The sequence below is a fragment of the Neolamprologus multifasciatus genome, chromosome 1 (genome assembly GCF_963576455.1).
Source record: "Neolamprologus multifasciatus chromosome 1, fNeoMul1.2, whole genome shotgun sequence".
Classification (NCBI taxonomy): domain Eukaryota; kingdom Metazoa; phylum Chordata; class Actinopteri; order Cichliformes; family Cichlidae; genus Neolamprologus; species Neolamprologus multifasciatus.
In genome coordinates, this window is record NC_140439.1 from 29263880 (window position 1) to 29369128 (window position 105249).

Genomic DNA, 105249 nt, shown 5'->3' on the forward strand with positions numbered 1-105249 from the left:
CAGTGAGTGTCCTCTCTCAAAGAATTATTGGATTTAAATGAAAAGAACCAGGAAGGCTGCAGAATATGGAGCAAAATGCAGATTCGTGGATCATTAATATTTACATATACTTCAAGCAGAGGGAGAATTGGATTTTGAGGCGGGCCTTTTATGCATTCTGCCTCTTGATTGTAACGTTGCTGCAGCCCATGAGGCAAACTATGAATACATTTGAAGTGAATCTTTTAATGGAGACATGAAAGGAGGCCTGTGAAGGTCAGCTACTCAGTAGCGCTGAGAGCAACTAAAGGAGCTTAACCTGTTTGTGTTACTAAAAAATTGAATAAGAAAGGTTTCTTTTTTAAAGTGTAAGTGCTGTAATTTATGACTAAAATGTATATTCTTCTCTTTTATCACTGGAATTATGAAGCCTAATGTTTTCTCAGTAGCAGGCAGCCATTTATATAAAGCCTTGCTGCTGGGGGATATACGCAATCAATCTCTAATTGCTTTGTTGAATATTAGCAGACAAGAGTTATATTCAACAAACTTTTATGGAACCATGTTTGTGTAACGTTGATGTTTTCTTTAATGAACACTTACATTTTAAAAAAAATGTGGCCCCAATTCTCCATTTTTGTGTTGTTTTAGGTGAATAACTACAGTGAACACTTGTGCTTTTACTTTGGTTCTTTGAGGAAAGACCTCGTGGTGGTTTGAGTGGAAACTTGTTTCCTTAAGGAACCCTTAAGGAAAATTTCCCAACCTGCCAGATAGCCTATATACGTCACTCACTCACTTGCTTGTTTCAACACATGATGAGAATTTTCAAATTATTTAAATAATCCGTCCTGTAATTGTGCTTGATCTGCATTGTGGCCCCTCAAGATGCTCAGCAAAGGACTATAAGGGAAAGCTTTTCTTCAGCTTCACGTGTGTGTAAGGGCTGGGACTGAAAAATGAAAAATATAAAATATTCCCACAAGGTCTTCTTTATGTTCCTGTTTCTCTTCCACAGATTGTGTTAGTGTCACTTTAAAATATCATATCAATACTGGAAGAGTAATGGGCTCCATCACCTTTTTCATGTCTTTGTGGTGCCTTTCTACACTAACTTTTATAATTTGGTTCAGAGCGTCTGTGGGTTGGTTCAAAAGATTTCATGATTCATTTTCGATTCTGTGCACTTTGTCAGCCACCAATTTATTTTGAAGGCCTTGAAGGTAAATCTGTTGTCAGTCGACTGGTGATGTGAATTTAGATATCCCCTGCCAAGGACAGACCTGGTAGCAATAAGAGACAAAGTCATAAAGAAATGCAGGGAGATTATATTTAGGTCTAAACTACTTTTCTTTGTCATTTATTTGTTGTTGATTCTGCCTTGTGTGCAGAATTATCTTCCGTGATGATATGAACAGGATTTAAGAAATCTTTTGTTAAAAAACCGAAACAGCTCATTGTGCAAATTCCACTTGCTGTAGATTCTCGCAGCAAGACTTGCAACCCAGGTCTTGTTTCAGTTGCTTAAGTAATCCAGCATAAAGCACAAAAAAAATCTGCTGATTTTAATTCTCTTATCCAATTCAGAGTTGGAGCCTATCATGGGGTGAGAGGTGGGGTCACTAATCTCTCAGAGGCCTAACATTTGGAGTTAGACAACCGTACATGCTCACATTGACGTCTATGGTCAGTTTAGTCTTTGGAAGAAAGCTGGATTACCCAGAGAAAACCCACACCGGGGGAGAACATGCAAGTTCAAACAATGCATACATTTGTCATATGTAAAGATTTTCATTAAAAAAAAAATCAGCTTTTTGAGAAAAAAAATGTTCCCACAGCATACTTAAGGTATGACTATGCAGCGCATTGTTGCTGCCAATAAACTAGTGGATCATATGTCCTTGGAACAAATGAGGTATCTTCTGACCTTCATAGTGACATCGGCAATTGCACTGTGGGTACTGTGGGTTACGCTAACCAGGCTGTCAAAAGCAGCCACTCCTGCCTCAGATGATGATGACTGTTAAGCTGTTTGTGGTGTCATGAGGTTTGTTCTACACTCTGTCAATCAAACCTTATAGCAACAGAGAAACCACCTGTCGAAACTAGGGTGAAACACACCAAGATCTAATGTAGTTGAGGTCACATGATATATGAGTTTTGAACCACACTTTGGAGAATTGGTTCGAACATGCTCACGGTTAGCTCAATACAGCTTTACAGTATCGAGCGTTCAATCTATAGTTGTCTGTCTCTCTGTGTTAGCCCTGCGGCAGACTGGCACAGGGCTAACACAAGGGTGTACCCCACCTCTCGCCCTGTGACAACCGAGATAGGCTCCAGACCCACCTACCACAGCCCTGAATTAGATAAGCAGAAGAAGATGGATGGATGGATTCACAGAGTTCCACACATACAATAATGTATTATTCAGTAGCCATTCATAATGTTCTCCCTGTGACAACTATAACAGTCTGTACATTCATCACAAGGAGATTTCTAATATGTGATAATATACTTATCTATCCTAATTACTAGGTTATGTTGTCTTCTCCATCTTCGTCGCCTAAAGCTCGAGGCCTCAATTTCAAATAAATGACTAATTATTGTGATCTAAACATCAGCACAGTGTGAGCAGTAGAGTGTTTTATAGCTTTTCACTATCTGTCTGTGGGGATGACACCTGACATAGCGATCGAGATGATCTGCTGTAACATCAGGTCACACTGAGATTTGCTATTTTTTCAGAGAGAGACACGATTACTCTAGCCCTGTGCCTGTGCTCTCAATTTAGCTTAACAAGGCTCACACGGAGCACTATAAAAGTGCTGCTTGTCTATTAATACCAGGAAGCACCTGCTGTCTGTTAAAACATCTGGTTTTGTTCCTGTTGCACTGTTTAAAGCATCTTTGGGATACTGACCGCAGGAGTTGGCAGGAACAGATTACTTTAATTAAATGCATCCAGGAATAAAAGACAACTACAGGCTGTCACATCCTAAATGAGACACAGTGCTGCCCTTTAAACATGCCTATGGAGGTAAGAAAACTGCATGATGAAGGCAATCTGCATATTTTGTTTAAATAGCTACTGTAAGCTAAAGAGAATAACGAGGTATAAAATATACAAGTTAATATTTCCATTTCCTTTTTATGATGTTTATTAAAATGTTCAGCATCAAACAGGAAATTTAAACCTTTAAACTTGTTCTAAGTGTGTTGTCTTTCTTGGAATTTTACATACACTAATCATGGGCATGAATGGTAGTTTTTAACTGCTGGCAACACAACATCCACAGATTACGATGCTGCCACCGCCATGCTTGGGAGTACATATAGTGTTCTTAGGTTAGAAAGCCTCACCTTTACTTTTAAGTATTTGTCTTCTTCCTCATTTATTTTGTTTTCCTGCATATTTACTTATACATTTCACATCATCAAATATATTTTAATATTAGACAAAAAAAAAATTTTAATGATAAAAAGTAGTTTTTAAATGATTATTTCATTTAAGGTGGAAAAAAAGCGATCGAAACCTACCTGTCAAAAATTCTTATGTACAGTTGTTTGATGATTTCCAAATCTGCAGTAGCTCCAAGAGACCTTTACAACTGCTGTCTAAAATTCTCCTTCTTAACTCTTCACTGGGTTCCTTAGACTTTCCCATTGTTCTCAGTATTGGTTGATCCAATGAGTTCTTTCAAACAAATCCTTTTCATGCTGGCAAAGAGAAACTACCAGTTGTAGTTGATCATGATCACCAAACAGAGTACCTTGGCCCTATTATATTTTCTCCCACCTTCCTTTTAAATTTTCTTTCCTGACTGTCAGCTTAGACATTGTCATACTACACATATGTTGCAATAACTGAAATAACAGAAATTGATAAACAGATGAAAGAAACACACAAACAAGAGGAGAATTTATAGAGCTCATCTTGAAAAAACTCAAAATATATTTGGCACAACATTGCATTCAGATCATAATTCCGATTGCAAAAGCTGCCAGGCAAGACTGCTTTAAGAAAAAGAACCCTTAGTACATCTTATTTAAAGATTAGAGTATAGATTTGAGCCTGTATACTTTTGACCCTGTGTGGATTAGCGAAAACTCAAAATGAATTTAGACCTTTGCACTAAATTCTTTATCTTAAGTGATTAAGGATGTATGCTATACAATCATGTCACTTGATAATGAGAACGATTCTGTTCCCTTCACAGGCAAAACAGTAAGGCTATTTTAAAAAATGTTTCAAGGCTAAGCTAAATACTAGCTGTCCGTGGACAGCTAGTATTTACAGTAAACATAAATTAAATCTTTGCTATCTGCATTAACCGTAATATGATATCTGCGCAGTTGGTGAGAGGAGGAGGATTGGTCAGGTGCAGGACTAAAAGGCTCAGAGCTCCCAGTTGATGCACACAATTTGAATCTGGGTTTACACTTGAGCATGTTGCCAGTAAAAGGTAATACAGTCAGGCTCTGATGGACGTGGCTATCAAGCTGGAGGCTATCAATCAGCTCCAGCTGGTTTTGAATGCGTCCCACCACGCAGTGCTCTGGCCCAGGGTGGAGGAGGAAAAGTCAGCTATTTCACGCCCTCAGTTTGGACACTTAATCACACAGATGCACAGGGTATTTCCTTTGTGTTCCACCCTTGCTGATCTCTTGCAGAGCTGGATCTAAGGTAAGCAGCAGGTTGGACATGGATAATGAGCCCTTCTCTTCTCCAGCTCAGAGGGCAGCCATCCAGACCTACCAGTAAACAAAAATAAAAACTGCTGTAACAACCGGCCATTAGCCTTTTTTTTTTGACAAACTGCTTGTTTCCACTTCTCATTATGCTGGCATCCAAGTTTAAATTGGAGATGTGGTACCAGTTCCTAATTTTGTGGTTCTTGGCTTAAGTGGTTTATAAAACCCATAACTATCCAGGTTGCAACAGGATGACAATCAATAGGTCGTCTGTTATCAGTGATGGGTCTCCTGCTCGTTATGAGACCTGTTTGGGATTAATTCCGCTATTTATCACAAATGTGACATCCATTAGATGGGGGAGAAAAAAAAACTGATGGTAGATTATGAACTGTCCATGTCCATATGAGACTGAATTCCATCAATAGCAAACCTTTCACTGAAAGAAATGACCTCATTATTCATTCATTCAACCTTGGAGGAAATGAGCTACAGAGACGGTAAGAACAGGAATGAGTTTTATAATGGAGCACCAACTGCGGACCAATGTTACAAGCCAGCAGTTGTTGAATATCACAAAAAAAAAAAAAATAGCCTCAAGTTATAAGGGTGCTCCATTACCACCTAGTGGTGTTTTCTAGCACAAACAGAACCTGGAAGGCCAACTAACCATTTAACTAATTCTACTATTAAACCATTAGTTGAAGCATTAAAGAGGATCAAATCTGCTTATCTCATTTACCCAACACACCACCAGTTCAAGTAGTTTCCCTTTGGGAAGTTGCAATAAATTATTGCCATCCAAAGAAACTAAACCAAAAATTGGAACTTCCTCTACTCCCTGCAAGATTATCGAAGCAGAGAAAGTCTCCAATTTGATCCCATGCATCCACTTCCCTTAAGCTGTTACTGTTGCCTTCACACTAGATGCATCTATGGGTATGTGACACTGATGCAACCATACTGTCATCTGACTACACTGGTCAAGTTTAAATTACTTCAGACATACAGCAATGTAATCTGAACATTTCATCATAATTGTTGGTGCACCGTGCTAGTTCAGATACCTATATACATCATCTGAGCGGGTCCTATTATTTATTATACTAAAAAAAAGGCATAGATTCTTAGATATAAGTTAAAAAACCAAAACCTTAAAATCATGTTTAAAGAGAAGCAGATGGACAGTTACTGAAGTCACTGCCACATTTCTTTTGGTCTTGTCAAGATACTAGGTGAGGAAGGCTAAGCAAAAGCTGACACCTGAATAATTAGGCAAACAACACCATCTACTGGAAAATGTAAGACATGCACTCAAACGCTAATAAAATTAAACTGCATGGACATCAGCACCTGCAAAAGTACAGTACAGTAATTATGCATGTGTGTAACCAAAAAAGTTTTACACTTTAGTTTCAAAATCTGCTAATTACCATTTAGGCTAGAGTAACATATTGTACTCCAACACCAGGTTTTCCAGTGTATATTCTACCTTTTGCCCTGGCAGCTGAAATAGCCTACATCTCCAATTCAACCCCAAAATGAATAAGTAGAGATCATCTTACTTCCATACTTCTAATCAACTTGTATAAATAAAGAAATAAAAAATTCATAAAATTCTTTATTCATAAACTTGATGCAAGTTTACAAATTACTTTACATGGTCAAAATCACCCTTGCAATGGAAAAAAAAGAAAGAAAAGAAATTAAACGAAAACAAAGCATGCCGACAGTGCATAACTTTATAACCCGGCCACCGCAGTTAATGAAGCAAGGTGAGGAACCCAGTTTCAGGCTAGTTCAGTCCTCCGATACGTTACTTGTCAAGCCAAGGTTTTGTTAGTCAGACATATGTTGGTGTAATAAAAGCTCTTATTTGGAGCACAACAGACTTGAGTACACCATTACCCCAAAAGGTCAAGTTAAAGATGCAGGATTATAATTGATCTGATGGCACACAAATCTGAACTGCGGCTTTTGTTGGGAACCCTGGCATCTTTGAAAAAGTAATCCAACCAGGTAGGATGTCTTGTAAGTCCATGAGTCTCATACTGTAGCTGACCTGGTTCATTAAACAGCACACAGGGAGAAACAATTCTGTGCACTGATGTAGTAGGAAAGCACAAGTACACATGTGTTGAAAAACTGGATACATCTATTAAAAAAACAAAACAAAAAAACAAAAACCAAACAGCCAACCACTTGTCTTTGGTTGCTTAGGGGAAACAATCCACTGATAAATGGACATGCAAAATACAGCAATATCAAAGACACAGGGTAGATGTTTCCTTAACTCCTGATCAAGTGCTTTATAATCAAAAAACATCTCTTCTCCATTTTGTTAAATCATTCCAAACACTTGCCAAGTAAATATTAACCTCAGAATCCTATCTGCAATTTGACAATAAAACCTACAGGTAAAAAGGGGGCGTAGTTTTAAAACAGCCCAAAAAAAGATTGCCAAATTCAATTTTTTTTTCCTTTTTCATGACGATATTCTGAAGCAAGAGCTTGGAAAATCGAGTGTGCAGTATGTATTCCTGAGTTTGCTTCTCCAGATAATGCAGGGGTGGGCTCAACAATATTACCGGAGTGAAGTGAATACCAATGCACATCATAACAGTTAACAACCATGCCAATAATCCATAGTCATGTTGAGATTGTTGTGGTGAGAACAACACAAGAGGGTGATTCTCGCCATATCCTGCAAGCCTCAATACATGGCAGACGTGCTGAACACGAACAAGCTCTATGCTTTGTACCCATCTCACACTGTTGAGACTGAGGTCAGTATCACTGAGGAAATTCTAAATAAACTCAAATATGAGGAATGCCTGTATGAAATGGCATAACTAAGCTTTCTACGCTGGTCATCAGGACAACATACTGAAAACAATGCAAGTAACCACACAACAGAACACCCACAACAAACGTGTAACTGCATTAATTGGAATGCTCCACAGTTTCTGCATATTATTCACATTACATCAAAGCCTCAGCATGCTGAGGGGTACAGCAGCGCTGAGAGTGGTCATGAATAGTAACCAGAGAGGTGGTAATGGGAAGAGCTAGGTCTTTCCTGTGGCAAATCTGAACAAATATTTATCAAACCTGACCAAATATTCTGGAAATGGAACAGCCTCGAGTTGATCTTGCCAAGTGTGAAGCTAGAATGGTAAGGAAAGGTAAATGGAAAGGTATATGGTCAAGACTATTGCTGTGAATTTGTAGCTCTGACTGAACTTTAAAACAGCCATGAGGTCAAGGAAAAGTCAGCAGGTAAAAGGTCACTTTTTTCCTAGACTGCAAAATTGGAAAAGTGGTCAGGATGTAGACCAGTTACAATAACTAAGCAGGTAACTATACTGTTAAGGTCTTAAGACTAATTTTCAGCTCAACAAAACTCCACAAGACTGTCTTCACTGCATAGCCTTACTGAGGTTCGTCTGGTTTAAGTGATTAGATATGAATAGCCAAACCTTTGGCATGCCAGGAACAGCTGCATCTATGCCAATATTGTTAGGGTCATTGTAGTTAGAGGTGCCATCAAATAAGGGGAATGATTACTGTCACTGCTGTCAATAAAATAAGGATATATTTATAAAAACAACAAAAACCGCAGTAGTCATAAGCTTACATAAGAACATGGTGAACTTTTCTTTCCTTCTGCAAGAGTGTCAATGAAGCAACTTTCTTACTCTAAATGGGTCTTGAGAAGTTGCAGTGCCCCTGCAGTTAATAGTCAAGAGTATATTGTAATACAGTCTCTGCCCAGCCAAAGACCCCGACAAGGTTACATTATAAACAATTAAATCCTTTTGCAGAAATACAAATGTACATGTTTACATGTGGAGTTAAAATCAACTACATTACAGTGTAATCCAATCCGAACATGCCCCTGCTTTGCCTGATGAGATTTTCTATGTTGCCACTCAGGCACCACATCTCTCCTGCAGGAGGTGGTCCAGTGGCTGCTTGGGATGATAACAGAGATCTCCCACTCGGAGCCCAGGAGGATGCTGTTCGTCATTATGGGCTGTGCCACTCAGACTGGAAAAGTCTCATCATCTTCTTCCCCAACTCAAGGTTTCAAGCTTTAAAAGACAGAGGTTTGAAAGCAAACTATCCCCAGAATCATGTTATTCCAGAGGAGGGGTCTTGGCATGAAAGATAATATATGAGCACAATATTACAGAGGCCATCCAAGGACAGAAAAGGTGGGGGTCCTTCCAAACACTAGCATTTAAATGTCCTTCCCAGCTACCAGTGCATCATATTAGGGAATGTCACAAGCCATTCTCAGATCCAGTTTGTGACCAGAAAGGCCTTGTCTGGCAACTGGAACATCAGACTGCCACTGCTGGAGGATAAAGCCATGCCGCACCTTTCAATCCACAGGCAGCAAGTAACGTTGGCATGCTCAATGCCAAAACCAAAGGGTGAGAAAGCACATAATATTGAATCTACCGATTTAATGGAGTATGGGACAAATGTTGAATGAAAAAGATAATCTGATTGCATCAGACAACAGAAGTATAAAGGGAAGTAATATCTGAGGAGAGGACACTTTTTTCAATAGCTAATGAAATTGGATGTAAATTTCATGTAGAGGTGGGATGTCTCTGTGTTTGTGTGCTAGTTTTTGGGTTGTCAATTAATGGGACATTTGGTATAGAGTTCCAAGTGTCATGTAGATAACAAAAATAGTTTGCAGGATAAAAACAATATTGGTCGCAAGGAAAAGGAAAAGAAAAATCTAAGACATATGGTCCCAGTTCAGGAAAGGCAACAGTCTGTATTAGCCATCCTCCTTAGGGGGTGTGTACCAGCCTAGGAAAGGAAGATAAAGGAAGATGATGACTACAGGGTAAAGGAAAACAAAGTCAATAATAGCGAATGTCAAAAATGATTGACCACATTACTTTCTACCTCACTGGCTTGCATCTGAATTTAGCAACATGTGTGGTGACTGGTGCAAGAACCAAAACCACCATGCAAATTTTTTTTCAGATGTTAGACTAAGGACATATAGTGCACATTAGGATCTGGCTTTGTATGTTTGTTTTTTTTCCCCCCAGCAGTCCTTTTCAATTGCATTCATTGTCATTAATCATATATATACACTAAATATGTTCAGTTCCTAAATTCTTTATTTTATTTAATCAAAAACAGGTTTTATTGTAGCAGAGTGACATGAATCACAAGCAGACTACATTCAAATGTAGTCCATGTTAGGTATATATATACACCACAGTTAATGATCCAATATCCCTCGGCTTTAATGGCTGAGAGGGTTTTGGTTTCAGTAAACAAGGTCTGCAATGTATTCTGTATGAAACTGGAGACAGAAAACACTCACCGTTCTTTTCATGGATCTGAACCAGGGATTTGTAGGACTGCTGTGCTCTGGCAAGATTGTACTGATTCTGCATTAAAAGATGAAAATGAAGCCAACTTTACCATGAGCACTGAGTTTAGGATAACATTGGAGAATAAGCAAATTGCAACGACAGCTGTTTCCTACAAGAAAAGGAGATTATTATCTAGCTAGCTCTAACATCAAGACTAAAACAGTGTGCAAGGTAGATGATAATGAAGACACTTTTTTGTCCTTCACACCAGACTGCAATCACAAACACCATCACCATTCAAGCTAGACTGCACCTGTAGTGCACCACACACTGCCTTCAGTACTAAAGTGTTAAGAATTCTGGGTTAACACATAATTTCCTTAGGGATTAATAAAGTATTCCGATTCTGATAACAGAGATATTTTAAACTACAAATACAAAATCCAAACTGTTCCACTTCCATTAATTTGTCCATTTTTGGACAAATTGAAAATTTACAGGGAATAAAATGTACAATAAAACCTTTATACAGTGCAAAACCTGTAGCAACAATAAGATGATGTGTCCCTTTATTCTCAGACTCACTGAAGTCCTATTTACATTAGTACCTACTCTGATCGACTCAGCATGGTTTGCCACAGTTTTCAATTAGGTCACAGTACCTTGTACCAGATACATTTTTAGTACCTGCTCAGATCGCTCGGGTTTCAAGCGATCCAAGCAGGTACCAAAATGTGGCGTCTTCAGACTGCATGCCACCGACTGGCTGGTCAGTAGCGCCATTCGATGAGTCATAAGAGCGTCCCGTACACGTAAAAATGAAAACCGCCATTTTCGAAACCCAGCAACGAGGGATATGGCTACAACAAACAACTTGCCTCAACATCCACCTTTTTGTAGCGTTTGTGTCACATATTAATTAGGTCACAGGACGCGTGGACAAGCTGCTATGACGACAACCACACAAGTTAGGTAGTACTGGATTATAATGGAAAACCCGACGATCCGAGTTGAGTTGTGGCAATCCGTGAGGAGTTGATCCGAGTAGGTACTAATGGAAAAAGGGGCTTAAGTCATCAACTGTATATATTTTCACAAATGGGCTGGTGTGGTCCCCTGTCTGACTCAATTTTACTTTCTTCTTTTTGGTATCTTTTTTTTTTAACTATCCAACTTATAATAGACTAATCTAACATCAAACATGAAGACTGGCTTCATTTTAAGACTCTATATGTAGACTATACATGCAAACCTGCAACATGTTTTACACAAATAGCCTTAAAAGTGGTGTGCAGGAAAAACACAGGTGAACTACACTTATTATCAGATCTGTTGTCATTAGGAAAGAATAAATTGCAATAACTGAAAACTATTGCAATGTCATGCCGAGAAAGATGAAAAGCTGTTTTGCTTCCTATCTGAGACAGCCTGTACTGTGCATCCCTACTCGGTCCAATTTGATAAGAATTAATAAACAAATCCAACATTCACTACCAAAACAAAAGGCTGTTGCACAGTATGACTGGCCATCACTTAGAACCATGTAACTGTGTGAAAGCCCCTGTCACTTTGGTTCACATAATTCACTATGTGAATCCACCATTATATCAGAGCTGAAATGAAGCTTCCTCACTTACTTTATTGGCTCCAAACTGCACTCTGGCTTTTCCTTTAACTAAAGTGGCATTGATCTGCATGATAACAGACTCAATGGAATAGGCACTGCTCCAACCCTGCAATCAGAAAACCAAATGTCAAATACAGCAGGTTTAAAAAAATATATATATTCAAAGAGTAGAAGGGAAAAAAACCCATTGAAAAACAAACCAAGGCAATACCTAAATTTGCCGTCTGCATTTTATGAAACCATTCTGAAAATACCTGTTTAGTAAGAAGTTCCATGCACAGGGCACCTCCGCCAAGAACATAACTAAAGCACGGGAAAGGAAACAATAAGGCAGAGTCACTTTTTAAATCTTACACTAATGCAGTCTCTGCTTGATAATGGCAACTTAAAAGGGAAGAAATTATAGAAGTGTACCAAGAAAATTAACTTACCCTCCAGAAAGCACAGGAGAAACTACCCGGACAAACGGTGGATCAAAAGGGAAATTATCCTGCAGAAGTAACCAGAAAAAAGGTTAATTTTACTTCAAAAGATTCCTACATTGCTATTTACTTTGATTTTGTTTGCAAAACATCAAGTTTACTTACTTTATATGAGAAGTTTAGTAAAATGTAGTCCATTCCCTCCTTTTCCTTTAGCACTTGTAAGTCACTGTGTAAAGGGCTATCTGGATCCACCCTGTAGGTCATAAAAATCGCACAGTTTGCCTTTTTGCACATATATATAATTTTTTATTTTTTTTTTAATTCATGACTCAATATCCTAAAGTTACTTACGTCCTCAGTTTGACGTGCCATTCGTATAGGCTGTCATTAACAAGTTCAACTGAATAGATGCCTGCAAAAGAAATTGTTTAAAATTGAACCTTCAGATATCTGCAATTGCAAGGCCTAGTAGCAGACTCCCTAATAAACCCTGTCCTTTTGATCAGTTCCCTCTTGAGAGTGGTGCGTAAGACACAGAGGCAAAGTATAAAATGCATTTTGTTTAATATGACCCACCATCACATGCTGTCAGCCAATATTCTTATTCTGCGGTGTGTTGCTATAGAAAGATTGTCAGTAAACAGTAAAGGGTGTAGATGCCTACAGTACAATCACCACACCCACATGAGTGTTCATGTCCTGACCTCATTAGGACAAGACAGAAAGAGTAAGGTACGTCACAATGGTGAGAGTAAGGAATTGAGCACACTAAACATCTTCCCAAATACTTTCCTCTGACCATGTAAATGCCATGGCTCTCTATTGCAATGCCTAACGTTCAGAAATATTCCTCCATTACAAACAAAGACAGGACCCATGATACATTTATGTGTGATTATTTGTTGTTGCTCAAAGGTTAAACAAATTAGTGTGTACTGTTTGTACCTGTCTTATAACTCTGAGACCTGTAGATCTCTCTTAGTTCCTTCATCAAACGGTCAGAGGCTTGCACTGAGCCAGACACAGCTCCCTGGAAAATATAAAACAACTATAAAAGACAAAGAATGCAGTCCTAGGGGTAAAGCTGCAATTTTTACTTAAATTGAGCCAGTATCAGAGACAAAGCTTTATCATATCAGACATCAATATTTATATGAGTACCCCACATTGAGGGCATCTTTTGTTATGTATATATATATATATATATGTGTGCACATGAAACAGTCTATGAACTACAACAGCTACATTCCTGGGAATATTAACCCCCCCCCAAAATAAACAACTTTAATGTTGTTTTCAAGGGCAGAAGTTTAAAAAAAAAAAAAGTTATTCACTAATGCAATCACTAATAACAAACGGGGTATACCGAAATGCTGCATAGATTAATGAATTAGAAGCAAGGTGTGATAAATATTAACCAGCCTTTTTTCCTGAAACTTACATTCAAATGGTCCTGGCGCTGGTTCTTTCGGATCTTCTCCAAGATTGCCAAATTTTCCTTCTCAATCCCATCATCCTCAGATTTCTTCCCATCTACGGGCTCCTCCTCTTTCATTTCATAGTGGTCCAAATCCTCGATGTCCTGTTGGATCATACTTAATATTTCAAACATTTTAAATAACAACAGCATACACATATACAACAAAACAAAAAGCCCAGGGTTAAGACAATTGCAGTGTGATAAGATGAGAAAAGTTATTAGTGTTTGATTTTATGATGATAGTCATACATGCATAACTTGTGGATATTTTCATCAAACATTTTTCAAATTATAATACATAAACAAAGGCCAAAAGTACTCCACATAAAATCCATACAAATTAAGGAGTCGAGGGGGAAAAAAATATAAACAAAGACAAAAAAAGTCAATTCACAAAGCATGACTTGGGCTTACTGGGTTTCACTTTAAATTTGACCCTGGGTAGCAACAGCATTACCGCATTCTTGGATGAGACCTCCGTGTACAGATACCAAGACGATTAAAAGTATTTTATAACATCTAAATTCTGTCTTTTTGTTGATCAACATCAGTATGAAATAAGAATTATTAGAAGGAACTAACTGTATCATACCCCACCCCTTCTCCTTGAAGCAATTTTAAAATCTTGTTTTATAAACTTAAACATACTTAACATACTTAACAAACTTAAACATACTTTAATGTGTTTAAGTTTAAGAAAACAGGTCATATATTTGCAACTAAATGTTTGGAAGAAGACGACTGAATTCTGTTTTCACATTTATCCCAGAAAGTGGCTTTCAGACCATTAAACACCACTGAGGTACCAGCTAATTTTTTTTTTTTTAAATAAATAAGACCTTAAAAAAATCTGATCTATTGGTTTCTCTCATTACTTAATGATAGAGCTGTACTACTGATAAATCTGTTAACTAACAGTGTCTGTATTTTTGCTGACTTTCCTTGCTGGTATTTACTAATATGTTAGCTCTTTTCTACTCTTACTGACCAAAGGAGCTTAAAATTCAAACATTCATACAGCATATATTACACTTTATACAGCATATATCACTCAGACTCGCGCACAGCCCTGATTTGGCTGCAGAAGTTGTGTTGCCTTCAGCACCCATGTGTTTAACCTGTTCATATATTTTTAATCTTATAGTTTTATCCTACTTTGGGAAAGAAAAAAAATCAGCAGACCCTTTCATGTTGATAACTATGAGGAATGTAAAGGCAGACAAGGAACAGTGATTCTGGGTATGTTGAATTTGTTTCAAAGTACAGGCTCCAGAGTAATGCGTCAGGTGTTTTAGACTGAAGAGGATGACTTACTTCTCCCATTTCCTCCTCATCTTCTTCTTCAGATGTGACCTCCTCTGTTCCATGCTACACACACAAAAAACAACACAGACCATAAGGAGTTGATTCGTTTGCAAAATAATATTTTAAAAAAACAGGAGAACACATTTTGCTAAACATGGGAAGTGCCAATTCACTGACTTGAAGAAGAGCCTCACATGAATCACCAAGGGTGTTTATAATGTAGAGGGTCATTTCATAACTAACTATAAGTGGTTTTTGAGTGCAAAATAAAACATCCCAATCTACATTAAGGTATTTTAGCAAGGCATATTCATTAGAAGTAATCTGAGAAGCTATTGTCCATTAGGCTGGATTTGACAACATCAAGTGGGTAGACTTGCCTTTCTGTCTTGTCCCACTGGGCCTGCAGGCAAGGGCTGGTCCAGCATCTCCACATCAGGATGTTGGGGAAGATTATACAGTCGACATAGGTCACAAATTAGTTTCTTCAACTGCTGTAAAAGCTTGAAAGGAAAAACAAAATAAAGAATTGGAGCAACTATACAAGTTTGCAAATAAGAATACAGAGCAAGGCCATATAGCAGAAACATTGACTTTCACATGTTTCTGGAAAAAAAAAAAGTTGCACACACTATGAGTATAGAAATTAGTTTTGGACAAATGACCCACATATAACTTTTAAAGCTAAGAATTAAACATAGAACATTAGCAGTGCTGCAAACAAAATGTGGGAAGACTAGCATTGTATTTAGACAAAAGGATGGATGACAATCTTTAAACAGGTGTATTATGCTGTTGTAAATTTAGTGCAGCTGAGAAACTGTACCACCAAAAACATCTGCGCTTAAAAAAAAAAAAGAAAAAAAAAGGTAACGGAGATCCTATCTATCTACAAAGACAAAGGTTTGTCTCACTCATATGTCACACAGTTTCACAATGTTGTAATCCTTATATAGACCAAATTAAGTAGCAAACAAAAATAAAACCAACCAAAAAAAAGGCCTCCTGTCCAAACACTAACACTGCCCCCCCCCCCCCCCCCGAAAAAAAGTACATAATGTACACCTCATACCAGGGATTACATAAGAACCTACTTGAATATCTGACTACTTGTCAGATATTTTGACCTCTAAAATTGTCCTGGTGATCTAATATCACTGGAACAAACAACAAACCTGCTTGTTGACATGCTTATCAAATTCCTTAAGTACACGCACACACTGACGCACGAAAGACTTTTAGATTTGAAAGCCTATGTAAAAAGGTGTGCATTTTGAGACAACACTAGTTTAAAAAAAGAAGAAAAAATGTTAAATTTAAAAAAAAAAAAAGGGGGGGGGGGGGGGGGAGACAAACACTAAAGCAGAAACTAAAGGAGCCAGTAGAAAAACAGAAAAACATCCATGGCGCACAACTGTGTGATTCTACAGGTAAATGAATGAAATTAAAAAAGAAATGAAGAGAGGCAAGTGAAGAACAAGTGCATCATGGGACACCCCCCAGCAGCTTGAGCTTATAGCAGCATACCTAGGGGATGGTTAAGGGTCACCTGATCCAGTTCCCTCTATAAGCTTCATCAGGAACTGAGAATTTTAAGCCTACTCCTAAAAATGTATGCCTGCTTCCTAAACCTAAACAGAGAACTGCTTCCACAAGAGAGGAACCCGATAGCTGGAAGCCATACTTATTAGGAACAACAAGAAAGTCTCCACTTTGAAGAATTTAACCTGTTAAGAATTTAACAGGTAGGTATTTAAAAGACACTAATATGGAATAAATATGAGCCCCATGTTAGTCTTCTCGCTGTAGCATTTTGAATCTTTTCGGGAAGCATCCAGGTTAACAAATAATATGAAACTACAATATCTAGCCTAGAAGTATGAACACAAAAATACATACAAGTTCATATTTAAGATATTAAATTTTATCTCATATTTTAAAAGAAATGCATTCCATCTGTTCTTTGTTTATTGTACTAATCTGAATCCAGCTGTTGTAACATTATCGAGTGGTTTTCGACATGTAGGTCTAGCCTAAAAATATGCTCCTCTATACGCCTGCAGGTGCATTTTGAATGACATGGGGAAAAATAAGGAGTGACACTAAAGTTGGAGTTTGCTTATGCTAATAGTGTCTTGGATTAATCTAAAATACATGTTGGAGCCATCTGTATTGTTGATAACTGCTTAAAAATATGGAAATATGTTTCGTCCTTTAAAGTGAGGCCAGCTTACATCATTATTTGGTTATGGTTTTGAGGTTGTTAAAGTGATGAGCAGCTCTATTCCTAAAGTGTCCCATGTCACAAAGTGCACTGAGAATATAAGGATATCTACCAGAGTGCTGCCTTTTCTCACATCTTCCAATCTCTCCAAAACTTGAGCCAAGCTCGGGTCATCAGAGTCCACAAACCAAATTGGCGGTGTAGATGGATAAGATTCCTAGAAACACCAAAAAACACAACACAATGATACCAATGCGTTTAACACTTATTTACACGCGTTGCAGGATTTTTAACGCATTGAATTTTACAATTACATACGAAAATTTGAGTTGACGACATTAGCATTCTGGATGCATCGTGAGCTAAATGCTGGGATTGCCTAAAAACATTGCGTAATGTGAACTGCCTGAACAAATATCACCTAACAAATAGCGAAATGACAATGGTTATTTCAACTATGTAAAACCTGTCCCACTTAGCGACAGACTGTACGGTTGTGAAGGTAGCTTATTACCTGACTATCAAGTTAACCGGCTAACTTTAGCTCGCTAGCTACCAACAAGGCAAAACCCCGGCATCTGAATTCTCGTCCACTTACCGTTATATTACAGTGGATAATTAATAGCTTTTCCCCAGTTACATTAAACTGGCAACTCAGTTCGTCAGGTTTCCAGTCAATTATCCTGAATCGTTCGTGGTTTGGATCAAAAATGGACTCCAAAAACTTCAGTTCGGCCTTCAGCCCCGACACCGACATCTTCCACGCATCTCCGGCTGGGCCGCTGGGGAGGGGGAGAAGTCGGGACTTAGCTTTCAGCTAGCTAAAGAAACAGCGTAAACTGTAGTAAAAGAAAATGACTATAAAAAGTGGCAAAGAGACGGCGGTCTGCCCCAGCGGATTTAGCTGGATACGCAGTGCCAGCTATAAGTCTCCTCCGGTCAAATTTCACCACAAACGGATGTATTTGCTAATGAAGCAGCTAGTTAGCTCCTAGCTTTAGTCAACGCCTGAAAACAGCGCAGTGCTTGGCAAGCTGCTAGCGAACGAGTTAGCGAGCTAGTCCGTTGTTGTCTTTCCGTCTATTGTTGTTGTCTGCCTATGATAACAACATTTTAAGGCTCTCGCGGTGTTCTGAGACCGTCTCCTTACAGTCCCATCGTGGTGTTCTTTATTATTTACTTAATCGGAAATCAACTACACACTCTGTACGATCTGACCTAATATCCCGCTACAGGGGTAGTGTTTTTCATCCCGGTGCACAACTGTAGCTGGCCTCTTGTGGGGTTTAAAGATGGCGTTCCGCAACCTCCCCGCTCCTGCAGAATCCCAGCATTCAGTGCGTCTTTAATTTATTTTCGGTGTGAGAAAATAAAGGTAAGTTCATGATAATAATGTCATTTAGTTAGGCATTTATTTGAGGACAAAACTTTCACTCTGATGTTCATTTCAAGTAAAGCTAATTAATTTCCTAATTTACATATTATATACAGAGCAAAATTCCATGCACAGAACTTAGAATTTAGTTATTTCTAGTGCTTTGAGCATAATTGCTCAAAAAACACAGTGTTGTACAAGTGTGGGAGTGCAATAATGATTAATGTTGTCTTACAGGGGGTCACATGTTGTTCCTGTTATATTTCATAGGGGAGCAGTGCCACCCTGTGCCACCCTTTAGACATGCCCCTGACCAGGGGATGATATCAGCACAGATATAATGAGGCTTATCTATTTATTTATTTTAAACAGCTAGTAATTGATGTCTGATAAAGCAGTATGTTATCATTTATGAGGTGAATCCATTTGTTAATATTATATGATGAGTTCTGGCTAGCCTTGAATATGAGCAACCAAACAATTTAACAAAAACATTTTTTTAAATATATTTTCCAAAAGTTAATTATTTATTTGAATTTTCAGTAGCAAGCATGTCAGTCTGAACTAAAATGGTCATTAGAGTGTATTACCATGTTTTGATAATATTGACTTGCTGCTTTATTTAAAGTTTTAGCCTAAGCAAAATATCTGTGTGTGAGTGTGTGTCTATGTATATAAATCAATGTTTAATTAAAAAAACAAATTTTCATCCCCCCCTCCAAGGAACCTCCCAAGGATCAGTCCCATCCATCTTCTGGCCAAAAACCTCCGCACAACATAAAAACTCCTGTTAGGCATCATAGCACCTAAGATGAATGGGCACTAATTTCAATACATGAGTGGGGCACAGAAAGGAATTGACAGAAATACTACCTGGGGCAATGTCACAGTACTGGGCCATGTGGCCCAGTGTTTGAGTTCTAATGCATATTTTTGTATTCCCATGTTGTAGTGTAACACATCTAGTTGTTTACTAGTTTGCAGTTTAGTCCTTGGTTTCTTAGTCCCTTTTGTCATCTCTCCCTGGTCCGTGCGTCTGTCTGTCATGTTTCATGTCTGTATGGCTCTTGTTGTCAAGTTCATGCCACGTCTATGTCTTTGTGTTTCCTGTTTTATTTTGGAAGAGTCTGGTGTTCTTTGTTCATTGTAGTTAGTGTTACTCTCCCCTGTATTGTCATTATGTTTCATTCTAGTCAGCTGTGTTCTCGTGTGTCTCCACTTCCCCTGATCACCTCATGTGTGTATTTAAGTCCCCAGTCTTCCTTTATTCGTTGCCGTGTCATCTGTTCAACTTCCCCCATGTTATGCCAGGTTTCAGGACTCTGTGCTTGTCATGTTGCTTACGTGTATATGTTTCATAGTTCTTTCTTGTTCCAGCACAGAGTCCTGTTTATAGTTGTCTCCGTCATGTGCATCATTGTCACCCTGTCTTTGCTTTCCCTTCTTAGTTTTCCCAGTTCAGCTTCTAGTTTAGTTTTGCCTCTGTGCTTTCTGTTGTTTGTCACGTTAATCAGCCCAAATAAAGGCTCGCTTTTTGTTTCAAGTTCAGTACTGTCTCCTCATCTATGTCTGCACCTGGAACCTCACACTCCCACACACAACCTGCCCGCCGCAGACCGTGACAGGCAAAACATCAGCTGAACTGTAAGCCCAGACTGACCATCCTCACCTCACTACAAAAAAATTACCAACCCCCCCCCCCCCCCCCAAAAAAAACCCAACAACAAAAAAAACAAACTCAACACGTGGATTTTTGAATGCCTAGAACTGCACAAGATTAATTGGACCCTAAGCTGGACTGAAAGACAGCACAGAGGCACTAATCATGGCAGCACAGGAACAAATTCTAAGTTCAAGTTCCATAGAGACTGACTGGGGTCTACCACACCAGGCAAGACTCCAGGTGCAAGCTGTGCAAAGATGCCCCATGAGACAATCCAGTACATAACAGCAGGGTGCAGATGCTAGCAGGCAGGGCATATATGGAACGACATAATCAAGTGGCTGGCAGGAACTCTGTACAGGAACATCTGTGCCAAGTATCACTTTGAAATCCTGAGGTCAAAATGGGATATGCTCCCCAGCAATGTTCCCTCTAATTTTTCATGTGTCTGAGCAAACACACAAACTCCCTGAGTGGTCCCTTGGACCACTGTGAGCAACAGCAGACGTGTGCACTGTGGTCACGCCGGCATCTAATCCATCCAAGTTACAGCATTTACATTTATGTTAGACTACTTTTAATTAACTGCTTTATCCTACTTACAATTAAAATTTTTAAAAAATCTTGTTCATGACCTGTGTAGTATGTTAACACTATTGGAAGTAAAAATAACTTGAACTCCAATTTTGAAAACACAACTTTCTTTCTTTCTTTTTTCTTTCTTTCTTTTTCTTTTTCTTTTTTATAAAGCTCTGACTTGTATTATGAGTCTGTGGTCTGGGAGAGAGTCCTGTAACTCTCTATCTGCAAAATACAGTATATAATGACCAATGTTGGGCAATTAATTATATAGTTACTTCTTCAAAAAAGTTTGTTTTGCAAACAATGAAGTTTTTTGCAGCTGTTTACCTAAAAATGCAGCCAAGGCGTTTTTTTTAAATAAACATTTCAAACTATTTACAGAACAATCAGCTGTTCTGCATCAAATTTGATGCCACACAAATTATTTGTGCCACTCCAAAAAATAATTTCTGTCCACTATGAGATAAAGGAGAACATCACAAGCCTGATACCTGCAGGCCTGACAACAGGAGATGTATCCCTCCTGTAACATTCAGTAGTCGCCTCATTGTTCTGACACACGCAACTATAGACCACACTACACACTAACTACACAAGATTTGCGCTAAACGTGGCAAATCTCTCACATCTTAAAACACTGCTGTCACTCCTAAAACGTCCCCCTTTCCTAAACAACTAAATGCTATGTTACCATATCATTTTTTTTTTTGATTGGTTGACATGGTACATTTTTCCACCAATGGGAAAGGGGGAGGGGGGGGGGTTGGTTTTGTTTTTGCTCACAGGTGGAGAGTGCTTTCGAGCGTTTTCCTTATAAAACGCAGTTTTTACCGTTTCTTCCTGCAGTAAATATAAACAATGATAGTATTCAGGAAGAAAACCAAACATTGTATATATATATTTTCTATCATAACTCTGGTTTTACGTGGCCTATCAACGCAATTTAAAAACTGGTATTAAGTCCACACTTTTTCCGTCAATTGTTCCGTCTGTCCTGCTCACATCTCCAATGGTTGTACACGTTGTCATTAACGTGGCTTCACTCCACATCAGCCACGCCGCTTTGCTAGCTAAAACACCGGTGTCGGCACATAAGGACGCTGTCATAGCCTGTCAACGACGTTGATTAGCTGCGTATATACGAATGTGAATCGCATTATTGGCTGGACTATGGGATAAGGTGACATCGTTCTAATCCCATACGAGAGCAGCCAGTCACTTACCGACTAACACTGCAAGACAGAATTGTTAAAGTATTAATTTTAATTTCAATTCAGGTTAGATGCTTTTTTGTGCGCAACGCAGATTTTCTGTGCGTTGAGACCGTGCCAGCAGTGCGCAATTACGCGCGCAGCTTAGAGGGAACGTTGCTCCCCAGGGTGGTGGAGAATGACCAAAATAAGGTCCTGTGGGACTTTCTGTTACAGGCGGACAAACTAGTGATGGCTAATCAAATGGACATAGTATGATGGACAAGCAGAGGAAGGAGAGGGGCCTGAGAAGATGTGGAGTGGGAAGGCAACAATGGTTACTGTGGTAATTGTAGAACCCTGGGCAGTGACCCCCAAACTGGGTGAGTGGCTCCAGCAGATCCCAAGACAGAATGACATCTGAGATCTCTGTCCAGAAGAGCGCAGCCCTAGGAACAGCAAAGATACTGCGTAGGTCCCTCAAGCTCCCAGTCATCTGGCAGAGGAACTGACCTTGAAGGATAAAGACCACCCACAGGGCAAGGGGGGTTATTAATTTTATATGACTGGTCACAATGCACATGCCTTTACCATTCTGTTTTTAGTAACAATAACCTATGAATAGGGAAAAATGCACTGACTACACTATCATCTATCATCAAAATAATCAGAATGCAACAAAGTTTAACCTACATTTTTTTATCTATTTATATAAAATGAGGTTAGTGGCAGAAAATTGATGGCTTGTTTCATTTATTTATTTGGAAACATTACTGTTTAATCTACATACAATATGATAATGCCATACTGGAAACTTTGATTGCACATATGTATTTTAATTGTTACTTACAGTTACTTACAGTTTCAAGCACTGCATGATACCCACTAGGGTGCAGTGTTGACTCAACATTTGAAAAACAAGGGTTTACGTTTGGAAGGGGCTAAGCTTAAAAAATACCTGCACTTTTGGATATACTTTCTACTAAATGTTTATCGCTCTGTTACAGATTTATGGTTTAACTAATGGCAGTGCTGTGTTTAAATCTGTCGGTGTGCTGTGTTTAGACTGTACACGCACCTGCAATGCCTTTGATCACATTCTCAAGGAAAATGTAGAGGCTAAAAATATTTTTATCTTTTTGGTTTTAGGAAGCAGTCCCTGTAGATCTTGAATTTAATTAGACTAGATAGAGTTGGTTTTGGGGAGCATGCTTAACCTTAAAAGCAAGCTATAAAACCTATTCTCTTTGTAAGGTCCTTATCAGGAGAGATTTGGAAGCAGCAGACTGGCAAACAATAGTGCTGTCCTGTCAACTTTAATTATGCTATCATAAGGTCTTTCTTTCAACAGGGATGACCTTAATTTTGTTTAGCCTTCTTAAAATTAGTATTCCATGATATAGACAGTAGAGGACACAGACAGCTCACACAAACATTACTGACAGAAACTTAGTGGCTAGTATTAATTGTAGCCATATGTGCATATCTCAGTCACCCCAACACTTAAGCCAAGAAATTACTGTGAGCTATGTTGCATTTTAAGGTTGTATTAGTCTAGAAAAACATATGGATTTGCCATTTTTAAAATGGTAGGTGTCGCAGACAGCTTGTCCAAACCTGTGTAAGCCACTGGTGATGTGTATGGACCTACAGCAGGATAAGCTCCTGTATCATAAGTTATCCTGACATTAAATTTTTTAGTAACGCGTTACTGTACTAAATTTACTAATTACATTATTATATTCTTGCTGCTGCAGTCAGCTGAGCAGAGCTCTCTACACCTTTTCAGGAGTGAAGATATGAAAATTACTTTTTTTGCATAAAAGGACATGAGCGTGATGGTATAGTGCAAAATACACCCAGGACAAAGACAATAATATTGTACTACTAACACAACTTCAACTCTTTGCAAATGTCTACACAGTCAGCATGCTAACAAAAAGTTTGTTAAGAACCCAGAATGACATTAAAGCCAAGTGTATGTTGAGCCCAGTCCAGCAGCCAGATCCTGAATTTTACAGCAGTGGCATGTGGGGACATTTACAGAAATGCAAGCAGAAAAAGTTGCAATAAAGACTATGAAATCCTTAATACAGATAAAACTCTAATATTGGAAAAATGTGCAGAAAATATCAAAAGTAAAAATAATTACTCTGCCCCCATCAGTATTAAATGGATTATCCAGCATAAGATAAATAAATAAATCAGATGCAGCTGGTTGAATGTATTACATTTAGTCAACCAGTTATTTCTTAGCAGCTATAGTCCTTTCAGATCTGAAAGGTCTGACTGGGCATATACCTGGTCAATAAGGCAGTTTTATTAGCCGAGACATGGTCAGATCTGCCATGACCTCTCCGTCATCGCTAATGTACTGAAGAAGTTATTAAGAGTTTTTTTCTCTCTCGCATGTTATCTTCTCTACGCCACACTTGTTGGCTAAGGTGTTCAGCAAGAGGAAACTCATTTTACACTCATTTTACACCAATGCTAATTGTGATTGCACACAAAGCATAGACTGTAACTGATCTCAGAGCAGCTAAAGATAGAACTAGTGGCAATTTGCCTGGCACGCTGCTTTTCCATCTGTTTGTTGTTAAAGGGTAGAAGTTTATTCATGATGTGCATGTGCAAACATGTCTTGATAATGGGTGTTGGACACATCCCTAAAATGGAGACAGCTGCAGTTTCCTATGAATACATTCCACAGAATACTCAGAGGGATGCATTCGAACTCAGGACTAACCTCAACCTTGTCCCCAGACTCTGATTCCATGTCAGTGGAATTAAAGAGGTCCTTGAAGCTTCCCTTCCACTGCCTGATAATAGCCTCAGATGAAGCCAAGCATCAGCCTACGGCCCAGGGTGTCCTGGTGCCACGGGCACTTATGGACCCCCTTATGTTCGAACGTGGTGTTTGTTATGGACAACTGTGAAAACTGTGGTTTGCACAGAGTCCAGTAACAGAACACTGCTCGGGTTAAGATCAGGCAGGCCATTCCTCCCAACCACTCCCCTCCAGGTCTCACCTTTGTTGCCTACATAAGCATTGAGGTCTCTCACTAGAACGACGGAGTCCCCAGGTGAAGCACCCTCAAGAATCCCATGAGGGATTCCAAGAAGCACAGGTACTCTGAACAGTAATTCGACAGTTCCCCAATCCGAAGGTGCCGGGAGTCCAGCCCCTCGCCAGGTACCTGGTTCCAGAACTCAACCCACACACTGAGGTAAGCCCGAGTATATCTAGTCAGTACCTCTCAACCTCACACATTAGCTCAGGCTCCTTCCCCACCAGAAAGGTGATGATCCATATCCCAATAGTCAGCCTCGCTAAATGTGGATTGGTGTCTTCGCCCTTGGCTGCCACCTGCCGCTCATTGCATCCGACCTCTACAATGTGTCCTGTGGGTGGTGGGCCTACAGAAGGTTCTTTAAAGTTACAGTGTACAAAATCTCACTACTAGATGTCAATACATTGCATATTTCAGTTATCTGAACTCTATTGTCTTTCTCCCTTTCAGTTTAAGTGGATAAACCTGGCTGTGGTGCCCACTGTAGGACAAACAACTTTAACTGCTGTTAACCGAACTTTTATTTTGGCAAGGATTTTGGTTGCTTTGTTAGCTACTGTTAGTTGGCATTAGTGAAATGGATGTAACATTATTGGACTCTGACACAACGAATAAACTACCATATAATATGGAAATGTAATCAAACCGTTTATCAGCTGACATTAGTGGGCATAATTTTAGCTTATAACCAGCTGTTGGCCAGTCATTGTCAACTGTCCAAAGATGAGAAGTTGCATGTCTGGCCTGCTAACAATAAATAACTATGACAATATTGGAAGTAAATAAGCACATTTATGCATGTTTTTGTGTGTTAGAGCCCTGACTTCAGTCCAGGCAATGAGGCTTGAGGTGAAGAAGATGAAGTTTTTTTCAGATCCTGGTCACATTTTCTCTTTCTTTCTCATTTTTGCTTCTTGTGAAGGTGACCCCTTCTCAGATAATACTGCTGGGCCTGAAGGTGCCTTATAAGTGCCTATAAGTGTTTCCACTTATAACTTATAAGTGGAAACACTTATAAGTTATTTTCTCCTACACCTTTGGAATATTAGGTATGTGGCTGGTTTCTAACTGCAGACATAAAATGCTATTAGGCATAAAGGAGATGTTGATCTCAGCAACGGTATTCAAACTGGTATCCACTCCTATGTATTTTCAATGAATTAAATCTAAGTTTATGAGAATGCATCAGTTTGGTGGAGTACATATTTACTCAATAATCAGTATATATTTATGAGTACAATATTCTTTTTTCTATTAAAAACAATAAAAAATGACTGACTGTACCTTTATTTTTTTCTGTTCTACCCTCACTTGTCTAAATGTATCTTTGTGTGGGTGGCAATTCTTAATTTCATTTTGTAGATTATTGCAAGGGGATGTAATATACTCTCACAATCTACCTGAACTCACCAAGTGTGCAGTGAGGTCAGGGCAATGTTAATGCAATGGTTCCTCAGGAAAGGTCAAGGTTCCACTCTAGCAAACATAATTTATTTTGTGGCAGCTAGACTGGAGGTACTACCACATTTTATGGGCAGGTGTTAGGAACACAATATGGTGCACCCTTCTCATTCTGACGCCACTCTTTCTTGTTTTGTTTTTGTTTTGTTATTAAAGCACAGGCATTAAAGAGTAATTGTGTGAATAAGTCAGGGGAAATGGCCACCTCCCTTTTGTTCTGTTTGTGCTGCTTTGTTTTTTGAAATATGATATGATTCTGATGGTAGGGTGTTGTAATTTATTCAGAGGTCACAACAGTTTAGCTGATTATGTAGGTTCCCCATTGAGATAATTGTATTGCAGTCCATGTCCAGATATGAAATTAGATAGGTTGAATGAGTTGGAAAAAGCAAAATAATTCACTGTAATTGCAATAAAATATAAAGAGAATGATTGCAGGTTCCTGTAGGATAAACCACATTATATAAAAAGCTTCAAGAAAAAAGGGTAGTAAGCTCAGTTTTACCTGCAAATACATTTTAAAACACATTTTATAATATCTATACCCATTTATATGTCTTAAAAAGTGTAATTTATTTCCATTACGTATACAATGAAAGTGTTGTGTTTTAAAGGTTACTTCTCAACATTTTTATGTCTTAAACTTAGACCTAGTCAAATGACTTAATTTATTTCTAAGTTAATTTTGAAACTATCTAACCTATGCTAACTAAACTCATAACATCAGCATTGGAAAGATTGAACATCACACATTGTTCAAAAGGAGTATATGAATATAGCCAACAAAATTGCAAAGTTTATTGAATACTAATAACTTACCAATAATATAGGAGCAAAAACACTTAATTCTAAACACAGCAGCCAGAATGGACACAGGTGACCATGATGTGGAGCACACTGACTGGTAAACAGAGTGAGAGACAAGATTATATAGAGATAGATTTATATACAGGGTTAATTAGGCACAGGTGATAAAAAAAACAGAACCTGAACACATAACAAAACAAAAAGCAAGTCATTAACAAAATTAAACAAGATGTAACTACAAAGAAAAGTTAAATGGGGGAGACACAGGGAGAGAAGCACAGGGCATATACACACAAAGCTCCAACTAGAAACATGAAAAGTAAACCAGAGAAAAAATATAAATATGGAAGATCCAAATATTGAATCCAAGCTTTTAGATAAATTACAGTAATTTTTTTCCTTCTGTTAAATTTTTATGAATACTAAATTAAATTGTATAGTAAAAGATACAATGCTGTCAATTATTTCAATCGAAAAACATCATGTTTCTTTCTGTTTTTCATAGGTGCAGGGTATTACATCCATTTCACTGGTAAAGAGGATAAACAACTTAAGGAAAAGGTGATGGTCAAATAAGAAATGAAATGTTGACCATAGTGTTGTTTAGGAATTGGGCCGAGTGCACATAAAAACAATTTTGGCGGAGCATGCAGTAAAAAAAAAAAAAAATGTCACAAACCAAACACTAAGCTTGTCAAGGGTAAACAAACGAAAAAAAAAATGTTTAGCTTAATCCTGATTGTCTTTTCAGCCTTGTTTTATGACTGAGCAGCTGATGTGTGGTTAGTCTGAGCTCGTCTGTGTACGCTCTAATAAAGGGGCAGACTGCTGTTGTCCTCTGTGATTTATCCCACTCTTCTGTCCTCCATCTGCACAAGACGAAAGTTAATTAAAAGCATGCCTTGTCACCTCATTCCACCCCGGACAGCAAATACAAATCATCTCCCACCATTCACATTTTTTATTATTTCTGTATGAGCAAAACAAGAACTGGTGTCAAAAAGGGCAGCATGAAGTGTCAAAAAACCTACTTTTTCAGCTTGGCCTCAGACTTCATTACAAGATGTCAATTAATGACTAGTTACCATTTGTTTCCATTTATCCTCTTACAAATTGTTTTGTGTTGTCAGTTTGTAACATCTTTTTCATTCAAATTTAAATGCCTGGGTTGTCAATAGAACTTCACACAGATTTAAATTGTATATTGTGACATATAATTTAACGTCATTTGTAATCTACATCGTTGCTGAAAGCAGACATCTGCATCTAAGCCACCATGCTGTTAAACAGTGTATTGTGGGAAATTGGTGGCATTTGGATGTTCAGCTTTGGATCACTGATGCAATCCCTCAACCACTTCTGCTGCTGATTCACCACATACGGCAGGGCTGTTTGTCAGAGGAGACAGCACCATTCTCACTGAGGAGGAGCAATATACAATTTTCCTCTGGGGAGCAGAGAGTATATGAGCAGGGGCTGAGATGGAAGTTCACATCCAGGACGCAGAGTCCTCATAAGTGTTTGTATGTCCTTGCATTATCCTCGCAACTTAGAGACATTCCAATTTAATTGCAGAGAATGATTATTTTTTCCATTCAGTGCTAGACAGCAGCCACCACTGGATTCACTTAGAATGCACATGCCTGATCTCTTTTGCTGGCTTATAGATGTTTCAGAGATTTTATGAAAAAGGGAAGGGTGCTGCTTGTGATTGGCTAAAGAGTATTGTTTTCTATGTCTCAGGTATTGCTCCCTTTGCAGATAAATTTAATTTCTTGTAGAAGTTTGTATAGTCTAAGTTTAATTAAGGTCAGTATGTTGATGGTAGTCCTGTACAGTGGACTCCTAAAAACAACTTATTCATTTTACAGTCTATATTTTCTGAGATCAACCTGATAGCAGACATTGCTATCTTCCTAATACCTGTTTACACTTCACTTCATTGCTTTTCAATGTTTGTTTAAGTGGAGAAATGTATTTGGAACACTTAATCATTAGGTTATAACAAGGAACTAGATGGGAAATCTAAAGTAGGAATTTAGATTTAGTTTACTGTGGATGTATAGAAAGTACATTCTTAAGAATCCAACAGTAGATGTACAAACCCTGCATCTCATGTACGTAGAATACAGGGCATACTGACACTTGTAAGGAAATAGCTCGATCAAACAGCTGCTAATCAAAACATCAAATTAAAAAAAAAGAGGATAAGAACATCAGCTAATTCTCTTTAATAACAGAAGTGATTGTACTAAAGGCAGGGACTCTAACTTTATTTCCAGTATTTAAAGGAAGTTTTTCTCTGAATCGTGGCAAGTATCTTGAGAAATTGTCCTCTAAGAGGATCATGATAAATTTTCGCAGAGGTTTTTGTAAGACCCTGCAAGAGCACTGCAAAGACTTCCTGGAAAATAAATTGAAATACTGATTCAAGGAGACAGCAATAAATGTGATATAATATATACTGTAATGCACAAAGGAGAACACTAGAAATCATTTTGGTGAAAAAGCTAAACTCCTTTATTCCATATTGCACTGAACATCTACTCAACAGTTTTAGCCATGGGGAGAAAGATGAATCACACCTTAAAGAGCATTTCTCTCATGTGATTTTTATTTTATTGATATGAGGAAATAAAGAAATAAAGATATGTTAGAAGAGGAATTTTGTGTATTTTGTAGATTAACTGTGAAATGTATTATACTAACTCTATCGATATAAGTTTTACACCAGTATCCTCTAAAACATAATTACTTCCATAGGTCTTAGTCATTTTAAGTGTCTCTCCAATGAGTCTAGAGAGGGCCATTACTCCCAAATAGTAACGAATAAAGAGCAAATGTCACCTTGAACTGCAGCGGTATCAACAAACGCCTCGGAGCAATTCATCAGTGAAAAAGTTTCACCTGTAGTTTACATCACATGTACAGGTTTGACACTGTAAATTTAATAAAATCAAATGTGGTAATTCATTGATTATGATCACATTTACAAAAAAGGTCACTTTCAAGGAAATGAACAAATATGGTAACAGCATTATCACTGTTCCAATAATATGGCACATAGCAGCTATAATAGTTTGCGTTCATTTTGAAATCAGGAGAAAAGCTTTCTGTTTTGCATAAATTATTGCAGGGTAAAGCATAATGTGTATGACGTGCCATATGGTTAAGAATTAAAGAGCTTTTTTGAGGTAAACATTGTTGTCAGTCCAGCTAATGCAAAGAAAACTGTTGGCTTTCCTAACATTTTGTAAAGTCATGTTTTTTGATAAGTTTTACAATGTAATGGATAAATGGAGAGGGTTGTACAGTCTAATTTGATAAAAGCGATCTGTGGAGCATTGCTGCTCAGTGGGGTCTGTTGTTCCTCACATGGTCTAACTAAGTAAACAGCAGCATAATCACATTCAGGCCAAAGTCTGTTTACTTTCTTGGGTACTGCTGCTTTGGCAAGAGGCAAAGGGGTTAGGTGACAGGGGTCTCATGAATGAGTGCACCATTGCTAATTTATCCATCCTAATGCTAATATAGTTTACAAGGCCAGTGAAAGGCCCTATAGATTGACAACGGGGGAAAGAAGCCCAGCTTAAATCAATTAGCTAAGAGTACAAATATCATGTAAATCATATCTCGTCTGGCCCTGGGCAACAGGCCTAAAATGGAAGGCACATGCAGCCAGAGAGCAGCACTTACTTACCAGAGTTGTCACTCAGGTTCAGTTAAGCCACACTTGCTGTTTCAACTATCCTTCAGCTGAACTGCCACTGAAAAGTCAGGATGCCTTATTTATTCTGTATTACCAAGAGTGTGATGTTAATCCACCAAGCCTTTCTGATCTTTGTGGAACTAAACCAGGAGTTTTCACTTTTATCTGGATAATATGTCATTGTCTAAATCCTCCTCTCTGAATTGCAGAACCTTCTGAACCAGACAATCTAGCAGCCATGACCACTTTACTCATATTTACCAGCAATGAGGAAATGTATTTATGGGTTTACACTTCTCTTTCAGCATCACATTTGATTTGTCACCTCACCATTTCTACTAATTTTCTTTTCTTCAGCTATAGATGCAGCACTTTGAGGGCGTTATTTTATGATGACATTACTTTTCCTTTTGTCACATTGTGTGGATGTGGTTATGGTCACTTTATATTATTTGTTGTTTCTTTATGCTCTCATTTTTTGTCTTTCCTTTTCCATCATCCCCACCAGTTGAGGCAGATGACCATCTTCTAGGACCTGGCTTCTGATCCAGTTTTCTTACTGCTAAAATGGACTTTTGCTCTTCTCACCATCACCAAATGGTCGCGAGGAGAATTCCTGGGTTTCCAATTATAATCAGATGTTAAAATGTTGAGATGATTATGGTTATGAATCATTAAATTTAGCTAACTAAATTTAAATTGATTTATATCTCACTGAGACAAATAACATCTCACCTTAGAGTCGATTGGCCTCAGTCACCCGTTGATTCCATGCTTGGCTGCAGGAACACCATGTAACTGAAATGTGGCAGATAACACTGCAATAAGCTATTTAGGCAAAACATTGCAGTTACATTTATGTGGAATCCTAAACTAAACAGTCTACTGGCACAGCTGCCAGTGACTGATGGCATAAACCCTGTTGCAACCATATATTTTTTAAAATCTTACTTGGCATGTACAGTATTTCTGCCAGCTTAACTCTGTATGAATAAAGATATGGAGTTTAGTTTTGCAGACTAAAGTAGTATAACTAAAGAACAGTTCAATCTAAAAAGTTTCTATGTATTCCATCTGCTTGCCTATCCTGTGAGTATAGCAGGAGTCATATCATACAATGACAAAAGGTGGAGACATATGGTGGCTGTGCTGAGAAGCTGTATGTGGCAGATAACATTTTCCACCAATGATTCTGATCACAGTGGAATCCTGAAGAAGTAGAGGGTCTCAAGGGGAGCAACATACCATCTGGATTCCTGTGAGCTGTGACATCCAATTTACCTCTACCTGTGGCCCAGTCAGTAACCTCTCTGTAGTGCTCACCAGTGCAGAGACAATAGCCAGAGAGATTAGATGGAGTCAAAACGGACAAGACCAACTTTTCAGCATTGTCAGATTGTGTTTAGGTGCACAGAAGATTTTATAGTAAATAAAGAAACCGCTGTAGCTGACTGTATCTAACGTTAACCACAGGACAGTTAACCTATCAAAAATGTTCATTTAATCTGCTTCCACAAATCAACTACCATATTGTACATGAGGAGAAATCAATTATTTAAATTATTACAAATAATTTAAATTTAATTTTAATATTAAGATGCAATGATGGGCTTAAAATGATCAAACTAAGGATAATGCATCTTTGTGCTAAGCTAGCTGGCTTGTGTCTGTAGCCTTATGACGTCCACAGTATGTCTTTTATCCTGTCTTCCTTCTCTCATCCCAACTTTTCTTGGCAGATGGCCGCCCCTCCCTAAGCCTGGTTCTGCTGGAGGTTTTTTTCTTTAAAAGGGAGTTTTTCCTTCCCACTGTCACCAAAGTGTTTGCTCATATGATTGTTGGGTTTTTCTCTGTTTGTATTATAGTAAGGTCTACCTTACAATATAAAGCGCCTTGAGGCGACTGTTGTTGTGATTTGGTGGTGTATTTGGTGCACTCTGCTGTAAAAAAGATATTCAATTGAATTGAATTATACAACGGTTATCTAATGCAGTAGAAGTTTATAAATGCAAAAAATGCAATATCATTATTGATATTCCGAAAAAGTGTCTTTGATCTTTTATTTTTATAAATACGATTGTGTAAAAATTACACAATCAGTGCTTGCCTTATTTGCAGTGACAAATATCTCTCCATATCCCATTTTCGACAAAAGATGTTTTAGTCCAAAAGTTACAAAATTATAGTGGTGTAATATACAAGACACACACAGGAGTAAAGCATCTACACTCTAGAGCCAGTCCACCAATAACAATTATCCTCTCCAACCTGAGGGTATTTGCTTTCAGGTAATTGATGGATGGTTGGATTTGCATGTGGGAAATGCACCTTCACATTCAATCTGTTTCACTTATTTTGGAGTTACTACCAGCCATGCTGCCTGTGGTTAGTTGATTATCTCTGCCCTGCCTCATTAGCAGCCAGTCCAGACAGACATGCAGCAATCAGTCACTTCATCATCTGAATCCTGGCCCTTAGGATGAGATCTCTGCAGTGATGAGGGCCTCTGTGGTCTCCTGGGTACCATGGATGACCTGAAGCTGAGAGCTGAGAGGCGTCATCCTCTCAGCCCGTCTCCCTGAAGAGTTGATTTGATGGAAACCCAGACACTTAATTGAATCACAGAGACATAATCCTGACCAAATGTACAGACGTCATTAACCCGACATATCCACCGAGTAACGGCTAAAAGGATAAAACTGTGTCACGAAAGAACCAGTCATATACACATCTGTAAAATTAGTCAACTGTTCATTATATAATTAAGTTTCCAGGTAGTTCGTATTACTTGAGCTGTCTGTTTTAGTGACTGTTGTGTTTTATGGTGGCTATAGTGATGGATTTACATAGATCCAAAATTTGAGAGTTAAGTGTCCTGACAGTCATGATTAAAAATATAATTTGGGATAACATGCGCAAAAGTCATCTCTCTCTTTTGAGAATTGTATTTTTCCCATTGTGTTTAACTAACTGATAAGGAGTTTTTTTTGTTTCTATGTTTGGTTTTTACCTCATCTGACACTGGACTTAATCTTGTCCTCCTAAAATGTATCCTCCCATAGGGACCACTCTCATAGTGGTATATTACCCATCTCACAAGGCGGGTCATTTCCACATCCACCATTGATAGGCACTGATTAAATCTCTGCAACTCTGACCCTACTATGAGCCCCAGGAGATGGCTTTAGCTTCCATGGTCCATAACACTAGAGATGCCCCACTCCATCATAATTATATCTAGTCAGGGCCAATGTCTCCTGTTCTTCCTGTTCAACATAAATTAGTTCAGGTGATTGAATTTTGCATCAGGATTTTTGTACGCTATGACAGGAAGAAATTTTATTTGCAAAATGAGCTAAGAGATTTAAAGAAAACCAGGACTAGGTTTTACTCAAGGACACATTGTGGATTGAGCGGCTGATATTGCTGTTCTTCTCTTTGCTGCATAATTTGGGTCTAAGATTTAAAAAGAGAGAATGTTAGCACTAGGTTTTCTGTAAATTATGTCCAATATTTGACCTTATTTTATAATTCTGTAGTTTCATATATTTTCTCTCTCCATGACTTTCTAACCACTCATTAAATGCCTGATAACATGTAGTTTATGTGGTAATCACGATTCCTCTGTCAACTAATGTTATGCAGTGATGACCTTGGTATTTCAGTAAGTCAATCTTTATCAGTTTACAGTATTTCTGATCAGTTTCCTATGCATTTTTTTTATTCCTAACATGTGACTTTTGTTTGTGAGGAAACAGAAGAAAAGCTTTACCAGCAGTCTTGCAGATTTGCATGACTTTGGTTCGACTGGGCTCTTGTCTGGGAGCTTTCAGACACACCTTTCTAAACGCATTAAGATCTCATCCAGGGCAGAAAGAATTGATTCCAGTCAGCTGTGATTGTAGGGATGCATGTCAGTGAATAGTGCCATCCTATGTGATCTCACACTGACAAATGAGATCAATTTTACAGTTTTCTTAAGAGTAGAGACCCATCTAGGTGTTTTGTCATTTAAATTACAAACAGGGAGACACACAAATGTTGACATATTTGTATAGTCAGATAAATATATAACTCTGTATGTTGGGTGAGCATGTGATTCTATTACGATTGTGAGCCTTTTTTTCTCTTTGTTTTTGCTTTTGCTTTTTATTTTCTGTCTAAAGATCACCAGAAAAAAAAACAAAAAAAACGCTGTAATTTATTTCAGCTTAACAACCACACACCCAGATCTGTCAGGCTCAGTAATAATTTGTGACATACAATTTGTTAAGGAAGCCTTTCAACTTTCATTCCACTTTGGTGAAGGCTAAAACGACCACACAAGCTCCTTGACTGTGGACATCAGGGGAAGGCCACCTCTAAATCAGGGGCGCAAGTGGAGATCAGAGATGGCCCAGACCAATCGATCCAGTCAGGATTTGTGGGGCTCTGTGGGAAAAAAGACAGCAATGTAGAGTACATATTAAGTCCTGTTCTATCTGTTCGTGTCACCTAAAACCATTTATCTTCTTCTCTCCTGCTGTATGAGTCAGTGGCCATCACAGTGGCCTCATCTTCTAGCCTGTCACTGAGAAGCAGAATAAGTTAATGAACAGGCTAATCTGTCTTCTCCAGAGGCTGTTCATTAATAACTGCTCTGTCTGACAAAATAGATATGGACTGCTGAGATGAGCCCTCGTACTTGCCATGTTTTGCATCAATTTTCTCTTTCTTTCAATCTATATTTTTTTATTTGCTTTCTTGGAAAAAAGAAAACTAGACAAAGGGCATGTGCAAAATATGGTCATCTACCAGAATCAGTACTAAATATAACATGTTTTACCTAATGTACCATCGCCCTCCTCTGAACTGACTGTAATTTTTGAAATACCTGCACTAATGATATGATAGCAGGATGTATCAATAAGTAATTAATTTCGTGGTCAGTGTGTGGTAGGTATTTGCTTCCACACAGAATTATTTTGCGGTTTTTCAGTGGTTCAGACCAAGAAAAAATTCTAAACACTAAAGGCATGCCAGTGGCCACTCTCGAATTTTAATGACTGGCATGTAAAAAAAACATAAGAAAACTTGCGGCATCGCCTCGATGTCCACCATTGTTGTGTTGTGTTTGTGTCGCATAAAATGGACATACAACCATTTTCGACCACACTGCTATAATGACCCCATTACGTGGTACTCAGCTGTAATGGAAAACAACTGAAACTAAGTAGAGTCGAGTTGACTCGAGCCGAGTAGCTACTAGTGGAAAAGAGGCTTAAATACTTTTTAAAGGGGGATTTAGGCTTTCAGTTTAGACAGGAAGTATTTGTTTAATCCAGCAATATTGTGGAATATACACCAAAGATATGGCAAGTGTAATGAAAGATGCATGATAGCATGATGTCATCCTCTGATACATTTGTAAAGATACTTGTGTATCTACATAAACGCGGTGTAGATATCTGCATGCACAAAGGCTGACCGCCACAAACAGACAGGCCAAAAACTCAACTTTATTCATAGATTAGCATAACACCAAAACACCTTGCAGATGCAGATGAGCTGATCCCTTTGAGGGCAAAGAAAGTGGTTAATCGATATCCTCACATGAAGCTGAGACTCTGGTAGAGGAGCCAAGCACTCCAGGTAATGAACTGCCTGCTTGATATATATCCCTTACAGAGTGGGATTGCAGTGGAGCAACATGGTACTGCAACAGCAGCAATTCTTTGATTAGGCATTTCTCTTCCATCACGCTTCCCTGGCACACAGAAAGTCTCTCACTCACATACACTTACTGTTTGCTGATGTGTCAACATATTCACTGTCAACCTGTCATGGGGCTCACATAACATATATTACATTTTAATATCGCAGAGTCAACTGTGTCAGAGGGAAGCTTTATTTTAATTTACTTGTTTTTATTTTGCATCTTTAATCTAAAATCTTAAATGCTTACCTTCTGTATAACGTTAGGAAAACATGAGGCTGTAGTTATAAAACCAAGTTCAAAGTTTAGGGATTCCTGAGCTCTTTTTCTTTTGATTCAAATGGAGAATTTGTGCCCAAAGCCCATGTAAAATGAGTCAAAAGCTACTTCATCTTTATCTGTTTAATGACTTTCCTACAATGGTTGAACCAGCCATGAATAACCAGTGAAGTGTTAAAAGTGCTGATTACCTGCAAAACTTATTTACTTATTCTACTAATTTCTTTTAAACTCCACACTAATGTAAACCCCTCAGATTTTCTTGGATACCAATTTTCTAATCTATTTAATTACTCCACAGAGAAAGTAATTTGGTACACATTACAGTACTTCCACATTACAACAATTTGTCAGCATGGCCTGAATTGTCACATATTTAACATTTAACACTTATGTAGACCCTAGGCTACAGTCTCACACACTGTTGTTAATTCATATTCTAATGAAGACATACATGCAATACTTATTTGAGATTTATCATAAATCCGAAGCAAAGTTAAGAACAAATGCATTTCAAAGCGAATGTGGTGTCCAGGTAAAAATGGAGGCTACATAATCCTGCAAGCCTGTGTCTAATTACTGCCTTTATTACCTGTTTAAGATCAGGCTCTAGCAGCTGTGCTGTGATCTGCATTCACAGAGTTTTAGTAACACTCTGGGTTCTTTGTTGGCTTTGGGTTGGCATGCCTTCGATAGGGATGTTTGCAAAGAGATGTTGTTATCTTGCACTCTTTTGTGCAATAAAAATAAAAGTATTCATTTGTATGTATTTCTAATTTATGTAACTTAAATTAACTTTTACTTTTTAAATCTTCGTTTTGTACACACATGCAACAATACTGCGAAAAGCAAAAATCTTTAAGAAGTTAAACTAGCATGGGAGTCTGCAGCATTGTTAGGAACTCTTTGGGGTCATTCCGGGCCAGATCGTAACAGGCTCCTCTTGCCAAATATTTTTACCCCTGCTAACAGCAACAATGCTAACATACTTATGCTGCTGTATTTGTTTACCATATATTTTAGTAGAAAACACAGAAGTACCTCTAGTAATGTTGGTCATAAATTAGAATGTTGGAGAAGTTAAAGTTTTGATGTTTCTTCAAGCTGAAAAGTTGTAAAAATTCATCCAGAGCCAGATATGGATATTTGTGCCAAAACAATCATTTTGTTAGTTATGAAAATATTTCATTGAAACAATCATGTCACTAGCATGCCTAAAAAAGAATATGTGAACAAAAATCTCAGAAGTATACTTTTGTACAAATGCTGAAGCAGTGAATTGTATAATGGCAAAGCTATTTTCTTTGTGGTTGGGCTTTTACTTAGTGGCATTTAAACCACTGAAATGTTTTAGCTTTCTGAAGTAAAATAAATCCTTGCACTTAATGACTCACAACCACCAGAGAGGATTTCCCCCCAGGGCCTCATCATTGGAGTTAGTAAAAAGGAGCTGCCAACATCTCACTTGGTTTCCACATAGTCTATATGCCTGCATCACATAAGGTGTGACATGTGCAAACATATTGTTGTTTAGTAGACCTTCTGAGAAACTGGACCAGGACTGACATTGACATCAAACAAATTAAAAAGTTGTTACAATTTCTTTTATTTATTCTGACGTGTGACTTCTAAGCTACTTAATGAAACTTGCATATTACGCAGTACATTCATTTTGAACTGAACTCACTCTGTGTACTTAACAAAATAGTTTCTTTTTTTCTTTTTTTCTTTTCTTGAATTAAAAAGTAAAGAAAACCCTGGAATGGTGCTAAAACCGTGTTACTTTCTGCAAACAATATTTTGGAATGAATTACTTATTTATCTTCTTTTCCATTCAAGTATAATGGATGATATTCTATTATTAATGGGATGCTTGGCTTAAATCCAGTGTCCAAACAGCCTTCCTACTCTCCAATAAGGAATTATATTATCAATATTGAGCATTTCAGAATGTGTCCCAGTAAATTGTCATCACTTTTTAATATAATGAAGTTGTTGGCCATTTGCAAAATGAAATGGCTCATGGTTCATTTTTGTGACGTGAACGCACTGCAGTCCCTTGCATATTCAAAGTACACTATCAAAGTCTACAGTTGCGTCTAGAGTCAGAGTTCAAATTTAAGTTGGAGTCAAGGTGTTAAATCTATTGACTGTTTAGTTCAGTTTTTGATGCCACAGTGGGAGCTGTAGTAATGAAAAGAGAATGTATTGGTCAAGGGTATGGCTTATAAAATGTTGCCATTTCAACTCCTTTATTTATTCCAGTGTTCTTTTCCTCGCTGCATTTCAGGGCAGCATAGTCCACAGTGAAAGCAAGAGCAAAGAAAAAACAGCAAAAATGTGAAAAGATCACCTGAAGAGTCTGACCTTATCAACATGTTTAACAAAAGGACAAAGAATCACTGAGGTAAAACAGTACAAACTTATATTTTATGCTTGCAAATCAATGCATATACTTTAAACTGTTATATACATACATATATACATATGTACATTTTTCATCAGAAAAATTTCTTTCCAAGTAGTGTCTTTCCACAAAGATATATCTGCTAATTTGAATATGAACGTAACCTCATCACATAAAAATAAAATAAAATATTTAATTTCTATCTCACAGCCGTTGTTATTTGTTAATTTCGTTAACTATGAAGACAAACTTGCACTTGTACACTTGAAACTTGCTATGGTAGCTATTATATCACAGTGACCATCATTTATAAGTTTAACATGCTCTCTAGTTTAGTAATTCAACTCTAAGTTCACACTTAGTCAAAAGATCAAGAGTGCCTTGTTTCAAGTCTCTGTCTGTTGAAACAGTAATGAGATAAATGAACACAGAAAAAATAGCAATCTAAAGCACTGTTGTGAAACTTCAGAAATGTATCAGTGCAGAGTACAAAGTGTGATATTTAAGAAAACATTTATTTTCTGCATGTACAGTTGGTGTACTTGGTCTAACATATGATTTAATAAAAACAAGTGAACAAACTGTTCAGTCCATGGCCCTCTCCCCGTCAGCCTGATAAAAACAAGAGAGGGTCAAAACCTAATCAGGCCCTATTGATCTGCTTGCACTGATCCAGTCCAGAAGTCTTTGGACTTTAAATTTATAATCCTCGGAGGGTCCTTGGGGCTGTTCTTCATGCCTGATACAGTTCCTTTGCTGGTCATTATAATGAGGCTTTAAGCAGCTCGGTGACTGTAAATCTGCTACGCTAAGATTGCATTGCTTCAGATCTGACTGGACCTCACCTCGGTAAATCTCACATACAGAACCGGAGAATAATTTACGGCTCTTCCGCACAGTCGCCAGTGCAGCGCGAAGTCAGCAAATGATCCCAAGACACCGACACTGTCAAATTATGTTGCGGGTTTGGAAGAGTATTAAGTCCAAAATATTAACATCTGTAGTTGGATGCTTGAGAAAATATTACTGAGACTGGTGCTTGATTATGCTGTTAGTCACATAGGTGTGAATGCTGAAATCAGCCTATTTTCCCCTCATGCTGCTGTCTGTGGAAAAGCTTTAATCTTTAAAAGATGGAAAAAGGTTTCTTTGAGTATGTTTTTCCTGTAGTTCGCGGAGATACTGACTAACACGGAGCCTATTAATTAGGGCGCAGGTGAAACAGAGATTAAATAAATACATTTGGGTCGTTATGCTGACATTACTGGTTCAGTATAACTGCCCTCTAATTACCTATTATCTGAAATCGTTCCAGAGCTGGCGTAAACTTGAAGTAACTGATCACAGATCGGTTACAGGCAACGGCACAGGACAGGCGATCTGGATGAGTTGCAAGTGAGAGCAGCAGCGCACTAGAGCAGGTTGCTCCTTTTTGGCGGAGGGCAAAGTCCTGGTTGCCGATGTGGTCCCAAATGGGGGCTTTAGTGAATTTCAAAGCTGGATTGTTACGAAAGAACTTCACTATGTGACAGGAGACACCGCGCTGTGATGATAAAGTGACTAAATCTCACGCTTGTAAAATCCGGCATGTCCGAAAGCTTTGCTACGGAACAGCGCAGCTTTGAGTCTTCATCACTGACGACAGACCAGATGGTACCGTAAACATGACTCGCGCACTCTCGATCCTCGCTTATCTTCTGCCTTTGATTCATTGTAAGTGTGTTTTCCCCTTTCATTTCTGTGACTTAAGTAGCAATTTAAAATATTTCTAACACTTGCTACTGTGTGTGCGTCACCGCCAAATGTATCTCCCTGTTGAGGAAACTATAAAAGAATGTATGCTTTTATTGTCCAAAAGAAGAATTTTCAATGCATAAACTTGTTTAGGCTATTTTCAAGTCACCTTTTAATTATTTTAAAAAAAAAACAATATTTCTGTAGAAGATGTAGATAGCTAAGATTTTTAAATGTAGCTGAAATATGATATGAATCTATCTATCTATCTATCTATCTATCTATCTATCTATCTATCTATCTATCTATCTATCTATCTATCTATCTATCTATCTATCTGTTTTAAAATATCTGGTTTGGGGTCACAACCAGTACCATCCATGCAGTAAGCTCGTTTTTTTTTTTGTTTTTTTTTTAACAATTAAAACATTAGACAATTATAGGAAACAATTATTTATCGAATATTTTTGGTTCACACTTATGTTACAGGATTTGGCGCCATATTATTGCATTTATGAGATAATTCTTCAAGTGTGTCCTAGAAACAAAATGCTTTTCCCCCCTTCTTGCCATTTATATCATATTAGTATATTATGTCATATCTAATAGTATATAAACCACAGCTGTCTTTGGCTCTCCGTTTTGTTGTTGCTGTTGTTTTTAAACTGATTAGATTAAGGTTCCAACTCCATTACAATGTAAAGTAATGGGTTTTAAAGGTGTGCTGCACCAAATGACCTTTATCAACTCCAAAACAGCTTACAAATTTGTTTAACATGCCTGACCTCATTTTCAATCAGTGTAGCGTCAACACTATTAATTTCCCACATTAAACCTGCATGCACATACACACTTTAGATGCTATTCACAGCAGCTGCCTACAGTTGGTCTGGCTCAAGCAGTCTTTAGGTCTGAGGAAGAGGGAACTTGTTTGAGTCTAGCTTCCAAGAACTTTGAACCACATACCATCTGCTCAGTGGTGGTATGGAAGTCCTGCTGTGGTGAATAGGATCTTGGTCAAGTGTCTGATAAAGGCACAGTCATGGTATTATTCAATGACCTGTGGGGGATAGACTGATATTACGCCACACCTTGCAAAGCTGCAGGAGTCTGTGAGTTGATGATGACACACACAGCTGGATACTGTTTCTAAAACCACACACCGTCATCACATGTAGCTGCAAGAAAAAGTCTGAAATTATCAGGATTGCTGAACTGGCTACACATAAAGTGCCTAAACTAATAAACCATGTACCATTGTGCTCTCAATATCGTTATTAAACACATCATGTAACAACAGCAAGAGAATTTCTGAATTTTCAGGACAAAAGTCAATTAATTTATACTTAATTCTTAGAATAATATTGCATAAGAAAAGTGTAAAAGTGGGCTTATTTATTTGTAATTTATTACGAGACATATACCTAAATCTTTTCTACAGGTCTATCTGTTTATTTGCAATTTAGGTTAACAAAAAAATGACCCTGTTTATGAGACTTTTGAGAGGAATTTTGGAAAATATGTCACTACAATGCTGTTTAGTGCAGCTGCATTTCTAGGATGTTTTAACAGCCCTTGTTAGGTCAGCCCTCAGCATCTCAGTTGGATTAAGGTCGGGTCAGGGCTTTGATTTTACTATTCCAAAATATGGATTTTTTTTCTCCATCATTCTGTTTTAGGCTCACTGTCTTGTTGCATTACCCACACTGAGTTTCAGGTCATAAACTTCTGCCCTGACATTCACCTAAAAATGTTGAACTGGAACAGGATAACAAAGAAATCCCAAATCATGAAGTGTTCCACCATGATTGTGGTGCACATTTTTTCCCCCAAAGAAAATGTAAACTTTGTCTCATTGCTCTCATTGTTGACATTGTCTTAGTTAAATTTCCAGATAAGTGTTTGCCATCTTGTTAAGATGTGTAAAGTTTTAAAACTGTTTTTTATTATTTTGAGACCAGTGAGGCAGTCTTTCATTCGAGTGCAGATTTCTGTATTTTATTGATTTTTTTGCTGCTACTGTTTTTTCACATTTGGTGCAATCTTTGCTCCTTAGGATCTCCTAAGGAAAATACCATTTGTAGACCATTTAGCTAACTGTCAATAACTGAATGCTCAGGTCTTTAGAACAGCTTTTGTAGCCTTTCCAGCTTTGTGTATCCCTATAATGCCTCTTCTAAAGTACTGTGAAAAACCGAACTCCCAATAAGCCTTAGAAGAAGTAATCAGCACAGAAGTGCAATTACTTTTTCTTGCCCTGAATGTTAATGATTAGTCAGTGTGTTCGATGAATTACCAGCCATTGTAAGATATCAGTTTAGGCAGATATATTTTTGTGGCTTTTATTAATATCTGACTACATTTTATGAAAAATAAACGCAAAGACTTACTATTTGAACCATGGATTTTGCCCTTGTAGTTAGTGATAAAAGTAACAAGTTTTCTTTAATTAGCACATTAGTACAAGTCTTGCTTTACTAGAGCATTCGCCGCACATAAGTCAAGTCAGCAACTCCAAACCTTGTGGGGACATCAATAACCAGCTGCAAGTAAAGAAAATAGACGAGGTAGTCTTTCACGTATCCGTTCTGCTTCAGAAGAGAACTGACCATCTGTTTTAATCAGCCTTGCCTTCACACTTTACTTAGACATTATTTATCAGGAATAGGAGTGAAGGCTGAGTTCATGTGTTGGAATTCATAGTTTATTTTTTACTTAAAATACACATTTGTGGTTTGCTTTAAGCAAAGCTGTTACAAAAGCACAGTTATTAACATGCTGTGAAAATATCTGCCCTTCTACAAAATGTAATTATCTTTTTGGGAAATGACTTTTTGGGACTTTGTGACATTTTTATGTAATTTCCAGTAACCCCCAACCTTCCTAGTTTACATATTTGGGTGTTAATAATTGTGCTTTTGCTTCATGTTTGCTTAAAGCAAACCCACAGATGTGTAATTCTACCTTCCTTAAAAATTAAACATGCTGTGTGACTGAAGCAATCCTCATTTATCTCACTTAGAATTTCAGAGTTTAAGCAAGTACTTAAGTCATGTTAATCCAAAAAAAAACAACCAAAAAAACAAAAAAACAGGAGTGTGGTTAGATGAGTATTCTCTTTTACCAAAATTTAGTGTTAAAGCTGGAAGGTATCTAACAATATATATAGTAAGTGTGTTCATACCAGGGTGGTAGATTGTGTATTGTGGCACCATCAGTTCAAGCACTTTTACTAAAAACACAAAACCAATCACATCCCAAATCTTCAACTTCCCATTAAATAGTGTAGCTTTCATGTGTGAGGTTTTATAGAAACCTAACAAACTTAAAAATACAAGCTTTTAACACAGTTTTAAAAGAAATCTTTTGATTTACACTTTAAAAAAAAGTTTTGTTTCTAAATACTGTACACTGAAAGTACTGGCTATTCACAACAATAATAGAGAAAAATGAATCTCTCTTTTCACTTAAAATGCCCATTTCCTACTGCAATGTAGTCTTAATTTTTTCTGTTGTATTTAAATAAGGTGTTTTTGTCTTTAACTGATTTGTGTATTACACTGTATATTGTAGATTATTTATAATGTAATATATCTATATAAAATAAATATTTAAAAAATGTGATCTCATTCATTCCTCTTTATTATTGATCTAAAGCTGTTAAAGATTATTTTCCAATCTCTGTTTGAGATTATAGTCTCTCCATTTTATTGGGATTAAGTTGTCTGGACAGAGATGAGGTGGATGTGTGTACATAAATGTTGAAGAAAAGTGTGATGTCACCAGGTAGCAGCAGCGCTGACTCCGAAGAGCGGCTCATGAACTGGCTGCTGGGAAAAGATCGCTACAATCCCCTCATTCGCCCAGCTGTCAACAGAACCGAGAGAGTCACAGTAAAGCTGCAAGTGTCTCTGGCACAGCTCATCAGTGTGGTAAGTGTGTACTGTTGCCCATTGTTAAGAAGTATGTATACTTATTTACATTTCTATGTTAGAGACTTTGTGATGGTGACACAACAGGATATAAAGAGAAATTAAGTGTGAAAGATGGCGGCTAATAGAAAGCACACAGCAAGAGACAAAAAAAAAAGAGCTTTGAGGAAGTAGTTAATTAAAGAGCAAGCTCTGCTGAAGAGCCATAGCTCTAAATGGATGGATGAAGCTGAGGATAGATCTGGTCAGCCGTGATCTCTGCCTCTGTCATGTCCAGATTGAAACTTCAGCACATTGGATTAAAAGGGGCCATAAAACTGTTTTGGCCACAGTGATAGAGGCTCTTCTCTGATTTACAGTGGAGGGTCCTCCCAGCTGCAGACTAAAGCGGCAAGGCTCGTTCACAGCTTCTGTTTATGAGTTTGCATTGTACCCCTTGGGGTAATTACCATTTGGTGTCACTTTATTGGAAGTGTATGTCACGGCAGTTTGATGACAGTGCAATCAAAAACATGTTAACAAGCAATCTGAGATGAAAGGAGTGTTTCAGTGCAGTTCTTTTTTTAAAGGTTACTTTTAACCAGATGCCAGAGTAAACATGACAGTAAACAGGAAGGTCCAACCATGACTCAAATCAGTATAGGAATTTTTTATTTTTTAAATAAAATTGCAGAAGCATATAATTTCCAGTTTTTGTTTAAACATTAATATACCCCAATAGGTCTTCAGCTCTTCATGTTTTAATTAAATAAAACAAAAATATAAAAAGAGTAAATGTCATACACGAGTTCCTACTTCTCTAGGGCCAGTGTCTGGGTCTTAAACTTGTATTACCAATATAGGTAATTTTCCCCTAATGTTTCATTTTCAGAATGAAAGGGAACAGATCATGACCACAAATGTTTGGCTCACTCAGGTAGGTGTGATGAAGCATTTTGTCTTGTACTGAGTGAGAATGTGTGTTAAATGTCCTTCATCTTGAACTTGAATCATATCCGTATCCATTCTTCCTCTCTCTATGTGGAACAAACCGCTTCTGTAATTGCGCCCCAAACATAATTTACAGATAATGTAGCATGTAATTATAAATGAACTGCTATTGGGAAAGTGCACTGAATGGTTGGGTCCCTTTGTCTCTCCAGCACTGGGTGGACTACAGGTTGTCATGGGATCCTGCACAGTATGAAGGTATTGTCAAACTGCGCATTCCCTCCAGACATGTGTGGCTTCCGGATATTGTCCTGTACAACAAGTAAGCTCGGCTGACTTCTCAGTTTGTCTTTTGAAGAGAGTTTCTGTCTGCACATTGCTGGTGTTAAATAAAAAAGATATTATTAATTTGTAAAATATTTGTAAATATCCTCTGATGCCCTTATCAAACATTTTGGATGGAACTGTAACAGCGTTATTGTAAAATGAATAAATAAAATGAAAAAAGTGAAAAGTCAGTCATATCATAGCGTAAGTTATATTTCATGTTTTCACCCTCCTGGTTTCTGTCCTCTATCAATATATTTACTGGCTGTCTGCATTAATGAATGTCTATGCATTTGCTTTAGTGATTAACTGAATCTTTAACAATTATCTTCTTATTAAAAATAATTAATGCCACTATTACACATTATTAAAAATAGCTTTACCGTAAATTTCTATAATTTTGATAATGATAGCTTTAAAGGCCAATTTATATGCTGTTTTCTTTCTATTTCCTCTTGTTCTCATAGTGCTGACGGAACCTATGAGGTAACGGTGTTCACTAATGTCATCGTCCTTTTCAACGGCAGCATCGAATGGCTTCCTCCGGCTATCTATAAAAGCGCCTGTAAAATCGAAGTCAAACATTTTCCCTTTGACCAGCAGAACTGCACTCTCAAGTTCAGATCTTGGACATATGACCATACAGAGATTGACCTGATCTTAAAGTCTGAGATGGCTAGTATGGATGATTTTACTCCCAGTGGAGAGTGGGATATCTTAGCTCTGCCAGGGAGACGGACTGTCAACCCTCTGGATCCCACTTATGTGGATCTGACATATGACTTTATCATTAAGCGGAAGCCTCTTTTTTATACCATAAACCTCATCATTCCATGTGTTTTGATCACCTCTTTGGCCATTCTAGTCTTCTACTTGCCTTCAGACTGTGGAGAGAAGATGACCCTGTGCATTTCTGTACTTCTGGCCCTCACCGTGTTCCTGCTTTTAATCTCAAAGATTGTTCCTCCAACATCATTAGATGTTCCCCTGATTGGCAAGTACCTGATGTTCACCATGGTCCTGGTGACCTTCTCCATCATCACCAGTGTGTGCGTGCTCAACGTGCACCACCGCTCTCCTAGCACCCATACCATGCCTTCTTGGGTCAAGCTGATATTTCTTGAGAAATTGCCTGCCTTACTCTTCATGAGGCGCCCTCATAACAAATCTGCACGCCAAAGATTGCGTCAGCATCGATGCTTAAGAGCTAAAAGAACCATTTTGGGCTTGGGATACCCAGTTGCATCCAAGGCAGATATCACCATGTCAGCTTCTGCGCTGCTGTCTTCAGACTCTGCCTTCTCTACACCAGGACACAAAAATATAACTCCTCCAGCAGGATACAGTCACTCCTATAGGAAGGGAGAGCAGCGCTCTACTGATTTCCTTCCCACTAGTTTCACATCCACCCAGGACTTCCAACACAGGGACAACTCAGACTGGGCTGCTGATATCCAGGAGGCAGTGAATGGGGTGTGCTTTGTGGCTGAGCACATGATGGGAGATGATGATGATCAGAGTGTATGTATACTTTTTGTAGCACAAATTTCACCTGGCTATTATTTCATATTCTATATAGTGACTGTAGCTATTTTAATATTTATTACTATAGCAGTATGTATACAGTATAACTCGTTGGCTTTTTGAGGGTGTATTGTGCAGTCCCTTGTGAGCCTTAAAATATTAAGCATAAGCATGCTTAGTACTTGCCAGTTCTACAGCTGTCTTACCATTTATATAAACATATATTTTCCTTGTACAATTAAGAGTCATGATAGTGTAATTAAAAAGGATCAACAAGGCTCTAACACAAAAGGTCAAGTTCAATGTCTCAGCTTAACTCAAGTGAAGCCTAGCAGACGTCTGCTGTCAGTTACTTTATGTATTGGCAATCCAGCTGTTACTCAAAGGCCTCCCCCTTAGAATGCAAACTTTATAAACTTAACCTGATGAATTATTAAAAAAAATGCAGAAAATACTTTGTCATGGACTCATAACTTAGCCAGCGACAGAGACCAATTATTTTGGGTCCAGACTGTAAGCATAGTTTTTGCTCTAAACTTGTGCATTTGGGATCTTATTAGATTTTTCTTTAAAATCCCCAGAGTTTAACATTTGGGCTGGACCCAGAAGGCAATTAGCTTAGCTTACCATGTGTGGCAGCAGAAGTAAACAACTTGGGCCCTAAAGTTTAAATATCTACCTACAAAGAAATTTACAAATAAGGTGCCGTTTTTAAGTTTACTCTGGTTGCATATGTTAATATCATAAAAGAGACAATCGGTTGTAAGCTCTGTGCTGTAAAGATGTCACGAGCAACAACAGTGCAACAGTGACAAGGCAACCTGTGGAGAAACTTGACAGATGTGGATGTGCAGCGGAATGTGATGTTTTTAACTGAGTTGAGTTTTTGTTTCGAGTCTGCTAATATTTCAGCATTTAATAACCAGCTGAGCGTCTTTGTTGTTGGCATCTAGAAGAGCTTAATATTGTCCTTTTTTCAAAACATCCTTAATCAAGAGAGTAAAAAGGTGAAAAAACATACACCATAAATCATAATGCAGGCGTGGACCTCAGAAATCCATTTGTTGACTAACTAAGCTAACCTATCTAGATATTGATCTGTTCACAGCATGGGTTTATAATGCTAACAAAAAGAGTGATATAAAGGTGACATTTCTGACAGTCCACATATGCGTGTTACTTTTGGAACAAATGACACAGAACATGCAGATAAATATAACTTTATAAGTTTATACTAATCTTTGTATGTGAAGTGGATGCTTAGATTTCATGTGATAGAAAAACTCATGCATTTGTTATTCTCTTTATTGGAATAATATGATGGTCCTGATGGGCCTCTGTTGTGGGAATAGCATCACCATCAATCTGTCTACAGTGCCATTATTACTATCACCAGTTTTGCCTGGGGAAATAACGTTAGTTCAACCACATTTATTATGAAGCTAATTGCAGTCTACCTCCAATATGAATATGGAACTAATTAGGTGGTTTGCTTTTCTTTGTTGTTGTTATATATAATATATCAGGTGTCAGATGCCAGCACGTAGTCTGGTCACAATAAATTGGGTCACAGCCATTTGTACTCAAATTATAACATTTTCCTCACACTCCAGGACGCTTGAGGTGTAGGGAAAACTACTAACCCTAAGTAGTGGCTGTAACTCACCAAACTGAAGGCAGATTTTGATTTTATCATTCACTTTCTCCCTTCAAATCAATAGATACCAGCAAATCAATAACAGATCAATAGGGAGGAAACCAGGAATGAGAAATAGCTCGTTTCAAAAACCACTACGGACAGCACTGATGATGAGGTGAAAGGGTCAATAGATATTCCAATGTACAAAATGCAGCACTATGGAGACCGACCGTTCCATGAAATGCATGAAGAAATGTTTTATAGAATATTATGTTTTCCATTAAAACTAACAAGCATTTGCTTTTTTAAAATTTATTGTCTTCATTTGGTTTCTATATTTCAACACGTTCTACCAGTATTAATTAATCTTACTCCTCTGCAATATTATACTTTGAAAAAAATATCAGCATGAAGAACCATGTACATTGACTAACTGAAATTATTGTATTGATTTCTGTGTTTTTGCAGGTTATAGAGGACTGGAAGTATGTGGCCATGGTAGTGGATCGTCTGTTTCTGTGGATCTTTGTGATAGTGTGTGTGGTGGGAACCCTGGGCCTGTTTCTCCAGCCTCTTTTCCAGAGTCAGATTGTTGCCAACCATGTGCCCAGTTCGGACATTCCTCGCATTTGATCCTCGTACAGAAAGACTGAGCTACTTCAGGGTTTTCATAAGAAACTGTGCTATTAGGGCAATATTATGTATGAGGGTATAGAGGCTTGTAAAAGTTTTGATGTCTTTTTAGTTTTTGCTTATCACTGTGTTGGCAGGTAACAGAATCACTGATACAATGTCGTCTGTGCCAAATCGTACCCAGAGGGTTTGATAAAGTACTTGTAAACATGTAAGGTATGGTACAAAATAAATAAAAGCCACTTATTATCATATAGTATTTAAAACAATATGCCCTAAAACAATAAATCACCCAATATTTTAAGGAATAGTTACATTTGCATATGTTAAAATGCAGCATTATTACACTGAGGTTGTTTCTCATAGGCCGCTAATTCTTCAAAGGATGTCTGCAGAGTTGGACTGGGTGTAGCTTTCACTGCACTGAAGTATGCTGAACTGTTGCAGTAATATACATAATGTGATAAATATACTGTATGACTGCTCTCAGATGTAGTGTGACCTGTCATCTGTGTTACTGTGTCACTGAAATACAATAAAGAGCTGTGTGCTCTTTTAGTTTGATTAAATGCATGAAATTGCCTATAAAGTCTTAAAGATGTCAGGGTTTTGCCAATGTGCTTATTTAATCTGTACTGCTGGTGATAAAGATCAGAGCCAATGAGTTCATTTAGGGTGAGCAAGTTAGGATGGTTTATCATATAGATAAAACAGTTGTTCACTCTCAGTGCAAAAAAAAGCAAGACAACGCAAAAAATACTGACACAACAAAACTTTTAGAGCTGGTCTTTATTGCGGTACTTTCCATAGCCACTCCATATCACTGACATGTAACTGTTAGTAACTATTTCTCCTAAATTTATATATATATCAAGGGTCTAAATAAACAAAAAAAAAAGAAAAAAAAAAGAGATACTCTAGAATTAGTTTGTTTCATGCTGCAGTAATATGAAGGCTCATTTGTGCATTGACACTAAAAGCACCAAATCTTTGATAAGTGCTCATTTTTACAGATGGGCAATTGTAAGCACACACATAAATGGAATTAAACAAAGCGGACAAACGCAACCCACACTAACACACAAATGAAACGACACAACGCTTACAGCTCACTAAACAGCGCTGAGTGTGCTCATTAAAGGTTCTGCAGACTTTGGGTATTTTGTGAGCCATGCATGTAAATCAAGAGATAGCAATAAACATCTGTGTTTATGGATCGACTGGCTTTATTTTAATCTTAGTTTACATTTTTTCCAAATGGTTAACTGTTTTTTTCATGCGCCTGTTAACTTCCATTTATTATTGAAGCGGGATGTTGCAATTCCACGGGACATATCCATAAAAAATATTTCTTCCTGCAGGAGTTTTGTTTTCAACAATCATTCCCAAGCCTTATGTCAGCAGTTTTTTGTCATTAGGATATATAACTGGTATATGCAAATATATTTAGCAGAGTATTTATTTTAATGCTTGTGTCTCCCAAGAGGATTTAATACACTGCAGTCCTCAAAAAGGCAAAGATTCACTCTTGCATTCTTAAATTCAACTTCAGTCTGTTTTTTTTTTAATAAACTGATTTAGTTTATAACTGATTTTATCATTAAAGATGATTTGTTGAATTACCCAAGCCTTGGTTAAAGCTTTCTATGTGTAGCCGTACACATTCTGCTCTACCTGAATAAAACTTTCTGAAGGTCACTTGAAAATATACTATATAATCCTGTATTAATTCCCAGGACTCACTTTTCTTTCCATTGAAACCAAAAAAAGCTGAAATGAAATCAAACAGTATCCCTGGCCCTGATATAGATTCATTCATCTCAAAGTATATACAGCAGGTTAGAGGTCAGCTGAAAAGAAGGTCTGAATGACAGACCCACTGCGAAACACAGCTGGGCAAAATGAAAAATACAACAAATCTGGACAGCTAGAAAGAAGAAGAAGAAAAAAATGAAGGACAGAACTCTATCCCAACTGAGTATCTGACAAACTCAAACCCAGTGGCACAGAGGCTATTGAACTTGCTTGAATGTAGCTTGTTAATTCGATATGAAAGTCTGTGAGAGGAAAATTTGTGTGAACACCACTTGGGTCAACTGTCTGCCAAAAATGTTTGCTTCACAGCACCCAGACATGACAGAAACATGACATAAAATGTTTTTTTTTTAACTAAAAATCCATCTGATTGTGATTTAACTGTTGTTATATAACTGGCACAGAATGGGTGGGGGAGGGGGGGACTCCACTCATGGAATAAATAAATACACATATTTCCAGAGAGATAATTTCAGTTGGATCCGTTGCTGTTTGGGGTGATGTGACTGTGTGTCAGACATGAAGGACAATGGCTGTTAAGTCTTGGGAAGCTGACCAACCAATGGTGTGACTGGAGGTAAAAAATTTGCACCACTCAACATTTTACCCCCGTTAACTCGATTAAGTCACTATATTCTGCATATTTTGTATTATTATTTTTGCAGTGCATGGCTCCTGACTGTGACTGGTTGTATGCCTCAGTGTGGCTCTGCCTCCCTCACTCGCTCGCTCCCTCTGCTCGCTCGTTCTGTCGGGTGATGCGGACGAGCTCTTATTCCTCCACTTTCCTCCTGTGTGCTCCGTGGATCGTTGCTGCAGCTGACCCTGGAATTATCTGGCATTTGTCAATTTGAACAGGATGAAAACCAGGTTTCACTTCTTATCTGGTCCCTGTGCTTTCTTTCTGTGTCTTCTGTCAGGTGAGTAAGCAGCTGGTAGCATGAAATCTACTTACTTGTTGCTTTAGGGAAATGTAAAAAAAAAAAAAAAAAGCAATAGATCTAATTATTTTTGAAGGCTACGTCTAAATTTAATGCAGTGCATCAAGGAATCATGCATGTGTACAAATCCTTAATCTTATATAATCAGGATAACAGTAATATGTTGCTGTAGTTGCTGTTCTCTGTAAGAGACATACTGTGTTAAGAATGATGCCAAATGAAATCTCATCACTCAAGTTAGAAAGAAAAGAACTTGAAAGTAAAAAATGACAAAAAAGGTTGTGAAACTGTCAAATTTAGAGTTCTACTTTGGGTGGTAAATGGTAAAGCAGAAAAAAAAATAGATCACAGTTAAACTGTATAATCATTTAAATATGCAGTGAGATTCCCATGGCTGACATTGTGCTCCTGTCCAGGAGGCACATGTTCAGAGGCAGAGCATAAGCTCTTCTCTGGGATATTTTCCAACTACAACCAGTATATACGGCCAGTGGAAAATGTGTCTGATCCAGTCATTGTGCAGTTTGAGGTGTCCATGTCACAGCTGGTCAAAGTGGTAAGTAGCAAGCAAATGTTTTTCCTCAGTGTGCTGCCCGGAGTGTTTGTGATTTATGGGGCAGCTATTTCACCTCTATAAAACAAATATCACTCTGCTTAATAAACATGACCTTAGATTAGAGTAGAAATTGTAGAAGATCTGTGTGTATACAAGGCTTAAAACTTGCGTTTTTACATCTCAAAGATATAGTTTGTGTGCTGCTTTGCAGACTTTTATTGAAACAAAATTTAGGGCAAGGTGGTAATTTAGACACCGTATCATAAGCTTGAGATAACCTCTCACGTTACACAGTAGCCCCTGGGACCTAGATGAAAGGGCGGACAATTGGGCTGTTTTTCTGGCCAAGACAAGATGGGAAATGTCAGCTGTCTGAGTACCTCTCAGGCACCCCCTATCACTCAGTCACTGCCACTTCAGATGGGCACTCCTAGATTTCTCTGCTAGAGTTTGTTGACTGCAGACTGCCGTTCCAGACAGACGACTATGTCCCTTGACGCAGACAGGTCGAGCGCAGGTGGTGATAATAAGCATCGCAAAGGACTTTTTGGCAAGCAATACAGCTTCTTTCACACAATAAATTGTTTGGAAATACAGAATGTACTATTTATTGGCTTTTTTAAGGAATATGTTTTTTTAGTATTTGCCTCTTTTTTATTTTATTGTTACCCTTATTGCACACCTTGCTCTCTTTTAATCCTTTATGTCAAACAATACTTTGGTGTTATAATGGTCTAACAGAAAGAAAATGCCAGTCAAAAATAGGTAACATTATTTCACTGTGTATAAACTAGTAACCATGAGGTGACACCTTATGCATCTTCTTTTGCCTCTGTGCAAACAAGGTGTTTTTATTTTTTCAAAGGATCTAAATAAATATTAAAGATCTGTCTGACCAGACAATGATGATATGGAGAGAGAGATATTTTGTTACATGATCCTTAACTCATTTAAAGTAGCGAGCCAAGCTAGAGTGCTGATGGATGACTGTTATTCCCTCTGCACACCTGGTGCTCCAAACTCAGAAGCATTTGGTTCACCTTCAACAACTCCAACATGGCTATATGAGCTAATTTAGAGCATCAATACCTTATGGGCTGGGCAACCTAACATTATCTCACAATCAGGGATCGTACCACATGATCACTAGGTAGTGGCTCTGTGTATTTTGGTCTCAGAGGCTGTTCTGCTAAAGATAGTAGATGTAGTATATGATCTACAGCCAACATTCAGTTCTGCATCCTTGTTAAAACAAAATCTGCAAATATTAATTTAATCGTCTGATTTTGATTACAAAAAATTATTTTGTGTCTTTTAGTATTTTGAGTGATTTAATTATGAACCACAGAGTGTGTGTCTTATCTATCCAGGTGACATGAAATAACTGTTCTCCCAAAGGTATTCAGAAGAGGTTAAACTAAAGCCTTCTGTCAACCATTGAATCTAAGAGCTATTCTGGATACAAGATGGTCACATGAATGGTTAATGTTTGCACTCAGTCATGAGATTGGTTCATTCACGGTCTAAGTCACACAGAAATCTGACCCTCAGTTGTTTTGTCTCCCATCTTTAGTGCCTCTGCTCCAGCTGTATCACTGAATTGCTAGTAAAAAAAATAAAAGTTAAAGGCTGCGACCTACAAGCCCCAGCTGTCATGTGTATTATGCTCTGGGCATGCGGGACTCAGGTGCAGATCTCTGAAATCTTTTGCGCTGATGCTACAGAAGCACAGACAAAAATCTCAGCAGTGAATTGGATGATTGCCTGTGACAGTTATTATTACTATTTTAACTTTATTAATAACATGTACTTAGTTTTCTTTGCTTCAGTGTCCTCATTATCATTTATCTTCTACCCTCTTCTCAGGATGAAGTCAATCAGATCATGGAGACCAATCTGTGGCTGAGACATGTAAGTTTATTGTTCAAGACTGTGCAAACAGACCTTGAGCAAGGGCATCAAGTCTAGATCCAACCTTCTGTCATGCGTGATTCTTTGGAGCTAGACTGACAGGTTGAATTATTCATAGGAAGAAGCTTTTTAAACACATTGATCCGTGTGGTCATATTTTCTTTCAAAAAAATCAAATAAACTGAATGCACTTACATTTCATAACCAATTTGCATTTAAAAAAATAATTTGACAGTAGTTAAGAAATTTAGAATATCCGAATATGGAATATTCATCCATTATGGGCTCGTACAGTTAAAGTGAATCTGGAAGTGAAAGTTCAGTGATTATCCGCTTTTTTTTTTTCTTTTTTTTTTTGCAATGCCGCATAGTGCAATGAACCACTAATGAGTCAGATGAGGTAGGGCGGGTCTCCTGTTCCAATTTTACATGTACTGAGCAAGCACACATCTGTGACAGAGCCAGTCTTCTACTAAATGTTGAGCTTTAATTGTTCTTTGGAGTTCAGGGCTGGAGCATTGCTTCTCTTATGTTAATGTCGTCTGTTGTTTTTAGCATGTCTCTGGGAAATACTCATCAGGGGCGAGACACATTTCTCCTGCTCTCCATCCCATCTTGCAATACACTCTGGATACATACTGTTTTGTAATTAAGTCAAATTTTTTACAGCTCTCTGGGGTTGCTTTGATGTACTGGCTTCATGAGCCTCATGAGGATCACTGGCCGTCCTGATGAACAGTGTTCAAAAGATCCATAAAACACACTATAAAGTGTGATTCAAGTCACACGTGTACTATATATCCTCTGTTTATGTGCTACCTTTGGAGATAATGACATTATTTCTTTATTTTATGTGGAGCATTTTACAAGCAAATGCATATAAAAACTTACAAGAGATAATTACCAGGAGGAAGCATTTTCGGACTCATTATATTAACTTTTTTTTAACTTTTCAGCACGCACCTCCATGGCTAACAGTGGGGTTTTTCACTATAGTTTATCACAAAGATAGGCTATAATACTTATTATGATACATGCTGGCTTACTGACATTTCCATTCATGTCAAAATCCTACTGTGACACGACTATAGACTAGTTCTTTTGATATACCGCCAACAGCTGCTTTGTATTAGTTGTTTCTTTAACATACCAATGTTTTTGTAATTAATATGCTCTAGCGATTAAATATGTTTATTTATGTAAAAGAAATTCCTGCTTTTTTTCTCAGATCTGGAATGACTATAAACTTAAATGGAACCCAAAAGATTTCGGAGGCGTCGAGTTTATCCGAGTGCCGTCCAACAGGATTTGGAAGCCAGACATTGTGCTGTACAACAAGTGAGCATAATAACAAAAACCTGGCACAGAGTCTTCATTGATTGTTTATTGCTGCAAAGGATGTCTGTACAGTAACAAAATGTTATCGATCTACATTGTTCATTCAGCATGGGTCATTTCTTCTTTTGAAGATTCTTAGGGAAGCTATACATAACATCACATGGTGCATTTACTGAAACCCCAGGGCATCTTTTTAATTGATATTTTCATAACTCAATAGTTGCTTATATCTATCTGGTTAGTATTCAGTGGCTCAGTTGTCTTTTACTGTCCTTCCTTTCGATGTTCCATTCTCACTCTTCTTTTGTCTTTTTCTACAGCGCAGTTGGAGATTTCCAGGTTGATGACAAAACAAAGGCCCTGCTTCGCTACAATGGCGATGTCACCTGGATCCCTCCAGCTATCTTCAAGAGCTCCTGCAAGATTGATGTCACATATTTCCCATTTGATTACCAAAACTGCACAATGAAATTTGGTTCATGGACCTATGACAAAGCCAAGATCGACTTGGTGCTGATTGGCTCAACTATTAACCTCAAGGACTTCTGGGAGACAGGCGAGTGGATGATCATTGATGCACCTGGTTACAAACATGATATTAAGTACAACTGCTGCGAGGAGATCTACACTGATATCACATACTCTTTGTACATCCGTCGTCTCCCTCTTTTCTATACAATCAATATGATCATCCCATGCCTCCTCATCTCCTTCCTCACAGTGCTCGTCTTCTACTTGCCCTCTGACTGTGGTGAGAAAGTAACACTGTGCATCTCTGTCCTGCTGTCTTTGACCGTCTTCCTCCTCGTCATCACAGAGACCATCCCTTCCACCTCGCTAGTGATACCCTTGATTGGCGAGTACCTCCTCTTCACCATGATTTTTGTCACTCTCTCTATTGTCATTACTGTTTTTGTGTTGAACGTCCACTACCGCACCCCGAAGACACATACAATGCCCTGCTGGGTAAAGCGTGTGTTTCTTGAACTGCTGCCCAGGGTGATGTTCATGACCAGGCCAGAGAGAGATCCTGAGAAGGTGACTGTGGCTGGCAGTGTTCAGACGATGCATTCGAAATCCTGCGCCATTCATTCATTAGGTACTCTACAAAAGCAGCACAAACCTCAGGCCCTTGCCAACAGCGTGGTGTCAAGTTTAACAAACCGGCAAAGACTTTTTAATAACACAGAGCTTTCCAATCTCAATAACTTGGGTGGAGATTCAATCAAATGTCCTAGCTCTGGGTTCTTGTGCTGTGAGGGCCGCTGCAACTGCTGCTGGCAGAAGAGAACCGGCAAGTTGCCTGCAGATTCTGGAGGAGGGAGTGGAGGACTGAGCAGCCTAGGACCATTGAGTGGAGGCAGTGCTGTGGGTGTTGGAGTGGGGAGTCAATGCTCCAGCTCTGAGTCTTTGGATGGAGGAATAATGCCACTTCTGTCTCTTTCTCCTGAGGTCAGGGAAGCTATTGAGAGTGTCAAATACATAGCAGAAAATATGAGACTACAGAATGAAGCAAAGGAGGCGAGTACTCAAAAAAGCAAGGCTAAAGCCATTTAATGTCATACAGCTTTCAAATAAAGAATTACAATATTGCTGTAACACTGAATATGTTTTTTGTCTTGATCCTCTCATAGGTTCAAGATGACTGGAAATACGTTGCCATGGTTATCGACAGGATCTTCCTATGGGTTTTTGTGCTCGTGTGCATCCTAGGAACAGCTGGCCTTTTCCTCCAGCCTTTATTACTTGGGGAAGATATTTGATTCAGTTTGACAAAACTAATACTAATACTGCAGACTGCTGAATTCCGAGCATATGTTTCACAGATGCTTAGAAAAAGTTTCAAAGCCAAGTCGAAATCATGACAAATGTTGATGGTATTTCAGTAGAAGTGTTTTGCTTTGTTCATAGATTCATAAATCCTAAGGACATGGCTGCATTAAGGGTGACTTTGGCTATGTCCACACGTACATGGGTATTTTTGAAAACGGAGATTTTCCGTTTTCGTTTTAAAAAATAATCCCGTCCACATGTAAAGGCAGAAATGAAGGAAAATGCTGCTAGGAACATGCCAAAGCAGCAGGTGACGCTATATTCCTAACCGTGTAGAAATGTTGGCCAATCAGAAGTCTAGAAGCCTTGGTGGGAAAAAGTAAACAAAGCTGGGGCATAGAAGCAGAACCAAGTGTGTGTGGAGGGGCAGTAACTGTGTGTGTATATGTAAGCATTTAAACACTGCAGAGAGTACAATTAACAGTAATAGTATTGTAGAAATTCATTTCACCAAAACAATAACGTGGCGCACAATGTGATGTCAAAAAAGGCGCACATCTTTGACGCTGCGTTTTCTCCGTTTTTCTCGTCCACAGGTAAATGCAAAAACGGAGTTTTAGAAAATATCCACCCTGGCCGAGTTTTTAGAAATCTCCGTTTTCAGTGACCGTAAACGCCGTTTACGTGTGGACAAAAGGTGCAAACGCATAGAAAAATCTGCGTTTTCAAAAATACCTGGGTACGTGTGGACATAGCCTTTAACTGAAAATGATTAAGTGTCTTTAAAAATGCTAAAATGTTTCCCAAAGCCAACACAGAGTCAGATACTCAGATACTTCAACAGGTAAGCTTCACTAGAAGTGAAGACTGGGGCACATTATTACATGAAAATGACATAACTTTTCTATAGCTGTGATATTTTGCAGGCTGTTTTACTTAATAGTCTAAAAAAGTGATGTATAATATCATGTGTGACAGACTTCTGTGGTTGTGTATCCTTCTGTATTTATCTTATGTATGTAGTTAAGCTCTGCTAATGTTTGTGACTATTATAAAATCAGCTACAAGAAGTCAAGACAACCAAATGGCTTTATGACTTGTGGAATGCTTCAGTCTCAGAATGAGACTTGAATGGGATGCAGCACTTCATAAGGTACTGTCTACAGAACTGTTTTGCAATTGACCTGTGATTTTTGTTTGGATTGATAAATAGTGAGTAATTATATTAACGCAATTAGGCCTATATAGATAGACATATTTCAGGTACTTGCTTTTAGCTTTTTAACAATAAAAATCTATTTTAAACAAATATTTTTTTTACTTCATACAAAGGATAGTACAGTAGAGTGGGAGGGAAAAAAATCGAATTCACCACTGTGGCAGTATACTTGGAATAATTGTCATCAATATTGGGTAAAACCATTTGCAGGGTATCACATATAAGATGGTCTTCCTAGCGTGATGGTCCAGGGTCACCTGGCACAAGACGATAGTGGGAGTTGAGCCACCTGAGAAGAGATCTCAAAACTTCCCTGTAGGTAGCCGACAGTTGGTGTTGTAAGCCACCCCCTGTGTTGTGGGCCTCTTTCACTGCTCTTTCAGACCATCTGTCTTCTCTGTCCAAAAATTTGAACATTGGCTGGGTTTGAAGTGCACTGGGATGACATGCTCGGGAAAAACAAAACAAAACAAAAAATCTTCTCCTCAGTTTCTCCAATAAAGCTGCTATATAAGGGATGACAATGTTGTTCCGTTTGTCATTCTGTTTCTCCCTAGTTGGTGTCCGACGTTCTTTCCTGTGCATCTTTGCTGATTTAATGAAAGCCCAGTCGGGATAACTACATGTTTTAAGATAAGGGGCAGGTGCCATTGGGGTTTAAATACCTGGGACTCTCCACCATTTAAAGAAAGATTGTAGGCTAATTCTTGCTTCTTTCTTAAAGTAAGTATATCGAATCAGGCCACAGAAAATTCCAAGTTGGGTTCTTTATGCTTCCAGACATCACATCGAATTGTCAAACATTATAAAATTTAATTGAGATGTTCAGGTTTGAAAATCAAGCAGTGCAGTCTGTGTTTAAAGACTGCCACCCTGTGGTAAATCTTTGTCACTACAAATTACTTCCTGTTCGTTTTATAAAGGGATATGTAGCCCAGTTTGTTCTGATTGTTGCTATAAAATGTCTTTATTTGATCACACATTTGAAGTCACTACAAACAGCTGCTGCTTACCTTTAAAATGGTTACTATTCGGAAAGTGTAAAACCTATGAAAATGTCATTTATGAATTGTGAGGATACTGGAACCATATGATCACACCATACACACACACACCATACACACACACACACACACACACACACACACATATAAACACACAACTTTAGGTTGCATTTGTAAGAAATAAGTGGCATTGACAAACATTTACATGCAATTAAAAGCAAAGAGAAATGTTCTTTGAGTTTATTCTCTATTTATCTACCTCTGAATTATTGTCTGTAAATCCAGAGGTAAAAGTTTGGTCAAAGTTAGTATAATCTGTTTGGTCAGCTGGATCAGAATCTTTCTTTAGTCAGTGTCAACCAGTGCACTCTTCAGAAAAGTTAACGTGTGTGTCTCTGTGTGTGGTTGCTTTTTAGTTTGCTTAATTTGTGGATTAAATTTTTATGGAGATTGTATTGCATTTGAATAGCTATAGTTATTTTCATTTTTGATTGTATATATATGTCCCCCATTGTGCCATAGTCAAAGACATATAGTTAGTGGAGTTAGGTTAACTGGTGATCCTAAATTGCCCATAGGTGTGAGTGTGAGTGTAAATTGCCATCTGTTTGTCTGTGTTAGCCCTGTGACAGACTGTTGACCTGTCCAGGGTGCCTTTGCCTCCAACCCCCACTACACTCCCACCCAAACCAAATTGCATAAGCAGAGGAAAATGGACGGGTGCATTTCCTCAGTGCAAAGTGGAAAGTGAAAGAAGATAAGTACCCTGTATTGGGTATAGTTGTCAGTACGTCAGACTGACTTATTATACAGAATCAGAGCAAGGTAAGATATCTGAAGATATTACTAAAAATTATCTGACAATTGGGCCTTAAAAAGAGAGAAATGGAGTGTTAGCAAAAGCTAAATGGGTATATAATGTATATAAGAGTAAAATAGCATAACAGTACAGTGTGGTAAGTATTATTTGTTTGTAGATATTATTTTTAACCCAAACACTTAAATATCTCTTGCTACCATACAAGGAGCAGGTAGGGGTATGTTATAATTGCATGTTTGCATATGGTTATTTACTCTTTAACCACTCTGTGGTTTTGGACTTTGAGAAGCTTTCAGAAGACACGCTGCAGAGGGTCTGTAAGGGTGGCGCATTTTCTATAATGATGAACATAATAATTGCTCTTCTGTGTGAGTACACTAACAGATAACATCTACATCTTTAAGTGAAACAGTTTTCTATCTATTTAAACTGAAAGGATTCATTTAATTTTTCACTTCTTTTCTTCAAGGTGTTCTGACAAATCAGGTCATAAGCCAAACTGAGGGTAAGTTCAGTTTCCTTCATTACAAGATATGTCTCTTCTCTATTCCTAAATGTTACTGAGCTGCACTCATCATTACATATGTTGCTCACTATGATGTCACGCAGATATTTTTCCTGCAAAGATCCTGGCGCAGCAGACAATTATAAGTGAAAACAGTGACCTTATTGTAACATGCAGCACATTTGGGAGAAAGAAAGACTCCATGGTTTTTATTTATTTGTTAATAAATGGACGCGGAATCCAGAATCTCGCCCAGAAGAAAGATCGAAGTGACACTACGTTCATCATACCCAGAGCTGGTCTTCATCACAGTGGAAGTTACAGCTGTGTTTATTCCCCAAATCATTATACACTTTCTGAAGTAGCCAAGAAAGGAGACAACATCATTGAGATTCTGGTCATAGGTAAGTGTTTTGACTCCTGAACACATGATGTCATTGTTATTTCTTTCCACTCATTTTCTCCTGTTTCCATGCAGCCAATATTCTCCCAGCAGATATTTCAATAGTTGGGCCATCCACTGTTCATGAGGGAAACTATGTTGAATTCCAGTGCACAGTGTCTCAACACCTACATACACTTGGTGGATGTAAATTTATCTACGCTTACCTGAGGAAGAATGACACGATTCTGCTAGTGCAAGTCTTTAATGTCTCTCAGATGCTGACAACTTTCATCATCGATGGTGCAGTTTTGAGGGATTCAGGTCATTACAGCTGCATAGTGCTGCCATCGAAATGCTTCAATGAGCATGAGTACACAGTTCATGGAACAAACAAAGTATTTCTTCAGGTCAAAGGTAAGAATGTCTGTATGCTTCAAAAATCTTTCAAATAGATACATTTTTTATTTTTTAATTTTAGTTTATTCTGTCTTTTTGTGCTTTCCAGTGAATTTCATCTCTTCAAGGTTACTGCGTTATGGAGTGATAACCTTGATGGTATTACTGGTGGTGTGCCTTTGGTGGATCATACAACAAACAGGCAAATGTGCACATGCTGGAGGAACGGCAGGATGAGAGAGGGGGACGATCTAGATCAGGAGTGTCAAACTGATTTTATGTTGCAGGCCACACACAGCCCACTACTTAAGTGGTGAAACTCCCCTTTCTGTCAGTGGAAAGAAGTTACATATTTAACTGTTTTTCTAAATGATGAAGAAAAAGCTGCTGTAATGAAGAAATAAACCCCCCAGGACAGAGACTTATGGTCACTGTGATGACGAGAAGAAAGACAGTCAAAGACAGCAGGACAGAGATACACAGTGTTACTTTCTCACCACAGTTAGAGGGCAAATATTTATATTTATATTGTAAGTAATAAATAGTTCATTGCCCAGATTGTCCAGTTTTGTATTTTATTTATTTTTATTGTTGTTTTTTAATTGTAGTCCTAAAAAATGTATATTTCTATATTAGAAAGTAAAAAAACAGAAACCTTTCTGTTAACTGTTTATTGCTTAATGACTTTTTGTATATTTAATATTAAATTTCTTTTTTTTTAATTTGACAAGAATTTTCTGGCAATTTTTTCAAGGTTTTACAGCAATAATACATTTTGACAGTCATTGAGGTTACTTTGATTTCTAACACACAAATAAGAGATCTTATGAAGATCATGATCAGCAGTGTGCCAAATAACATGTTTTTTTTTTAACACACTAAAGGCACTGTAAAATATGGGTAACTAATTGGTTTTCTTATCTTGAGCTGTAGAATAAAAAGGCTAGATTGATCACATCATTCACAAGAATAATAAAACGAACATTTACAGCTTATTATCATGATGTTTTTGTTCTTTTGCACCAGCAGGGTTGTATCTGTTACTGTCACCGGAAGACCACAGGATATATATGGTGTGTGTTTCATGCTGTCTGAATTAGAATAGTTAACTCTGTCATGTAAAATGGTGAACAGAAAAGAGGCAAGCTTATGAGTGTCTAAACAGAGATGGCCATGGCTGCTACTTAACTTCAAACTTTCTAACCACAGATGATCTGCCTGCAAGATCAAGCCCACAGTTTTCTTCCTCTATTTGCCCTTGAGTCCGCATTCCAGCTAATTCATGACTGAAGCGAATGCTAATGCAATTAAAAATGAAAAGGTTTCAGAGGTGCAGGCCACTTACCTAGCTATTTTATTCTACAGCAGTAGGGTTACCACATAAAAGCTGTGAAAGAGGTTTTTTGCTTTTGCTTTTTTGCAAAAACTGCCAAGTCTGACGTCAGTAGCTATTCCCCGGTACAAACTTCTGTTCCCAAATTCAAACAAACTCTGTGGCACCACTGAGAGTTTAAAAGAGCCCAGAAATTTACATCTCCAATAAAATGATCAGAGTGGCTTCTCTCCCATGTGTTACAATACGGTTTAACATACATGCATCCATAGAAAAAAAGATTTACAATGTTTAACAGAGTTAGAAGTTGAAGAAGAAGGAAGTTAGCTCGCTATCATTTCTATCTAAAGATGATATGCCATGTACTGACCCAGAGATTTCTAAAAAACTAAAACGTATGGCTTGTCAGACATTAATAAAGACAGAAATTAAGTAGTGTCAGTGTTTGTATTGAAGTTGGGCTAGCTGGCATGTAATGATATGCTACCTGATGGCTAGCTACAATGCTATGGTTAGAATAATGAAATAATAGAACATAAATAAATCAGCACAGTGAAGATGGGGGATAAATGTAAAAAAAAACTTTACCCAATGGGCATAAAAAATGCAATCATATGGCAGGGCAAAGACACTGAAAACAGACCAAACTTCAGTCAAAATATCACCTGAGATGATCCATCCAAAACATGTGTTCAGTCACTAATATGACAGATTATGGCCACTCTTGGTAGGTTTATCATTTTCATTTCTTTTAAAATAATAAAAAAAAGGATATGCAATGTAGATTTTCAGCATGATTTTGTCTGTGATTGTCTTTTGATCTATGACCAAGCCCAAATTGATTTGGTGCTGATAGGGGCTCCTATTAACCTGAAAAACTTCTGGGAGAAAGGTGAATTATTAATGATGCACCTAAACGTGATAATAAGTACAAGTGCTGTAAGGAGATCTAAACAGATATCACATACTTTTTATACATTTGCAGTTTTCCTCTTCTATGCACTCACCATGATTAGTCCTTGCCTCCTCATCTTCTTTCTCACTGTGCTTATCTTCCAGTGTTGGGGAGTAATGGAATACATGTACCGGCGTTAAGTATTTAAAATACAAATTGTTTGTTAATTACCAGGGCAGAGAGTGATCCTGAGAGGGTGACTGCTGGCAGTGTTCAGATGATGCATTTGATAACCTGTTGCTTTCATTCATTAGATACTCTGAAAAAACAGCAACACCCCCCATTTGAAAAAAGAAAATGCAATTTCATATTGAAGTTAGGATTCTGAAATCAGGCCTTTGCCATAAGCTCTCTTTTATGATATTCTTTATGATGTTCTTGTCACTAAATTGCCACCTGTGGCTTTTTGTGTGGAATCACTGTCCTCAATAGTGGCTAAAACATTTGCCCAGTACCACATGCAAAGTGGTTAGCACTATTCTTCACATTGAGATGGTCCTGGGCTTACATGAGTTTTATCTGGGATCTTTATCCTCTCCTGCAAATTAGAAGACAAGATAAGTTAATGCTGCCTATCTTGACCTAAGACACACTTGCAAAAGAGATTCAAAGTCAGATCTACTGCACTTGCTTAAATCAAGTATATAAAATCAACCTAAAGAGAAGTTGTAAGTTAATTTATTTTGTGTTTCCAGAAACCACATCAAACTATTTCACTTTTTAAAAAAACATTTAGAGTTTCATGTGAGATTCTTTGACACTTTGCTCAAAGGCTGACATCCTGTGGTAAATCTGTGTTACTACAAGTAATTTCATAGTCATTTTAAAGAGATATGTAACTTAATTTGTTCAGATTGCTGCAATACATGCAGTTACTTTCTGGAACAGGTAATAATTTAAGAAAATGTAAAATTTAAACACTGTCTACAAAGACAAAAAGGACCTTTGGAAAAAGTAGTGTAACCATGAGACCCACTCCTGGATACACGTTAATCTAGAATTGTAGGAAGAGTTTGAGTGCACATCTGTAAATTAGAGTATATTCATAGAACACACACACACACACACACACGCACACACACACACACACACACACACACACACACACACACACACACACACACACAAAAACTGAAATTGTCAAGCATTTGAATAAAACAACACTGGATCCTTTACAAAAATGCAGAGCAAATCAAATTGTTCTTTTTCTGGATATCCAGAGGAAAAGGTTTGGCCCAAGTCAGTCTAATCTGTTAAAGTCAGCCAGATCAGAATCAGTTAAAGTGCACTTTTAAATCGGTGTTCAGCTTTGTGTTATGGTCAAAGCCTCACTTTTGTGAGTGTGTATATATGTGTGTTTGAAAATGTGTGAAAATCTTTTACATATATTTCCTCAGTGTGTGAGAGTGAAAGAAGATAAGCATCCTGTATTGGGTATAATTGTCAGTATGTCAGAATGACTTATTGTACAACTAAAGAAACGTCAGTGGAAATCAATTTGTGATATGAGGTATTTGAAAATAAAATGGTTTAAGAGTTAATTTTATTTTTTGTAGATATTATTTTTTATCCAGTCAAAATGTTGAAGTATCACGTGTCGCCTTACAAATAACAGGAAGTGTAGTTTCTCCATTTTTACTCTCTGTGGTTTGAGCAAGACTTTTGAGAAGCTTTCAGAAGATACGCTGCAGAGAGTCTGTGAGGGCGGCTCATTGTCTATAACGATGAACATAATAATTGCTCTTCTGTGTGAGTACACTAACAGATAACATCTATGTCTTTAAGTGAAACAGTTTTCTATCTAGCTGACAGGATTCATTAGATTTTTCACTTCTTTTCTTCAAGGTGTTCTGACAAATCAGGTCATAAGCCAAACCGAAGGTAAGTTCAGTTTCCTTAATTACAAGATATGTCTCTTCTGTATTCTTAAATGTTACTGAGCTGCACTCATCATTACATATTTTACTCACTATGATGTCTCACAGATATTTTTCCTGCAAAGATCCTGGCCCAGCAGACAATTATAAGTGAAAACAGTGACCTTTATGTAACATGCAGCACACTTTGGAAAAAGAAAGAGTCCATGGTTTATGTTTATTTGTTAATAAATGGACGCGGAATCCAGTATCTCCCCCAGAAGAAAGATCGAAGTGACACCCTGTTCACCATATCCAGAGCTGGTCTTCATCACAGTGGAAATTAAAGCTGTGTTTATTCCCCGAATCATTATACACTGTCTGAAGTAGCCAAGAAAGGAGACAACATCATTGAGATTCTGGTCATAGGTAAGTGTTTTGACTCCTGAACACATGATGTCATTGTTATTTCTTTTCACTCATTTTCTCCTGTTTCCATGCAGCCAATTTTCTCCCAGCAGACATTTCAATAGTTGGGCCATCCACTGTTCATGAGGGAAACTATGTTGAATTCCAGTGCACAGTGTCTCAACACTTGGAAACACTTGGTGGATGTAAATTCATCTACACTTACCTGAGGAAGAATGACATGGTTCTCCAAGTGCAAGTCTTTAATGTCTCTCAGATGCTGACTACATTCATCATCGATGGTGCAGTTTTGAGGGATTCAGGTCATTACAGCTGCATAGTGCTGCCATCGAAATGCTTCTATGAGCATGAGTACACAGTTCATGGAACAAACAAAGTATTTCTTCAGGTCAAAGGTAAGGGTCTCTGAATGTTTCAAAAATGCTTTAAATAGACGTATTTTTTAAATTCTTGTTAATGCTGTCTTTTTGTGCTTTCCAGTGGATTTCATCTCTCTGGGGTTACTGCGTTATGGAGTGATAACCTTGATGGTAATACTGGTGGCGTCCCTTTGTGGATCAAACAACAAACAGGCAAATGCACACATGCTGAGGAAATGACGGGATGAGAGAGGGGGACGATCTACATCAGGAGTGTCAAACTGATTTTATGTTGCAGGCCACACACAGCCCACTAGTTAAGTGGTGCACTGGCGTAAGTTTGTGATGAACATTGGGGGGGGTCAATATCTCTGTCTGAATAAATCTGGGTATATTCCCAGATGATTAAACATGCAACTATTTTGCTGGTAATACCTGAAATGAGTAAAGAAAATCAACAGCCTATTTATGCAAGATAATTCATAATTTTATTGGGAGGTGAGGTGGGGTGGGGGGGTATATTGGTTGAGTTTGATTATTTGTAGGGGGGGGTCATAAACCCTCTGGAAATTACGCCCCTGAAGTGATGAAACTCCCCTTCCTTTCATTGTAAAGAAGTTACGTATTTAACTGTTTCTCTGCGTGATAAAGGAAAATAAATATATCAGCACATCTCTTTAAGTTGTAAAATATAAATATGTAAAATTACAGAAAAAGTTCTGGTAGCACATTGCCCAGATTGTCAAGTTTTGGATTTTTGTTGTTGTTGTTGTTGTTTTAAACTGTAATCCTCAAAAATAGAAATTTGTATAGTAGAAGATTTATAAAAGAAATCTGTCTTTTTATTGTTTATTGCCTTATTACTTTGTATATTTAATATTAAATTTCTCTCTTTTTTTTAAATTTCAGACGAATTTTCTGGCAATTATTTCATGGTTGAAGGCTTTACAGGAGGTGTGGGGACCTCCAGGCCTCAAGGCCCGGTGTCTTGCAGGTTTTAGATATCATTCTGGGTCAATACACCTGAATCAAATGTTTAGTTCATTACCAGGCCTCTGGAGAACTTCAAGACATGTTGAGGAGGTAATTTAGCCATTTAAAGCAGCTGTGTTGGATCAAGGACACATCTACAACCTGCAGGATACCGGCCCTTGAAGTCTGGAGTTCCCCCACCCCTGCTTTACAGCATTAATACCTTTTGACAGTCATTGAGTTGACTTTGATTTCTAACACGCTAATAAGAGGTCATGAGTTCGCATACCAAATAACATATTTTTAACACTAAACACTGTAAAATATGGTTATCATTATAATACAATATACAAATACATGAGAATATGAGAAGTCCCCTTGCTTTTCAAATGCAAAATGTTGCTCATTATAATGCTGTTTTTGCTGTTTCACACCAGCAGGGTTGTGTCTGTTAGCTCACTGAGTGTTACAGAAAGACCACAGGATAGATGTGGCGTGTCTTTCATGCTGCCTGAATTAGAATAGTTAATTCTGTCTTGAAAATGAGAAAAGAGGCAAGCTCATACGTGTATAAACAGAGATAGCTGCTGATGACTGCTACCTTTCTTCAATAAATACAGAAAGACAGAAACAAGGTTGTGTCAATGTTTGTAGGGTTAATGAAGTTGTGCTATCTGGCATATAATGTTGTGCTACCTGTTGGCTACCTACAATACTATTGTTAGAATAATTAAATAATAATACATAAATAAATCAGCACAATGAAGATGGCAGGTGAATGTAAACATTTTTCCCCAATGGGCAGAAAAAATGCAATCATATGGCAGGGCAAAGACACTGAAAACAGACCAAACTTCAGTCAAGATGTCACCTAAGATGATCCATCCAAAACATGTGTTTAGTCATTAAACAGTATGCACACTATGCTGCTGTGTGGTTTGGATTACTCACTATGAAAGATTTCCACCCTCTGTAGGTTTATCATTTTCATTTACATCAAATATTTGAAAAAGTATATGTAAAATATATAGATTTTCAGCATGATTTTGGGATTTTTTTTCCTGATGTGTTTTCATGGATCTATGACAAAGCCCAAATTGATTTGGTGCTTACAGGGGATCCTATCAACCTCAAATACTTCTGGGAGAAAGGCGAACGCATTATTATTGTAGGCGCCAGACATCTGCTTTATATTTTTGTTTACAATTGAGATTGTGTTTGTTTCATAATTCATAGATTCATTACATAAGTCATCTTTACAGGATTAATAAATATGAAAATATATGTGTTTACATAAAGTAGTGTTATGTCACTGTTTGGGATTGGAACCTAAAAAGGGGTACCTCTCACTTTAAGTATGTAAGTGCAATAGTAGCATGAAACCCTGTGTGAGGGGGAAGGGGAGGAGCATGGACAGAGAGGTTAGGAGTCTCACGGTTTTTCTGACCGTGTGCACAGGTGGTTCTGGATAACTGCTTATTTTTTGGAACTTTCATGCTTACTTATAGGAAGGAGTTCATTGTTACATCTTCAGTTTGCAATAAATAAACAGTCTTCACATCATAATGCAACTGGGAGCATTTCTTTTGGAAACCAGGAACACGTGTAGACTCTCTTCTTGAACTTGGTTTATTGGAAATTACCCTACAATTATTGACGCACCTGCTTATAAACGTGATAACAAGTAAAAGTGCTGTGAAGAGATCTGAACAGATCTTTCACATATCTTTTATACATTTGAAGTTTCCCTCTTTTCTATGCAGTCAGCATGATTAGTCCTTGTCTCCTCATCTCCTTTCTCACTGTGCTTGTCTTCTACTTGCCCTCTGACTGTGGTGAAAAAGTAACACCATGTATATATGAGAGACCACGACACCAAAGATGTATAACCATTCCAAGGTGGGTTTCTTGAACTGCTGCCCAGAGTGATTTTCATGACCAGGCCAGAGAGAGAAGGTGACTGTTAACAGTGTTCAGACTATTAGTTAAAAATTCTGTAAAATTCTGCAAAACCAGGACAAAACATCAGGCCCTGAACAACAGCATGATATCAAGTCTCTGTTGGTTGGTTTCTTTTGTGTTTCCAGATACCACATTACACTCTTCATTTAGAAAAAACTTGATTTAGATGTTCGTGTTTGAAAATCAAGCGGCACAAACTGTGTTCAAAGTATAAAAGTACCATCCAACGGTAAATCTCTCTTACTTTAAGCCACTCCCAGGTTGTTTTTATAAAGGGATATGTAACGCAGTTTCTTCTGATTGGTGAAATAAAATGTCTTTTAAAGACATTTGAAAAAACATGTAAAATTTCTATAGAGATTATATTACATTTGAATAGCTATAGCTGTTGTCAATTTTGATTTCCTATATAATTTCCCAGAGCAGTGAGAGTGAATGAAGATAAGGATCCTGTATTGGGTACTACTGTCGGTATGTCAGACTGAGTTACTGTACAGCAATAGAATCAGAGCACTTGAAGAGGCTGAGTCAACTCTGGGTCCAGGGTTAGGGTTACAAGGTCAAGTGTAATCAAATACCGAATAATCAAAACATTTTTGGTTCCATATTTTTTTACTAAGTCTTTCTGTATGGCGTTCCAGGGTAATAAGACAGATCACATATTGTACCTCATTAAACCTGCATGCTTTGTTTTCTTTTAAAATTTTATGTTTTGTAACAGTTCATTCAGTTTTGTGCACACCACGGTGAGCTTTCATTTAGTCTGGCTGATGTTTTTAAATACTTATGTATCATGTGTACATGGACATTTTAGTAGAAAAATTATTTGTTATGACTGTTGAAGTGTGTGTTAATGTGTTAGTGTGCCTATAAACACCCAATGCAAAAGTGAATGTACCACTGAAATGTGTTTTCTTACAGTGCAATGAGTCAGCAGGCAATGCAGACATATTGGAGGAACAGCAAGAGCAGATAGAGGGAAGCACAGGAAGGTATAGTGAAAATGGAATTACAGTAAAGACATAGTCTGGGGAATTCTTAATAGAATTACACACCATGACTGAAAAAGAAAACCTATCTATCCGAGATCTGTTCTTTTTCTAATCCAAAGAAAGACAACAGTCTTATTCCACTAACATTCATACGCTCAGTGCTTAAGAAAACATTTAAAACTATTACTCCTGATAATATCTGTTTCCCAAAGCTTTAATAAAATTTCATTTAAGGTAGCTATATACAGCTGTTAGGCTGGTTTAAAGTTTGTGAGTACAAGAAAATAATGATTAGAATAAAATGTGCTCAAGTTTGTTTAGATGGTAGGGTGCAGCTGTCATCAGATCAGAGGAATGGGAAAGGATTTGGGTGTGTGTAATTGTAGAGAGAGAGGAATTTATTGACAGTGGGGGTCTGCCTGTCATAAAAGGAAATATGAAGAATAGTATGCACAGAATAGGGTAAAAGCAGACAGATGTCATGAGTATACAATCTTTCAGTAAGATGTTGGTTACATGAATGGTTTTTCTCATGACTAACCGTGCGTCCAACATCCACTCTGCACATGCTTATGTAGCACATATACATACACACATACTCAAGTATCAGCACAGGCTGGTACCACACAGACACACACACACCCACATACACCACTCTGGCCATGAGTTGCTGTTGTTGCCATATAAGGGAATCCCCAGGGTTTTATAGCATATTTTAAAGCTCATGGGGACCCTCCCCCAAAGTGTGAGGCTGAATGTATATATGTGTAGGACTGAGGGATTGACCCTCAGACCTGCTGGTTACAATTGCATTAGTTCCCTCTGTGCAGAGGTTCAGTTTAAATAAATGCAAATAAATACAAGTGTTTGTGATTTCAGAGTGTTTCTTTTCAGCTGGGTGACAAATGGACCAGAAGTATGGAGTGATTTATATCATTTATATCAGGTATTTATAACAGGTATTACCAGTAACAGGTATTAAAAGTATTACCAGTATAAAAATACTGGTAATACTTTTATGTACACTTTACAAAACTCAAATAAAAAAGTATCAAAACAATATGGAAAGGTGAGTGCGCAACATATTTTGGCAGTCGTGAAACTGTGTATACTATGATTGCATGGCGTTTGACTTCCTTATACTGTAAAACTCATAGTTATGATATCTTTTAAAAATTACATAGGTGACTTCACTGCTAACATGCATAAATTGGCAGTATGAGGAATGCAGTTGTCAAATCCAACATTTATTACCTGTCAGTAATGTTTTGTCTGTTTTGTCATTTTGAGTTTTACAGCTCAATAAGATTAGATTGAGGACAAGTTTGATAAGAATAACACAAACAAACACGAGCAGCTTATTATAAACCTTTTTTTGTCCCTTCAAACCAGCAAGTTTGTCTGTGTTACTTCACTGAGTCTTACAGGAAGACCACAGAACAGGTGTGCTGCTTGAATTAGAATAGTTAATTCTGTCATGAAAAACGGTAACCAGAAATGAGGGGAGAGGCAAGCTCACGAGTGTCTAAATAGAGATGACCGTTTCCAACCACAGACAATCTGCCTGTAAGCTGCCAGCATGCCTGTGTGCCGCCTCCTTCAAACATTAAAACAAAGGCAACAGCTTTGTCAGCCCCATTTCAGCTTTAATCCATGTTCCAGTTAATGTTAGTCCATTCACAAATTTGATCAACTAAACTGCACAATGAAGAAAAGTTTGATTCTTGGACAAACAACAAAGCCAAGGCCAACTTGGGGCTGATTAGTTCAACTACAAGCCTCAAGGACTTCTGTGAGACAGACAAATGGGTTATTGTCAATGAACCTGGTTATAAACACAACATTAAGTAGAACTACTGAAAGGAGATCTACAAAGATATAACACACTTTTTGTGCATCCGACATCTCACTATTTTCTTTACAATTAACATGATCATCCCATGACTCCTAATCTCCTTTCTCACAGTGCTTGTCTTCTGCCTGCCCTCTCACTGTGGTGAGAAAGTTACACTGTGTATCTGTCTATCACGATGAGTATGACTCTCCTACCCTTTGCCATCAGATATACCCTAGATTGATGAATACCTCTTATTTAGTATGATTTTTGTCACTCAATTGTCATCTACTGCTTTTCTGTTGAACATCCACTACCATACATTGCTGATTAAAGCATGCGTCTTAACATCCAACTGCTGCCAGGCTGATATTAATTACCAGGGCAGAGAGTGATCCTGAGAGGGTGACTGCTGGCAGTGTTCAGATGATGCATTTGTTAACCTGAGGCTTTCATTCGTTAGATACTCTGCAAAAACAGCAACACCCCCCATTTGAAAAAGGAAAATGCAATTTCATATTGAAGTTAGGATTCTGAAATCAGGCCTTTGCCATAAGCTCTCTTTTATGATATTCTTGTCACTAAATTGCCCCCTGTGGCTTTTTGTGTGAAATCAAGAGTGGCTAAAACATTTGCCCAGTACCACATGCAAAGTGGTTAGCACTATTCTTCACATTGAGACGGTCCTGCGCTTAAACCCAGGCAGGCTGAGCTTACATGAGTTTTATCTGGGATCTTTAAATTATCCTGTAAATGAGATGAAGAGATTAGTTAAAGTTCTGTATCTTGACCTAAGAAACACTTGGAAAAAAGATGCTAAATCAGATCTACTGCACTAACATCTTTAGTTTCCAGAAACCACATCACACTATTCCACTTTTTTTTTTTAATTTAGAGTTTCATGTGAGATTCTTTGACACTTTGCTCAAAGGCTGACATCCTGTGGTAAATCTTTGTTACTACAAGTTACTTCCTAGTCATTTTAAAGAGATATGTAACTTAATTTGTTCAGATTGCTGCAATACATGCGCCCTTATTTGATTGGACATTAAAAGTTACAAATGCATTATAAGAGGTCCTGCCTGACTCTGAAGCAGTTACTTTCTGGAACAGGTAATAATTAAGAAAATGTAATTTGTGAATTTTAAGGATATTTAAACACTGTGTACAAAGACAAAAAGTTCCTTTGGAAAAAGTAGTGTAACCATTGTGACATTTACAGATATTTTATTTTGAAAAGGTCGAATGTAAGCTGGAAAGGGGGTTAGGAAAAAGGAAGGAAAACATTAGAGCAACAAGTTAGTGCTGCAGATTGTGTTGCCGCTGCAAGCCTGAGAATTAAAGAATGGAACTGATAAATACTGAAGTTGTCATCATTAATGTTTGAGGCATGCAAACGTAAGCATGTGACCCACTCCTGTATACACTTTGATCTAGAATTGTAAGAAGAGTTTGAGTGAATCTGTAAATAATACTATATTTATGAAACACACACACACACCGCAAGTTTTATTTTTCTGAAACTTTTCATAAATCTTTTATGAACAGCCCACCATGCCTGGGGTAAAAGCTGTAATTGTCAAGCATTTGAAAAAAACAAAACAAAAAAAACCCACTGGATCCTTTACAAAGATGCAAAGCAAATAATATTGTTCTTTTTCTGGATATCCATAAAAAGAACCAGCCAGTCTAATCTGTTAAAGTCAGCTGAATCAGAATCAGTCAAAGTGCACGTTTAAATCGGTGTTCAGCTTTATGTTATGGTCAAAGCCTCACTTTTGCGAGTGTATATATGTGTGTTTGAAAATGTGTGAAGTTCTTTTACATATATTTCCTCAGTGTGTGAGAGTGAAAGAAGATAAGCATCCTGTATTGGGTATAATTGTCAGTATGTGAGAATGACTTATTGTACAACTAAAGAAACGTCAGTGGAAATCAATTTGTGATATGAGGTATTTGAAAGTAAAATGGTTTAAGAACACACTCCTCTGAATTTTATTTTTTTGTAGATATTATTTTTTATCCAGTCAAAAATGTTGAAATATCACGTGTCACCTTACAAATAACAGGAAGTGTAGTTTCAAAGTGTAGTTCAATATAGTTTCTCCATTTTTACTCTCTGTGGTTTGAGCAAGACTTTTGAGAAGCTTTCAGAAGATACGCTGCAGAGAGTCTGTGAGGGCGGCTCATTGTCTATAACGATGAACATAATAATTGCTCTTCTGTGTGAGTACACTAACAGATAACGTTACAATCTTTAAGTGAAACTGTTTTCTATCTATTTAAGCTGACAGGATTCATTAGATTTTTCACTTCTTTTCTTCAAGGTGTTCTGACAAATCAGGTCATAAGCCAAACCGAAGGTAAGTTCAGTTTCCTTAATTACAAGATATGTCTCTTCTGTATTCCTAAATGTTACTGAGCTGCACTCATCATTACATATGTTACTCACTATGATGTCTCACAGATATTTTTCCTGCAAAGATCCTGGCCCAGCAGACAATTATAAGTGAAAACAGTGACCTTTATGTAACATGCAGCACATTTGGGAGAAAGAAAGACTCCATGGTTTATGTTTATTTGTTAATAAATGGACGCGGAATCCAGAATCTCACCCAGAAGCAAGATAAAAATGACACCCTGTTCACCATATCCAGAGCTGGTCTTCATCACAGTGGAAATTACAGCTGTGTTTATTCCCCCAAACATTATACACTTTCTGAAGTAGCCAAGAAAGGAGACAACATCATTGAGATTCTGGTCATAGGTAAGTGTTTTGACTCCTGAACACATGATGTCATTGTTATTTCTTTCCACTCATTTTCTCCTGTTTCCATGCAGCCAATTTTCTCCCAGCAGACATTTCAATAGTTGGGCCATCCACTGTTCATGAGGGACACCATGTTGAATTCCAGTGCACAGTGTCTCGACATATTCAAACTCTTGGTGGATGTAAATTTATCTACGCTTACCTGAGGAAGAATGTCACGATTTTCCAAGTGCAAGTCTTTAATGTCTCTCAGATGCTGACAACTTTCATCATCGATGGTGCAGTTTTGAGGGATTCAGGTCATTACAGCTGCATAGTGCTGCCATCAAAATGCTTCTATGAGCATGAGTACACAGTTCATGGAACAAACAAAGTATTTCTTGAGGTCAAAGGTAAGGGACTCTGAATGCTTTAAATAGACGTATTTTTTATAATAATGTATTATTTTTATACTGAAATATATTTTTAAATAAATTAAGCATCTTATTTTACTTTCCAGTGGATTTGGTGTCTACAGTGTTACTCCATGTTGGAGTAATAACCTTGATGCTATCACTCGGGGCATGTCTTTGGTGGATTTCCAACAAAATAGGTCAAATAAGTATAATTAAAAATAATTTTAGGCTTCACATTTTTTTCACAAGTCATTGTTTATTGTATGGATTAATCAAACCAACCACATAATATAGCTGAATATACCTGCATGCAATATTTTGCTTTAAAATTATATTTGTTTTGTGTTTCAACAGTTCGCTCAACTTCTTGCAGACCACGGTGAGCTTTAATTCAATATGCATATTTTTTTTTGACACTTCTGTCATTTTTATTATTAGGAAAATTATTTCTTTATGTTTTGTCTTTGTGTGTGAATGCAAAAGTGAATGTACCACTGAAATATGTTTTGTTTGTTTTGTTTTTACAGTGCAACGAATCAGGAGGCAAATTCAGACATGTTGGAGGAACAGCAGGAGCAGGAAGAGTGGGAAGACGGTATGGTCAAAATGGAGTTACAGTCAAGACATACTCTGGGGAATTTTTGATAAAGTTACATGTGATGACTTAGAATGAAAATCTTATCTGTGTTCTGCTCTTTTCTAATCCAACAAAGGATTTCTGTGTAATTTCACAAACATTTATACATTCATATTCTTTCAAACAAAAAAAAACTATTTAAAACTATTCAAATCACATCTGTTTCATTAACGACTAAATTTTTCAAAGCTATACACAGCTATTATAAATAGAAATTGCAATGAACTTTAATTTTTCTCTGTATTTCACTGTGTTTTTTTGTGTGTGTTTTTATCAGAAAAAGAAGACTCTTTCAGCATAGAGTATGATGACGCGTAAGAATATATTTTTATTTTCAACATCTGTACACTTAAAAAATGTGTAATAACAACAAAAGCATGAGCAGTAATGAAATCTGATCATTAACAAAATTTTATCATCAGGTGTCCAAACAATCTGGCAGCTGAGGTTTCATTGCCTTCTGAAAATTTTGAAGATGCGTACACTGTTGTAGGTAAGCGATCGCATTGTGTTTCATTGTGCTATAATAGACATAGTTTTGATGCCTTTTAACAGTCATTTAGGTGACTTTATTGCCTAACATGAACATAAAAGAGATGATAAGTCCCATAACATTAATCAGCAGCATGCCAAGTAATACATTTTACTAAAGTACGGTACTAAAAGTACTTTAAAATTAATATATTCAGTGAATCACAATTGGCAATACTTATTACAAATGGTGTTTTAATACTTGAAACCAGAGGGTTCGTCTTTGTTGCTTTACTCAGTCTTACAGGAAGACCACAGGAAATGTGTGAAAGAGTGTTTCATGCTGCTTGAATTAGAATAGTTAATTCTGTCAGTGAAGATGGTTACCGGAAAAGAGGCGAAAGGCAAGACCATGAGTGTTGAAACTCATTAAACACGTGTCTAAATAACACTTGCGACCACTATTTAACTGAAACTTTCCAACCACAGATGATGTGCCTGCAGATTCAAGGCCAGCATGCCTATATAGTTCATCAATCAAACATAAAAAGAAAGACAACAGCGTTCCCACCCCCAGTTCCTCTTCATTCTATGTTTCAGCTAATTAATGACTGCAGGCAATGATCATGTTCACAATGAGTGGCAATGTTTTCTGAAAGTGTAGTGGCTGCGAAGCATCGGCATTCACAGATGTTTATCAGCAACACAGCTGAAGAAAGACTTGCTCCAACTTGCTGTTTCTTGTTTCTTCATAAAACATTTTGATCAAAGGCATGGATGTACTTACCATGCTTTATAAAATAGTCTGCATTTTGCTTTCACTCTAGAGCATGCAGACATTAATGTTTTATATTTTTCTTAGAGATGTATTCACATTTTTGTGACCCCTTATTTCCATCAATCCATCATAAAAATGTATATAATATGTATATAATACAATAAAAAATACTCACTGTGTATTGCTTTCAAATTTACAATTATTATGTTTTTGTTGTGCTAATTAAATGTATTTGTATTCAATAAATTGTTTCTAATCCACACAGAACATTTTTGATAAATTTGAGGTTGGGGTTTGGGAAGGCTATCTCAAAGCAAACATTATCCTGCATAATTAAAATAGAAAAAGCACATTCTACTGTTCACCATGGGGACATACAGACTGTGGACACAGGGATCAGGGTTTTATGGTTGTAATTTTTATTCAGTTGGATGAACTTTCCGTTTTGACAGTAGCTTTGATTTGTAACATAACTGGGGAAAACTACTTCACTGAAATCTGCAAAATAACACAAACCATGTCTTATCATTTCTTATTCAACCTATTAGTTTTAATTTTCAGGCATTTTTCAAGACATACCAGCCTAAAAAACACAATAGATAAACAAAAGCAATTATTGCATTAGCAGTTAGAAAAGATAGTACTACATCTACAGAGTGGTAGGAATACCAGGGCATTCTGTAGGACTCTGCTTTCAGGTGAGCTGCTCCTTTGTGCCTCATGACGAACTCTATCCTGAAGACGGCGTTATCCAGTGACTTTACTGGTTTATCTCTGTGTACCCTGGAAAGTCTCTGCATGTTCGTCCTGTAGGAGGGATCACTCAGGACGTCATGTAAGGCCTTCAGAAAATTATCATCTTTATCCACAATGGCTAATGTAAGAATTTTAGCTGCTCCTTTTTCTTTCAAGCGAAGCAGGTTATCATACTGGTAAAAAAAAAAAAAGGATATGCCCACAATGTGAACTCCATGATAAATAGCTTCCTAGACTCGGTTTGTTCCTCCATGTGACACAAATCATTTTATTTTAGGGTGTCCTAAAAGGTCATTCTGGGGCATCCAATCAACAAATGAAGTGTTATTACCCAGACCAACTGGCCTGTCACCTTTATACTTCCAGATGACTTTCTGTGGCAGTTTAGCAAAAGCTGCAGCGATCTCATTTGTTATATCAGCAGGAAGTTCAGTCACAAAAGTCCCCAGGGACATGAGGATGAAGCCATGTTCTCCAGAACTCTGCACAAAGTCCTCCAAGTGTTCAGGAAGTGGTTCTGAAGGTTTACACTGAAATTAAACATTTCAACCTGCAAACTCAAAAAGCTGAAAACCGAGCTTTCCCCCCTTTCAATGCTAAATACCCTTTTCAGAATGAGGTTAAGAAAATCCTGATTAAAAACTTCAACAACAGGAACTGTGATTGGTTTGTAGTGCGGGAAGTCATCTTTGATGTACCAGCTTTTATTGGTTCGTACCACATCGACAGAGTGTCCCCAAGCATGAAGAGCTTTGATCATGATGTCCATGTTGACCCAGTGGCTTCCTTCTAAAGGAAAAATCAAAATCTTTCCACTGCAGCCAACTCTCCACAACAAGATCACAAAGAGAAGAAATGGTGTTGCATTTCTAGTGGGGTTTAACAAAACCAAATTCAGTGACCATACACACACACACACACACACACAAACACAAACAAGATTGATCTGTAACATACCTGTTTTACATAACATAGCTCCAGTATGTATTGACGTGTTGCTTAGCTCTCAATGACATATATCCAAGGTACTATGGAATGCATGATTGCAAAATCCAGAAAAACTTACATAAGTGGATTATGGATAAGCTTTTCTTTGAGCATTTCTATAGGAATGGAGAACCACGTGGAGAACAATGAGGTCTCTTTGTTAAAGTGGTGTATAACATCTAATGAATAGACGCATCTTTCCCCTCTCCCTCCCTTATCTTCCATGCTGCTGCTTCTATGTGTTTGTCTAGTCTTGTTTAACTCTAACCCTCAAAGAGTTTCTCAGTCTTGTTCTCTAAAACCTAAAGAAATATGGATTTGATCAACTGGTCCCGTAATGGAATTGACACCCTGCTGGGCTTGGGAGAGCCCGATTGTCCTGCGGAGACGTTTGCTGCCAGATACTCGATGGTCGGTTGCGTTGTGTGTCTGGCGACACTCTCGATGGAGGACATTGAACGACATCTACCAATTTGGAACCACGATAACAGAGTTTGGGCTGATTGGAGCTGGCTTGGACCTGGCTTATCGAAGAACAAGAAGCTGCTACAGCTGTTCAAAATCCCATAAGGCTGGCCGACTTGATAGATTGGCATTGGCATTAGACCAACTGTAAGAATTGGATGCAGTTGTTCCCACTAAACCCAAACATTCACCATCTTCACTCATGCGGCTATCCCACTGGCGCCAGCTGAAGGCCTGCCAAGGTCGAAGTTGACTGGAACAACAAATTCTTCCCATGATAACAGGATTGTTGTCAGAACGCTGTGTACCTCCTTCAAGGCCACCTGGGTCCACTGGAGACTGTCGACCTTCGCTTAACCAGGCGTGGTGACACTTTCTCTCAGCCTAACATGGGATACACACACACACGCACGAAACATGTACACTGATACTGATACGCCCTCACTATCACCCTCCCTCCCCCGAATCCAACGCCTCCTCCCATGCTTACCTCCCATCCGATGTGGACACCGGATCAGCTGGAGGCGCAATTGAAGATTGCAGCGGTCCCAGATCAGCTGTACACACTGGAATACTCTCCCATGTTGCTTGTCTGTGTTTTATTGTGTTATGGTGTGTTGATATCTGTGCATTCCTGTATTATCCTTTTGTGTTACACATTTTGATGTTTTTTTCCCCTTGCTACCTAGCCTGACCTGTCTCCCCAATGTGATGTTTGTGTATTGTATGTACGGTCAGCAAGGTCTGTCATCTTGGTTGTGGGCAACTGCAACTGACAAATAAAGGCTATCTCATCTCATCATCATTTTTGTCTTTACCCTATTAAAGCACCAACCTAAAAAAAGTCTCATTATCTCTACAATACAACTGACCACATACAGTATATGTGGTCATAGCATAGTTGATCCTTTAAACAGGAGTAACATAAAGCTAGACTAGAAACTGCAGCTCTTCAGAAATACACTGCTAACAGTGCGTCTACTTTCACCGCCTTTCACCTTTTTTTTCTCCTCCGATTCTTTGTTTAAGCCCATTTTGGGGTTTTTTACTTTCTTTTTACTCAGGTATTTGTGCTAATTAATCCTTTTTCACCTGCATTTCTAGCTGTCCTTATTCCTAACATCCTTTACCCCTCTCCAACTATGTTTATTATTTCAACTTATAGTCTCTGCATTTTAGTGGTGTAGTGGAAAATCAAATGTCACTCATCAATACGCTCACATAGCTGTAATGTGAAAATAAGGCCATGCGGGGGCAGTGCAGGCTCAACTAAAGGCCGGAGACAAAAGCAGTCTTCCTGGTTTTTCAAACATTTCCAGAAGTGAAATAAACGTCTCACAATTTTTTCCCACTTAGTAAGAAAAAATTATCTGAGGTATGAAAAATCAGTCATACAACAAAACAATCTGGCAAGACGTCCTCAACTAGCTTTTAATTCTGTAATAAATTTCAGTGAAATAAAAACATCCCGTCCCTGAAGCATCTTTTGTGCTGCGACCATGGATTGTATTACAGTCTCCACACAGTATGCAGTAAATGTCCTCAAGGTGAAAGGAAGTGCTGTGAAATTCAAGTCCTAGCAAGGAAGTCTGCTCATATTTCAAAGAGGGCGAGGTAGAATGACTAAAGAAACTATTTAAATGACAATGTTTCCATATAAGGACATAACTGATCCACATGCAGTCAGCATAATAACATTTGTATCTATTGTGGTCATATAACTGTAGCCTTCTAAAAGGCAAAGGAATTCAAGGAAATTGTGGAGAAATGCTGATTTTTTATTTACCAAGACGAGCTGTTCTCTTTCACAATTGTGCACCTTGTCAGATTTTGTGTTTACCTGCAAGAATAGTCTATTTTTAAACTACTAATGAATCTGACATTGCTGATAGGGCATACTGTGTAAAAGTGAGAATCATGATTATGTTCTACAGTTCAAAAGATCATCAAAAACTAGTACATAAAGCTTAAAACGTGTCCTAGTGCCTCCATGTGGTATGCTTTCCCTCATGTCCTCATGAAGGGATTTATGAGAATCTCTGGGATTTGTTCTTGCCATATTGTATTGTGCTTTTTCCAGAACCAACAATAAATCCACTCAATGATGCCAGTAAACAGACAAGGCCAAATACATGTATCATATTGTACTGTTATTTATTTATATGTGAAATGTGGACAGAAATGCAGATGATCTTTTCTAAGTAATATTTAATCTCAAATGCAGAATTTAGATTAAAATCAAGTTCATCCTATAGTGATTATGTACTCTGCTACACACTAGGTCTCATATTATACCCTTTCCCTAAAGATTTTTAAGGGTTTTTATGTTTCAGTTGTGCTTTGTTGAAAAATATTGTTCATCATAGAGACATTTACAAATTGATAGTATTCAGTATATATGTCTACTCTGAGTACATGTTTGTTCATTATTCCAGTATCAATCAACTATATACTGAAAGCCTACATAGGAACAGTACATGTTATGGATTTGAGACAAAGCCTGTTTCTCTCCACTCTGCAAACAAGGCACCCAAAGCTGTAGCTGTGCAGCTCTGGCACACCTATAGCAAACAGAATAACCCCGAGCAGGACTATAATCATATCTCAAATATGACTAGAAGTAGCTGTTTATGTGCTTTGCTTCAAGTTTTGGTTAGTCTAACTGTGGTTATTAGAGGATACTTCCAGCATGGCTAGGGACAATGATACTGGCCCATTTGTAAATAACTGGGATGAAGAGGAGAGCAGAACCAAGGACTGACACCAAGAGGAAGGCCCACAAAAACATTCGATCCAGAACCTGGGCTACAAACTTCCAGTCTTGAACAACCTGTAACAGAAGAAGCACATGGCAGTCTCTATATTCTTAATGGTTATGGGCAGACACATATATAAGCTAACTCAGGGTAATGAATCCGTAATTTTTCCAAGTTTACAGTCTTTGTTGTAATTTGCGATTTTGTTTTACAAATGAAAAAACCCTCAAAACTCACCTCTCTGACCTGATTTTCTTTGACCACATGCATGGTAATGTAGCGAATAGACTCCAAAGCAGCTTCTAGGTTGTGTCGAGTGTATAGGAGCTGAGTGAGCTCAGGTGTCGAGCTCTTTATCCCTTCCAGTCCCACCGCTTCTCTAGCCCTGGCTACTCCAGCTGTGGCATAACGATCCACATGGCTGCGCATGCATAACAATTTAGGAAGTCGATGCAAGAAAATTTTCCTCACCCAGGGTGCCATGCTGTGATGTGTAGAAGAAGAGCGGTGGTGGATGTTGATGGCAAAGACAGTAATAATGATGGAAAGTGTGACAAAGATCATGGTAAAGACCAGGTACTCCCCAATGAGTGGGATTGCTTTTGAAGAGGAGGGGATGATCTCCTCAATGACCAGGAGGAAGACAGTAAGCGACACCAGCACTGAGGTGCAGAGAGAGATCTTCTCACCACCATTTGAAGGCAGATAGAAAACAAGAATGGTAAGAAAGGACAAGCCAATGCAGGGAATGATGAGAAAGAGGGTGTAGAAAAGAGGCAACCTGCGGATAATGAAGAAGTAGGTAATGGTGGGATAGGAAGAACTGCCATCAGTCCTCAGACCACGGCTGCCTGTGGCTTTCACTATCTCCCATTCACCATTGTCAAAATAGTCCTGCTTGTCTACGTGGAAGTCCTCCAGAATTATGTCCACCTGTTAAATCATAAAGGGAATCTAATTAATCAGTGTTTATTACAATATTAATGTACTGCAGATGCTGTTATATAATAGAAATTCACCTGGGAGCCATCATAGGTCCAGGAGCCAAACTTCATTGAGCAGTTCTGGAGGTCAAAAGGAAAGAAGGTGACATCAATGGTGCAGGCTGACTTGTAGTTGGCTGGTGGTGTCCACAATATTGTGCCATTGTACTTCACAACGGCCTTGGTGATAGTTCCCTCAAAGCGTCCATCAGAACTATTAAGAAAAATATGCCCACATTTTAGCTAATAGCTTCTTTAAGAGTACTCCTACAACATCCAGAACAACAACTTCCTTTACTTTATTTTAATCTCCCCACTTTTTTTCTTTGCTTTATATACCATGAAAATCATTTGGAAAATTAGGAAAATGTAAGAAAAAAAGAAAAAGTTTTTCATTATATCTTTTAATATCCTATTTATATACAGCAGCGGTCCCCAACCTTTGTTGCGCCACGGACCGGTTTGTGCCCGACAATATTTTCACAGACCGGCCTTTAAGGTGTCGCGGATAAATACAACAAAATAAAACTAGTACCGGTACCGAAAAAAAAGAAGATTTATTCATAACACACATGAAAAGACCCAGGAAAACAGAGTTAACGAAAAAAAAAAAAACCGATAACAAAAAACTGCCAAAAACCGCTAAAAACCCTGGAAACCATACATTTCACACCCGAGTCTCAACTCTCGTGGCCCGGTACCGGTCCGTGGCCCGGGGGTTGGGGACCGCTGATATACAGTACAGTGACATACTTATCATACAGTACAACGTCCGGCAGCCATAGCCTGTCTGAGGGGACACGGATCGATGTGATGCCCAGGTATTCATCAGGATTCCATCTGAGTTTCATGTCAGTCCATTCCTACGTGAGGGAAAATAGTCCATTTAACAATTAAAACCACAACTAATCTATCAATGGGTTGCTAAAATACATATTTAACTTATTTGAAAATTCACATCCTTTCTTGAAAGTCAGTTTTTGTAATCATTTCATGGCACCTGAGCTAGTAGCTGGTTGACTTAGCACAGAGACTGGGAACAAGGAGGAACCGCTAGTTAGAAGTGACAACAACTTATTCTTCAGACTAGCGAAATTTGGTAGTGGTGTCAAACAAAATGGAAAGTGATAAGGACTGTAACAAGATGACTGGATAGAAGAAAAAAGGACGGTTACAAACATCTGGTTTCCCTCAAGCTATCATGATGGATGGAGATGACAGCACAACAAATCCTGTCTTTAGGTAATTGGTATTTGGCTGGTAAGAGGTTCTGAGAAGCTAGTTTGGTGGTAGAAATACGATCCAAGCCATAATTGCCATTAACAACCAGTTAAGAGATAACACAAGGAACCATGAATACACTGGGAACATGGCTCCATACAATGAACTGCTATGTCAGTTTTATCTGGCAATGTACCAGACTATTATAAGAATAGAATAGAATAGAATAGAATAGAATAGAATTCAACTTTATTGTCATTGCACATGTCACAGGTACAAGGCAATGAAATGCAGTTTGCATCCACCCAGAAGTGCTTTAGCCATGATATAGATATATTACAAATATATATTAGCAATAATATAGATATGTAAGTATATTACAGAAATGGGTCTATTATGGTATGTTATAATGTACACGGTATGAAGGTATGTTATGAATATGCTATAACTATAAGTATGTACAGGCTGTAGTGAGTACGAGCTATGTACAGGCTATGAACAGGATATAAATATGAAAAACTATGAAATAAAAAAACTATACAGAAATATGAACTATGTAAGTTATAAACAGTTGTAGAATTAAAAATGATCGTATTGTACAGAATGATTATTTACACAGAAGCAGGCGTGTATTCAGCCTCCTCTTATGAAATCAGGTTTATAGGGTGTTAGTATAGCTTGCTGGATTGAGAGTGTGACTCATATGCCTCAAGGCTATTGCAGTAGTCTAGATTCAAATCTCCTTTGGGGCATTTCCCACATAACTTTACTGGCTCTCTATCCCAGCTTTCCTGTCCAGTCTATGCTCTTCTGTTATAATACATCCTAAAAAGCCAAAGCAGCCATTCCCAGAGTGAAGACTGCTATTTCTATCCAGTTAATACACAGTGTTAAGGCCCATGTGTGACCCACCTGTCACTGGCAAACAAACTTCAATACAAGACCACTAAAATTAAGGCCAGAGTAATATCACAAATTAACCACTAACCACCACCCATTCCTCCTGACTATATTCCTAATAGTGTAATTTCCTGCTGTTGGACAATAAAATCCTGAGACTATTAACCCTTCAATCTTAATCTGTACACATTATAAATATTGCCAAGGTCAGACAGAATATAATAATATAATTGAATGCTGCTACTCATTTAACAATGCAGCAGTTTTCCATCTACATTTAGTACGAAACACGGCAGCAACGCTACTCACAAACACTCAATGCAAGAAACATTTTACTTCAGCTCTTGCAGAGCTACACTGGCTTCACAATTCCTGCAGAATCCAATTTAAGACTGTATTGATTACTTTTAAATCACTACATGATAGAGCTCCACTTTATATCTCAAAATACTCAACTCTTCATTAAGCAAGCAGATCTCTCAGATAAGAGAATCAATTGCTGTCACAGCTTCCACAGTCAAGCCTTAACACAAAGCCGGTGAGTACCTTTACTGTTTTGGTCCAAAGACTGTGGAATAAGCATCCTCCTATTATTATATGCCCTCTTTTTATTCAAGTGCTTTATGTATTTTTTAATATTTCTTGTAAGTTTAGATTAGAAAGGTGCTATAGAAATATTAATTTCGCAACATGATAGTGTTGTACAGATATAGAGGTACTTGCCTGTTTCATCCAAACATTAGTTGTCATTAACTGGTTTTTCTCATCCTAGAATTGTAAAACAACAAATTTTGTACAAAAAACATTCACATTTTATGTTAAGTGATACATACATTCTATTTTTAGAGGGCAGTGAACAGAGAACAGAGCAGTGATTTAAATGGCATTTAATCTTTGAACAAACTATTTTATGTCCTTTATATGATTTCTTGGTAACAAATAGATAAACATTATCACAGTAATAATCAGTGCTGCTTTATACTCACCACATCAACAAGCTGTGAAATAGCTAGTCCAAACCTCACACGGATTGTCTGGTTTAGGTATTCCACTGGACGAACCCATTTCTGGTAGTTTTTAAAGAGATATTTGAATAGTTTGTCTTCTGCTTTTGCGTAGGAGGAGAGTTTTGGAATACCTAAGAGATGGAAAAGACATGATTTTTAAAATATCTATCTATCTGTCTGTCTGTCTGTCTGTCTGTCTGTCTGTCTGTCTATCTATCTATCTATCTGTCTGTCTATCTATCTATCTATCTATCTATCTATCTATCTATCTATCTATCTATCTATCTATCTATCTGTCTGTCTATCTATCTATACTGGTTTATTTGAAGGTAATTCAGAAAATATAGCATTACTTATTAACAGGGTAGTCATGTTAAAAAAATTATACCATTCCTTGCACTGTTTCTGGTGTATGTTTTCAAACAGCACTGCATTTACCTTTCTGAACTTATATTAGTTTTATGTGTAGCGCTTCTGGCTATGACCTCTGTAAACCAAAGTTAGGAACCAAACTCATACTGAATATATAATTAAGACTACTACAACAAAAGAGAATGTATGAAGCCTTTACAATGAGTGCCAAGCATGGTAGCAAATATTTTCTACTTAGCCTTTGCTAATGGAGTGATCAAAAAGAAATGCATTTTTGAATATAGCATTCAAAATACATTTTTAGTGTTTAGCTGGGATGTTCTGGGTGATGATGGTTAGCTAGAGACAAATTTAAGCAGTGGTTTTTTTTCTTTTAGGTTCCCAGTGTGTAAGATGCCATCAGTTAATATTTGCAGAGTATAGCCTCAGAACGATATCCAAATAAAACACTGCAGTTAGACTGTGCTTCATGCACGTGTACTGATGAAATGTATGTTTGCAATTTAAAATGTAATCAGAGGAAACACTGCAGCGATTTGGCTCAGTTCCTATTTACTTTGTACCATTCCTTCACTAGTGTGAGAACCTGATATGTCTATACACCTTTCTCATCACATCACTGCACTGTGAGTCATATGCAGTAACGATTGTAAATAATGCGGACATTCTCATTTGAAGGATAATCCTATTCAATAAAAGTCATTGCTTTCTAATGTATCCTGCCATCTTAACTGCATATGTAACAAAAGTAAACATAAGATGTGAACTTGGACTGTTCACGGTGAATTGTGGAATTGCTGTTGATGCCAAATTTGAGGAAAATAGTTTTTGGCAAGAATATCTTTAGGCATGAAGTTTTTCTTCAGCTAACTTGTTAAAACACAAACAACTACAGGGTGCTAACATACACTCAGTGTTTAAAAAACATTTTAATTCATCGAATCCTAGTTTGTTCACTATATAAACTAAATTTCTTTATAATCAAAGCACTTACAGAGTAGGTGGCATAGATTGTGGTCATGACATTAAACCAATTCCACCACATTAAGGGTTCAACTGTTTTACAACTGCTGCATCACTTTGCTGTATCAGAATACCAGTACAAACAAGAAGCTACTGATTCTTCACCTCCATGGTAATAAACTCAATTTATGGATAGTGAATGTGGCTCCAAATCTACCACAAGACTGACCACAAATATGTGGTGTCACTCTCAGGCTGCGTGGATCAATAAAGACAAGGCTTCAAACAGCCTCAATCAATGACTGTGTGATCAGCAAATTCATCATCTCTCAGAGCTTCTTCTGCACTGTCACCAGCATCCTGCTCGGGTGAAAAACAAGCAGGAGAATCTTCTGGATTCTACATTCATCACTGATGATTTATTGGTAACCTGGGAATGTGCTCAGTCATAAATGAAGTAGTATAAAAAATTTAGTATGTCCTATGAGAAAAACCTGGAGCTCATTCATTATCAGTGTCAGTAGAAAAGATACTTACACCTAAATACTGTGTAAAAAATATTTCATGTTACTCAAATCAATGCTAGTTTCTGCTTGTTCAGTGCAATGGGAAGCATCTCAAAACACTAAGCATGCTATGCAATAAACACGGAATATATAATGTGAGTTGCTGAGGATTCCAGTGATAAATACTCTAAAGATCACATGCTGCCACAGTCAGGCAAATATGTAAAACATTGATAACAAGAGATCACAAAATAATGGACAAATAAAGTATATTTGTATATACTTTAATGATGGCAGCAGATCTTTCTTCCCTCCCATTGGTATAGTTTATATTATTATTCCTGTCCTTTCTCAATTTCTACTGTTCCTCACCTGCCCACCAATAACCTCTACTAAGTTAATTCTCCAAGAGTGACTTTAGTTATTCTTTTGTCATAACCAAAAGTTATCTTTTTCCTCCACTTATCCACTTAGCATGGCACAGACCCTCTGTTTTCAGTCAATGATAATGACTGAAAACAGAGTGTTAATGATTGACGTATTAGGCGAAAATCATGTGTCATAGTAAAAAGTAAGCACTCTGTTTCTTCAGAGGAAGTCTATTTAAAATTGAACACAGTCTTTTAGTTACTAGCTTTAGAATTTTTTACATATTTGATTAGTAAGAGTATAGCTAACTTGTTTTTCCAAACTCACAGCAAATGCACAAATTATAAAATTTTATATTAACATGCTGATACGAGTCACTCCTTGTAGCTGAACTCTTGTTACTCTGTCATCAGGCATCCCCAGGTCATAAAACACTCACGTAGTGAGTGGCACAGGTAGCACCAGCACACCAATGGCAGCAGCAGTGTGAGAGAGGTGGCTGCCCCTCCTGCTCTCCACATCATATCAGAGGTGGCACTCGATCCACACAGCTGGTACCTTGGGCATCCCAGAGCTGGAAAATAAAATATTCAAAACAGTAGTTATTAAAAACCGTGGCTTCTTTATACAGCTGAGTAAATAAAGCTTGGGTAAACGCTAAAATCCCAAGTTATTCATCTTTATTAAAGCCGAATAAAATCTTATTTAGGGATTTCAGGGGAAAGGCTGTGAAAAACAAATAAGCATCATCTACACTAAATAATAAACTGCAACCACACTTATAACATCCAGAACAACATCTGCAGAAGTCAAGAATATGTTCTACCTTCACCTTGCTAAGATGACCCTCTCCAAGATAAAAAAATTACATTTTAATATGTGAGCATGCAGCTGCTGTATCCATACCTGCTCTGAGTCTGTCCCATTAAGAGTGATTAACAGTGGATGTGAAGGTAGTTAGTGTCCAAACAACAGCGGCAGTGCTGCTGTACTGCTCCTCCATTACATGCAGGTTCTTTCTCTCGCCTTACACAGATGCTGCTTCACTCCCTGCTGCCTCCAATTGTGAACAGGCAACACATGCTCATCCCCTCCTCCTCCTGTTCCTTAGGAGAGTCCGCCCCCAGCACCATCACCGTTTTCCATCCTTCCCGTTTCTCTAACATTCTCGTGGTCACTAATAACAGGCAAGAATAATTGCACCCTCCATGCAGCCACCTCATTGCCTCTCCACAGCAGCTAATGGTAAGCTCTGCCACTGCCACTCTGCTTTGCATCTAACCAACAGTTTCCAGATTATTACCTGGTGCCCACTGCCACACATGATGCTGTATTTTGTGATACTAGTTCCCCCCCACAATTCTGTGTCAATATTTTTGCTTCCATGGTGACAGCATATTGTGGGATGCAGAAATGTTAACGTGCAAGGGGGAAGATAAATATTAACCAAATTCTGTTGGAAAACCATTTTCCAAAGTCAGTGCAGCATATTTACATTTTACTGTCATATGTTTTGTTTTGTAAAATACTAAATACATAACAAAACACAATTTTGTGTGAGTATGCAGGGCGTGTGTAAAAGCAGTCTTGTTATTTAGCATTAAAACCTGTTAAATATAACCTATTATATTTTTCATAGCATCTGTGAAACGGTAATGGGAGAGCTTTCTGAAAAATATCAGAATTATCTGGTATATGCAAAGCTTTACAAAAAAAATTCAAATCCTGGAAAAAACATTTCAGGATTTGCAGATGAGCAGAAGACATTCATCTCTTGCTGTTATTTCACAGCCAAAGTTTTAGTATGTGCAATAAACCACCATAGATGCACCGACATGCATCTACATAGGCTATATATCGACATATGAAACTCTTATAAATTTTACACCAATAAATTTAGAATGGTTGCAAATTTAGAAACGATCAAACCTCATTAAGTTCGCATAACATTTACATGACATTACACAGAAACAAATATAAAGCTAAGAATTAAGAATCATTCAAACAAAATTACAAAATGAATACAGAATGACTTATCCATTAAGAAATGCAGCTTCAATATAAACCTTCCAATGCATAACAAAAAGAATCTGCATAACTAATGCTCAATAGCATGTAAAGTATAAAAACATCTTTCCAGATTATGCAGATTATTTTTCATAAAACACACCAACACTGCATCTGAAGACAACAAGGATTAACGCATACAGACTGTGCTGACAAAACGCTGGAATTTAATTCCTTATTCAGTGAAAATGAAAAAGTGTACAATTTCAGTTAATTCACAAATGACGCACTAACTTTGATCCAGAGTACATAAACACACCTTTGCTTTCCAAGTATCCCCGTCACCTTTGAACACAGATAGATAGGGTTATTACTTCCTGCCTTCCAGGCTTCAATGTGCATCCTGGATTGTGATTCATTTCTTCTCTATCCTGCATAGCAACATTAATTGAACAGATTTCGTTCATTGGCGCTCTGGAAAACAGGCTCTTTACATTTCTTGTGTGGAGAAACCAAACGCCCAGCAGTAAGTAGAAACGTTCTGTGTTAATGTGACTGTATATACGGGAAATTAACTTAACCTTGCTACTCCACGTAAAAGCGCTGCTCAAATTGCGACTGGAGTTAGTGCCCTACACTTAAGCTTTGTGAGTTTTTGTGGAGAACCCCCCCAAACGGTGTTGAAAAAACACCGAGGGTCTCTGCTCTAGTCCCTGGGTAGTTGGGGCTTCCTGTTTAGCTGCAGAGAGGGTTCTTGGAAGCATATGTACAACTGGTGTGTGGGCTACGCTATTGTTGATCCATCGGTCAGACACGGAGAAGAGCAGAGTTAAAACATACAAAGAGCCGAAGCAGAATGTTGAAAACAATGAAAAGTATCGATTGTAGCCACCGTCTGTCCTTTTAATACTGCAGTTTTGAACCTTTATTGTTTGTTTCGTGTTTCTTCCGTTCCCGGTGAACTCCGTCGCTCCCTTCTCTACATTCGGCTCTGCTTCTCTATTTTGTCAACCAATCAACATTCGGTAGACTCTTACGTCAGCAGCGCTGTCAGTATCTTTTTTATTGATTAAATAAAAAATTAAATTAAGAAACTCTCAATTATGCAGTCAGACGCCTTCTTTTTTAAAACATGCAACCTACAGTTAGCTAATAAATTATCTGCACCAATGACAAAACGTGTACCAATTTCAAATATGTTATTATAAATATTTTTACAAATTCGAAAATGTCAGTGATGAAACAGAAAGTTGCTTAATAAATCATGAAAGTGCAAGAGCATATATGGATGGCTTGTGATTGCATCACTCTCAGACCCTTCATTGACAAAGTAAAAAAAAAAGTAGTTTTAAATTTTCATAGTCCGTTTCCACCGTGAACATCTTTTTCATGTCAGTAAATTCATTTTTTTCTTCATTTCAGATGAGGGTGCTGTATTGCTGCACTGCTTTGCTGCTGCTCATTTTTATTCCCAGAGCCTGTGAAGGAGGTAACATCTTAGTGTTTCCTTCAGAAGGCAGCCACTGGGTAAATATGGATATTCTACTAAAGGCATTGCACTCTAGAGGACACAGCATAACAATTCTGTGTTCCAGTAAAAGCTGGTACATCAAGGATATTTCCTCTAGTTATAATATATTAACAGTTCCGGTAGAAAACCCTGTGACTCAGGAGATTATGTCAAAAATGGTTGCTAAGCTCATAGAATCTGAACAAGGTGCTCTTTCCTTGTCAGGTTTTATCCACATGGGTGTAGGGCTGTTCAGCAAATTTGTTGACATTCACAGAACTATAGGTGAACTTGTAACAGCAATAGTAGATGACAAACAGTTGATGAGAAACTTAAATGAAAGCAAGTTTGACGTGATACTCGCTGACCCCTGCTGGGGTGGTGGAGTCATTCTGGCCAAATATCTCAACCTTCCTTTGGTTTATAATGTTCGATGGGTAATAACTGCAGATGCTCATTTTTCCATTGCTCCATCACCATTATCTTACATTCCTGTGACTGGAACTGGGAATACTGACAAGATGACCTTTTCTCAGAGAGTTACAAACATGGTTTTACACATCATAACACAAACACAAAACAACCTGGTGGCTAAACTAGTATACCAGAAAATAACTGACAAATATCTTGGGCCTGGTCATGATTTTAATGAGTTAATGATCGATGCAGACATTTGGCTGATGAGAGTGGACTTTGTGTTTGAGTACCCACGGCCCACAATGCCTAATGTTGTTTATATCGGAGGGTTCCAGTGCAAACCTGCTAAACCTCTGCCTCAGCACTTGGAGGACTTTGTGCAGAGTTCTGGAGAGCATGGCTTCATCCTCATGTCTCTGGGGACTTTTGTGACTGAACTTCCTGCTGACATGGCAAATGAGATCGCTGCAGCTTTTGCTAAACTACCACAGAAAGTGATCTGGAAGTATAAAGGTGACAGACCAGCCAATCTGGGCAATAACACTTTACTGGTGGACTGGATGCCACAGAATGACCTTTTAGGACATCCAAAATTAAAACTGTTTGTGGCACATGGAGGAACAAATGGAGTCCAAGAAGCTATTTATCATGGAGTCCCAGTTGTGGGTATACCTGTGTTTTTTGATCAGTATGACAACCTGCTACGTCTGAAAGACAGAGGAGGAGCTAAGATACTTACATTAACTACAGTGGACAAAGACAACAACTTCCTGAAAGCCATAGAGGAAGTCCTGAATGATCCCTCCTACAGGACAAACATGCAGAGACTTTCCAGGCTACACAGAGATAAGCCAGTAAAGCCACTGGATAACGCCCTCTTCTGGATAGAGTTTGTCATGAGGCACAAAGGAGCAGCTCACCTGAAAGCAGAGTCCTACAGAATGCCCTGGTATTCCTACCACTCTGTAGATGTAGTTTTGTTCCTGGCTGGAGCTATGCTGCTTGTGCTTTTAACCACTTTCTACCTTATTAGGTGTATATACACTGGGATGTGTAAATGTAAAGTGAAACGTGAGTGATGGAGGATTTTAGTAATGCAGCACTTTGACAAAAACCCCCATTGTATTTCTATTCTGTTTTATTGAGATTTTATTCAGAATTATATTTTCTTAAAAGATTTCTGAATGCATATTGTGATTTCATAATAATGAGCACAAATAAAACACTTGAAATGGCTGTCCAACCACAAGATTTACTTTTTTGGTAATAAATACTTACTAAAAGGAAGCCAGTGCCCTCAGCTTTGCATGTGCCTGCATGTGAGTGGGATCACTGACTGCTGATGCGGATGGTGCATAAAAGTCAACAACACTCTGCTGACTAAGTAACTGCAGGCTTCCAAACCTCCTCTGAGTATGAGCACAAAACTGTAAGCTGGAATGGGTTTCATGGCTGAGAAGCTCCTGTAAATATAATATGTAAGCAGCCTGGTATTTTTTTCCATATAATATATAACACAAAAGGTGGAGCTGGGAAGAAGGTGGAGTGTAAAGTGAATTCCACATATGCCAACAACTCTAGGCAGAGTAAAGCAGTTTAAATAGTGTAAAGTGTGTACTCTGCATGATCTTTCGCAATGAGATAAACAGAAGGATATTTCCTGGGTCATCAGCTACTATGTAATGGACTTGATATCAGCTATTTTCATTTTACCTAGTGACAGATGTGATTCTAGGTTCAAGCTTTTAGGGGGGCTCATCTCACAATCATAATGTCATACATGCCTTGTAATTGATATTAAGGGAATATGCTGATTGAAAATTGAAAAGTCACATTTAAAATTGTATAACCATAATAATGTTACCTTCCAAAGCAACCTAATTAGTTGGATGGCCTATTGTAGTTTCTAAGAATAATTCTGAGTGAATAATCAGATATTCCAATCTATTCCATCAGTTTTGGTGTGGAGCCTTTAGTTATCAAACCCAAGGCAAAGGCTCAGTTGTAAAAGAAGTTAAATCAAAATTTGTGGCAAAGCAGACAAGAATAAAAACATGCACAACACTATTTCAGTCTCTTAATCACACAGTTCACCAACTCATCAAGCACTTCAAGTAGCATTATTCAGCACAAACACTGGAAAATCACCCTGCCATTCCATAGACCTGTACACGAAGCAAACTGGTAATAGAGTTGTTTCATATTAAATTTTTTGAATTCAGAAAACACCCTCTCTTTATTATGCAGATGTCGAGAGTGGAGAAAAGATTCTGTCATATCAATATAGTGACAGCCATCGTGTTCAAGCCATGTTTAGAGTGGTAGTGTGGTGGATTGTTGAATGATATGTATACCTATATAACTATATACACTATATATCTATCTGCACTCAACATACAGTGGCTTGCAAAAGTATTCGGCCCCCTTGAACTTTTCCACATTTTGTCACATTACAGCCACAAACATGAATTTTATTGGAATTCTACGTGAAAGACCAATACAAATTGGTGTACACGTGAGAAGTGGAATGAAAATCATACATAATTCCAAACATTTTTTACAAATAAATAACTGAAAAGTGGGGTGTGCGTAATTATTCAGCCCCCTGAGTCAATACTTTGTAGAACCACCTTTTGCTGCAATTACAGCTGCCAGTCTTTTAGGGTATGTCTCTACCAGTTTTGCACATCTAGCGACTTAAAATCCTTGCCCATTCTTCTTTGCAAAACAGCTCCAGCTCAATCAGATTAGATGGACAGCATTTGTGAACAGCAGTTTTCAGATCTTACCACAGATTCTCGATTGGGTTTAGATCTGGACTTTGACTGGGCCATTCTAACACTGTTTTGTTTTAAACCATTCCATTGTTGCCCTGGCTTTATGTTTAGGGTCGTTGTCCGGCTGGAAGGTGAACCTCCGCCCCAGTCTCAAGTCTTTTGCAGACTCCAAGAGGTTTTCTTCCAAAATTGCCCTGTATTTGGCTCCATCCATCTTCCAATCAACTCTGACCAGCTTCCCTGTCCCTGCTGAAGAGAAGCACCCCCAGAGCATGATGCTGCCACCACCATATTTGACAGTGGGGATGGTGTGTTCAGAGTGATGTGCAGTGTTAGTTTTCCGCCACACACAGCGTTTTACATTTTGGCCAAAAAGTTCCATTTTGGTCTCATCTGACCAGAGCACCTTCTTCCACATGTTTGCTGTGTCCCCCACATGGCTTGTGGCAAACTGCAAACGGGACTTCTTATGGTTTTCTGTTAACAATGGATTTCTTCTTGCCACTCTTCCATAAAGGTCAACTTTGTGCAGTGCACGACTAATAGTTGTCCTATGGACAGATTCCCCCACCTGAGCTGTAGATCTCTGCAGCTTGTCCAGAGTCACCATGGGCCTCTTGGCTGCATTTCTGATCAGCGCTCTCCTTGTTCGGCCTGTGAGTTTAGGTGGACAGCCTTGTCTTGGTAGGTTTGAAGTTGTGCCATACTCCTTCCATTTCTGAATGATCGCTTGACAATGCTCCTCGGGATGTTCAGGGCTTGGGAAATCTTTTTGTAGCCTAAACCTGCTTTAAATTTCTCAATAACTTTATCTCTGACCTGTCTGGTGTCTAAATCCAATCGAGAATCTGTGGCAAGATCTGAAAACTGCTGTTCACAAACGCTGTCCATCTAATCTGACTGTGCTGGAGCTGTTTTGCACAGAAGAATGGGCAAGAATTTCAGTCGCTAGATGTGCAAAGCTGGTAGAGACATACCCTAAAAGACTGGCAGCTGTAATTGCAGCAAAAGGTGGTTCTACGAAGTATTGACTCAGGGGGCTGAATAATTATGCACATCCCACTTTTCAGTTATTTATTTGTAAAAAATGTTTAGGATCATGTATGATTTTCGTTCTACTTATCACGTGTACACCAATTTGTATTGGTCTTTTACGTGGAATTTCCAAAAAATTGATTCATGTTTGTGGCTGTAATGTGACAAAATGTGGAAAAGTTCAAGGGGGCCGAATACTTTTGCAAGCCACTGTTTATTCTGTAACTTTCACATAGAGTCTTATCACGAGGTGTTTTGCCCTCACACACACACAATAAATGTTTTTCATGCAGCACATTCAGAAATATGTCTCTTAGAAAATAGTAACATGGTAAGACATAATGAAATCACTGTATGGAATATGTGATCATATACACACACACACACTATAAACATACACTGGAGTCTTTATTATTATGTAAAGCATTTAACCCATATATTTGATGTAGTTAGGTCAAGTATTATTCAGATGTATATCATAAAATTATCACAAAAAACTAAGTTATTTGCTGTACTAATGTGTGAACGTTGACCATGTTGTGACCTATTGTCAGAAGGCAAAGCAAAGGGTTAATCTAAGGGTGTCCCTTTGGGCAGGGCCCTCAACCAGCGTCCTGGCCAGACTCTGGCCCGTACTTGCGCCTGCACCTGCTGTTTTTGGGCGCATTGGAAAGTTTCTCAGCAGCAGGGAGGTGGGACAATTGGTTTCTTCAAAAAAGGACTGGGCAAGACCTCTGGGCTTTATCCTGCTGTTTGTCCGTTGGGGTTGGTCCTAACATGCATGCGCTTACGACAAACACCCTAGGGGAGCTTTGCTTTTCCTTCTGTTTTGCTGAGCTTCACTGTTCAATAAAACGGCTGGCATAGAACTTTGTTCCTCTACTGTGATTTTTCTGGTACAACTAATTAGTCTACTGATGACAAACCACGCTGCTGAAGCAGCAACATCATGGCATCACAACAGGACAGAAAACCTGTTTTGATGCTGTCCTGTACTGTTTTTAACTTGAATAAGTTTGGGAATGTGTTAAATAAAGGCTAAAGAGATAAAGACTCGTAGAGAAAGTTTTCACAAAAGCAGATGTAAATGCTTAGCATGCACCTCGAACTTGTCAGTCAATAAGAAACATCAGTATCACGAACAAATTACCCGTTGTGTTCGAGTACCTCAGAAATATTGTTTTTTACTACGTCTTGCGTTGAGGTTTAGGTCCTCTCGTACAGACTACATACACCTCGGTTTTACTGGTGACAAGCCAGCCTCCAATTCCAGCATTGCAGTCAAGCCAGCCTCCACTCTGTTTTACATTCCCTGTGTATTCTGAGTATTATGGCAAAAGATGTGGAAACCTGATTTCAAAATAAAAGCTCAATTAAAGCATCTCATTTTGGATTTCAAAGTAAAAGCCCTCTGAATGTTTATTTTTGAACTACTCTTTTAATTAATTCAGAATGGAAAACTCACGTTTCCACAGACTAGTTGCAGTCTATATTGACAGTATACAACCCCATAGTGATATCATGTCAATATTAATCATTCTTGTTTTGCCTTTCAAAATAATGGCCCTTTCAAATTGACCATATATCAGTGTGCGTTTTCCATGAATTCAGAAAGCTCTAAAATGGAAAATTGCTGTTTCCACAGAATAATTACTGTCTATATTGACAGTATTCCATCCCACAGTGATACCATGTTGATCTCAAGTCATTCTGATTTTGCCTTTCAAAATAATAGCCCTTTCAATTTGTCCATATGGGAAATAATCTTTCAATGAATTCTGATTTCTCTAAAAAGAAAAATTCTTGTTTCCATTGCATAATTTCACTCTAGATCAAGAGTATGCAACCCCACAATGATACCATGTCAATATCAAGTCAGTCTGATTTTGTGTTTCAAATTAATGGCCTGTTGAAATTGTCCATTTAAGATCTACCTTTCAGTGATTTCAGAATGCTGTAAAAAGGAAAATTCTTGTTTCCACAGGATAATTCGACTTTAGATCAACAGTATACAACCCCACAGTGATACCATATTAATATCAGTCATTCGGATTTTGCCTTCCAAAATAAAAGCCTTTTTAAATTGCCCATATACGACCTACTCTTTTAACGATTTGAAAATGCTCTAAAAAGAAAGATTTCTGTTTCCACAGGATAATTCCACTTTAGATCAACAGTATACAAACCCACGGTTATACCATATAAATTTTGAGTCGGATTTTGCCTTTCAAAGTAATAGCACTTTCAAATTGACCACATTTGACTTACTCTTACGATTTCGAAATGCTCTAAAAAGGAAGATTCCTGTTTTCACAGGGTAATTACACTTTAGATCAAAATTGTCCAACCCCACAGTGATACCATATCTATATAATATCGTTCTGATTTTGCCTTCCAAAATAAAAGCCTTATCAAATTGCCAATATCTGACTTACTTTTGTAACGATTTCAAAATACTCTAAAAAGAAAAATTCTTGTTTCCACAGGATAATTTCACTTTAGATCAACAGAATCCAACCTCGCGTTGTTACAATTTCAAGTCATTCTGATTTTGCTTTCCAAAATAAAGGCCTTTTTAAATTGCCCATATACGACCTACTCTTTTAACGATTTCAAAATGCTCTAAAATGGAAAATTCCTGTTTCCACAAGATAATTTTACTTTAGAATTATTCTGAACTGTTTTTTTATTCTTTCTGTTATCCACATATATGTTTTGATGTGCAATGGTATTAGTTTGAATGACATCTCCAAGGCCCTTTAATTTATAATTTTCTTTTTTCTTTTTACTTTGTTTGTCAAGTATTCACCACATTTAAAACACACAAAAAAAGAGAATAGTTAACTTTAAAATTAGTACAGAGGTGGAGAATAAACTCAACCGTGGTGTCTTTTGTCTTATGTAGTCAGAGAGATTATTGAATGTTTGGGTGGATGTATTTTCCTCTGTGGTAGGTTAGGATGTGCGCCCGCTACCCCAGACTCTGTGGGGCTTGGTGGTGGTGCTAATGTAGGCCCCTGTCCGGATGGGCCTTTGTGGCTTCCAGGGGTGCCTACTGGGGTCAGCGGGGGACCTGGCCCCACGAGAGAGTACTTTGCCTTCACTTTCCTCCCCTCCTCATCCCCACTCCATCACATCGCCACACATGCAGGGCTTTGGGGTACAGTTGTTTCACTGAGGTGGGGGTGAGGCATTCCTCCTGTGTCCCCTTCTGACCACCTGTACCTCAATTTTATTCCACAACCTATACATCAACATCACTTGTGCTGGGCATGCTGAATGGCGTCCAAGGGATGGTCTGTGTATTCAACCTCTCCTAAGTTGCCGGCGCCCACATCTCAATTTTAAATACATGTAGATGATAAGGTTTCTCGGCAGGGGCCGTCCTGACACCAATATTTATTATTTACTGTTACTTATACTTATCTAGGTTGTGGCTGTGGTCTCCCTACTGTGTTATATTTTTGCTTGTTTTCTTTTGTTTTTTCTTCCAGTAGGTAATCCAATGGAATTTACTGTCTTGTCTCACCGTCCCTCATCCCCTCTGTATTTTCCCCTCTTTTGAACGTCTCTTGTCTACATCTTAATCTTTCCTATCAACCAATTATGTGTGTTCCTTTGATAATAACTGCAAATTACAAACTGCAAAAGTTATTTTCACTTAATTTTTTTTTTTAATATATTGTATTAAATTATGTCGTTAAAATGAAATTTCTTAAAAATGTATGCTGTTCTCTACAGAACTTGTCTATACCAGTCAAAGGGGATTCAGATAACGGACAAAAGCCACCAGAGCAGGTTCCATAAATAATATTCTATGTGTTTGCTATTAAATATGTTGATATACCACATTTTAGTCAATGTGTTACTGTTGAAATTATCCCTAAACTTAATATTGTTACAGGTAATGTCATTCTCAACAGGAAGAACTATCAGCTGCCACTTCTCTGACACCGGACATCTCCTCGCAGGAGGATGGACAGCTGTCTCCTGTGCAGGTCAGTCTGTCTGTACTATCATAATTTCTCTTTAACATTTCCATGTAATTACACTAAAGTTACACCCCTCAACTCATGTAATAGCAACCAGAAGAACTATCAGCTGCCGCTTTCCTGACACCGAACATCTCCTTGCAGGAGGATGGACAGCTGTCTCCTGAGCAGGTCAGTCATTAAAAATGCTTTCAAATAAGTTATGATTGGTGCTAGTATCATTGTTTAAATGACCACGTTATATTACATAAAAAATATTTGTAAAAACACAATATACAATTAAATAAAGAATTTTATCAAATGTTGTAACATAGAATGCAATTTCTATTTAATGACACTTCTCAACATGAATTTTTGCTATATATTCCGACATTAAAAACAATGGCTGTTAATATACTTAAAATACACGAGTATTTCAAGTATATTTACAGATATTACAGTAGTTATGTAACATGGAACAAAACTTTTTCTCACAAAATGAATTTTTCCTCTTTTGTAGCCTAACAGCAACTCATCTGATGATGGATTCATAAGAATCAGGGTCCCACTTGAACCAACTTTTTTTTTTTCTTGAAATGGAAAGAATGGGCTAATCTAAAAAATAAGAGATCCCAAAGAAGATACAAGGGACTACAGTGGACAGATCTGATTTCAGACAGACTACGGACAGTGTAATCGGGGTGTAGAGATGAAGTTCCAACTCCTCAAGTATTGAGAAACATAGCATTGGAAATCCGAAAGAAAAGTCATCTTCATCATAATGAGATTATGAGTCTCCAGTTAATGGTGGCAAACAAGAAGAACAACCCTGAGGATGTATTGCAGAAAGTGATGTTACATCCAAAAGGTGTTTTTTTATGGTCTTCCAAGAGCATTGAAATTTTCCAGAGCCGCTGTCGGGAGGACATAGTTTATTTGGATGCTACAGGAAGTATCATGAAAAAAAAGAAAGGGTTTGCCTCCTTTCTGTGTTTATGAACTTGTAGTAAGGAATCCACGGAAAACATGCTCTCCCCTACCAGTGGCTACATATTTAACATATGACCATACCACTGCCTCGGTCACATATTTTCTGGAAGCATTTCTGACTGATGTTGCAAGGGCCTTTGGGTGCAAAGCCATACGTTCACCTGTAATGCTTATGTGTGATGGATCTATGGTCCTAATGCAAGCTATCTGTTTAGCTTTTGCAAAAAAAAAATCTGTCTGACACAATAAATCATAATTATAACATTGCTTCGGGGAAAGGAAACAAGGAAGACTTCGAGGTTCCAATTCTTCACAGATGCCTTAGTTATGTTATGAAGAATGCAAAGGAGATCTGTAAAAAGTAGTAAGTGTAGTCGTTTTAATACAGTATTCACTTGTTTGTTTGTTTTTTATTGTGACATGTGACATGGCATTTCATTTTTCAATTTGGGAAAACTGTTTATTACTGTTTTGGAAACACTTAAAGATAATTTCTTCTTAAACTGCAGTGCACCAAAGAACTACCATCTTGCAATGTACACTGTTGGAGTCTTCACTACTGCAACTTCCTTAAAAGACCTCAATGACATGGTTCGAAGTGCTGCAGTTGTTTTTGGGAGTCCTTGTAGTGGTGAGAATGTCGAAAAACATTTTCACAACCTGCAGTTATGGATGCAGAAAGCCAATGTTGATGTTGATGACAATGCCAGAAACTCAAAAGCTGATGAGGACCTAAAGGTAAACTGAAGTCAATTTTTATTAAAGCTAAAGGCTACACTTTTGCCCCTTATACTTCTTTTTAAATAGTTTGGAATAGCATAATAATCACAAGTCACAAGTAATTTGAAATGTTTTATACAGGTTTGATTCAGCTGGCGCCAGTGGGATAGCCGCATGAGTGAAAATGGTGAATGTTTGGGTTTAGTGCGAACAACTGCATCCAATTTTTGCAGTTGGTATAATGTCCATCACTGGTCACCAATTATCTCAGTTCCCATTGTTCTTCTCCAAGATGTTATCCATACTGCGTTCAAAACACAGTCTGAGTACTCACAGCCCTGCCAATTGTCTATCAAGTCGGCCAGCTTTATGGGATTTTGAACAGCTGTAGCAGCTTCTTGTTCTTCGATAAGCCAGGTCCAAGTCAGCTCCAATCAGCCCGAACTCTGTTATCGTGGTTCCTAATACATAGGTAGATGTCGTTCAATGTCCTCCATCGAGTGTCGTCAGACACACGATGCAACCGACCATTGAGTATCCGGCAGCAAATGTCTCTGCAGGACAATTGGATCAAATCCATATTTCTTTAGGCTTTAGAGGACAAGACTGAGAAACTCTTTGAGGGTTAGAGTTAGACAAGACTAGACAAACACATAGAAGCAGCAGGGAAGCCAAGGGAGGGAGAGGGGGAAAGATGCGTCCGCCTCCTCCGAGAGCCAAAATAGATGAAATGTATGTCTGCAATTTAAAATGTAATCAGAAGAAGCACTGCAGCGATTTGGCTCAGTTCCTATTTACTTTGTACCATTCCTTCACTAGTGTAAGTACCTGATATGTCTATACACCTTTCTCATCACATCACTGCACTGTGAGTCATATGCAGCAACGACTGTAAATAATGTGGACATTCTCATTTGAAGGATAATCCTATTCAACAAAAGTCACTGCTTTCTAATGTATCCTGCCATCTTTACTACATATGTAACAAAAGTAAACATAAGATGTGAAATTTTAAACATGACTTGAACTTGGACTGTTCACGGTGAATTGTGGAATTGCTGTTGATGCCAAATTTGAGGAAAATAGTTTTAGGCAAGAATATCTTTAGGCATGAAGTTTTTCTTCAGCTGACTTGTTAAAACACAAACAACTACAGGGTGCCAACATACACTCAGTGTTTAACAACCATTTTAATTCACCTAATCCTAGTTTGTTCACTATATAAACTAAATTTCTTTATAATCAAAGCACTTACAGAGTAGGTGGCATAGATTGTAGTCATGACATTAAACCAATTCCACCACATTAAGGGTTCAACTGTTTTACAACTGCTGCATCGCTTTGCTGTATCAGAATACCAGTACAAACAAGAAGCTACTGATTCTTCACCTCCATGGTAATAAACTCAATTTATGGATAGTGAATGTGGCTCCAAATCTACCACAAGGCTGACTACAAATATGTGGTGTCACTCTCAGGCTGCGTGGATCAATAAAGACAAGGCTTCAAACAGCCTAAACCAATGACTGTGTGATCAGCAAATTCATCATTTCTCAGAGCTTCTTCTGCACTGTCACCAGCATCCTACTCGGGTGAAAAACAAGCAGGAGAATCTTCTGGATTCTACATTCATCACTGATGATTTATTGGTAACCTGGGAATGTGCTCAGTCATAAATGATGTAGTAAAAAGTTGGTGTTTAGTATATGAGAAAAACCTAGAGCTCATTCATTATCAGTGTCAGTGTCAGAAAAGATACACCTAAATACTAGGGGTGCAACGATACACAATATTCACGGTTCGGTTCGATACTTTGGTGTCACGGTTCGATATTTTTTCGATACAAAACAATGTTCATGCTTTTTTAATGTAATTTATTAAAATTATAAATAGATATTTTAACTCAAAAGTATAGTTTTTAAATTTAATGTTGCTGAAACAACAAAGTAATAAAAAAAATAAATCTATCTGATCGAGAAATTACTCATCTTTGGAAAAGAGAGTTTATTACAGAGAAATGGCTCTTTCCAAAATAAAAGCTATACTATACGCTTCTTCTGGGCTATATTCTCAGCAGCATATTAAAC

At 37.9% G+C, this 105249-nt stretch overlaps 7 protein-coding genes, 1 long non-coding RNA gene and 2 pseudogenes across 11 annotated transcripts; 7 read left to right on the forward strand and 3 right to left on the reverse strand.

Moving 5' to 3' along the window:
• Window positions 1–6282: 6282 nt before the first annotated feature.
• ube2q1 (ubiquitin-conjugating enzyme E2Q family member 1) lies at window positions 6283–18393 on the reverse strand. The gene is made up of 13 exons (XM_085159905.1): window positions 17685–18393; window positions 17199–17303; window positions 15243–15365; window positions 14872–14925; window positions 13519–13659; window positions 13023–13107; window positions 12429–12489; window positions 12240–12330; window positions 12084–12142; window positions 11907–11955; window positions 11663–11758; window positions 10034–10100; window positions 6283–9504 (listed from the first exon to the last, which is right to left on the reverse strand). The coding sequence occupies exons 1-13, from the start codon at window positions 17841–17843 to the stop codon at window positions 9473–9475; spliced, it is 1122 nt and encodes a 373-aa protein (XP_085016031.1). The 5' UTR covers window positions 17844–18393; the 3' UTR covers window positions 6283–9472.
• A 21574-nt stretch (window positions 18394–39967) lies between these two features.
• Window positions 39968–50848, forward strand: chrnb4 (cholinergic receptor, nicotinic, beta 4 (neuronal)). The gene is made up of 6 exons (XM_085163646.1): window positions 39968–41038; window positions 44846–44991; window positions 45863–45907; window positions 46134–46243; window positions 46716–47769; window positions 49880–50848. The coding sequence occupies exons 1-6, from the start codon at window positions 40990–40992 to the stop codon at window positions 50042–50044; spliced, it is 1569 nt and encodes a 522-aa protein (XP_085019772.1). The 5' UTR covers window positions 39968–40989; the 3' UTR covers window positions 50045–50848.
• A 1727-nt stretch (window positions 50849–52575) lies between these two features.
• On the forward strand, window positions 52576–62096 carry chrna3 (cholinergic receptor, nicotinic, alpha 3). Of its 2 annotated transcripts, XR_014874653.1 has the most exons (8): window positions 52704–52779; window positions 53217–53356; window positions 55223–55267; window positions 56496–56605; window positions 56926–58126; window positions 58240–60320; window positions 61891–61926; window positions 62031–62096. XR_014874653.1 is itself a non-coding variant. In XM_085163573.1 (6 exons), exons 1-6 carry the CDS (start codon window positions 52719–52721, stop codon window positions 58366–58368), a joined length of 1686 nt encoding a protein of 561 aa, XP_085019699.1. In that variant the 5' UTR covers window positions 52576–52718; the 3' UTR covers window positions 58369–61404. The 2 variants fall into 2 exon arrangements, 1 of the variants encoding a protein (XP_085019699.1); XM_085163573.1 differs by lacking the exons at window positions 61891–61926; window positions 62031–62096 and having other exon boundaries at window positions 52576–52779; window positions 58240–61404.
• On the forward strand, window positions 59840–65804 carry LOC146526007 (uncharacterized). The gene is made up of 5 exons (XM_085160188.1): window positions 59840–59870; window positions 61891–61926; window positions 62031–62330; window positions 62405–62725; window positions 62817–65804. The coding sequence occupies exons 1-5, from the start codon at window positions 59840–59842 to the stop codon at window positions 62942–62944; spliced, it is 816 nt and encodes a 271-aa protein (XP_085016314.1). The 3' UTR covers window positions 62945–65804.
• Window positions 65805–66641: 837 nt separating this feature from the next.
• On the forward strand, window positions 66642–68983 carry LOC146526008 (uncharacterized). The gene is made up of 5 exons (XR_014873325.1): window positions 66642–66744; window positions 66841–66876; window positions 66981–67280; window positions 67355–67675; window positions 67761–68983. It is a non-coding gene; the product is annotated as an uncharacterized LOC146526008 (long non-coding RNA).
• A 5068-nt stretch (window positions 68984–74051) lies between these two features.
• LOC146526009 (uncharacterized) lies at window positions 74052–78649 on the forward strand. Its single transcript, XM_085158821.1, has 10 exons — window positions 74052–75625; window positions 75727–75762; window positions 75867–76166; window positions 76241–76561; window positions 76669–76761; window positions 76919–76943; window positions 77092–77159; window positions 77479–77515; window positions 77624–77694; window positions 78162–78649. The coding sequence occupies exons 1-10, from the start codon at window positions 75601–75603 to the stop codon at window positions 78278–78280; spliced, it is 1095 nt and encodes a 364-aa protein (XP_085014947.1). The 5' UTR covers window positions 74052–75600; the 3' UTR covers window positions 78281–78649.
• LOC146526010 (UDP-glucuronosyltransferase 2C1 pseudogene) lies at window positions 78569–79975 on the reverse strand (annotated as a pseudogene).
• A 115-nt stretch (window positions 79976–80090) lies between these two features.
• Window positions 80091–91956, reverse strand: chrna5 (cholinergic receptor, nicotinic, alpha 5). Its single transcript, XM_085158795.1, has 8 exons — window positions 90642–91956; window positions 90175–90309; window positions 87505–87656; window positions 87242–87286; window positions 85151–85260; window positions 84434–84611; window positions 83652–84347; window positions 80091–83488 (listed from the first exon to the last, which is right to left on the reverse strand). The coding sequence occupies exons 2-8, from the start codon at window positions 90257–90259 to the stop codon at window positions 83330–83332; spliced, it is 1425 nt and encodes a 474-aa protein (XP_085014921.1). The 5' UTR covers window positions 90260–90309; window positions 90642–91956; the 3' UTR covers window positions 80091–83329.
• Window positions 91957–91983: 27 nt separating this feature from the next.
• LOC146526012 (UDP-glucuronosyltransferase 2C1-like) lies at window positions 91984–102149 on the forward strand. Of its 2 annotated transcripts, XM_085158779.1 has the most exons (6): window positions 91984–92268; window positions 93165–93269; window positions 101223–101279; window positions 101405–101479; window positions 101564–101644; window positions 101973–102149. In XM_085158779.1, the coding sequence occupies exons 2-6, from the start codon at window positions 93165–93167 to the stop codon at window positions 102045–102047; spliced, it is 393 nt and encodes a 130-aa protein (XP_085014905.1). In that variant the 5' UTR covers window positions 91984–92268; the 3' UTR covers window positions 102048–102149. The 2 variants fall into 2 exon arrangements, with proteins under 2 accessions (XP_085014905.1, XP_085014897.1); XM_085158771.1 differs by lacking the exons at window positions 101223–101279; window positions 101405–101479; window positions 101564–101644; window positions 101973–102149 and having other exon boundaries at window positions 92117–92268; window positions 93165–98350.
• On the forward strand, window positions 102149–104912 carry LOC146526013 (uncharacterized; annotated as a pseudogene). The gene is made up of 2 exons (XR_014873992.1): window positions 102149–102806; window positions 102952–104912. The product of XR_014873992.1 is annotated as an uncharacterized LOC146526013 (transcript).
• The last annotated feature ends 337 nt before the right edge of the window (window positions 104913–105249 follow it).

Coding starts and splice junctions, on each gene's coding strand:
- ube2q1 (XM_085159905.1), bottom strand. CDS start 17,843: ATGTCGGTGTCGGGGCTGAAGGCCGAACTGAAGTTTTTGGAGTCCATT. Junction 12,490..13,022: donor GTCTCAGAGTTATAAGACAG/GTACAAACAGTA, acceptor TTTCTTTTGCAG/GCATCTATTCAGTTGAACTT. Junction 11,759..11,906: donor TGGAACTTCTTACTAAACAG/GTATTTTCAGAA, acceptor TTCTGATTGCAG/GGTTGGAGCAGTGCCTATTC.
- chrnb4 (XM_085163646.1), top strand. CDS start 40,990: ATGACTCGCGCACTCTCGATCCTCGCTTATCTTCTGCCTTTGATTCAT. Junction 45,908..46,133: donor CAAATGTTTGGCTCACTCAG/GTAGGTGTGATG, acceptor TTGTCTCTCCAG/CACTGGGTGGACTACAGGTT. Junction 47,770..49,879: donor GAGATGATGATGATCAGAGT/GTATGTATACTT, acceptor GTGTTTTTGCAG/GTTATAGAGGACTGGAAGTA.
- chrna3 (XM_085163573.1), top strand. CDS start 52,719: ATGAAAACCAGGTTTCACTTCTTATCTGGTCCCTGTGCTTTCTTTCTG. Junction 53,357..55,222: donor TGTCACAGCTGGTCAAAGTG/GTAAGTAGCAAG, acceptor CCCTCTTCTCAG/GATGAAGTCAATCAGATCAT. Junction 55,268..56,495: donor CCAATCTGTGGCTGAGACAT/GTAAGTTTATTG, acceptor TTTTTTTCTCAG/ATCTGGAATGACTATAAACT.
- LOC146526007 (XM_085160188.1), top strand. CDS start 59,840: ATGGTCCAGGGTCACCTGGCACAAGACGATA. Junction 61,927..62,030: donor GGTCATAAGCCAAACTGAGG/GTAAGTTCAGTT, acceptor GATGTCACGCAG/ATATTTTTCCTGCAAAGATC. Junction 62,726..62,816: donor AGTATTTCTTCAGGTCAAAG/GTAAGAATGTCT, acceptor TGTGCTTTCCAG/TGAATTTCATCTCTTCAAGG.
- LOC146526009 (XM_085158821.1), top strand. CDS start 75,601: ATGAACATAATAATTGCTCTTCTGT. Junction 75,763..75,866: donor GGTCATAAGCCAAACCGAAG/GTAAGTTCAGTT, acceptor GATGTCTCACAG/ATATTTTTCCTGCAAAGATC. Junction 77,516..77,623: donor AGCATAGAGTATGATGACGC/GTAAGAATATAT, acceptor TTTTATCATCAG/GTGTCCAAACAATCTGGCAG.
- chrna5 (XM_085158795.1), bottom strand. CDS start 90,259: ATGATGTGGAGAGCAGGAGGGGCAGCCACCTCTCTCACACTGCTGCTG. Junction 85,261..87,241: donor CTAATGTTTGGATGAAACAG/GCAAGTACCTCT, acceptor TCCCTCACGTAG/GAATGGACTGACATGAAACT. Junction 84,612..85,150: donor GACGTTGTACTGTATGATAA/GTATGTCACTGT, acceptor TTTTCTTAATAG/TTCTGATGGACGCTTTGAGG.
- LOC146526012 (XM_085158771.1), top strand. CDS start 93,165: ATGAGGGTGCTGTATTGCTGCACTGCTTTGCTGCTGCTCATTTTTATT.